The sequence below is a fragment of the Hyperolius riggenbachi genome, chromosome 3 (assembly GCF_040937935.1).
Source record: "Hyperolius riggenbachi isolate aHypRig1 chromosome 3, aHypRig1.pri, whole genome shotgun sequence".
In the NCBI taxonomy this organism is placed as follows: domain Eukaryota; kingdom Metazoa; phylum Chordata; class Amphibia; order Anura; family Hyperoliidae; genus Hyperolius; species Hyperolius riggenbachi.
The window spans coordinates 421,772,429-421,916,607 of NC_090648.1; the positions used below are offsets into that span (position 1 = coordinate 421,772,429).

Below are 144,179 nucleotides of genomic sequence, written 5' to 3' on the forward strand. Positions count from 1 at the left end.
CATTTGACTGTAAAATGTATGATTGCAATGCCTAGGTTTCATGCATTACTGTTTGAACTTAGTATTAATGTTGGGTTTTGAGGGGAGGGAGAGCTCTAAAATGTTGGTTTGAATGTGCTGCATTTTATTATGTGTGCTCTTGCTGCTCTGGTCAATTGATCTTTGAGTTGCTATATTATGTGTACAGTTCCATGGATACTGCGCTCTCAATAATGTCCACCTGCCTCCAAACTTCTGTGCCTTCACGCTCCATTAGTACACATAAAAGAAAAATAAACAAAAAAAACATAGCGTGACTTTGCTTGCAAATATATGACACCAACATGTGTAATCCAAAAACTTCAGTGTGAACCCGCCACTCACTCAGAATCCCAGGCTCCTCACCCTGTATATTAGCTGCCAAATCACAGACAGCGCATACACTTAATCACAAGTGTGATTATTCCTTGTTTCCTCCACCGAATTTTACTGCTTCAAACACCGGGACACCCAGCCTCTCACCTTCTATATTGGCTGCCAAGTTATAGAACAGCTATAGCGTATGATGGGTTCCAAGCTTAAAACTCTTCTTATCCATCCACATTTTATTGCATCATCTCCATATTCCTTATACTCCTGCCAAGCGTCAAACCTAATAGACTAAAAGGGAGTCTCCATAGCGTAATACTGTAGCTTTAATATAAAAATTTTAAAGTAGCGCACTAACATATTGCGAAATAAAATAAGCATGTAACATCCACAAGCTAGCTGTAGTCTACAGCAGTAGGAGAACAGAGGCGCCAGCAGGATAAAAGCGGATAAAAACTTTAAAATTTGCTGGGAGGAAGTGGTGGACTTACCTCCATAAAGCAGACACGAAAGACTGTATGAATAGTAGCAATCACATTTATTAAATAGTACCCCAAAAAAGTGCAACGCGTTTCGCAGGCCCAGCCCGCTTCATCAGGCAATAAACGTGGGGACAAAACAGAATTTCGGCATTAGCAGGTGTAGCGCCTCAGTGAGTGCGCCCCCTTCACTGAGGCGCTACACCTGCTAATGCCGAAATTCTGTTTTGTCCCCACGTTTATTGCCTGATGAAGCGGGCTGGGCCTGCGAAACGCGTTGCACTTTTTTGGGGTACTATTTAATAAATGTGATTGCTACTATTCAGACAGTCTTTCGTGTCTGCTTTATGGAGGTAAGTCCACCACTTCCTCCCAGCAAATTTTTAAGTTTTTATCCGCTTTTATCCTGCTGGCGCCTCTGTTCTCCTACTGCTATACCGTTTCCACCCCTGGTGGAGGGGTGATCTACCCCCTTTCGCATCTACAGAGAGCGACTTCTTATCCCTGAGTGAGGACAGGTCTAATCTCCTCACCTGCCTATACAGTGGTTGCCTTTGTGGTAACCCATGTTTGTGAGTATAATTTTCTCACGATAACCTTTATTTCATTTATGCTTAACATACTACACTATATTGGGCTCTCGGTTTCTCTACTTCAGCTGTAGTCTACGTCCTTTAGGCTCCGCGATCCAATATCCTGTTTTAGGTGGACTTGTGGGAATATTTAGTTGGTTCACACTTATATTGTATAGTATTGTACATAACACTATAGAGCGCACAATTCATTGTATAGAGATTGCTATATTATGGCTTAGTTAGTATGCTTCCTATCCTGCAATGTTTAGGGTCTGGGTACAATCCTGAAACGAAACTTGGTATTCTCCTTTATAAAAAAAAGTACAATCCCTGATATCCTGCTGTTCCAAGAAATGCACTTGACTGGGAGCAACTCCTCTAGGGCTCACAGGCACTGGGTAAAATGGTGCCGTCTTTCCTTGCAATCCTCTAATTGTATTGGATGTTAGTGTTGGTTCATAAGTAGCTGCGCTGGAATACTCTTGCTTGCAAATTTGATCCTAGTGACAAATATGTATTTCCCTATTAAGCTTGTGGCGTTATCGTCGCATTGAAAATGTTGCGTTGTGGTAACTCACTGTTTACAGTGCGTTACCTCTTAACAAAACACAATTGCTAACTTCCAGCCAGAGCAATATCCTGCCTCTATCTGGCCAGCAGACGCCAGTCAGCCAATCAGGTGCACTGTCATACACCCTTTGCCTGCTGTACCATACCTAGCAGGAATTACATAGATTAGCATTCAGGTGGGAGGCTTCGGTTGGACGCAATCGTGAATTGCGTCGTTTACAGGGACGCCCCGTGTAGGCACATCTCCCACACGGTCCCCTCCCTAACCACTCACCTGTCAACCGCATCCTAGAAGCTGCAAAAAATAAATTTAAAATCACAAACACTGGTCCACATGACAGCCCAGGGGCCCCAGGTCCAATCACTCCCAAAATGCTGCATGCGGCACGTTTGCGATTTATGGAAATCACAAACACTGCAGTGAGAATAATGCCATAGGGATACATCTGCACATTGCTTATGCTTATCGCCGGCAATCAGCAAAGCGCTGTTAAGCGCCTCAGCGTGAACCAGCAAAAGGACTCAATGCAGTCCAACTCATATAGGCCTATTTCTCTGGTTAATGCAGACTATAAAATATTTGCGAAGATTCTGTTAGCAACACTCAACTGTAACATTTTTCACGATTGTCATATTGGGCTTGATTCACAAAGCGGTGCTAACCTACTTAGCACGCCTAAAGACTTTTGAGCGTGATAACCATTGCACTAAGTAGGTTAGCACCGTTTGGAGGAAAAAACTTGCACGCAAAGTCCCGCGCGCAAAGTTTTGTGCACGCAAAGTCCGGTGCGCGCGGAAAGTCGCATAGGGTTTAATGGGCGCATACATTTTTACGCGCACTAAACTTTTTGCGCGCGTAATAGCACGCGAAGAGGCAGTTTGCACGTGATAAGCAGCTTTTCACTGGCGTGCTAACAGTTAGCACGCTTTTGTGAATCATGCCCATTGTATTTACAGCACTGTTGGACTATCCTTTTTTTTTAAAAAAAGACAATTTTTGAAACACAAAATCTTTACGAACATTCTTACTAATTGCCTCTCCAAAGTCATATTAGATTTTATACACCTGGGTCAGACCGCTTTATGCCAGGGAACATCCATCAACATAAGGGCCGGTTCACACGGACGGCAGGCGGCGTTGGGGCGGCCAGGAAGTCGCGTCGTCCTGTGACGTCTCGTTCGGTGGCGGCAGTACGGAGATCGTCGCGATCGGCGTTTCTCGTCCCCGCAGGGGGACATGAAGCCGCGCCGGCTAGCCATCCTTGGACGTCGCATGCAGCTTCTAGGGACAGCCGAAACGATGCGTTAAATTGGGATCGGAACGCCGCGTTTATGCAATCTATGGTAATTGTGCAATGCTAAATGGGAGCGTTTAGCCGATGGATCCCAAACGCTTGGCGGTAGACGCCGCCAAGCGTCCATGTGAACCGGCCCTAAAGCATACATTACTACAGTCTCAAATTATGCATAATGTCACAGGAGACAGAGCCCTGGTGTCTCTTGATACCATGAAAGCCTGCAACTCAATAAAATGGTCTTTTTTCCGGGTGTGTCTTGAGAAATTCAGGTTTGTGTATGACCAAACACCTGTGGTCTTGATTTGCCCAAAATTAGCTTAGCTGGCAGTCCCCGTGCAACTCTGGTGACAGCTGATGACAAGGAAAGATAACTGCAAACTGAAGGTTATACTTATTTTTTATTTACATAGCACCAACATCTTCTGTAGCACTGTACATAACACAAGAAAAAAAATATGGGGAGCATAGAATTATTTCTAATTAAACACACTGTACAGTAATGATATCCAGCAACAAAAGTACAAATACATAAATAATACATGTGGTTTGAGACATCATCAATACTGGTACACGCTCACTTGATAAAGTACAACATGAACAAGAAACATGACTGGGAGGTCCCTGTACCCAATCTAGAGGGTAGTGAGGTAGAGACACTAGGGGAGGAGACACAGGGGTAAGCAGATGAGGCAGTAATCCTCCACTGCTAGTTATAACAAATTATAAGCTTGTGTGAAAAAGGTGTGGTTTATTGCTGGGCATACACGGCTCGTTTTTGAGCCATTAAGATGGCTTGATAGATAATTTCCGACATGTCCGACCTCCCACCCGATAGTTTCGCCGCTCGATTCTAGATTGCAGTGAATGTAAAAAGATAAGAATATTGAGCGGAAGATAAGAAAATTGACTGCGGAATCGAGTGGCGAAACAATCGAACGGGAGAATCGAGCGGCAAAAACGAGCAGTGTATGCCCAGCATAAGATTTTCCAGGCTTAAAGAGAATCTGTACTCTAATATTCTTACAATAAAAAGCATACCATTCTATTCCTTATGTTCCCCTGTGCCCCTCTGTGCTGTTTCTGCCACGCTCTGCTGCAATCCTGGCTTGTAATTAACAGTTTTAGGCAGTGTTTACAAACAAACTAACCAGCTTCTAATAGGCTCAGCTAAGCATAGTGTGTGAGTCATTCACAGTGTGCAGGGGGCCTGCAGAGGGTGTGTATCGCTTCTACCAATCACAAGCAGCCCTGCACATTCCACACAATCAATCCTTAGCCCGACAAACAGGACAGAGGAAAGATACATTGATTTATTACAGAGACAGTGCAGTTAGGAAAGACTGCAGTAAGCCAGAGCAGATTAGAACAGGCATAGGAACTTATAGGATAGAAGAACTAAGGCTGAAAAATTTGTTACAGAGTCTCTTTAAAGCATGACTGATAGGCTGTGGGAGAGTTTTGTCCTAGGAGATCATTTTTCATCTTCAATTCAAATTAGCTTTTTAGCACGTTGCAATGCAAAAAGTACCATAATACAGGTGAAAAAGTACTGTCAAAATTATTTTGAGTATTTGCTTGCTGAGGGTGTAAAAGGCATTTTATTTTCAAGTTGTGAAAATTGCATATGGCCCCCAATGTGAAGAAGAGTTAGTATTGGAGTAGCAGTGAAAGGACATTGAAATAGGTAAGAGCAAAGGCAATGATCAACAGTGTCAAAGGCACAGGAAAGGTCGGGGAGATAAGTATAGAAAATTGGCCTTTGGATTCTGCATCCAGGAGGAGGTCGTCAGTGCAGGACATAGAAAGAGACTGAACAGAACTTATTATGGCTCTTTTTGGCTGTCCTGTGTTTGGGAGGAAAATAAGGTACTTTGAACCTTACTGCATTTAACAAAATATAACATTTCTTATTTCTTACAATACTGTATTACTTTATACAATATTTAGTCATTGTTTGCCCATTGCAAAATCTTTCCTCTCCTGATATACATTGTTAAAGGGACTCCGAGCAGTGCAGAAACTATGGAAAGATGAATATCATTTTAAAGCTCACTTTCTCTTCTTTCCAATGATATATAAACCGCCGCCCTACGCCTTTTAGTTTTTGCTATTTTCGCGATTGAAATTGCAGCGGCCGCGATTTCAATCGCGAAAATAGAGAAAACTAAAAGGCGTAGGGCGACGATTTAGGTGTCGCCAGAAAGAGGAGAAAGAGAGCTTTAAAATGATATCCATCTTTCCATAGTTACATTGTATTACACAGGCCGACTTTTTCTGCTGAATGGAGCTGCTGACACTGGGGAAAGTGTCGTCTTGTGTAATACAAGTAACTATGGAAAGATGGATATCATTTTAAAGCTCTCTTTCTGGCGTCACCTAAATCATCGCCCTACACCTTTTAGTTTTCTCTATTTTCGCGATTGAAATCGCGGCCGCTGCAATTTCAATCGCGAAAATAGCGAAAACTAAAAGGCGTAGGCCGGCGGTTTATATATCATTGGAAAGAGGAGAAAGAGAGCTTTAAAATGATATGCATCTTTCCATAGTTTCTGCACTGCTCGGAGTCCCTTTAAATGTATCATTCTTCAATTTTTGTAAGTTCCAAAGCCAGTAGAATAGATAACTAGTCTCCCAGAACGCTCGTATCGCAGAAGGCTACAACCAGGTTTATTCCCCTAGATCACCACTACAGCCGCCATATGCATTTGAATGAATGAGGCCATACTCTTGCTAGTATCAGTGGTAGTGTTTCTTCAGCACTTTCAATTTGAATGGGTTCTGTTTCAACTGAAACTGACAAATATTGATACCTAAGGGCACCACGTTTAACCAATCGGATGAAAATCAGGGACTATTCATCATTTTTATCACTATGCACCACTCAAGATCAAATTTCATGGCAATTGAAAAACTTCCACACCTAATTTAGTAGGTGTATGTAGGTTGCCATGAGCACATCTCCTGTTGCTCAATCAATAAAAGCACTGCTTTTTACATTCAGTGCTGAACCAGTATTTAGGCAAAAATTTACTGAAAAGGGCCAGTTTTGTTTTTTGTTTTTTTGAATCCATTGTGTTCCATCCAAATAATTGCACTGAGATGATATTCCTCTATGTTCACATTTGGGTGCGGCAGATCCCATCGCAGTATCACACAGTGGCTCGGTCCAAATCACTATTTATCAATGTAGATTTTTTTTATCTTGTTTATATGTTATTTTATTCTTTCTTTGAAAAACAATAAAAAATTATTGACATCCTGAAATAACTTTTGTGCTCTAAAAATAACCAAAACATAGCTGAAAATGTATTGCTAAAATTATTCTGAGCATTTTCTTGTTTGCTGCTGGCTTAAAAGGCTTTCTATTTATGTGAAAATATGTGCATTTACCAGAAAACATGCATGGTTACAGTTGCAGTGAATTTTATGGATGGTGGCGTAGTTGTTAGCACTCTTGCCTTGCAGCGATGGGTCCCCGATTCGAATCCCCGGAGCAGTGCTTTTCAGCGCTGCTAGATTTGGGGGCAGCTAGCACCGCCATAGACTATAATGGGAATCAGTCTATAGCAGGGCTCAGTGAATAACGCCGGCGCCGTCAGAAGACGGAGCCGAGGTTGCTTAAAAAAATCACAATTATTCGGCCTCCAGCAATCGCTGGAAGTCAAATTATTTCATTTCCTACCATCCATGGCGGCCTGGAGGGGGAATAGTAATTAACACGGCCCAGACTTGTGCAGGAGCAGGATCAGACATATAACAGCTGTATCCTGCGCCCAAGTCTACCCGAGCCAATTTCAAATGTATCCCAGCCAGTGAACTATCTGCAGAGTTCGTATGTTCTCCCCATGTCTCCCATGTCTGTGTGCTCTTCCTTTTTCCTCCCACATCCCCAAAACATACAGATAAGTCAATTGGCTCCCCCCCCCCCCCCCCCCCAAAAAAAAAAAAAAAAAAAATATATATATATATAGATATATATATTTAATAATATGCTTCACTGTATAGTGACTTTTCGGGCACCGTTGCGATGGTATTGCAACACAACATGCACAGTGCGAAAGCATCATACATTAATCTAGCTCATACCTCCCAACTTTTTCATTTAAGAAAGAGATGCTTAAGCCACACCTCTAACCACGCCCCTCACACATATACAATAAAGATTTCATAAGAAAAATGTTTTATAATTCAAATCACACTAGTCCCTTGTATCCTGGTGCATTGTCCTTTTAATTTTACACTTGAAAGTTAAAAAAAAATAAATTTAAATTTAAAGGATGGGAATAAAGTTTAGTCAATTAAACACATTTTCAGGAGAAAAATTCATATATGTACATAGATCTGTACATCAGTCCTGAAAGAGGGATTGGGTCCCCAAAGAGGGACTATCCCTCCAAAAGAGGCACAATTGGGAGCTTTGATCTAGCTAGCTAGCTATCATTGCCTGAATACAGGAGTGATTGGGACTGGAGCTGAAACTCTGCACCAAGGACTCGACCTTCTCACTGGAGAAGACCTCTATAGACCAACAAACAGGAACAGACAACAGGCGATGAATGGGCCACCCCTCCCTCTCTCTTCTTCCAGCATACCGCGCATGCACAGCGCAGCGCACGCCTCTTCCTCTCTCCCCCCGGCGGTGATTTCTCGGGCTTCCCCTGTAGGAAGTCGTCGTAGAAGTAACCGGAACGTCATTGCATGTAGCCAATGTCTATGGGGATGCAGCAGTCAGGTGGTCTGCCTGTGGGTGGGGCTGTCGTGGGTTATTCGGTTGTTCCTGTAATGGCGGAAAGCGGGGACTCCAATGCGGACAGATATAATAACGACATTAGGTAAGTGTCACTGAGACACGCACGTGGCTGTGTGTGGCCGCTATAGAGCAGGTGGCATCCTGTATTATGTGCGGATGGGTGTGTGGTGTTCGCGCTCACATGTGTGGCCAGAGTTGCTGGTATCACAGTGTGCAGTGTGCACACCCGGGGTCAGGTGACCAGCACGGCGCAGGGGCTGCCGGGAAGTCTCTCCTCACTGTACCCGCATAAGAATACACTGTATCATGTTGTGTGTATGCCATCTCATCTGTGTGTCGTGTCCTCGTGTGCATGGCATGCACTTAGCTGCTCCTCCTCTAGTAATGGCATTGCTGAGAGCCATGCACCCACAGCCACCTATTGGTCAACACTGGTGGTTTCCTGGCATTATAATGCTGCTTTGTAATACCCAACCAGTGCTCCAGTATGGAATCTGCATGATGCTAGTGTGCCTATTTATGGGGTAGAAAACATTTTAGAGCATCCAAGTAAAGTTTGCATGCCACATCAGGGAAGTAATAATAAACAAGTAAGGTTACGTTCACAGTGGTGCTGCATAACGGCTGCATTGTAACGTGGACCATCGCACTACAATGCACCGCCTATAGTGATGTTCACAGTGTGGCTGGTGTGGTGCGTTCAAATGGCAGTGGTATCCCATTTTGCAGTAACAAACTGAGGCGCTACACCTGCTACTGCTGAAATTCTGTTTTGTCCCCACTTTATTGCCTGATGAAGCGGGCTTGGCCTGCGAAACGCGTTGCACTTTTGGGGTACCATATAATAAATGTGATTGCTACTTTTCAGACAGTCTTTCGTGTCTGCTTTATGGAGGTAAGTCCACCACTTCCTCCAAGCAAATTTTAAAGGTTTTATCCACTTTTATTCTGCTGGCGCCTCTGTTCTCCTACTGCAAAATCGTGTCCACCCCTGGTGGAGGGGTGATCTACCCCTTTTTCTCATCTACAGAGAGCGACTTCTTAATCCTGAGTGAGGACAGGTCTAATCTCCTCACCTGCTTATACAGTGGTTGCCTGTGTGGTAACCCACGTTTGTGAGTGTATTCTTCTCAATGATTTGCCTTACTTCGTTTATGTTTTAACATACTACACTATATTGGGCTCTCGGTTTCTCTATATTTTGCAGTAACGCACTGTAGTGTGTTACTGCAAAAATACATGTGTGAACAGTGAAGCATGCCTTTCATTTACGGTATGGGATGCAACATGCGTCACGATTTCTGCATTCCTGGTATTACAGGGAACTTAATGTAATGCCCACTGTGTATGTAATGCCCTACAAATGCAGCCAAACACTGAAAGAAAAGTGATGGTGTTAGTATGGTATGCAGATTTGTTCCAGAAGTTTCTGCACAGGTGTGGTTTTTTTTTTTTTTTGCATATCTGTAGTGGTTTTCAGGTGTTTAAATGCGTATACAGACAAGCGTGCAGTTCAGCTATCTGTGGAAAATAGGACTTAGGGCTGGGAGTCGGAGTCGAGGAGTCGGGGCAATTTTTGGCACCCGGAGTTGGAGTCAGAGTCGTTGATTTCATAAACTTCGGAGTCGGATGATTTTTGTACAAAATCCACAGCCCTGTTAAGTATTAGGCTAAGGAGTCGAGGAGTCGGAGCCATTTTGGGTACCCGGAGTCGGAGTTGGAGTCGTGGTTTCATAAACTGAGGAGTTGGAAGATTTTTGTCCCAACTCCACAGCCCTGGGGCTGGTTCACATTACCAGCTCTTTTGTAAGAGTTTGTGATTTTAAAAGCGATTTGCTAATGTGTGTGTGTGTGTGTGTGTGTGTGTGTGTGTGTGTGTGTGTGTGTGTGTGTGTTCTCACCGGAGCGATGGGATTTTGTAAGAGCATTGCATTAGCAAGAGCTTTTCAAATCACTAGCTGTTGTATTTAAACAGTAAAGCTATATACATACTACTGAAGAATGCTGGTGTTTTCATCACTGACGGCACAGAAAAGGTGAAGAGGTGCCCAGGATGAATACAACTTTGTTAAAAGCACAATACAATATGAAAATAGGAAGTGAATTACCTCTCCAATGACACTAAGAATTTAATAACATAAAAGTTTTTATTTGCTAAGGCAACGCATTTCGTGGATCTTGCCCACTTCCTCAAGCCAGTAACAGTGCCAATTCAAACAAGCCAGATAGCCAGGGCGTCCCTGGCTATCTGTCTTGTTTGAAGTGTCACTAAAGAGTGTGACCATATCTCATCCAGCCATCACTTGATTGCCTGAGTGGAGATGGGCTGATTCTCTCCACCTGCCTGAAGTGTTTGGTTGCCCCTTATTGCAACCTATCTTTGTGAGTATATTTCTTATTGTTGACTCACGCATTCATTTCAGTAAATTGTGCCATATTGTGCTATTGGGCTCCCATCGTGTCTTTTTTTTTCCTAAGGTGACCCCTCACCTCACCCCCCCCCACCCACTTGTCATCACTGGGGGAACACTGGTTAAAAGGTAGACCATTTTTTACGATGGCTTTCACACATTCAGTCAGCATTGCATCTGACAGGCATGCATGCAACCAGCTTTGGATGTTTCTGGGGCAGTATGGAAATTTTCCCTTGTGTATAATTATAGTGCAGAACAGGCATTACAGTCAAACTTGTAATACCATTGAGGTCTATCAACCCTTCCCTCACACAGTGGTTTGCAAAAGTATTCGGCCCCCTTGAAGTTATCCACATTTTGTCATATTACTGCCACAAACATGAATCAATTTTATTGGAATTCCACGTGAAAGACCAATACAAAGTGGTGTACACGTGAGAAGTGGAACATAATTCCTACATGATTCCAAACATTTTTTTTTACAAATAAATAACTACAAAGTGGGGTGTGCGTAATTATTCAGCCCCCTTTGGTCTGAGTGCAGTCAGTTGCCCATAGACATTGCCTGATGAGTGCTTATGACTAAATAGAGTGCACCTGTGTGTAATCTAATGTCTACAAATACAGCTGCTCTGTGACGGCCTGAGAGGTCTAAGAGAATATTGGGAGCAACAACACCATGAAGTCCACAGACCACACCAGACAGGTCAGGGATAAAGTTATTGAGAAATGTAAGGCAGGCTTAGGCTACAAAAAGATTTCCAAAGCCTTGAACATCCCACGGAGCACTGTTCAAGCGATCATTCAGAAATGGAAGGCGTATGGCACAAATGTAAACCTTCCAAGACAAGGCTGTCCACCTAAACTCACAGGCCGAACAAGGAGAGCGCTGATCAGAAATGCAGTCAAGAGGCCCGTGGTGATTATGGACGAGCTGCAGAGATCTACAGTTCAGGTGGGGGGAATCTGTCCATAGGACAACTATTAGTCGTGCACTGCACAAAGTTGGCCTTTAGGGAAGAGTGGCAAGAAGAAAGCCATTGTTAACAGAAAGCATAAGCAGTCCCGTTTGCAGTTTGCCACAAGCAATGTGGGGGACACAGCAAACATGTGGAAGAAGGTGCTCTGGTCAGATGAGACCAAAATGGAACTTTTTGGCCAAAATGCAAAACGCTATGTGTGGCGAAAACACTGCACATCACTCTGAACACCCCATCCCCACTGTCAAATATGGTGGTGGCAGCATCATGCTCTGGGGGTGCTTCTCTTCAGCAGGGACAGGGAAGCTGGTCAGAGTTGATGGGAAGATGGATGGAGCCAAATACAGGGCAATCTTGGAAGAAAACCTCTTGGAGTCTGCAAAAGATTTGAGACTGGGGCGGAGGTTCACCTTCCAGCAGGTCAACGACCCTAAACATAAAGCCAGGGAAAGAATGGAATGGTTTAAAACAAAACATATCCATGTGTTAAAATAGCCCAGTCAAAGTCCAGATCTAATTCCAATCGAGAATCTGTGGCAAGATCTGAAAACTGCTGTTCAAAAATGCTGTCCATCTAATCTGACTGAGCTGGAACTGTTTTGCAAAGAAGAATGGGCAAGGATTTCAGTCTCTAGATGTGCAAAGTTGGTAGAGACATACCCTAAAAGACTGGCAGCTGTAAAAGGTGGTTCTACAAAGTATTGACTTGGGGCTGAATAATTACGCACATCCAACTTTGCAGTTTTTTTTTTTTTTTAAATGTTTGGAATCATATGATTTTCGTTCCACTTCTCACGTGTACACCACTTTGTATTGGTCTTTCACGTGGAATTCCAATAAAATTGATTCATGTTTGTGGCAGTAATATGACAAAATGTGGAAAATTTCAAGGGGGCCAAATACTTTTGCAAACCACTGTACTTGCCTGATGGATCCTCATGTTTGATGCCCACATTCCTGTGGGAAACAAAGGTAGATGTTGAGTGTCAAGCCAGCCTTGTCCAGTACCACAATCTTTTTATGCTGCTTTGCAGGCACCTCTACGCTGTGAAGGTGCCCATACACTTGTCGAATTATTTTATTTTTCTCCCCCCCCCCCCCCCCCTCCCTCACAGATCTATTGGAGTTTGATGCCCCATTATGGCCGCTCGTGTTCCTCTTGTGTCCTGTCTTTATCCCCTCTGTACCCCATGACCTCTCTGTACTCTTTGCTCTCTCTGCACGGACAGAGAGGTAGAATTGCACTCCCCTAAAGGATTATTAGGAACACTATACTAATACGTGGCCTTGATTCAACAAGGTGCTGAAAGCATTCTTTAGAAATGTTGGCCCATATTGATAGGATAGCATCTTGCAGTTGATGGAGATTTGTGGGATGCACATCCAGGGCACGAAGCTCCCGTTCCATCACATCCCAAAGATGCTCTATTGGGTTGAGATCTGGTGACTGTGGGGGCCAGTTTAGTACAATGAACATATTGTCATGTTCAAGAAACCTATTTGAAGTGATTCAAGCTTTGTGACATGGTGCAATATCCTGCTGGAAGTAGCCATCAGAGGATGGGTACATGGTGGTCATGAAGGGATGGAATTGGTCAGAAACAATGCTCAGGTAACCCGTGGCATTTAAACGATGCCCAATTGGCACTAAGGGGCCTAAAATGTGCCAAGAAAACATCCCCACACCATTACACCACCACCACCCTGCACAGTGGTAACTAGGCATGATGGATCCATGTTCTCATTCTGTTTACGCCAAATTCTGACTCTTATCGATACTCATCAGACCAGGCAACATATTTACATTCTACAACTGTCCAGTTTTGGTGAGCTTGTGAAAATTGTAGCCTCTTTCCTGTTGATGAGTGGTACCCGGTGGGGTCTTCTGCTGTTGTAGCCCATCCGCCTCAAGGTTGTGCATGTTGTGGCTTCACAAATGCTTTGCTGCATACCTCGGTTGTAACGAGTGGTTATTTCAGTCAACGTTGCTCTTCTATCAGCTTGAATCAGTCGGCCCATTCTCCTGTGACCTCTAGCATTAATAAGGCATTTTCGCCCACAGGACTACCGCATATACTGGATGTTTTTCCCTTTTCACACCATTCTTTGTAAACACTAGAAATGGTTGTGCGTGAAAATCCCAGTAACTGAGCAGATTGTGAAATACTCAGACCAGCCTGTCTGGCACCAACAACCATGCCACGCTCAAAATAGCTTAAATCACCTTTCTTTCCCATTCTGACAATCATTTTGGCGTTTAGGAGATGGTCTTGACCAGGACCACACCCCCAAATGCATTGATGCAACTGCCATGTGATTGGTTGATTAGATAACTGCAATAATGAGAAATTGAACAGGTGTTCCTAATAATCCTTTAGGTGAGTGTGTAATACTGCACTGCACAAGTACCTCCGGTTCAAAGGTTGCTAACTAAATCTAGATGCAAAAACCAGGGCTGTAGAGTCGGAGTTGGAGCAATTTTGGGTACCTGGAGTCGGTGGTTTCAATAAACTGAGGAGTCGGATGATTTTTGTACCGACTCCACAGCCATGTTGCAAACGCTATCAGAGTGGGTTACAGTCAAACTGAGCCTCTCAGCAGAGAACAGACGCATAGGGAGTGTCTGCAAACATGCCCGCACCTCTAGCTTTTGTAATTTTTGTAATTTCTATAAGCATTGCACACCGTGACCCTAACTTGAATTTGGTTGGACGTCCACCCCTGGAAAGATTGTTAAAGTACCTCTTAACCAGGGTTATATTTTTTTAAATAAAGCCTATGATGGGCTAGATTACCTTTTACAGAAGTGGCCTGGCTCTGCTAATTGCCATCGGGGTCCCCTCCGTTCCCGGTCTCCATATTCGAGTGAATCCTTCAGTATGATATGAAAACCAGGAAGCTCTCCGGGTGAATTGGAACTGCGCAGGTGCAAGTTCTGATTCTCGCGAGCACAGAGAAACCAAGTGCTTGTTCATGACCACTTTTTCACTGCGCAGGTACAGCTGAAAACGAGCGCCTGCGCACTTCACAATAGCTCTGACTCTGAGGAATGTTTTTTTTTTTTTTTTATCACAGGTATGGTTCCCTTTAAGCCTCATCTACACGGGTAGATGAGGCTGCGATCCGGCGGCTCGATTAGCCGCCGGATCGCATCTTCCGCGTCCCCCGCATTCGATTCCCCGCCGGCGCCGCTTATCTTCTGCTCGATTCCCTGCCATTGTCCCCTCGCGGGGAGCGAGCAGGGGATCGGCGGTGGGGAGATCCGTCCTGTCGGATCTTATCAATCGAGCCGCATCAGCGGCTCGATTGATAAGGAACATCGCGGCCGCATCTACGCGTGTACATGCGGTTTTAAAGAAAAACATTTCTTTTTTTACAGCTTACAGAACTCCTGCAATAAATCTGCAGTGTATTCTTCCTGCTTTCATGGAAGCAGACAAAGTGTTAACATCCTGTGTGTGTGTGTGTGTGTGTGTGTGTGTGTGTGTGTGTGTGTGTGTGTGTGTATATGTATGCATATGCATGCTGAGTCCGCTGAGGACTGACAAATTTCTGTGCTGACACAGCTGAGAGATCAAATTACTTGTGAATTTTTTTTTTTTTTTTTTTTTTTTTTGCAAAAATTCATCCACAATATAAAAAAGCATTACTTCAAGTCGTTGCTGCTGAAGGGTGTTGAGCAAGCTGTTGAGACAAGTTTGCTGACCACTCAACCCAATCCAATAACTTGCACCAGGGAGTCAAACCAGAACACTCGGATGCCTGAATGGGTGTAAACATCTAGCAGAAGTCCAATAAGATCCGTGTCTTATGCTCGGTACACACGATGAGATTTAATGTCAGATAAATTATTTTCAACATGTCCAGTCTGTTTTCTGGAAAATCTGGAAATCAGATTGGATATGTTGGAAATAATTGATTGGGCAGTAAATATGCCGGAAAATCTCATTGTGTGTATCTAGCATTTTAACCTGGATTTTTAAACAGTAAGTTTTTATTCACATACAGCAGTTAACAATAGAGCACAACATTTAGGTCAGCATTTGATAAAGGTCACACTGACCGAAATGTTCACTGCGGTATGTGAATGAAAGCTCATTGCTTACAAATCCATGTTGAGTCCCGGATCTTATTGAATCATGGGTTGTTTTTATTTTCACACATGGCTTTCATGTTGATGATGATTAATTATTATTTCAAATAAATGAAGACACCGTGGAAATTGCTGTATGTTGTTTTTAGACCTGCCAAACACTAGAGGATTTTTTTTAATGCAAAACCTTAGAACTGGAGACAGTGGTACTGTCTCTTCATAACAGTATGTTTGTGTGTGTGTGTATTTGCTGGTACTTTGAGTTTGTGTGCTAGTAAAGTGCCTATGTGTGTTGGTATTACACTGGTTTGAGCAGGTGATAATCAGTAATACTCTAGCGCAGGGGTACGGAACCTATGGCTCGGGAGCCAGATGTGGCTCTTTTGATGGCTACATCTGGCTCACATACAAATCAGTAGGGGTTGATTCACTAATCTACACTGCTTAAACAGCACAGCTTAGTGTGGCAGCGCAAGTAAAATTTTCAAAGTAGGCACTCTACTGCTGTAGCGTGCACTGCTAACTTACTTGCATCCCACTCTGGGACAACTTTGTAGGACCCCCGCACTTTGATTAGCCCAATAGACTGCCTGTCCTTTGACTGACAGCCTATTGGGCCAAAGTGTGGGGATCTCGTCCTACAAAGTGAATCAACCCCCAAGTCAGCTAGCTAATAGTACAAGCTGTTAGTCTGTATTTCTCCTGTCTGGCTCTTGGGGATATTGCCGATGTTGCTGAAACCCAAGAGAAGCTGAAGACGTGTCGGATGCTTCCGCTGTCCGGCGGATCAACTGTACACATCACCATGGCAACAGGGACGTGAGCCCTCTGATGCGCACTGGCCCAGTTTGAAACCTATTGTATGGCTCTCACGGAAATACATTTTAAAGTATGTAGTATTAACGGTACTCTCAGCCAAAAAGGTTTGCTGACCCCTGCTTTAGTGTGTTCATTTGCTATTGTTCCCTACTGTTTCATGTAGACCACGGTATTGTTCATATTTAAGGTTGAGTTCTCCTCAGATGTCTAAAGATGCTTACACTTCATGAACTTATGTTGCCCGTCGGGGCAGATCCCCTTAGGCGACATCAGACGCATGCCAGGCACAATGTTTTGGGCCAACATGCCTTTAAAGCCTCATCTACATGGTACCATTTTCTGTCAGTTCGACAGATCTATTAGATAATTTCCAACCGTTCAGATCGGATTGCAATAGATTTTGGGTACTTATCAATGCAAAATCTATCACAAAATTGATCAGAAACAATTTGGACGTCTACACTCGATGCAATTTCTTAATAGATCACCAGAAATGGAGCTGTCCTGATCTGCTGAGGTGAAGAGTTCCATAATGTAGCAGCGGCATGACAAGGCTCTGGGACCAAAGGTTTTCAGGTAGACTCTGGGTATGACTAGATTATTAGAATCTGTGGATCTGAGATTGCAGGGTGTGCTACACAGCTGCAACATTTCTTTTATGTATCCAGGGGCCAGATTATGTAGTGATTTAAAGAGACTCTGAAGCAAGTCTCCATTCTCTTTTTTTTTTTTTTTTTAACCTATATTCATATTAAGCCCCATAAGCACAGCTAAACCGCTGCTATCCCACGGCAAAACGAGGGGTTTATAACCCCCCCCAAATCCCCTCTCCTTCCTCCGGGGAGCGCTTCCTGCTTGAGGCGGAGCTACAGCCATAAGATCTGCCTCAAGTGCGTCAATCCCAGCTGATCGCCGCCTCTCTCCCGCCCCTCTCATCTGCCTTCATAGAGAGGGGCGGGGGAGAGGCGGAGATCCGCACTGCGATTGTTGCGCATGGAGACAGAGCTACAGCTCATAGCTCTGCCTCCAGGAAGTGCAAAATCCACGACCAAGAAAGCCGTGGATTTTGCAGGGGAATTTGGGGGGTATTAACCCCTCGTTTTGCCGCGGGAAAGCAGTGATTTAGCTGTGCTTATGGGACTTAAAGAGAGTCTGAAGCGAGAATAGATCTCGCTTCAGACCTCATATATAGCAGGGGCACGCGTGCCCCTGCTAAAACGCCGCTATAGCGCGGCTTAACAGGGGTCCCTGTCCCCCCAAACCCCCTCCGTGCAGCGGGGGAGCGCTTCCTGGTTGGGGCAGGGCTTACCGCCGCAGCCCTGCCCCATGTGCGTCTGTCAGACGCGTATCTCCGCCTCTCCCCCGCCCCTCTCAGTCTTCCTTCACTGAGAGGGGCGGGGGAGAGGCGGCGATGCGCGTCTGATAGACGCGCTGGGAGGCAGGGCTGCAGCAGTTAGCCCTGCCTCCAGGAAGAGAGACAGCCAGCGACCATTTTCCGACCATCTTTTGCGGGGGGTGGGTTGGGGGTGAAGGGACCCCCGTTAAACCGCAGGAAAGCGGCGTTTTAGCAGGGGCACACGTGCCCCTGCTATATATAAGACCTGAAGCGAGATTTAGTCTCGCTTCAGTGTCTCTTTAATATGAATATATGTTAAAGAGAATTGAGACTCGCTTCAGAGTCTCTTTAAATGTCAGTAGGCCGATCTTGAATAGGATCCTTCACTTTAGAGGTAGCCAGTGAAGGGAGTGCAGGAGTGGTGCTATGTGGCAGTGACAGGGTTGGTTGGTTGGTTAATGCTGGGTACACACCATACAATTTTCTGTTAGATTTAAGGTGGCCATACACTCGTTAGATTAGCAGCAGATAGATCATCAGATTTCTGATCTATCTGATGTGTTTAGGAACATTTTTTTTACTAGGAACAGATTTCCAATAGATTTCAGTTGGAAATCGATCTGATGGCATTTTTTTTTTTTTTGCCATCCGATTTCCATTAGGTCCAATGCAAAATAAGCAATCTCAACAGATCGACCTAGATTTTCCAGCATGTCAGATCGATTGAAATCGGCCACAAATCAATTGATTGGTCAATCGATTTGCGATCTATATCGATTGGCCGCTAATCGTCTCAGTGTATGAGTCCCTTTACCTGCCAGATAGATAATTGCCAACATGTTGGACATTATCTATCTAACCATCTATCTGCCTAGCAATTAGGCAGGAGATAACCAGAACACAATGCACCAGAAATAATGACCAGTCTCTAAAGAAAATAATCTAAAGGTGGCCATGCACATAAGCCCAATCTACACTATACGATTCTTTGTGCGATTCGATTACGATTCTACTTACGAGCCGATTAAATCTGACATGTCCAATCGGGATTCTATTTGCCTTTGCAAAATAATGGTAAATCGAATTGAATCGAATCCAGATCGGAGATTTCGGATTTAATCGGATCGTAAATAGAATCGTAATCGAATCGCACAAACAATCATATTCTGTAGATGGGGCTTTATAGATTTGCAACAGATTCGACCATCAAATAGATTTCTGTCAGATGCCTATCAGGTTGAATCTGACAGGGATGTATCTGATGTGTGCCACACTCTAGGAACAGATTTCCAATAGATTTCAGAATTAAATCTATTGGAAATCTATCTAAATGCATTATTGGACCATTAGATCCAATGCAACTGTATGTGCCGTCGATCTGCTGGCAGCAACAGATCGACCTAGATCTTCCATCCTGTCAGATCAAATCCATTGAAATTGGCCACAAATCGATTGATAGATTTGAAAGAATCGATTTCTGATCAATACTATAGAATTGATCGACGGCTGATATTGACCAGTGTATGGGCCCCTGAACAGAAAATCTCATGCTGGGAATACACAGCTCGATTCTGAGCTGATAAAATAGCTCGATAGATAATTTCCAACATGTCCGATCACTGTTCGATTGTTTTGCCGCTCGATTTCTCATTGAAGTGAATTAAAAAAAAAAGAAAAAAGAAAAACGAGCGGAAGATTGAGTGGGAAAAACGATGGGGCACAGAATCGAGTGCCAGAATCGACCCGTGTATTCTCAGCATAACAGAAAATTGTATGGTGTGTACTAGGCATAACAGTCTGGCAGTAGTATTCTGTATCATCTGTAGGCAGTACAAATCCTTTTTTGGAAGGCCAATGTAGAGAGCATTACAATAGTCCAGTTGGGATGTAATGAAGGCAGACCCTTTTTATTTTTTTTTGTAGGGGGGGGGGGGGTTAAGGTACTTGATTTTTACGATGTTCTTCAAGTGAAAATAGGGTGATTTCACGATTTCAATATGTCAATGGGAGAATTTTTTTTTTTTTTTTTTAAAAGCTCTGGAGGACAATAAGCGCTCAGATAAGTGCTTATTGTGTGTCTGAGCACGCAATGTTTTTTTATTTGCTGTGCTGTGACATAAATCATAGCACTTTCATCCCCCTTTTGCGTCCCCCGTTCTGCTCAGCAGAAATTCAACTGGAGCATAATGCTGATGAGTGGGGAGGAAGTTTCAGTACTTCCTCCTCTTGGTAACGCCCCCTCCACTCGCCACTAATAGTTCCAAAGTGCACAACTCGCCGGAGAGCTGCACTGTGTGCGACCTTAAGGTAATTTAGCTCAGAGCGATAGTGTACTAGTGTATTAGTGCACTATCATTCTGAGTTAAATTACCTTAAGACCGCACACAGCACAGCTTCCCAGCGTGCTGTGCACATAGTAGCTAGTGGAGGGGGTGTTCCTGAGGACAGGCAGAGGTGAGGTTAGTTCTGACACTTCCTCCCCGCCCATCAGTGACCTCCTGCATTTCGGCTGAGCAGAGCGAGGGACAAGGGGGAGGATGGTACTGTGCCGCCTGCGCAGGACGCTATTGCGGACAGGAACGATTACGCGTTGGCAGGGATGTGCAGGCGCAGTAGCCCACCGAGTCAGGTTAACGGAAACTAGCTGGCAGCAGGGGAACCGAGGATCTTTTAGGACCGGCACAAGGTGGCGGCTGCAGGGGGCTGGCAAAAGCTCCAGGAAAGTGAAACATTTTTATAGGTGACTTGTGTATCCCTTTAACCACTTAATCCACCACTACATTATATCTACGTCAGCTGTGGCACCCTGCAAGCCACAGCCACGTAGATATACTGACCTGTTTGCAGCCCTGCTGTGCACGATCGGGTGCGCTTCAGAGCGCACCCCCGCCACTGTCAGCTGCATTACTAATTGGCGAAAGGGAACATGTTCCCTTATAGCCAATTAGACCACCCCCCTCCCATGAACGATCGCTGCAGCAGTCAACTGCAGCGATCCTTCATCTGTCCCCCTCCGTTCACAAATAGTTTAAAAAATCCACCAGCAAGCAGCCTCACTCACCTTACCTCGTTCCTGCGACTATCCTGAAGCCTGATCCTCCTATCCCCGTTCTGCATTCAGCCACGTATTGTCGGTAACCCGGGTCCGGGCTTGATGGCGTCATCAAGCCGGGACCCAGGTTACCGGCAATATGCGGCTGACTGCAGAGCGGGGATCGGAGGCTCGGGCTTCAGGATAGTCGCAGGAACGAGGTAAGGTGAGTGAGGCTGCTTGCCGGATGATTTTTTTTTAAAAAAACCTATTTATGCACCGAGGGGGCTGCCTGATGGGGGGGGGGGGGTATTTAAAAGGGGGGATGTTAGACCACTGGGGGACATCTGGCTAACTGGGGGGGGGGGGGGAGTGTCTATTAGTCAGGCACATCTGGCTACCCTGGGGGGGGGATAATCTAATACCGGGGGCCCATTTGGCTATAATAGGGGGCTGGTGCTAATCCCGGGGGAACATCTGGCTAAAATGGGGGGATGCTGATCCCAGGGGCACATCTGGCTATAATTATGGGCACGATTCTTAGGGGAGCATCTGACGATCTATGCTGGGGGTGGCAAATGCAGGGGACACATGACTATACTGGGGGGGCTTATATTGGGGACATATCTGACTATCCTGGGAGGGGCTGATACTGGGCACACATCTGGCTATCTATTCTGGGGGACATACTAGTGGCATGGTTTTTGACAGTAGCACTTTTTATTTTTAAGCTGGAACCGGTAAAAACTGAGATCATGCATTTTAATTTTTTTTTTTCCATTAAAATAAATAGAAAATATTTTCTTAGTAAAAAATACCCCCCAATGAAAGCCTAGTTTGTCTTGAAAAAAACGGTATATAGATCATTTAAAGAGAGTCTGAAGCGAGAATAAATCTCGCTTCAGACCTCATAAATAGCAGGGGCATGTGTGCCCCTGCTAAAACGCCGCTATAGCGCGGCTTAACGGGGGTCCCTTCACCCCCAAATCCCCCTCGATACACCGGGGGAGCGCTTCCTGGTTGGGGCAGGGCTAACCGCCGCAGCCCTGCCCCACGCGCGTCTGTCAGCGCGTATCTCCGCCTCTCCCCCGCCCCTCTCAGTCTTCCTTCACTGAGAGGGGCGGGGGAGAGGCGGCGATGCGCCGCTGACAGACGCGACTGGAGGCAGGGCTGCAGCCGTTAGCCCTGCCTCCAGGAAGAGACAGCCAGCGACTTTTTCACGACACACTTTTGCGGGGGGTGGGTTGGGGGTGAAGGGACCCCCGTTTAGCCGCGGGATAGCGGCGTTTTAGCAGGGGCACACGTGCCCCTGCTATTTATGAGCTCTGAAGCGAGATTTATTCTCGCTTCAGAGTCTCTTTAAGTGTCATGAGTACGGATAAAGTTATTGCTGATTAACTAGGGTCATGGCTAAAGTGTCAAAACGGCTCTGGTCCATAAGGGGGAAACAAGGACTGGATGCAAAGTGGTTAAAAACAAGGTCAGGGGTATTTTAATTTGACCATGCATTATAAAATATTTAGTCCAATTGGATATTAAAGCGGACCTGAACTCAGAACTTCGTCTCTTTTCTAGAAGATAAACAGCAACATAATAACCTTTAAACCGCCAAATTGTGTTTATTGCTGGCGCACATTGATGCTGTGAACAGCCCCGAAAATCGACCTGCAGGTGACATTCAATGATCAGGGTTGGTGGTTCTTCGGCCAACAATGCATGTGATATCTATCATACTGTCGGTCACGGGACAATCGCAGTTTGATCAGCGCCATTGTCAACTTGTCTATGGCCAACTCTAATATAGATCTGGACAAATCCCAGTAGTCAGATAGCCAATCCAGCTTTTAGATTATAACTAACTTCAGAGCTTTTGTTCTGTCTACTGGTAATTTGTCTGGCACCAAAAATATTCTTGAATGCCATATCCAGTTATCTACGGTACTAAGCAAACATTTTAAAATGGCCATAGGTGTATATGTATTGAAAGTATGCATAACTAATCCATATGATAGACTGTGGGCCCTGGCGCGAGGGAGAGCATTTTGAAAGTCATTTTCATTTAGAAAAAAACACCTGCATTAAAATCGTGGAAGAATAGCCGCCATTGCGATTTTTATTTATTATTTGTTTTTGTTTTTTTGTTTAATTTCTAAAAAAGGGATTGCGGCTATTTTACTGCGATTTTAGTTAAAGTCAATCCTTTGTGAAAATAAAAACGACCCACAAACCGCTCCGGTGTGCCAAGGCCCTCAGCTTGTTTTTTCAGCCTGAGCTCTGATGAGCATTTCCTACCTTTGTCAAAATACAGATTAAACTATGAAGCATTGCCTTACATCTGTTTTACTTTATTCTAGGATGGCACAACAGCAGCAGCAGGTTCTGCGGTTTCGAGGTCCTGCACCTCCACCGACTGCCGTCCTAAGAGGTCCGCCTCCACTTTTGCGGCCGCCTCCTCCGTTTGGTATGATGAGAGGCCCTCCACCACCTCCACGGCCTCCATTTGGTCGTCCCCCATTTGATCCGAGTATGCCACCTATGCCGCCACCTAGTGGAATTCCTCCTCCATTAGCTCCTCCGCATCTTCAGGTAAATAGGTTGTAAAAACTATATTACCCAAGAGCTGCAGCTTGTCGTCCAGAAATATGCTTCCTGGCATGGCATGAACCGTATTTTGAAAAGATGCCCTTTTTTCGTGCAATTGTGCCTGTTTGAGATGCTTGAGGAAATATTATTTAGGTTGCAAACTCTAAAATAAAAAATTGACAGTTTGTTTTGAAGGAAAACTGCAGGATGTATCAAACCTATACCCCAAGTTATGTCAGCTATTGCAATTATTTGTATGTTTTACCTTTTCTTGATATACTTTTGAAGATGATCAAAAACAGCATTTGTGCTTCTGAAAACACTATCATGGTGATTATAAACTGACCTTTAGAAGCCCTTCTCACATGCGTAAATGTAATAAGGGCGCCAGAGTATTGGTAAACGTATTGATGTTCTGCTGCTTAATGACGATTGTAAAAAAATCGGTAATCTTTACTGATTTACTATGACCTACCCCTACTCTCACACAGAACCCTCCCTCTACCGATGCCTAACGGGACTCAGAGTTGAAAAAATAAAGATTTTATATTTTATATATACCTGGGGCTTCCTCCAGCCCCATCCGCCTGGATCACTCCCACGCCGCCATCCTCTGCTACCTGGGAACCGGGTCCCGTCAATCTACGCAGAAAAAGTGCGCCCTGTACGTATCTGGCAGCTTCTGTAGAGTTACGCAAACAGCGCACTTCTTACATTAGACTGGTTCCGACTGACGGAAGTGCGGGGACCCGGTACTGGAGCTGCAGACATCAGAGGACGGCGGCATGGGAACGATCCAGGTGGATGGGGCTGGAGGAAGCCCCAGGTATGTATAACATCTTTTTATTTTTCAGCTCTGGTACACTTTTTAAAGGGAACCTAAACTGAGGATATGGATTTTTCCTTTTAAAATAATACCAGTTGCCTTACTCTCCTGCCGATCCTGTGTCTCTAATACTTTCAGCCACAGCCCCTGAACAAGCATGCAAATCAGGTGCTCTGACTGAAGTCAGACTGGATTAGCTGCATGCTTGTTTCAGGTCTGTGATTCAGCCACTACTGCAGCCAAAGAGATCAGCAAGACTGCCAGGCAACTAATATTGTTTAAAAGAAAACATCCATATCAGTCTCAGTTCAGGTTCCCTTTAACCTCCCTACCCTCCTGGTGGTGCCTAAGCCTCAATCCTCCCCCCATCCCCGATTCCTGACACTTGACCCTCTGCCAGGTGGTGCCTAACCTTAACCTCTATGGCCCCCACTATTTATCAGGCCTGGCGACGCTATTTTATCAGGTGTGTCCCAAATTTAGAACTATTGCCACTAAACGCATCTATGGCGGCACAGTGCTGCGGGCATCCTTTTTACCGGCTTTGGTCACACACTCCCCGTCATATTGCAATAAATAGCTTCTGCTGGTCCCAAATTTACATTCCACTTAACGCAATTGATCTGACTGGCAAGTGTGAACAGATCCTATTTATAAAATGGGATTTGTCAACTGTCAGTTTTTTCCATTGCGGCAAAGTGGACAAAAAAAAAGGTTTGTTTTCTGCTATAGTGGGAACCAAACCTTAGACTAATTTAATAAGACTTTCCAGTGCTAGTTTGTACATCAGCACAGCAGCATTGGGCATGTCTCAAAAAATTCTACATTATCTTTACTCAACTAGTACATTGTTGCTGTTTTCTATGAATATTTGTTAAAATACACAATAACAATAATTTTCTGTAATACTTATGTTCATTCATTTTACACTTTTGTAATTTGCTCAGAGACCGCCATTTATTCCACCGCATATTGGAAGTATGCCACCCCCAGGAATGTTGTTTCCACCAGGAATACCACCGGTGTCTTCTCCAACGCCAAATCCCAGTCCAAACACTGCTCCTACACAGGCACCTACATTGCCTCCCAATGAGGAAATCTGGGTAGAAAACAAGACCCCAGATGGCAAGGTTTGTATTGTATTTATACTTCTGCGATTATTCGGCTTCTGTGATTATTCATAATGGAGTAACACAGAACCAAAACATGCCTGTGAACCTAAATGTCCTTTCTGGAAGTGGCTCTGTGTATTGTGCTTTAAGTCTAGATAGGTGTGCTGGTTCTCAGTGATATTCCCTCAGAGGACTGTATTTTAGGGGCTCTGTGTATTTAAAAAAAAAAACTGACACTTACCTGGAGCTTCTACCGGCCCCCTGCAGCTGTGTCATCCCGCGCCATCCTCTACGATCCTCTGTTCCTCGCCGCCGGCCACGGTCCAATTAGTTGTCTAACTAGACGAATGCAACTGAGCAATGAATGCAATACTTGCTAAGAAAGCAAATACTGATAAATTTGAGGCTCATGATCTGCTCACAGGAATCTACTCAGGCTCTCGTGGTCCTTTGTCTGTATGGATAGGTGTGCAGCTGCAGAGTAGCACAGCTAAACAAAGGTATTCAAACTTAAGTCGCGGGCATCTAAATCTACCTGTCCTCACTGCGGCTTACATCCACGCATTTATCCAGCAACTTCTGAACTAGCCACTAGAGTTTCAAGCTCACTGTGGTCGTATGACATTTTTGCCTTGTTCAGTTTTGGATTTAGTTAGGATTTAACTTGTATCTAAGCTCTGTATTTGATTTTTATATAGTAGCTATATCCTTCTATAATAATAGGCTTGTTTTTATATAATAGTTAAGTTACATTGTCTCTGTGAGGTCCCATTCCTCAGATATTCTGATAGCCTCTTGTAAATTCACTGCCAGTCTACCACGGTATATGGCTCTCTAAATCTTCCTCCTGTCACCTTGTGAAGTGTAAATAGTTTTATCTCTGAGGGCTTAGATGGCAGCCCATATGAGACAGATCAGCAAGTTTACATGGCAATGTACATTCATAATTTGGGAATGCAGAACATAGCAAAGCTGAGATGAAGTGAATAAAGGTTAAGTTCAGTTTTGATTTAATTTTGCTTGTTCTCGCTCTCTACCTCTCTGTCTCTTTCTCCCTAGGCTTATTTCTACAACGCCCGAACTCGTGAATCTGCATGGTCTAAACCTGATGGAGTTAAAGTTATCCAGCAGTCCGAACTAACTCCACTAATGGCTGCACAGGCAGCTCAAGTTCAGGCTCAAGCTCAAGTAGCCCAAGCTCAGGCCCAAGCTCAAGTAGCCCAAGCTCAGGCCCAAGCTCAGGCCCAAGCTCAAGTAGCCCAAGCTCAGGCACAGGCTCAAGCCCAGGCGCAAGCTCAGGCACAGGCACAGGCTCAAGCCCAGGCACAGGCGCAAGCTCAGGCACAAGCCCAGGCCCAAGCTCAGGCACAGGCCCAAGCGGTTCAAGCACAAGCTCAGGCGTCTCAGGCACAAGCTCAAGTGCAAACTCAACCTGCTCATGTGCAGACTGCTACAGGTGCCTCTCCTACTACTACGTCTAGCCCTTCAATGATGATATCTACGTCTGCAGCATCAACAAGCCAGTCTGCTTCAACTAATACTACCACCTCTAGCTCTGTGTCACAGGTGGCACCTAGTAAGTAACTTTTCCAAGACTGTATTTGCCCTGTTTCAGTAACATACTCTATTTTTTTTCCATCTATTTTAAAATAGATCAGCAGTAAGAACAGTAAAGACGACTGGTGGTAAGGTGGCATACTAGGCAGCTTTAACATGATACTAGCACTATCCGGGCTCTACTGCACCACAGGTGGTCCCTGATATCAGCCTGTCTGCATTATCTTCTGACATGTTAAGATGGCCATACATCTAGCGATTTTGCGGCCTGATCAATCATGCGATTCGATAATAGTTGAAAGTATCAATTGAGCAAGCTGGAAAATCTAGGTCAGACATACTGGATTTGGTGTGCGGCGGTAACAGCAGGCTATATCGGGACGAGTGATTAACGCAACGGAACCCGTGCCCACCGCCCCCCCCAAATATTAATGTGCCTTCTGGTATCCGTACAGAACATCTCTTACTTGACCGGCCACCATAAATGTCCAGCGACTCCTGCTTCCTCCATTAGCATCCCATGTGGCCACCGCATATAGCAATGGGATGTGTGTGACGACATATGCACCATGTGCTATGGGTGGCAGTCATGTCGGATGCTAATGGGGAAGAAGGCGCAGCTGGACACTCGTGGCGGCTGGACAGGTCAAAGATTTGAATGCAGTTAACATTTCGGGGATATCGGTGGATGCAGCGTCACAAGGCTGATTCCAGAGAGATTTCATGCTAAGATCAGCCTTTGGTGTATAGTTAGCTAACAGGTCTGTCTGATCAGATTCGATGCCTTTTGGTCGATCTGTATATACATTGCTAGATGTATGGGCACCTTTATACACAATCTCATTATCAACACAGAGGCTGATCTTCAGCCTCATATAGTAGAAAGCGTCAACTGGGCTCCAGCTGGAGTGTGCTGGGAATTAGTAGACACTGTTTAAACACTTCTGACTGCCCTTCGTTTCATACAGGGATAGAAGATACACCCTGCTTTTTGTTGAGGGGTACCCCTTAGTACTGGTTTCTCAAAACACATAATTACATAGTTATTTGGGTTGAAAAAAGACATACGTCCATCGAGTCAACCAGAGAACAAAGTACACCAGCCTGCTCCCTCACATATCCCTGTTGATCCAGAGGAAGGCGGAAAACCCTTACAAGGCATGGTCCAATTAGCCCCAAAAGGGAAAAAATGCCTTCCCGACTCCAGATGGCAATCAGATAAAATCCCTGGAGCAACATCATTGGGCATTCCTAGTAATTGTAGCCATGGATGTCTTTCAACGCAAGGAAAGCATCTAAGCCCCCTTTAAATGCAGGTATAGAATTTTGCCATTCATGATACACAGTGACACACACTCTCACTCACTGCCCATGCTGCCATTCACACTGAGTACATAGCAATGCACATCTGTCTGAAAGACTCTGCATGCTGCATTTCTGTCCAGCCCTGTGCACTGCTTCATTCAGGGTGATTGAACAGCGCTCCAAATAGCTTGCACGCGTCCTATTGGATGCTTTGCAAGCCTCATCACCACGCACTTCCTCCTTCTGGCTTAAAGGGGGAAGTGGCCGAAGTGAGGCTTGCAACCCGTCCAGTAGGACGCATGCAAGCTATTTGGAGCGCAGGGAGGATGCGGAATTATGGGTAACTAACACTTATTGTCCCCGCTGCACACCTGAGCTAATTAATGCTCATTTAAATCACGAATTTGAGTGTTTACACACTCGTTATTACTCGTGAGAGCATCACTGTATTCCTGTACCATGTTGTGAACAACAATTCTAATTCTAATATAATTTTTTTACCACAGCTTCACATTTTAATCACTTTTTTACCAATTAAGGATTACTTCAAATTATGCAGCTACTTTAACTAATAATGTATTTTGTTTTAAACAGGTTCATCTGCTCCTGAACCATCTCCGACTGTGTCTGCTTCTGTGACAACCTCTTCCCCAGTCAGTGTGGCAACTTCTCTGCCCACAGTCTCTTCAGTGCAATCTCTGCCTCAGGCTCTCTCTCAGACTTTGTCACACACAATCTCTCACACTTTGACACAAGCAACAGCAGCAATCCCAGCTTTCCCTCCAGTCATGGTACCGCCATTCCGTGTCCCCCTACCTGGAATGCCCATTCCACTTCCAGGTGAAGTATTGCTCTACAAGCATTTTGTGATTATCTTTGCACAGATGGGACTTCTTTTACTGTGTGTGCTGACTTTTAGCAGCAAGTATACACACACAGGAGGCTAAGCTTGTAAGACCAATACACTGCTTCTTTCTCTACTTAGCTTTTGTCTTATGTGAAAAATAAACTGCATTGAGAAGCATATGGAGGATGCTATCTTATAAACGACAGTTGCCTGGCTGTCATGTTGAGCTTTTGGCTTTAGTTGTTTTTGAGCCACATGCCTGCAACAAGCAATGCAGACAGTGGAGCTTTTTTTTTTTTTTTTTATTCAAAATGTATTGCTCAGATCCCTTTATGTAGCCCATTAATGGTACAATCGTGATTGTATAATTAATGTATCATCATTAATATAATGTGCACAAAGGGATGCAGACGTACCTGACAAACTTTGCAGCAGGATGGAAGCAGCTGGCTGGCAATATAACAAGACCATGGCTCTGAGTATTATTACTGCCTGAATCATAGCAGTCTGCAGGCTCTATTTTGTATTCATATAGTGCTGACATCTGCAGAGCACCTATTGTCACTGCTGTCCCTCAGAGGAGCTCATTATCATTCCCACCTTAGCCCATTATAGCTAAGCTATTAAAGCCTCGTTCACATGCTAGACGGTTCTCAGATTGCCGAATCATCTCGGCCAAGCACAAGCCATGGGTATTGTTCTCATCCACTTTGGTTCTTCATTCAAAGTCCTCCCCACTCCGTAGCAGCAGTATGCGTCACTAGCCTGCAAGCTAACAACGCTTATGCACAGCATTCTGCCCCAAACTGTTGCCCAAGGGATTGAGTCCTGATCTCTTTGGGGCGACAGTGCTCGTGGACATGTCCCTTAAAGCCTGTTTTTGGGGAAGCCAGTCGTCTTATGTTTTGGGATGTGGTAGAAAATGTAAGTGCACATGGGGCCCATATGCAATTCACTTTTTCACCTGAGGTGTCTCCTAGGAGATAATTTTCAGCTTCCCTTTAAACTAACTTTTTAGCATTTTACAATTGAAAAAGTACCCAAATGTTTGTGTAAAAGTACCATTACATTTATTTTGAGTATTTTCTTGCTTGCTGGTGGCTTAAAAGACATTTTATGACAAGTTGTGAAAATATCACGTAGGAGAAAAATCTGGAGAAAAAATGAATTGCATATGGGCCCTGGAGAGAGCATACTAACTCTATGCAGATAGCGTCCTGGCCCAGTTTCAATCCAGCGGGCCTCCAGCTAGTCATTCCGCTCTTGTTGAAAAGTGTGCCCTGGGATTTTTTGGGGGATAAGGAACATTGGGCTATGGCAGGTAAGACTTTCTTTACTAAGCAAAGCTATTAGGAGGCAAAGCGTTTGAGGATTTGAGCTTGGTGCCTGTTCGCTGTTCTGTGCGTTAATGTATGCATTTATTCCTGTGTGCTTCCATATTGTTTGTTCCACAGACTTTGAAAAAGTGTTTTCTAGCACACAAATTCATCATGTTCCATTCTTCTGAGTGAGCTGTTGTCATGTATATTTGTGGGGAAAATATGCCTGTTTTTGTTTTATTTTATTTTTTCAGGTGAAAAAAAAATGGTGGAAATTCTCACTTTAAATTAATGGCGGATGATTCTGTGCTTTTTATGCACATTGTGTTAGCACCATTCCCATCCTAGCATTTCTGAAAAACGTAACTTTCCTTCCCTATATAGCTCTGCTTGTAATACTACTAATAGGCCATAGATGGCAGTGTTTAATCACTTGTGTATACTCAGTATTATTATTACAGTCCGGAACAATATCCAGAATACCTTGTTTCCTGGAAGCTATTTAGTTTGTCTTCTTTCAGCCATAGTTTTTTGTACCTTACGACTTGAAGGTAAAGAACCACTATGATGAAAAACTGTAACATTTTAAATACTTGTGTTTAATTGCACGTGGCATGTAAGTTTATCCAATGCACTGTACATTAGTTTATTGCTAAGGTCAAATCAGACAATAATGAGGCTGTTGAAAGGTTAATAAATTTAGACATTGTGCCTGAATCCATCAAAGTCCCATAGTCCAGCAAGGTGTACTTTAAAGAGGTTGTCTACTTTACCAGTAAGCCCCATTTGAACTTTTTTGGTAATTGAAAGACATAGTCACCCCTAGTGTATAATTCTCCATAACAGAGGCTGCCTCCCCAGCATTTTCTTTCATGTAACTATGTAACTATGTCAGTGAGCAGGAACAATTGTGGCCATGGAGCAGTTCATGTTGCTGTACTGAATTGTCCTGGCTTCAAAGCTGCAATAATAAAAAAAATTTCCACATTTTTGTGTAATTCACCATCTGATCATTTTTGTATTGTGTGACAAGGTGATGTACAAGGAAGTTTAACCAACTGTAGTTTTAAGTGAAATTGACTTGTTGCTTTGTCAAGCAGTTGTCTTAGCTGCTGCTTCCAGTAATTTTCACGTCCTTGCTGTGTGAAGAAGTAAAGATGTTTTAGTTAGTTTTTAAACAAAAATTTGATATTTGCCTTGTTTTAGTTGTGTGCAGCCCCAGTGGTAGCAGACACATTGCAAGCTGCTGCGTTCAAACATGTTTGCATCTCCATTTTACAGGTGTAGCAATGATGCAAATAGTCAGCTGCCCGTATGTAAAGACAGTCACTACCACCAAAACCGGTAACTCTCTTTATACTGTTTGGTTTTTGTTTGGCATGATGGTGAATGCTATTATATATTTTGTTTTTATTACGCTTTTTCTTACCATTCCGACATTTGTAGTGTATCCCTCTTTTTAGTAGAATAGTCCTATAATATATTCATTAAGCGGGTAGTTGCCATGCATTGCACCCTAGGTTTATCTCACTAAAGCAGTAGATTTTGTTGTTGTTGTTGTTGTTTCAACACTTCTATTTTTTTATGTTTGTTTTAAGTGAAGTGGTGTTGCCTGCATGCCTGTGTGTGTGTGTCCAATTTTGGTGCAAACAAATGTCTTACCAGGTACCAGCATAGTAGTGTGTCAAGACATTGTTTCATGTGCCTATTAGATGTCCTGATTACTGTGTTGTGTAGTATACTATGTTTTATAGCATGATGACTTGTTTACTAACATTTGCCTGTATTGTTAGACATTTATAACTATGCAGCACCACTCACCGGGGCAGAAGCATTCTGGTAATCTGCTGTCTTTAACCTAGTGTACATATTCTCATTCCAGAATATTTAAACATCCTTAAAGCGGATCCGAGATGAAAAACTAACTATAACAAGTAACTTGTCTATATATCTTATCTAAAGTTTAGATAGTTTACACAGCAAATCTAGCTACAGACAGCTTCAATAGAATATGATTATTTCTTCCTGTGATACGACAGCAGCCATGTTGTTGTTTGTAAACATTACACACAGGCAAAAGCTTATCTGCATCTTTAGCACTCAGCCTAATCCCCCCTCCTCCCCCCTCTGCCTCTGAAATCTCTGGCTAGTAATGCCTCCCCCACCTCCTGCCCAGACTTAGCTCCCAAGAGCCCTTGCTACAGTGCCAAGGCTCTCTAAAAGGTTGTGGGCGAGGCTTGTTTAGTTTATAGGGAATTAGAGTATTAAAACAAAAGGGGCATGGCCTGGCCGAGAACGAGAATGGCCGCATGAGAGCTTGGCTCCCGTCCGTACCGGCACTATAGCGGGGGAAAACGGATATCCCAGGCATCCGCACAGCACTACAAGCCCCTGAGAGCACAGAGAGATGGCAGCGGCAAAAAAACAAAACTAAATCGCAGCGGAAACTCACGGAGTTCTTCAGTGCGGGAAGAAGGCAGTCTGCAGCCGTTGGGCAAGATGGCGCCGAGGAGCAGTCTTGTGAGGGCACAAGTCGCAATGCTAAAGCACAGAGGCAAAGAAATACAAGATCGCTCACTGCAGCGGCAGCCAAGGAAAAAGATACCGTCAGCCATGGAAATCGGGGTAAGCGAGCCGGCAATCCCCTCCAGAAACCCCAGCCAAACAAAAATCTGCCACCTCAACAACAAGAGGCTGTAAATATTGACGAGGATCCCCTCTCACTATTCCCCACCACTGACAACACAGTCACTGACACTATATTAAAAAGCATGCTACTATCCCTGCAAGACACGCTGCATAAAGAGATTACTAAATCCTCCAGAGAGTTACAAAAAGCTATAGATGACTTAGGAGACCGTACTGATCATATAGAACGTAAAATGGGGGCATTCTCTACTGCCCACAATGAGCTTGTGGATGCTCACAATGACTTAGAAGACCAAGTGCATTGGATGAAGGAAAAGTTAATTGATCAGGAAGATCGCTCCAGAAGAAATAACATTAAATTCAGGGGCATCCCAGAGTCAGTAAAGTCTGCAGATCTGGAAAATTTTGTCTTGAAGCTCTTTAAGATACTGCTTCCAACTCAGAAAGAAGACGATTTCATTATAGACAGGATTCACAGAATCCCCAAACCCAAAGCAGCACCAGAATCTGCACCATGTGATACACTTGCTTGGAACCACTTCTACCATATTAAAGACAAACTGATGTCGCAGATGAGAAAATCCCCTGACCTCCCTGAAAAATATAGACCTCAAGTTTTTTGCTGACATTTCTGCAATTACGGCGTCTCTCTGTAAAAGCTTCACGGAAGTAACCAAAAATCTCCGCAACTCGGGAATCGCATACCGCTGGGGCTTCCTGACCAAACTGCTTATCTCCTACCAAGGGCAGCTTACAATTGCCCACAAGCCGGAGGACGTGATGACTTATTCCACTATAAGGTGAAATAGCATAGCTTCGAAATGCATCTCCCACTGGGAATTGTCACAAAAGCTACTCCTTAGCTGGTACTACACCCCTGATCTCTTGCACAGACTCTGTCTCTAGATTGTATAAGGAGGATCTATTGGCGATGTCTTTAGGGTTAAAAAGTTTAGAGCCTTGGGCATTTAATAGGAATGGGATTTTAGATTTGATTCTTCTGCCTTTGATTTGTCTGGCTAGCATTGCTCCTGCTTTATTGCCCTGAGCGTAGAATTTGGCTCAATTCTTTACATATGGTAGAGCTGCCCCTTCCTACATTCCTTTTGGAAACAGGTATTCGCTCAGGCTTTACGCTTCCCTTTATTCCTGAGTTGGCAATTCTTAATTTAAATCTGAGCATCGTTTCTACTCGTATGAGAGTAATTGTAGTCCATATTCTCATAGCAGCAAGAGTAATGATATCTAGGTATTGGAAATCCACATCCACTCCGACTCTAGAAGAAGTTAAAGCTCTTGTGTCATTAAACCACAAATATGAGCACACCTTTGCTATTTCTAATAACTCAGGAATAAAATGCCAAGACAACTGGGCTGCCTGGGAAAAATATATATCAAGCAGCTAGCAAAACCATAAAAAAACACGCACACTAAGTGAACGTCCTATACTACCACAGAGAAGTGTTAGTTAAAATAGTCTCCTTAAATGCAAATAGGCTCAACCAAGTGGACATTCTAAGTGTTCCTTGTTATACTAAGTGTTCTGTGTTATTCTAATTGTTCTTGTTACTGTTCTCATACTGAATGACCCATTCCCCCTCCCCCCCCCCCCAATAGTAAAGGATCACAATTATGTAATGAGTAAAAGTCGGATCCACTTTAAAGTTAACCTAAGGTGAAAATGAAAGTCATTGGGAACTAATTAAAAAAAGAAAAAATACAGCCAGATACTTAAGGATAGCTCTAGGTCCTATAGAGCCTTCTCTCTCCTCTCTGTCCACATGTTGCAGCGACAGCTCCCTCATTTTAATCACCCGCCGTGGGGGACTTCGGAAGTCTTCGGGAGCAGAGTTCTACCGAAGACAAGGGGCCCTGTACTGCGCCTGTGTGACAGAGCGTGCTTGCACAGGCGAAGTACAGAGCCGTCTGTGTTCGGCAGCACTCTGGCTCCCGAAGACTTCCAAAGCCTCCTTTGGCGGCAGAAAAAACTGAATTTGACCAAATTGGTTGAATACTGCTACCGGGAGCCATCGCTGGAACGCGGGGAGAGGAGAGGGAAGGCTCTATAGGACCCAGAGCCTTCAATATTACACTACACTTTAAGAACATACTATGACCCTTATAACTAGATTACTAGGTGTACTATTTACGAGCTGTACTATCAAATGTGTGTACCTGAACTGAAATAAGGTAGTTTGCAAAGTTGCCTATAGCAATTCTTTTTCCTGCTCCTCCATGAGGATAGTAGTGCTGCATAGTTGTGCTTAGTGAATGTATTATTTGCTGTTTCTCTGTTACAATGAAAAATAATGCATTTAATCAAACAAATGTAATTAATGGTTTGAAATATTACTTGATGGTGCACTGTTGTGGCAAGATGCGGACCATGCCTTATCCATTTAGTTCTATACATTAAGATATTGCTTGACGTAGCTTGCTCCATTTGCTGGGTTACCATACTCTATATGGCTGCTACTTTCCAGATTATTACACGATAAAAACATGTTGAAGACTTTGTTGAAGGCCCACATGCTTCAAATTTGTCAGTTTGTGCAAACTTGCTGACTCATCAAATTCTTTTGCAGAAATCTCATCAAAATTTGAGAGATTCAAGGAGATTAAAGCTAACCCCCGTGTATATTATACATTCAACAGGTCCTCCTTTTTTTATGAGTTACCTGCAATTTCTTTGTGGGCTCTGAAAGTGTAAATAAATGTATTCCCCCCCCCCCCCCCCCCCTGTCCTTAAGTGTCTTTTTTTTTCCCCCCTTTCACCTTCTTAAAGCATACCTGAAAATTTTCATCTGCCATGTTAAGATAAATGTAAACGTATAGTACCAAACCTACTTAAAGCGGATCCGAGATGAAAAACTATAACAAGTAACTTGTCTATATATCTTATCTAAAGTTTACATAGTTTACACAGCGAATCTAGCTGCAAACAGCTTTAATAGAAAATGATTATTTGTGGTACAATGACAGCAGCCATGTTGTTTGTAAACATTACACAGAGGCAGGCTTATCTGTATCTTGAGCACTCAGCCTGTGAATAAAACCTAATCCCCCCCTCCTCCTCCCCTCTGCCTCTGAAATCAATGGCTAGTAACACCTCCTCCTCCTCGTACCCAGACTGAGCACCCATGAGCCCTTGCTACTGCCAAGGCTCTCTGAAAACCAGTGGGCGTGGTTTATTTAGTTTATAGGGAATTAGAGTATTAAAACAAAAACAAAAAAGTATTTGGCTTGAGGAATGCCCTATAAACAATAGGAAAGGAACACAATTATGCAATAAGTAAAAGTTCACCTCGGATCCACTTTAAAGAGGCTGTGTGTATATAAAAAAAAAAAAAAAAAAGTTCCCCTGTGGTGTAATCACCTCTGGATCCTATCGAGGCCTCTCCCCATCCTCCTCCGTCCCACGGGGGTCTTGCTGCAGCCCACTGAATGCACAGCCGGCAATTTGTCAGGCTGTGCAATATATACCTTTCCCTGTTCCAGCATGGGTGCTGTTGTGGCTCTCTGCTCGGCAGAAATAGCTGATCTCAGTTGGGTCCGCTCTACTGCACACTTGCGCCTGCACAGTAAATTGGACCCGATTGGGATTAGCTATTTCCGCTTATTTCCGAGCCGCTACTGCGCATGTGCTGGAGTCTGGAAGGTAAATATTTACATGTTAACTGCTCAGAAAGGGGCACAGCGAGACCATCGTGGGACACAGGAGGATGGGGGAAGCCTCGATAGGATCCAGAGTCTTCCTCTTCCTGAGGTGAGTACCCCCAGGGGAATTTTTTTTAATGATACAGATCCTCTTTAAAGGAAATTTAAAGCTAAACAAATTTGCCCAGTTTAACTTACCTGGGGCTTCTTCTAGCCCCCCTGTAGTCTTTGGTCCCACGCTGTCAATCTGCTCCGAACCCATCAGCAGCTATGCACCTCCAAAAGTTGCATGAACGGCCAAGGGCCATCCTTGTGCCTCCTTGTTTGTGCTCTTGTAGCTGGGAGTGTTCTGCACTTGCACAGTTTGTAAAAATTGCAACTACATGTCCACAAAATGGAGGAGGCGCACGGCCTGAGGCTGCACATGTGCAGTAGCCGACAACTGACTTTTAAAGGGGCACAGATGCCAAAGCGATTGGAGCGGAAGGACGGTGTGATACCAGTAGACTGCAGGGGGCTAGAAGAAGCCCTAGGTAAGTTAAACTGGGCAAATTTGTTTTACTTAAAGGACAACTAAAGTGAGAAGGATATGGAGGCTGCCATATGTATTTCCTTTTAAACAATACCAGTTGCGTGGAAGCCCTGCTGGTCTATTTGGCTGCAGTAGTGTTTGAATAACACCAGTAACAAGCATGTGGCTAATCTTGTCAGATCTGACAATGTTTCAGAAACCTCTGATCTGCTGCTTACTTGTTCAGGGTCTATGGCTAAAAGTATTAGAGGCAGAGGATCAGCAGGATAGCCAAGCAACTGGTATTTATAAGGAAATAAATATGGCGTCCCCATAGCCCTCTTGTTACAGTTGTCCTTATTATCTTTTAAATCATGTTAGGGCAGTGTTGAAATTTTCAAAAAGTCATCAGTTCTTTGTAGGAATAAACTGCAGCCATGGCAGTGTGATGTTTTATCTGGCTGAAACATCATACCTAGATTTTTCAAAGCTTAAAATTAAAATTGAGACTTCTGGAAAAGTTATGCATAGGATTAGTTCTACAGAAACAATAATGTATCTCAGAAGTATATTTTCATGGCAAGTTTGCTTTAAAGCTGCTCAGTTTTTGTTCATAGAAAGTAGAAAATGGACAACTATACATATGAGAATCTTTTGGGATGCTCTTCATCTTGCTCAAAGTTTAATATCTGTGAAATGTTTTATTAATGTAATGAAAATATCTCTAGGTGTCTTGCCTGGAATTGCTCCTCCAATTGTCCCTATGATTCATCCACAAGTGGCCCTTGCTGCTTCTCCTGCAACACTGGCAGGAGCAACAATAATGAACGAATGGTCTGAGTATAAAACTGCTGATGGTAAAACGTACTATTACAACAATCGCACTTTGGAGTCCACATGGGAAAAGCCTCAAGAATTGAAAGAAAAAGGTATGTACCCATCCCATTTGTAGGCTAATGGCAGCTTGTTGAGAAGTGTTTGTCACCAGCTTAAAATATTTTTAGATAAAGAAGTTGAGAAAGTAAAGGAACCAGTTAAGCCCGAGCCACCTATTGTGGAGGAGCCCCAGCCAATGGAGGCCGAGGAAGAGGCGCCAAAGGAAGAACCTCCAAAGGAAGTCAAAGAGGTAAAGTTCTGTTATCAAACTCTTGGTATTGTACACAGATTTTTTTTTTTCTCTTTCTTTCATTTAGTCACTTTTACGGGCAGCATAACCAGTTGTACTAACTGCTCTGCTACTTAAAGAAACCTGAACACCCCTGATGTAAAAGTATTCAAAAAGTACCTTTCCTAAGGGATGTGTGCTTTGTTGGGGGATGGGAGCATTAAATTAACTTACCTGTGGGGGCTACTCCATAATCTCCATCTACCCATGAGCATCCATAGTGTATCTGTCAATGCCGCAATGGTCCGGTTTAAAGGGCCACTAGTGCATGCCGGGAAATCTTGCATCCCAGGCTGCAGGTACATGTCGGGAGATGTAAAGACATTAACGACTACATCTCCCGGCATGCACCAGCAGTCAGGGACGCACTGGACATCGCAGGCACGTTGAACTGTGGCATTGACAGCTGCCAGATGGATGCCCGTGTAGAGACGGGCTATGGAGCAGCCCTGTAATAAAGTTAATTTGATGCTGGTTTGGTATGCACATTATGTAAGCACAGCTAAAAGAAAGTTCACAGGTGTGAATTCCCTTGGTTTGCAAGTCTATGGGGGATTGTCAGTGTGTCAAAACTAGACAGTTACTTTGTTTTGAAAAGAGAAGTCCTAGTCACATAACCAATGAGGTTACTAGGTCTTTTTTGTAGCATCCTGAGAATTTTGCTGTAGGTTTTTTTTTTTTTTGTTTTTGTTGTAATATTTGTGTAGATTTATTTTGTGACTGTATTATAATTTCTGGTTCTTTTAGCACCTAATGAATAATACTCCATTCTGTAATTCACTTAAGGGTATCTGTAATCAGGATAGGAAAAAGTTAGATACTTACCTCAGTAGGGGGAAACCTTTGGATGGTCCACAGGTTTCCCCAGTCTTCCCTCATTTTTTTTCTACGTTGCCCTGGATTCCTCTAAAGAATCTTCAACATTGAAGTCAACGTTTGTTGGCAGCTGAGCTCCCCTCTCTGTATGAGCACAGCCAAACTGCACATGCACTCGGACAATAGCGCCTGCACAGTAGCACAGTGTCACTTGTGCTACTGCGCAGACGCAGCTGTCCATGTGCCTATGTTGTGCAGCTGCGCCCGTGCAGGAAGGGAAGCACGGTCAAGAAGAGGATCCCGGTCTGCATCAGGGAAGCCTCTGGAGCATCCAGAGGATTCACCCTTTTGAGTTAAGTATCTAACTTTTTTCTTCTTATGTTACAGATGTGCTTAAAGTTGCTAGACAATGCCAGCAATGCAAATAGGTTTTAAGACATTTCAGCCAGTTTACTTTATGCAGGCTACAGTATATACATCAGTCAGACAGAATAGAAAGTCTTGCCAAGTGCATCTGAGGTTGCAGCTGATTGTAATTGAATAGGCTACATAGTGCTTATAAGAATGTTTGTTTACATTTCCCCATGCATGGCCATCATTGTAGCCTTTCTCATAAATCACCTGAGGAAGGTGTGAAAGGTCGTAACATGTAGTATGCTACCTCAGGTGGGGCGACCTGGTAGGGGCTAGCACTAGCTGACCCTGTCAGTACACTCCAGTGGCTGGATAGTGTACTGGTTAAGGGCTCTGCCTCTGACACAGGAGACCTGCGTTCCTGATCAGTAAGCCAGCACCTGTACTTAGGAAACCTTGGCTTGGGCAAGACTCCCTAACACTGCTACTGCCTACAGAGCACATCCTAGTGGCTGCAGCTCTATTGCTTTGAGTCCGCCAGTAGAAAAGCACAATATAAATGTTATTTGTCTTGTCTTAATACAGCATGAGGGATCTGCACCTGTGCATTTGCTTGTAGATATGATTTCTCGTAAAACAAACTTGCCAGCTAAAATATAGATGGTAATATACTAATACAGTAGAGAGTTTGTGGTGCTTGCAAGTAGCTTTACTGAGCTTATATCTGTGTGCCTGGGAATCCACAGATCTTTACCCATAAGATGAACTGGCCTTACTGCCATTCATCAAGCCAGCAGTATATCGACAGAGACTGTTATACTGAATCGTGAGACGTATTTGTTTGTCACGAAGTACATATTTAATATTGTACTGCAAGGAGGAGTGATGTGCTGTAACCCAAAACAGCCATATTTTTATCTTTCCTCAGCCTCCCAAAGAACCACAGAAGATGCTTTCTGAAATACTGGTTAGTGGAAACAATATTTGCGTAATACGCATTAGTCCTTCACAAATATAATGTAATTTTCTTTTACAGGAACCAAAAGAAGAGGAAATGACGGAGGAAGAGAAAGCTGCTCAAAAAGCCCGTCCAGTAGCTACCACACCAATTCCTGGCACTCCATGGTACTTATGCCCAAAGCCTGTTTTCTTGCCAATATTTGCAGGGACTTTTGTGTTAGCCCTGGATTTTGCATCTTTACAGGCAAGGGCTTTCATTTTCTTACATTATTTGCTTGTGTTTGGTAAGAAGACTGATTTCTCTGCTGGATGATAATACCTTTTGACAGATATGTGGGTCTGTTACATGCTAAGAGTCCAGCATGATGTTACTGAGCCATTACTACTGTATTTTGCTGTATTTTGGAATGTGCTGATAACATTTGCTTTGCAGGCTGCTGACACTTACTTAGGATGTGAATAATTTGGGGTTAACCCAACATACATTCTTATGGGCTGTCTTGCATTCCATCCACCCCCTTGCTTAATTGTCCTTAATTTTTTTTTCTTACCTACCCTACCCCTTCATCCAAGGTGCCAATTGTCAAATACTTAAGGTGCCCATACACTCGTCAGATTGGCAGCAGACAGATAAGAAATGCATCTGATGATCTATCTGATGCGTTTTTAGAACATTTTTTACCAGAATAGAATTCCAATAGATTTCAGTTTGAAATCTGTTGAAATTCGATCTGATGGCATTTTTTTGCCATCAGATTTCCATTAAGGCCAATGCAAACTGATAAGCAATCTCATCAGATCGACCTAAATTTTCCACCCTGCAAGTTCGATGGAAATCCATCGAAATCGATCGAAATCGGCCGTCGATCGGTCGATTGGCCAACCGATTTCCGATCGATCGATCGACCGCGATCGATCGGTCGGCCAGAAAATCGGCTGAGTGTATGGGCTGCTTTAGTCTCCATTTGATTAGCTTCAGCATGCTTGTAACGTCTCACATTACCTTGTTCTTTTCTTGATATGCAAGTAGCAGCCCCTTCAATGTGGCTCTCACTGGTCTTGAGTGGATTTATTTTGGATGCACATATTGCTCTAGTCCCAGCAGAAAACTGACTCCTGATTCATTGGGAATCTGGCTGCAGTGCCCTGTTCACTCACGCAGCACCTTTTGAGAGAGAGTATATCCTACTCTTTCTTTCACTGTTTTAAATTGCATGTACTACCTCTCCTTCCCTCAGCTGATAAAGCAAAGGGATGTGGCCACGCTGTCCTACCCCTTTCTAAGAAGCAGGGGGAGGAGGGGAGATAGCCAGGCTCCTGGGTGGTGCAGAAAGTTTTTTTATTTTATTTTACTGTACCCCTGGAAGGATGGTCATGTTCATATTGTATCACAGGATTACAGTAAGAATATATTCTTCTTAAAGGACTTACGCGGCAAAATAATAAAAAAAAAGTTCAGTACCTACAGCAAATTTGAATGCATGGAAGACGCCATCCATGCCCTCAGTGTAGTTCCGCCGGGTCCCTGCTGCTCAATCTCCCCCCGGGCCAGCTCCCGACCCCACAGCCCAGGTATGGCTCTCATGCCTCCTGCAAAATGGCCGCCTGAGGTTGCCGCGGCTGCGCAATCTGCATAGACGCAAGTGGGGCTGTGCAGCTCTAGGGTCTCACCATCCCCCCGATCCACGCACAGGAGTCAGCCTGTAGAGTGGATCGGGGGGGGGGGGGGGAGGCGCCTATGCGGACTGCGCAGCCGTGGCAACCTCAGGCGGCCATTTTACAGGAGGCATGAGAGCCCGGGCTGTGGGGTCGGGAGCCGGCCCGGGGGGAGATTGAGCAGCAGGGACCCGGCGGAACTACACGGAGGGCGCGGATGGTGTCCTCCGTGCATTCAAATTTGCTGTAGGTACTGAACTTTATTTTATTTAGCCTCGTAAGTCCTTTAAAGGGATGCGATACATGTGTGTATGTATAGTACCAATTAGTTTACAAAACATTCATGGTTCTGTGTGGCCACTTACGCAAGCATAGTGGCTTCTCTGGATTCATTTGTGTCCTGCTAGCCTTGTAATATGCATAATGCTGCAAGCAAGCATAATGTGCAACAACCTGTTTAAAGACTATGAGCACATATCCTAAAGCTCCTTAGAATGTTACCGATAGACACTTCACTCATGCTATATACACATCAGCGAGCATAAAGCCATTCTGATTCCTGCACATATGGCAGTAGTTACATGGCTAAAGATAGCCATACACTATTTATCTAGCAATTTAAAGAAACACTGAAGCCAGATTAAAAATAGCTTTTTACCTTATATTCATCTGAGGCTAAAATGCCCCTGCTAAAACGCTGCTATCCCGCAGCAGAACGAGGGGTCTTTACCCCCAAATCCCCTTTGCAAAATCCACGACTTTCTTGGTCGTGGATTTTGCTGCTCATGGAGGCAGACCTTTCGGCTGTAGCTCTGCCTCCATGCGCGTCTATCAGCCGGCCTATTTCCGCCTCTCCCCCGCCCCTCTCAGTGAAGGAAGACTGAGAGGGGCGGGGGAGAGGCGTAGATAAGCGCTGATAGACGCGTGTAGAGGCCGAGCTGCTGCTGAAAGCTCTGCCTCTACAGGAAGCGCTCCCCGGGCACCACGGAGGGGATTTGGGGGGTAAAGACCCCTCGTTCTGTCGTGGGATAGCGGCGTTTTAGCAGGGGCAAACATGCCTCAGATGAATATAAGGTAAAAAGCCATTTTTAATCTGGCCTCAGTCTCTTTTAAAGAAAAAAAAATGATCCAACTCACTGCACCAGCTATTGTATAATTACAAAAAATTGTGCAAAAATAGTTCATACTACACTGGGTATGCGTATCTCATCCGTCTAAATCAGGGGTCTCAAACTCAATTTACCTGGGGGGCCGCAGGAGGCAAAGTCAGGATGAGGCTGGGCCGCATAAGGAATTTAACAATCGCAGCACATCGCCGCCTCTGCCCGCCCCTCTCAATCTTCCTTCACAGAGAGGGGTGGGGAGAGACCGCGATCCGTGCGGTGATTGACGTCAGGAGGGGCAGAGCTGAAGCTGAAAGCTCTGCCCCTTCCAGGAAATGCCGGCGGATTTCCCCCCGGGCTATTTGGGGGCTCTGCCCTCGTTTAGCGGCGGGGATGCGGCGGATTACTTGGGAGCACTGAAGCGAACTATAAGGAAGCTTTTGCCGGCGAGGGCCACAAAATATTGTATCGAGGGCCGCAAATGGCCCGCAGGCCGCGAGTTTGAGACCCCTGGTCTAAATACAATCTCATAATGCCTGGTGGAGGTTTGGGGCGAATTCCCTCAGCATGCCCCACATGTATTGCCGGAATCGATACCTGTTTCCTCAAAAGCCCTTGATGAAGCAGGTATAGATCCCTGCAATACATGTGTGGTATGCTGAGGGGATTCACCCCCTGGACCTCAAAAGATAGACATAAAAGTAGACTTTAGGGCATGTCATTCACTATAACACATATTTGTAAATGTACAGTCAAAATTTTATTGAAATCTTAAGTATCAATAGTGTGGGATTTTACCATTACAAATATGTTATAGTGTCCCAGATCCAGCAAAGATCTAGTTTTCTCCTTATTTTTTGAGCATTTTACTTGCTAATTTATACTGTACATGCGATTGAGATGTAGATGGATAGATGAATTATATTTCCTTACATCTGTACATTTCTACCAGACAACTGGTATTGTTTAAAAGGAAATAAATATTGTAGCCTCCATATCACTCCCACCTCAGGTTCCCATAAATTAAAGGGACACTTAAGCCAGGAATAAAAATCAGTTTCTTGGGGCTTCTACCAGCCCGCTCCAGCCGTCCTGTGCCATCGCAGTCACTCACAGAGCCTCCGGTTCCCCGCCGCCAGCTAGTTTCATTTTCGCTGACAGGCCTGGCCACCCACCCGTATTTTCCTTTGCGTTCCTGTCTGCAATAGTGTCCTCACCTGTGCAGGACGCTATTGCGGACGGGAACATGAAGGATACGGGTGGCCAGGCCTGTGCAGGTGCAGAAGGCCCGCCAACTCCTTGACAGGGCCTGTCAGTGAAAACAAAACTAGCGGGGGACCGGAGGCTCCGTGAGTGACTGCAAGTGCACAGGACGGCTGCAGGGGGCTAGTAGAAGTCCCAGGAAAGTAAAACTGATTTTTTTTAATTCTGGCTTAAGTGTCCCTTTAAGATTATGTAAAGTAGGTGTGGCAAAATATCAAAAATAACAGTCTTTAAACACTCACACAGAGACTTCCTGCACATCAGTTGCTAAACCTCCCTGGCGTTCAATTTCCCCAGGATTCCAGTGCAAAAAGTGATCCAGTTAATTTTCATAACCTTTTTTCATCATAAAACTTGCCAAATTGTGTCATGCAAGGGTCTAGTATACAGTACAGGAGAGTATTGACGTGTATGCACCTCAATACTGTTCACAGCATGTTTTGTATTGACGTGTATTACCGTCAGTACCACCAGGGAGGTTTTAAACACTGTCAATTCAGGACGCAGCTACTGTACCTGCTCACTGTCAGAAGTACAAAAACATGCACAATCCTTTATAGTAAGGATAAGCGAGCACAGTTTTTGTGAGCAAGAGGATGTCATCCAAGTAAATGAATCCTCACTGCGGTGGCTTTCTCCTCTGATATATTGTATTTCCCAAAACTGTTCTTGCTCATGCTTAGTTTGTAGTCAATTGTGCCAGAATAGCAGCTCTTTTCATAGCATTTTACACTTGTCAGTATGTGGAAAAGATTCTCCATTAGAACCCATTTCCATTTAGCCTGAATTCCCAGCACTGAACGCAGGCAAAATCTGCATTACATTTTGCATCCCATTAAAAATCCTTGGGCTTTTTCCACCTATTGCAGGATAACATTCACTTATTTGTCCTGGAAATGAAAAATCGATGCAGTGTTTTTTCATACAGCGCATTCCTTCCTCCATAGAGCATAGTTGCGTCTTCCACCACCACCATGCAGGCGTAGCTCTGAAAGACATGCACATGTCACCTGGAACGCTGCATCACACCAGGACCCTCTTGCCCCTAGGTTTACAGTATATTCCTTAAGTTGTTATAAGAAGCTGTGGTTGTATCACAGTTTTAAGCATTTTGGAACTGATTTATTAATGCTGTCCTTGGTTGTGATATCAATTTCCTATGATCTGGAAAAACTTCAGCAGTCCAGTATTGAAGCTGACATGGAGATATAAAAAAAAAGGTTTCACTTACCTGGGGCTTCTGCCAGCCCTCTACATTTCCAAATGATCCTCGGTTGCCCTGCGGCGGCTTACTTTTGTTCACAACGACTTGAGTCGACCTCCACATAGAAAAAAATCTCTACTGCGCCTGAGCAGCGAACGAGAACATGCACGGGCAGGGCCGTGCAAGCGCAGTGCATGGTAACTGCTAGAAGCGAAAGTGAGCCACGGTGGGGGAATGGAGAATAGTTTTGGAAATGGTGTGGGCAAAGGACGGCTGCAAGGGGCTGGCAGAAGCGCCAGGTAAGAGAAACTTTTTTTTTTTACTAGATCTTCAGGTCCACTTTAAGGGCCCATTCACACTCGAGAATTTTGCGCCCACAATTCGCGCTTTGCTGATCACTGGTGATCAGCAAAGCGCTGCTACACAAGTAATCCTTTGGGATTATTCACTGCAGCAATTGCGGCGGGTTTGCAATTAACTGCGCCACATGAAGCATTTTCCCGGTGATTGCTCCAAAATTGCGATTTTTGCATTCCCAAGTGTGAACAGGGCCTAAGAAATAGTGAATGCCCAACATGTGATATTATACCTGGAATTCACTAAGGAAATCCCGACCATTGCTACAAAACTGTACTCTCCATGGGTGAGCTGCTTTAATAGTGATTCTACAATTTAGACAGCTTTATTAACTCCTTCATGCTTGTTGGGTGGCTGACCCTCCATGTGTGAAGCTCCACCCCCTGGCCGATATGAACCCATGTGCCATTTCTTATGGGGAAGGAGGGGAAGTACTTTGCAGGAGGGAGGATCTTTTTTACCCTCCTTTGTAAAGCATCCTTGTTACAGTATTAAAGGAATACCAAGGCAACAAAATGGGGCAAACAGAGGCCATACATAGGTGTCTGCATAGGTGCAAACGCTTACCGAGGTGTCTGTTCTCTCCCAAGAGGTTCCGTCTGCTTGTAAATTGGTCCAGTATAGGTCACGACTAGAGTAAGTAGGCGACCTTTGAACCGGATTTAGTTTTGCTGCACATTTGCGGTGTCTATGCTGAATGGGATGTGTGTGCGGTGAGAGTGCTGGGAGCATGGACAGAGCAGTAGTGCTGACACTGCACGCCAGAACTAGATCCAGTTAAAAGGTTGCAGACATCCGGACTATACCAGACCAAATTGCAAGCATATGGAGCCTCTGGGAAGAGAACCAACGCCTTGGCGAGTGTTGGAAAATGTGCTGCAACCTATATATAGCCTCTGCCACCCCCAACCCCTTCCCCCCCTTCCCCCTTCCCTTTGCATGCCTCGCTCAGGTATATAGGTAATTTATGATCCCTTAAATTTACACAAATGGCTACTGAGTTTTTAAAAGCACTCTAACCTCTTGTTTTTAAAATACCTTATTAGATACCCACGTGTTTGATAAAGGCATTAATAAGCATCTGGAGGGGCTGCATTGTGTTTTTTGCTTTTTTGTTTCATTCCCTTAGTTTCACTTTTCATTTGAGGCCTGCCTAGGGAGAGTAATGGTTGCAGTTCTATGGAGAATTTCCTTCAATTGGCAAATGTTATTTACAGGGCAAAACTTCCACTGTATCATAACTATTCAATAGATTTTTAGTTTGTACTTTTAAAGTACAGCAGTTTTTTTCCTGCAAGGGAGTTCAGATCTGATTTAAGGCCTCTTGCACACTGCATGCGATTCCGATTTTTAATCGGTTTTTACATCCGATTCCAATTTTTAAACGTTACTGCATGCCGCGTTTTGGATTCGTTTTTCTGTTGATTGCATTCAGGGAAAATCGGAATTGAAAATCGGAAACTGAATCGGAATCGCAAAACTGATTTGCAGTGTGCTGGGAGCCTTAAGCTGGGTTCACACGATGCACAATGGTGCATTCTCACTATGATGGATGCACAATGGTGCTTACACAGTGTATCATGTGCAGATGCGCTTTGTCCATCCAAATGTTTGAGAGTCTGTCATACTAGCAGAGTTCTGTGGTGGTGGATTCTGCCGCCATTGTTTAGCCTTACCGCTACAGCCAATACTGATGAGAAAAGCATATTAAACTGCAGGGGATTCCCACTGAATTGAAACGGATGAATGGGAGCTCTTCCTTCCCAGAGACTATTCTCATTGGTCCACAGAATGGTGATCCAATAAAGATCGAGTATTCCCGTTGGTCTGTCTCAATCTATTGGGGATTCTAGGCTTTTGCCAGGGCTCCCGTTGCTATAGCAGAGCCTGTCTCTCCACCTGCTCCCTTTAAATTACAAAGTCCTCACTACGTCATGTAGAAACTGTTATTTTATCCATCACTTCGCACCTGTACCCTGTATATATTCTCTGACCATTCTTTTTGTTTGTAAGCATTAGCTATGTTTAATTTCCTGTTTACTTGAGCGGTTATCCAGTCCAGGTTTAGTAATCACTTATGAAATACCCACTGGCTATGCTTTGGGATCTGTGGTGATGCTTGGAGATCTGTAGAGAAGCCTTGTAGATGGGGCCCACTGAATGCCTTTCAGAATTTGGTTGTATGGATGTAGTTTAAAATACCCAGAATAATTGAAAATAGTCTCTAATTAAAACAGCATGTCAAAACAATCAGTATTTATAGCAAGGCTGAAGTAATTTATATATTTTGACATTACCTGTAAAAACTAAGCCTACATCCACCTCATACATCATTTCAAGACTCGCTCCTTTTGGATGATAGATGGATCTTAAGTCCATAATGCTGGGAATAATCAGGTCGATTCTGGCACTCGATACTGCGCCCAATCATTTTGCCAGCTCGATTTTCTTATCTTCCACTCGTTTTTCTTCTCTTTTTTTTTCAATTCACTTCAATGAGAAATCGAGTGGCAAAACGATTGAACAGTGATTGGACATGTCGGAAATGATATATTGAGCCATCTTATCAGCTCAGAATCGAGCCGTGTATTCCCAGCATAGGGGACTGCATCTTTTCTTCCATTTTTACTTCCTTTTAAAGCCTATGCTCTGTAACTATCATTATGTCATGCAGTTTTCACTGACATAAACTTGAATTTTCGTTTCACTTTAAGTTTAGTTTCTATTGCCCAGGAAAGAGATATGTATACTGTAGTTGAAAAAAACGGGGCCTGCTCGGCTCGCCCTGATACGCCTATCCCAGCTACTCTAGTAAATTTTGTGAGTTTGGAATGTGGATTCTGTGTGTGTTTCTGTCTGTCCTGTGGTCCTGTACAGGGAGTGGGCCCATGTAAAATGACAGAAAACATTTCCTGTAGAGTGAGGAAAAGTTAGAATCCCCAATATGTTTTTATGCTTGCCCTTCATGTCCTGTCCCTGGGACTCCCAGTTTTTCTTAGTAAACTCAAGAAGCTGCATGGAGGTCCTGGGGACCAGAAGTGAGGTAAAATCTTTTCAGCGATGATACAGACAGTTGTTTTAACTTCACTTTTCTTATCCACTTAATCAGATACCCAAACTAGAATAAAAAAAAAAATCTGTTTTGGGCTTTCAGGTTTACAAAATCAAAATGGTATTTACTACACGTCACAAGTTTTTATTGGTGAAAGGATGGTATTAGACTTTCTACATCTTGCATTGTACAATGCTGTTCACAATTGGGCGCTATTTTCTGACAAGTGTACTGCTATACAGAGACCCCTACGCTTGCAGTGTACCAGGCCTACACAAGCACTCTTTCAGTCCTTTTTTTTTTTTTTTTACATCCAAAGTAGTTTCTTCCCTGAATATTTTTCCAACTGACCTACAAAACATTTTCAGCACGTAGTAAGTTTAAGGCTCGTACACAAGTGCAACTTTTCTGCCCAACTATCGTCCATACTTGGTCTGTTGGGCGTGTGAAGGTGTGATAAATGACTAGAGCGACAGATAGCAGCCGTTTTTTCCGGTCCAACAGGCGGGATCGACTCACTTAACTGTTGCACATATCGTACAGTCCATGGTTTGCATGCATGTGCAGTATGCAAATGATCATACAGTTGTTTGGTGCATGGAAAATACAAGTCAGGCAATCGCTTGGTCATGCGGTTGGTCATGTCGTGAAGTTGGTTGTGTGCTTTTGTTGGACGTGTGTTCAGGCCTTAAAGGGTACTTAAAGAGAATCTGTACTCTAAAATTTTTACAGCAAAAAGCATACCATTCTATTCATTATGTTCTCCTGGGCCCCTCTGTGCTGTTTCTGCCACTCTCTGCTGCAATCCTGGCTTGTAATTAACAGTTTTAGGCAGTGTTTACAAACAAACTAACCAGCTTGTGATAGGCTCACATAAGCAGAGTGTGTGAGTCATACAGAGCCTGCAGGGGGCCTGCAGAGGGTGTGTATCGCTTCTATCCAATCACAAGCAGCCCTGCACATTCCACACATTCCAGTCTTAGCCCGACAGAGGCCACAGAAGAAAACAGATTAGATCATATAACATAGATAACACAGCCACTGTGCAATTAGGAAAGGCTGCAGGAAGCCAGAGCACATTAGAACAGGCAAAGGAACTTATAAGATAGAAGAACGAAGGCTGAAAATTTTGTTACAGAGTCTCTTTAAGTTAGGTAAGCATAGTAACCTTGATTTGTGAAAACTTATGTTGAGTGCATTTTTACTGGGGGCTCAAATGGTATTTATGATAGGATATGGAAACCTCTCCAGTGAGAGAACTTGGGAACTTGTTAATAAATATGTACTGGTGTGTAATATACCTGATTACACTGTATGCTGTTGATCTAATATATATAAGGGATTGTCCTGCTACCAGAGCTTATAATGGGTCAAATCATTTCTGCTTATATTTGTGCTTTACATTTATCTTGAATGCATCTTTCTAGGTCATTTTAATGCATTTTGTGTTTGGGTGCCAGCCAATTCAAGCAAAGAGCTTGTAAGATCTTCAAAGGACCACTATAGTGCGCTCCCCTTCTCCTATCTCACTCCCCTAACACTAAGGCCTGCTTCACGTTTCTTATAGCGCTACATGCACGTTCCACAATAAGTCCGTTTTTTAGAGTGCGCTACCCATATACTTCACAGAACGTATCAATACTGGTGTCTCTAAAAGTTTTTACTGGACTGGTCCTCAGTCACATCCACATCGATTCCGCACAATCTCAAATTCGTCCACCACAATGATCATCTGGTTGTCCCGGTCCTCAGAAAGCAGAAGTTGAGAAAGAAAGAGGCACAAAAAATAGATCATAGTACAGTCTGCAATATTATCTTCACGGGAAGACCACCACCCTATGGGGGCCAGTGACTTGTAATACTACTACGGGATCACCTCTGTCACCTTGTGTAGAGACCAACAATTGGCACGCTCACCTTGCTGCAGGGCTGCCCCGCCTCACAGACAGCAACTGCGTTTAAAAGCAATGATTGTAGCCAGGCTTTTTTACTTGATATGCACATTTTTATCACATGTTTGTGAGTAGATCTCTTGATCTTATCCAATAAATCATTGGTTTTACACTATTGGAGGCATTTTAGTCCTAGATATATACCTGAGTTTTTGCCAGGACATGCAAAAGCCTGGAGGCTGGGAGCAGTCTGGAGTCAAGGATACGCGTTTAGCCAGGACAGCTGTCTGTAAGGGTGGACAGCGATTTCAGAGGGTGAGCAGGAAAACATGTGTTCTATACTGTGGGTGACCTGGCTGTGTGAGGTTTAACTGCACTATGATCTTTTAATTACCTTTCTTTGAGATATGGATGTATGAAGATTAGTGGAGGAGAATACAATCTTTGCTTTTAAACGCAGTTGCTGTGAGTAGTATTAGGCTGCATTTCCACTTGTGCGGTGCGAATCGCCGCGGTAAAAACTCGCATGCAGATGCGAAATTCGCATGCGGGTCCATGCAAATTTTCATGCGTATTCGCACGCGAATTCGCATGGATGACGATGTATGCGAATTTAACCATGGCAGTGCTGCAGTGCTTTTCCATTGTTTCTATACGAATTCGCATGAAAATTCGCATACCCAAACCTCAGGCGAATTTCCTATTAAATACATTGTATGCGATTCGCATAGCGGTATGCGGCATGCGAATTCTGATGGCTCTGCCATGCGATTTTTTTCTGCACAGAAAAACGCAAAGGAATCCTGACAAGTGGAAACAGTCCCATTCACTTGTATTGCTATGCGAATTTGCATGCGAAAAACGCATGCGAATTCGCGATAGTGGAAATGAGCCCTTACCGTAGTAGTATTACAAATCACTGGCCCCTATAGGGTGGTGGTCTTCCTGTGAAGATAATATTGCAGACTGTACTATGATCTATATATATATTTTTTTGTGTGCCTCTTTCTTTCTCAACTTCTGCTTTCTGAGGACCGGGACAACCAGATGGTCATTGTGGTGGACGAATTTGAGATTGTGCGGAATCGATGTGGATGTGACTGAGTCCAGTAAAAACTTTTAGAGACACCAGTATTGATACGTTCTGTGAAGTATACGGGTAGCGCACTCTAAAAAAAACTGTGATCTGTATAAACCTTTTATGTAAATTGACAAACTGCCATTTGGTCTGTAAATGGAAACCTACATTCATGTGTAGATATTTCACAGTAAATGGACAGCATACAGTATATTGTCCTGGTGGCAGCTAATAGCAGGCTGCTGCTTGGCCTTTGTCAGTGGGATACTGGACAGTCAGTGTGTCATGCCCAGCTTTTCCACTGACTGCACAACCCAGAAGAAAGCGGGCATAGACTGAGCTGTCTGCTCATTGACAGGCACAGTAATTGGCAGTCAGAGGGAGAAGCTGCATAAGACAGGCTATATCTCAGTGACAGAGTTATAGCTGCCTTATCTCTCACCTGTCAGTGGAACAGTGAGGTGCTATTTTCTTCCATTAGCAAAACTAATTTAAACAGGGCAGTCAGTGTCAGTTTGTCAGTTTCTGATTTTTAAATCTGTTCCATCGCTGAGCTCAAAGCTTGCTGCTCTAAGGCACCCCTACAACAAGTTATATGACCTGTTACAAAAACAAATGGCTAAATGAAGGCATTCAAACAAAATGACACAAAATATAATGTTTCCCTTATGTATGCTGCAGTGATGAGATAAACAATAAAAATCACTTAAGTGGTCATTTAAAGGACCACGATCACAATAAATACATGTAAACATGTACAAATAAGAAGTATGTTTCTTACAAATTAAAAAAAGCTGTACATTACTTCTATTTTGCTGTCACTTACAGTAGGTATTAGAAATCTGGCACAACCGACAGGTTTTGGGCTAGTCCATCTCTTCATGGGGGATTCTCAGCATGACCTTTATGTTTATAAAGACACCCCTTGAAAATGATTTATAAAAAGATGCTGGCCAGCCTCCGTGCTCGCTGCACACATTTTATTTTTGCAGTTGAACGGAGTAACTGCCATTCACAAAGTGTTTTAAAAAGAAAGAAAACCCTAAGAACCCCCAATGAGGAGACTAGCTAGTCTATACCCTGTCAGTTCTGTCAGATTGCTACTACCTACTGTAAGTGACAGCAATGGGAGAGGTCATTTATGGCTCATTTTACTTCTGAAGTACTATTGATAATATACTGTATTTAGCTCATTTTATTAGGCAGTAGTAGAAAGTCTTCTTTCCTGCTTTCATACAGCCTAAATAATCTTCTCTTCCATGGAGAGAAGAGAAGGTTGTGCCTCTTGTGGACCAACTCTGTTATAGCATTCATCTGGGGTCATAATTCATAATCCTCCTGCTTATATAGACCAATGCTGAGGCATTCAGCTCCAGCCAGAGCTGCTGTAGTGGAGGCATGCATTGCCCACTGTAGGCTTAGTGTATGGAAAGCTCAGGCCGGAGGACCCTTTCTTTCATGAGGAGCTTGAATGTTGATTTCCATTATGCTTTTAGCCAAGCAGCTCCATTTTTCTTTTCTGTATGAGACACCTTGCTCTATGACATTTCTATTTCTAAAAAATTTTTTTTTTTAAATAAATATGTTTTTACTTGAGTGGAACTGAAGCCAATTGTTTTCAATGAGTGAAGAAGGGTTTGAAAATCTCTCATCTTACTCTGTGGCTGTCCTGGGAAAAATTCCCGTATCTACCGGACTTAATGCACCCAGTACATTACTGTAACATGCGCAGCTACCAAACCTCCCACAACCACTCCCAGTTCATGCTAAATTGCTATTCTACACAAAAGTGATAATGTGTTTTAACTAGGGCTAAGTAATGGTGTCACCAGCAATTCGACTTTACTTTAAAGGAGAGCTCATGGGGAGATCTCCCCAATTACTCTCCTGCTTTACAGCTATTTGAATGTCTGACTCCACCTCTTACAGATTATCCAACATCCCATGTTTCATAGATTTCCTCACCAGAACACAAGTAGGTTCATTTTCTTGTACTAAGTGGCTAGATTTCACTATTTTCTCGTTTTTGAGGTCCACAAAACCTGTACTACGAAGACCTGAGAACACGTTTTAGAACTGCTTCTTCAATAGAAAGCATGGACAGTACACTCAAGGGGCAGTAGACATGAGAAAAATTTTCCCAATGACATGGATACTGCAAATACATTAAAAGTTCTTATCCTTTCCACTGTATCCGGATCCTAAGAAGAAAAAATGGCTGCCGTTTACACTGCAGTTTATTCTATGGACTCTGATGAAATAACATTTATTTAAATTAGCATAAAGTTATAAGAAAAGCTTAAACGGTTTGAACCATTTTAAAATCTGAGGTTTTTGTAACCATAAAAACCAAGTAATATTTGGATGTTTTGTGCATGCCTGTTACTGTCTGGGGGGGGGGGGGGGGGGGGTTTGTGATATTATACTGCTGCCACTTCCTTCACCACCTGAGAAAATGGTTTCGATTTAACAATCTAAAAAAAAGTTTCCTTAGAAACTGATGGCCTAAGGTGATTGTTTTTTTTACAAACATGAAGATCATCCATTTCACTCAGATGAGGCGGACTCTTCTTATGCCTATAGTACTATTAGACCCATACACAGCCATAACATTGTAATGTTATTTTTACCATTAGGTGTGTTGTGTGGACTGGCGATGAGCGGGTATTTTTCTACAATCCTACTACTCGCCTCTCTATGTGGGATAGACCAGAAGACCTTATTGGAAGAGCCGATGTCGATAAAATCATTCAAGAGCCTCCGCATAAGAGAGGATTAGAGGATGACAAGAAATATTGTGAGTTCACATACCTTTGAAAAGTAAACACAAGGGGGAAAAAATGTAAGCAACTATCTTTTTATAATTTATTTTCCCAAGATTAAAGTTGAAACTTTTGAAAATGTCCTCCTTATGAAGAAATTGGCACTAACATTCTGTGTTTGGCTTTATGGACTAGCATTCATTTCATGAATGACAGCAAGCAGTGTCCTGATGCTCTTTGCGTTCTTATAATTGTTAGTCAAAGAAGATCATGAATCGGCAGAAGATGCAAACGACGACGAGCCGATAAAAACGAAAAAGCGGAAGTAAGTGTCACTGGTTGGCAATTTTCAGTTAGTGTGAACAACAGTAGTGCTCTTCATATGTATACCTATGAATCTGCAGCTGTCTTTTGTAAAACATAATGTTTGAACTGATGTATGCATAAACTGTAGATCTGTGCATAAGTTGTAGATATGTGGAAAGGTTTCGTTTTTTCATGTAATAGCCTCGTACTCTGGTTCCGCACACTCAGTAATCCTTAGCGTGATTTATTCACATGATACACCAGACGTCCATTCCAGTCATCATTGACTGTTTCGGGGCCATGGTAAGGAGACATGCCGTGGCCCCTAAACAGTCGTTGGTGACTGGAATGGATGTCTGTATCATCATGTGAATAAATCAGGCTAACATTTACGGAGTGTGCGGATCCTTTGGGTGTTCTGTTTTGATGACTTCTGGTCCAGCACCTCAAATTCCTTTATGCTGGTGTATGTGCATGGTGCGCATGGATACATTACGTTAGCTCCCTTGTGCAATTGGTAAGATACGCTATCTGTCCCAGGAGAGGACGTCAGGATGTGTGCTCCTAATCCCTAGATGGGTTTGATGCAATGAATGTTTGCATGTCTGCACTATGCATGTTACAGGGCCAGAGTTAGGACACCTACGTTTACCTGGGTACTTCTGTGCAGTGTAGGTAACTAAGCAAAAGAATGCATTCTTTTGTGAACTAAGACCCCGGCTTTTAACTTAGCTGTTGGGATAACAGTGGTGCCTGGATGAGTGAATCTGTGAATGCATTTGTTTGAACATTTGCATGCGAGTGTGAAGGGTTAATAGATTTTTGCTGTTTTCTGGCCACACGCCCTTCAGCGCCTCCCTTTCAGTAATAATGTATTTAATGTCCTAACTAGAGGTGATGTGCCTGGATATATGTGTTTTTTCAAATTCCTTTATGGTGTGCAACTTTCTCTCTGCTGTGGCCTCCTACTCAGGAATGCCTAGGCAATAAGCAGAGAGAGACCAGGAGCCTAATGGTGCCGTACCATTGCGTGATTAGGTAAATGAAAGTATATGTAGCTATACTTACAAAAGTGGGTTGCAGTTCCCTGCAACTACCGTATAGACTTGTGGGAAATTAACTTGCCCCACGTGGCTTTCCAGGTCCTGCTGGATGGTCGCTCTCCTAAGTTTATCGTTTTGGGAAACTATTGGAGGAAGCACCCAAAAGATAAAGTAGTAGTATTTTACCGGTGTCTAATATTCCAAAAGGAGGTAACCTCTTACCTCTCCACTAGGCTGCTTCCTGTATATTTTTTGTTTTAGGCACTGTGTATTGACCTGAGGAAGCTTGCTTGTACCTGTGAAATGTGTTGTCTATTTGTGATCTAAATATATTTCCAGTTGAACTGGTGTCCTATATTCTGGAAAGGTAAGAGATTAACTCTTGTTGGAATATTAGACGTCCGTAGAATACTACTACTTTATACTTCGGACACCTCCATGCCATCAGTTATTTAATCTGTAGATAAGTAAATAACTGTCCTTGAAATACAATACCTAAAAATAAACTACGTTGTTAAAACTTAAAGAAAAACTGAACTGAAAATTAAAAGTCAAAATAAACATACACAAGTCATACTTACCTCCCATGTAGTCTACTCCTCAATCTATTTTTCCTCTCCTGCGTCCTGTTTGTCCACTGTGATCAATGGAATTCTCCGACCTCCATTTTGAAAATGGCCATTACACTATAACAGCTTTCTGGTCAGCACACAGTTAAACTGCAACATCGCCCACTTGAGCCATAGGGAAACATGGACACATCCGTTCTCCTCTCAGCTGTAACTGACAGCAACTGATCTATTTCAGTTCTGACAAAATGTTGTCAGAACTGGAAGGGATCATTGTCAGAAGAAAATGGTGAGCTTCTGAGAGGAACTGATGGCAAGGTAACTATGTATTGTTCATTTGAAGTTACCTCATGTGTTTATTTTAAATTTTACTCAGTACAGGTTCCCTTTAAAGTGGACCCAAACTAAAAATACAAGATTTCAGAAATAAAATCTATTTTCTAAATTATAATAATACATAGCAGCCTTTTTTCAGCTGCATGATGACAAATATAAAATATTTTACATTTAATGGAGGAACCCCTCCCTTCCTTTCATTTTGCCGGGACAGAAACCGGCAAACTGGTTGAGTAGGTGGTGTCTGGCAAAGGAGGAATTGCTAATGGCTGCCACCTGTATATTCCTAGTTATAAAAGAGAAGGGTGAAAAGCATACACTGAAATGCTCATAGGCTTAAAGGAGTCTTTATTTATCTTTGTATGTGTCAGAGTGGTGCAACTAAATATTTTGAATTAAAAAAATGTTTGGTTTGGGTCTGCTTTAAGCTGAAAAATTAGTTTGCCTTCTATTATCTGTTCCCTCCTTGGCTAGGTTCACACTAGATCTAAAAACGGACCATTTTCCAGAGCGCAGATAAACAGACATATCAATGTATTTTACGTTATTTATAGAATCCGTTCAGACATGTCCATTTTCAACATAACTATTGTCTCTGTTGCCGCAGCAAAACACAGTCCCATGTTGTGTGATTTCCAGACGTTATGTATGCTGACTGACACAGTTCTATTCAGATAGACTAAACATGTTCTCACTTAGTGCATTCAATGGATATTGGACATGGCAAATTAAAATTTTTAAATTTGTAGAGACCTAAACCCTAGCCAGTAATTAAATAGGATTGATGTTAGTAGCAGAATAAAATAAGTCAAATATTTAAAAAAAATATACCTTCCAAAATCATGTCGCCCTTGCGGTCTGTTGTCAAACACAAAAGCCAGCTACAAGGGAGAGTAAATGTTTACAAAACTTATATCGGTGGATACGTTAAAAATGTATTGCTTCTGGACACTGAGTATATAAAAGTCCAATACAAAGTGCTGGACCTATTCTCTGCATAATATGCAGTTTAGAATGTATGCAAATGCCATGGACACCTTTCCCGAAATCAAACCAATATTGATTTAGGATAAGACCGTGAATACAGTTGTCTTGCAAGCTGTCAAAACTGGCGCATTTATTGATAATGTTTGTATTACTCATTCATATTTGTGTTTTTACTTGGACCATGTGACATGGTAGCGCTATAAAATTATAAACAAAAATGTATTGGTTTCCTGTTGCCAACAACACAGCTGGAATGGAAGGTAATTCTTCCCTATTATGACACATGCAGTAATTGTGTGGGGAATGTACCAATACTGTTGCAACAAAAACTGCAGCTAGTCATTATTGTTTCTTTAAACTGCTGAAACCTGTCTGGCTGCTGTGGGCAACTTCTGTGTTTTTGCATTAGTTTTCTTTTGCACTTTTCTTGATAAATACATACATAAATAAATAAATAAAGTGTGTGTGTGTGTGTGTGCGTGCGTGCGTGCGTGCGTGCGTGCGTGCGTGTCAAACTTAAAAAATAAAGTATCGGGCAGGACTGGGTAATGCTGTAAGGGTCCATGATGGTTCTTCCAAGGCCGGCAGTACTTTAGGGGTTCACATCATTTATAATTATAAACATTAATTTGGGACTTTAAAATGCTGTAACTTTTTCAAAATATTGATTATGTGTGAAAAATACACAAGTGCATGTTTTCAACCACTGAGCTACACAGGCATGAAAGAAAGTGTACGTATAATGATGAGTAAAAAAGGTGGGGCCTCATTCATTGTCCTTGTGGCAGAATTCATGGAAGGTATTTGACCATATCTGGTCTAATCGGTTACACTTAACATCTTGCACACATTTCAGAGATTTAATGAATATTTAGCAAGTTTCTTTTCTTTATTCTAATAGGAAAGACGAGACCGAATCGGAAAAGGAGACCACAATGGAGGCCGAAATTAAAGCCGCTCGTGAGCGAGCTATTGTTCCATTGGATGCACGAATGAAGCAGTTTAGAGACATGTTGCTGGAGAGAGGGGTTAGAAAATCATCTTTTGAGAAACATATGTCTCTTTTCTGATTTTTCTTACACAAGTCACTAAGTGACAACCGAGTTTTCTTCAAATGGTCAGTCCAATTAAAAGTGATATTTCAGTAAATGGTAGCATGTGATGGGCTGAGTTATCCTATGCTTTCTTAGAGCACCCCTGTTGTTGGAGGCTGCCCTCTTGACCGCCTTCTGAAATAAACAAAATCTAGTGTCTAGCTTGCACTGCGAATCTTCTGGCTATCATGTACGTTGAGTCATTACTCCGGAGCAGATCAGAAGAATCCAGGTAATTGTTAAAGTAAACCTGAAATGAGAAATTCAATTCAGGTTTGACACTTTAGAGGGAAGGCTCTGGTTAATATGGAGCCTTCGCGTTCCGCTGCCCCACTCATCGTTCCACAACTGTCCACTGTTCAAACTTCTCAATGGAACAGCTCTTCGGAACTACTTGTGTCCCAGAGTATTTTGAGGATGCGTACATCACTACTGTTTGTTCGAACAGCTTTACCAGCTGACAGCCTTGGAATAATGAGGCACCCAGAGAAATGGGAAGGCTCTGTGCTATCTACAAAGTCAAGTATCAAACCCGATGTGAATTTCTCTCTTAAAGTGGATCCGAGATAAACTTTTACTTCTTGCATAATTGTGTTCCTTTCATATAGTTTATAGGGCATTCCTCAAGCCAAATACTTTTTTTGTTTTGTTTTAATACTCTAATTCCCTATAAACTAAACAAGCTTTGCCCACAGCTCCTTTTGTGCCTTGGCACTGTAGCAAGGGCTTATGGGAGCTCAGTCTGGGCAGGAGGGGGAGGAGGTTACTAGCCATTGATTTCAAAGGCAGAGGGGAGGAGGAGAGGAGACTGAATTTACATACAGGCAAGCTGATAGCATCTCCAGCCCTCAGCCTGTGACAATGTGACAAACAGAGCATGGCTGCCTTCGTATTACAGGAATAATCAAACTTTTGAAGCTGTTTGCAGCTAGATATGTTGTGTAAACTATGTAAACTTAAGATGTATCGACAAGTTACCTGTTATAGTTAGTTTTTCATCTCTGATCCGCTTTAAGGTTTGCTGTAAACTTAATCTGTACACATGCATTAGGTGCATGAACTAGAAATCTTCATAGCCAGGAGATCTGCATTTTTAAGGTTTTCAAGATGGCAGCCTCCACAGCTCTGATGGACATAACTATTCTTGAAGAATTTACTGGGGAGATCTTCATACAGCAGGTGCCGCCAGCGTAAAAAAAAATATTTTAATTCAACAGGAAGAGATCTACTGTAATATTGTGGCGGAAGTAGAAAATCAAGGCTACAGGCCTTTCATCTGAGAGTAATTGAGAGATCTAAAAGACAGGTTAGGTATGTGCAGTCCCATAAGAACTTGTTTGTGAATGAAGATTGCAATTGGCTAGCCCTTCTTTATTACATATTGTCATTAAAGTCTATTTTATTACACCTCTCCCCACTCCTCACTTTTGGTGATGCGTTGCTTTGGCCGTGGCCAACACAGCACTTGTAAATGGACCCAAACTGCACCTCTTCCACTGGCCCCAACACGCTGTCATTTACTGTAACATCAGCGTGTTTGGGCTGGTGGCAGCCGGGTAGTTTAAGTCCATTTCCAAGTGATGCATCAGCTATTGCCACAGCAATGCTCCACTATGAGGGAGGTAGCAGAGAGGAGAAGAGTGGTGAGGGGACCTGCTAAACTAATACTCTTGTACCTAGCAATAGGCACAAACGTTTTCTAACTCCTGGTTTCATCCCTTGTTAATGGAGCACAGGATGTGTTCCATTCATTTGGATTTTTTTTCCCTAGGTCAGTGTCATCACAATTGCTCATGAGAAGGAATATTTTACGGCTCATTGTAGGAATACAGTAGAATTCTTTATAGTAAACTCCAAGGGACCGGACAGTAGAAGTAGTTTACTATATCATAAATTCTCATACTCCAGCACATTAAGTATACCATAGTACTGTATCTTAATTCAGTCAATAATTGGGAGTCAATTTTTTAGTTTACCAGAGCAACACATCTATACAGCACTCATTTCCTGCAGCTCCTCCTGCAGGAGGGCTTCATCCTAATGGGTGACACTAAGGACCCGTTTCCACTAAGTATGAATTCGCAATGCAAATTTTCGTATTAAACATGAAACCAATGAATGTCAAAGGAGTCATTTCCATTGAATGTGAATTTCCACATGCGGTGCGATACAGAATAAATATGGAGTGCATGCTACAGATTTCGGCACCATGCATCCGTTTCCCATGAAATGATTGTTACACATATGAAAATTTGCATAAAAAGGTGAATATTCGTCTGTGGGAAAAACCTATGCGAAATGTAATATCCTAGTGGAAAGAGAACCTCATTCTGATTGTACACACCTTGAACCAGAACGCTTTGGTCGCCATGTTGTATTGAAATGAAGTAGGATTGACGTGTATGTTTTTAATGCACATAGTTAAATGTGTGTGTTCTGTTCTGTAACACTGCAGCATTCAGTAGCAAGAACATTTTTTTTTTTTTTTTTAAGAAATGAAATGTTTTAAAGCTTTTGAAAAAAAAAATACTTGCCTCAATAGTGGGAAGGCTTTGAATGGTTCAGAGGCTTTTGATTCTCCAGCAGCCCACTCTGGCCTCTGTATACCTATTATTCCTATTTGACTTGTTCCAGTGAAATAGGTTTCTTTTGGTGCTGTGGATGGACAAGCACAGACGCACTGGGCAATGTGCGAGAAAGGTCTGCACATACCCAATAGAGCAAAGACCTCGTACATGAAGGACACAGTGTAGTGCAAGAGCTGCTTCATCCTCCTGGGGATGCGCGTAGCTTACTTGCACATGCAGAGTCGGAGTGAGCTTGTCAATGTTGAAAGAAACCTATTTGACTGGCACGACTCAAATCCAGGGACCCTGCAATGGAACCAGTGGGCTGCAGGAGGAAGGCGTGAACTGGCCGAATACAGAGGATACTGCAGTACCCATTTTGACAACTCTTGCTTTTATTGCTGTCAGTATTCCACTTTGTTTTGAACATGTGTTTTGAGTTTGTTTTCATATAAATTGACATCCTTCAGCACCTGTTTTTATCCTGTATTTAAATCCATGCAGGATGAGAACTACCCTTGTCTTGTACAAATATCACAAGGCCGACTTTTATGTGTATGATTTTGGATTTTCATTAAACGTCAAGGGAGTGGTGGGCTCAGAACAGCCTCATCCGATAATACCGGCAGCAGTGCTTAACTGCTTTGTTTTCCAGGACGTAGAGTCTGAGTAGGTTCTAGGGCATTGAATCTATGTCCTGCATTAAAAACCGCCACCTGCTGCTGTGCATGCATGCCTGTGAATGACTGTTGTTAGCTAATGACAACAATCATTCAATAAAGTTAGGGGGGACAGTGACATTGTCCCAATAATATAAAAAGTATTTTTATTTAACCTACCTAGCGTTCTGATTACGCGTGGTGCACGGCCTCTTTCGCGGTGGATCGCCGGCAAGCGGCGGCAATCGGAAAAACACGCAGCTAGCAAAGTGCTAGCTGTGTGTTTCCCAAAAAATTACTCAAATCGGCCCGCCAGGGCCCGAGCAATCCACCGCGGTGTTACTGGACAAGCTGAGCTCGTCCATAACGCCCCGGTGGTTAAATCCCCAGTTAATTTTTAACCCCAACCTAGCATATTAACACATTATTAACCTCTGCAATACCTATACCTGGTTATAAATTTTTAATGACTGCCGCCTGTAGCGATCACAAGGGCAAAGGTTTGGGGTCCCAATGCTTTACAGATGTATCGCTCTGCTGTTGCCTAGCGATGCATCTGTACAGCACTTTTGCCTCTGAACTGTCGCCCTAGCGAACGCATCCAATCGCCACAGACACGCAGGCTGGGGGTAACGGTCTGCCACATGCTCAGCTAGTGATAAAATATGGCATACGGGGTATCGTTTTAACCAGGAAGGGTAAATTAATTTTTTGTTGTTGTATAACTGTGGGACGTTTTACGTAAAAATTAGGAAGGGTGAAAAATGAAAAAAATGGGTATTTTCTGCATTTACGCCTAATTTTTCCCTATAAAATAACAGTTTTCAGAGAAAAATATTACCCAAACAGTGCCGAGATTGTATTGAAAAAAAAAACAAGATATATATCACTAAGATGGCGCAAGTAATTAAAAAGATACAGCTATATCAAAACTGCACAGCTAAAGTGTCAAAAATGTCAGGAACCTTAATAGGTAAAAACCGTGGAACGCACACCAGTTAAAGGATAACAGCCGAACGAAGTAGGCAAAAACAGGGTTGCCTGGGTGGCCACTAGTGCCCATGCGCTGTCCCAGCTGCACGCATCCTACACCACGTGCTTGCAGCCATGAGCGCACTGTGCATGATGGCATGATCACATCATGCGCAGAATGCTCCTGGCCGCGGGCATGCGATTGAAGACACGCACAGCCGCGCCTGCGCACTAGTGCCCAACCCAGGTGACCCGGAAGAGGCTGGCGGGAAGACCTTTAGGAAAGGAGGGGACAGAGGAGAAAGGGGGGGGGGGGGTAGCAGTGGGGCCATCAGGACAGCTGCTGGTGCATTTGTTTTTCCTACTTTGTCCGGCTCTGGTATTCTTTAAGTGTTGTGCGGGTTTTCCACCTGTTTAGGTTGATAGAGCTGCCAGAGGATCACTAGTTTTGCTTGGTGTCAAGACCAGTGTCTACAAGTCATTTCAGCACTAAACCGTATTAAAGCAAACCTGTAAGCAAAAAGTTACTTACCTCAGGAGAGGGAAGCCTCTGAATCCTCCAAATGCTTCCCCCGTCTCTCTCCGCTTCAGCATTCCAGCGCTGTGTCCTTCTCAAACTTGAAGCCTTAGTGCTGCTGTGTAGTAGCACATACCCGCTCGGGCTTTGGCAGATAAAGCTTAGCCCTGTCGGGTCCATGCTACTGCGCATGTACGAGCTGTTGACAAGGGCTTGTCCACAGGACACAGAGCTTAAACAGTCCAGTGGAGGATGACGTGGGAAAACTCTGGATCCTCCAGGCTTTCCTCTATTAAGGTGAGAACCCATTTGGGGTAATTGGATCCCTCGGGAGCAATAGTGAGACTAACAGCTCTTGTTGCAAGCTGCTCTACCCCTATGGCAGCGTAGCATGTACAAGACCCCTACCGGATACCTCCAAGCTCAGCTGCAGACGGGCTCTATCTCACAGAGTGAACTGCTGTGGGCTGTCAGTAGCGTGTAGATTCTCAATGACCCCTCTATCCAGTTGGAAACCCTTACCTCTCAGACGTATGAGCATGCAGGCAGGAGTGATCTGTCAGCTGAAGTCATGCAACTGAGCTGACTTCTAGCCTATCTTAAGGTACAGTATCGCGCTGATTGGAAGGGAGCAGTCAGTTGGAGTTGTCTGGGGTTATGTTAACTAGAGCAGCAGGTAGTTTAATTTTGTAAATAAAATGTTTTATAAAATGCATATTTAAAAGGGAATGAACTTGAGTTTTAAAGAAGGGACTGAGCTTGGGTTTTAAAGTGTATATGAGCTGAAGCTAAGGTAAAAAATCCTTGCCTAAAAAGAGGGTAGCATCTGGATCCTAATGTGGCTTCCCATGGCATGCTCCGGTCTCCTATTGCCTCTCATGAACCCTCCGTTAACCAACAAGTGCTTGTCTGCCTTCTGACCAGGCCTGCGCTCCTCTTCAAGCACAAGCAAGCCATGCTGTGCCTGCGCTTCTTCTCAGCTGCAGCCATACTTGCACGCCTGTGCTCATGCTAGAAGAGGAGTGTGGCCCTGATCAGCTGGATGGTCGGCAACGGGGGGACCAGAGGAGGATGTGGGAGGCCTCATTAGGATTCAGAGGCTTCCCTTTCCTTAGGTAAGCATCTGTTTTTTTATTTTATAAATTATGGCCTCGGGTTCTGTTTAAAGACACTCTGAAGTCTTTTTTTCCCCAGATTTTCTCATATAATCCTGTTAAGCATTCATGCCCAAGTGAAATCGCCACACCCCTGCTGCGGCAGATGGAGCATTAGAAGGAACCTATAGAAGTTTACTTTTAACACGTTTCTGCTATAGCATTAGGTCAGCACCCAGATCTGGAACACATAAGATCTCTCTATTGCATTGGAAAGAGGCCAATTTCAAACACACTAACCTTTCTGAATGGCTCCCTAGTTGAGTAAAGTGGGCCTAATTTTGGTGTTCCAAGTCCACTTCAGTGAAGACATAAAAGCTTGAGATATACACAAATTTTTCATGATTTGTTAATGCTTTAGTTAATTCACAAGGGATTCTGTTGTAAATAGATTGAAGTATCTGCCATTTTAGACTTTCCTCCAATTAGGCTGTGCGGTAGGTTAGATGTTGTTAAGGTCAGGAGGTTCACCTTCTGTTCTGTCCAGAAAGTCATGTCACTGAGCCATCCACGCTACATTTAAAAAATGTTAATGGTGGCTGAATGCAGACATTTCTGTAGGATAAAAGGCATTAATTGGCTTTGGTCCTGAAAGCCAGTTTCGGATGGTGTTTTGTAGTGGAAATGTACCTTTTAGCTTCCAGCCGGGCAAGACCTGGATTGAATAGTTTCACAGCATTGGCTTTTGGGTAATGAAAGGGTTATGTTTTTGCAGTGCTTGCCAGGCACATTATTTCAACTTCAAGGATTGCTTTTGAAGTGCCTTCTAAATGTCGCTCAGTAGTGGCTATTTTAATGAGTTATTAGCTGTGTGTTGCCTCTGTGTAATTATGGAGAGGTGTTCAAAGCCAATTAGTGTTGAAAATTTGCCATCCTAACCTCCCACTGGTCATCATCCATTAGTGATGAAAATTTGAACACCGGCTTCTTCTCTGTCCTCCTTTTCACAGATGTCACGCAATCCTTCTCCTCAGAGGATTCTGTTACTCAATTACTGTACAAATGACTTTTACATCTCTCTATATATACTATTCTGTCTTTTTCTTTATTTTCCAAAGGTGTCTGCATTTTCCACTTGGGAGAAGGAGCTGCACAAAATTGTGTTTGACCCCCGGTATTTACTTCTTAATCCAAAAGAAAGAAAACAGGTAAACATTTCACTGTATATAATATGCGCACACACTCTATTACCTGACTGAATATTTCTGCTTCTGATTAATCGCTCTTGTTGGTGACATAGCCCTCAAATTTTTTATAGCTGTCATGGTGACCTTAATTGGAATTAAGCTGTGCAGCTGAGTCACCTTCCTATCCCAAGTTTGCTGATTGACAGTGAGGAAATATCATCTGAAAGCAAGCTCACAATGTTAGATTGACAGTACAGATTAGGGCAATGATGTTCGTAGTACTGCTAGTATATCACATTTTGAGTTCTACGTGTATTATAATGTTACACCAGCCCATGACAATTGAAGAGACACTGAAGCGAGAAAAAAAATATGCTATGATGATTTGTATGTGTAGTACAGCTAAGAAATAAAACATTAGGAGCAGAGACATAAGTCTAATATTGTTTCCAGTACAGGAAGAGTTAACTGGAGTTTCTTATCTATGCAAAAGAGCCATTGAGCTCCACGACTTTTAAAGTCGCAGAGAGCTCTGTCTTCCGAAGCTTGTTATCTCTGTCAGTCATACTATCTTCTTTTTCACTGCAGAGAAGGGTTCAATACTTCCCTGGCCTGCTCTGTAAAATCATTTAGAATGCTGAGTAGTGTGTAAACTGCAAATGTTAGAGAATGATGCAATGTTATAAAAAAAACACTATATAACTGAAAATAAAATTGAGTATATTTTCTTTGCCACTAATGTTATAGTTATTATCCGTACTACACAACCAATTCATTATATCATAATTTTTTTTTCGCTTCAGTGTCTCATTATAGCTATCATCATGCATCAGGGCTTTTGTTCCCCTGAAGAGATACAATTTTCACAAATGCTAAGGGCCGGTTTCCACTATGCTGGTGTTGTCTTGAGGGACGCACGCCAGCACTTGCAGTGATGCAAGTACATGCCTGAATCCCTGTAGCCGTGCTATGCACTTCTACAGGGAATCAGATGCATGCTGTGGTAAACTGCAGCATGCTGTCCAAATCGTATGGGCATGCAGTGCAGATGGCAAGTCTATTAACAGAATAGGCATAGTGTCCCCACTCAAATCACTTGTGGGGAAAGCTGCGGATTCCATACAAGTGGAAATAGGCCCTTAGCCATAACAGCTTATATACTATGTACACTGTACACCAGCTCTGGTCTCACCACACTCTGCCAGCTTCTTTATAGCTGCAGACACCCATACATACCCAATTTCTGTACAAAAGCTGTACCTGCACATCTAGAGTGTGATTGGGTCTGACAATTGCTATCTGGCTATCCCTTCCTCTTCCGGTCTGCCAAGGAAGCAGGAGTGCCATTCACAGAAAAAGAATGAATAGCACCAAGCAATGATTTGACTTGACCTAAACGTCATGTGAATGAAGCTTTTCCACAAGGATGCAGAAATAGTGCACCTGGTGTACACAATATACCATATATGGGGTAAGCTGTAGAGAAGTGTTTAACAGGTGGCAGACAGGGAAGCCCATAGCTCTCCAGGGGAGCAGAATCTGTAATGTATTCTAATTACACTGTAAACCTAGAAGTCATTTGGAGCTGAATTAATGCATTCATGTTGTACGTAGTTCTTCTGTACGCTCTACAATAAATATAGTAAAGAAAACCCAGTAATGCAAGACAGAAAATTGAGCATGGTGGTCATCAAAAATCAGTGCTGTATATTCCACTGCTATTAAACCCCTTCAGTAGCAGCGGTCTCTGGCTTCTTAAGGACTGGTTAAATAAGGGCTTGTACATGGTCCGATGATACAGAAGGCAGACTGCACTCAAAGTTGAAAAAAAATAAGTAGATCTCAGAACATTTTTCACATTTTTGAATATTTCAACAGATAATTAATCTTCATTTCAATAACATTGTCAAATAAAGGTAGTCTAGTCTGGTTCTTAACGTGTGCTACGCATACCCCAGGGGGTACTTCTGATGGTTCCAGGGGGTACTTGGGCTTCATATACTTAACCAAGAATAACAAATTTAGAGTTTTAGAAAGTGATAAATCTTATTTAAACACCAGATTAGTATTTTAGCTAATTAAAAGCAATAGTAAATGCTTAGAAATTGTTTAGAACCAATCATCATGTAGTTCAGTTAAATATATATTTGTCAAGGGGTACTTGTGATAATGTTTACTATGCTAAGGGGTACTTAGTGACTACAGGGTTTTAAAAGGGGCACATACCAATAAAACAGAGAAACACTGGTCTAGCAGAACATGTTTTTTAAGTGAAATAAGCATACCCCTTTATTTATCACTATTTCAAATACCTAATGTTTGAATGAACTGTAAATGAAACCATCATTACAGAGGATCTTGCAGGAAACTGTTGTTTAAACCTTACACATATACACTAGCCATAAGTGCACTTTTTGCTTTAATAATCATGGAATTTGGGGCTGATCTAATGTGTTATAGCTACGGTTGCCCAATCTGGCCAAGCGATTGAAATCTCCCTGATGGGAAGCTGATCAGGGAATAGTAATCCTTTTATTCCCTTGCACCACTCTACTATGGTCAGGTCTAAAACCACATCATGGAATATCTGCCAGTCATCCCACTTTGATTTGGAGTTATTGCTGTAGCACTGTAAGAGCTGTATCAATTATATGACCCTAGGAAATGTTACTTGGTCGTAGAAGGAGCGGACATGAGGTGAAATTACTACCAACTGTCTGCCTGTGTTAGCCTAAAGGTGGCCACTAACAGTCCAATTTCTAGCGAAAAATCTTTTGAGCGATCAGAAAATCTGATCGGATTGGTTGTAAATAATCTCCATTGGTGGACACAATCGATTATGAACAAGTGAAAAAAATGTCGTCCGAATGAATTTTCGTCGAACCAAAATTTGGATTTTCTTGTTGGTTGTGATAGGAAGCAAAGATTGGTTCGTTGATGGTGTAGTGAGCGATGTATTACAATATTTCACTTCCGATCAGAATTTCTGATTGCTCAAACGATTTTTCGCTAGAAATTGGACCGTTAGTGGCCAGCTTAAGAAGTGAGAAGAGACAGTAGAGAGGGTATATAACCTGGTGTAACACTTTAGTATACATTTTTTTTGTTGCCAAGGTAAACAACCACTAAATAAGCTTTGAGGGTAAGAACTCTTCAAATGGCCCCCCCATGGATGCAGTCCGATATGTATTTTACGTCGCTCTTTCAGGGGAATATACTGCCTAATAATAATTATGGAGAATATTGGATCACTCTGAGGAAATATATTGCCTTCTAATGATTATATTAGATATTAGGCTGCACATTTGTGTCAGTATAAAAAAAAGCCTTTTGCAAAAGGGACTGATACCAGGCACCACTTGCTCGAACACGCCAAATTTAGAGCAGGAGACTTGGGCGCAGCCGGCGCCACCATAGGCCGTAATAGGAATTACGGCTATAGCGGCGCATGGGGAGTAACTTTGGCGCCGTCAGAAGATGGAGCTGAAGTTACTTTTAAAACACAATAATTCGGCTTCCTGCAATTTCTGGAAGCCAAATTATTTCATTCCCCACCATCCATGGCAGCCTGGAGGGGGAATAGTATTTAACGCAGCTGGGAACTTGTGCAGCAGCAGGATCAGCCATACCGGCTGTATCCTGCGCTGATTCCTCTCGTACGCCCACTTGCTTTCCTTCCACAGAAGAAATTTACACATATGTTCATTTTTGGGTTTGTAGTATAGTGTTTTTGTTTTGTTTTTTTAAGTTAAGTTGCCTAGTCTTTTATATGGTTATGGAACCTTGGTAACAGATAAGCTATCATATATTTAATCTTGGTATAAGCACATATGTTGAAAGAGAAAACCCTTTGCATGGCAGCACTTCTCCTTCCACATGACTGTATATAAGCACCAGGTTTACAGAGCTCCTGTCACTTATGTTTCTTACTGACAGTCTAAGCACTCTTTATAGCACGTTGCAGAAAGAATCGATTACATGTAATGGTGCCGCAGCCTGTCAAGCTCTGCAGGTACCGTTCATTTGAGTGTGTTAAATGATCCAAATGCATCTCTAAAAGCCTGAGTTTCCAGCCTTGGCTTTGAGGAAGATCTCTGCAGGTGTGATTGATTCACACCTGGTGCACAGTTTTTACAGGCTTGTACATGTACATACTCCAAAGTGTTTTCATAGGGTTCTATTTATGAAAGATCTAAACTGGAATGTTTGCTTCTGCAGCAATAGAATACCACAGCTGGGCAGTCTAGGCAGTTGCAAAATAACACATTGCTGGTGTTGTTTTTAATAAATGGCTTCACCAGCTTAGAAAGTTAACACCAATGTTTCTTGTCTTATGCCCTGCTTAAAGAGCTCAAGTACTGCTCATCAATGAACAATAGACTGCTTTAGAGGAACTTGTGCCCAGGACAGAGCAAACGCCCTTATCAGCTTGGTGGCTTTCCCGCGGTCAGACCCTTTTGCAGCTACATTTTAGAATTAATTCTTAAGCCCCCTCTTCGGGGTCTTTGCATCTCACTCTATAAATAAACCTCATTAAATGTAGAACAACTTACCGTAGGCAGTTTATAAGAAAAACACAAAATAAAATGTATTGCAAAACACAAACATGCTTTTTTGGGGAACCCCTATGCAGTTATACTGTAAGTGCCAAAAAAGCAGCATGCAGTGCATTTCTTCGCAAGTCAGTAAGACAGTACGGACTCTGTGTTGACAAGAGCACATGCTTGACAATTTCCAAATGCAAGCATTCTAGAAAAACATCAGATCATGTACAGTAGGAACACACCTAAAATTGAGAGGTATATGCAGTATATAGAAGCTCAATATTAAAAGTGAAGGGTATATAAAAGTCCTTTCTGGATCCTATCACCCACACTTTAAGAATAAATTGTGGATGATGAGATCCCGAAAGGACTTTAATCTATCCTTTTTTTTCTATTGTTATAAACAGTCTCTTAATTTTATTTTTTATAATTATTTATGAATAGTTTCAATCGCATCTGAAATTTATGTTAATGAACAGCTGATGGTCTTCCTCACCTCCTTAGCAGTGTGTCCCAAACTGTTGCATATTCATTACCACCCCAGAAAAACCCTCATAATCACCACCCACTCTGAATATGCATGAGCCCCATAATATCTCTGCCCTCTCTGTTGCCGGTAACCTGACCTGATGAAGACTTAAGCGCGTCGAAACACAATCATTTGTCACCAGGCAAACAGAGACCGCTTTCAGAGGGGCACTCCACTCCAAACAATGGTTGGAGCTCCTATCTTTGCTGACCACAGAACAGTTTGGCATAAGGAGGACAACCTCATGTGATTAGAACAGTGATATCTTATTCATTTTGTAAGTTGCTTTTCACTGCACACAAATACCAAATTGTTACCAAGTAAAGAGGGTAATACACAGCAGGAGTGCCCCATTTTTGTCTTTAACGTGACCTAGTCCTATAGCATTTAAGGACAGACACATTAATTGCAGGACTTGCCATAAGAGTGTGCTCCACTACTATAGATACAGTAATCCTAATTCTGCAAGTGAAATGACAGGCCTGCACTGGGGAAGTGGGAATCACATCACCTCATCTGCCTCCGTTCAAGCTGCCATGTGACACTTGGAGTTCTTTCATTGCAGGCTCTCCAGGAACGTAGCTGCTTTGTAAAGCATGGAGGGCTTTATGGACAAAGTTCAGCTAAATGTAATTCTGGGTCACCGTGAGCTGCTGGACAAAGTACATAATTGTAAATGTCCCCTAAAGCTGCAACATTGTTTTTTTTTTTTTTACACCTACTAAAAATGGTCCAAAAGTCTTCCATCTAGGGCTTTTCAACGTGCTTAGCAAGTGTCAGAAAAGAATACATAGCTTTTGAATTATTGTATTTCTCCTAGTTAAACTGGTTCAAACAGGCTAATAAACAATTTGTGGCTTTTTTATCACCCCCTGCAAGTATATTTGTCACAGTTTTCCAGTAATTGCCCATTCCTAACCATTGATCTTCTGCTAGATGATTTTGCTAAAATGTCAGTACAAATCTCCATAGGTGTTTGATCAGTATGTGAAAACCAGGGCAGAGGAGGAGCGGAGAGAAAAGAAAAACAAAATTATGCAATCAAAGGATGATTTCAAAAAAATGATGGACGAAAGCAAGATCAATGCCAGGTATGAAGAGTTTTTATTTATTTGGTAAACTGTTCCTGTTTCCTGTCTTCTCCGCATGTGGTACGTGTACCCCAGGGATTATGTTTGATGGGTCCAGTGGGTACTCGGGTTTGATATAGTTAAGTATAATACATTTGGTTTTAGAAAAATGATTACTTTTAGCTAGTTAAATGGATTAGTAAAGGCATGGAAATAGTTTAGAAACAATTACCATGTACTGCTATTAGTTATATCTGTGTCAAGAGGTACTTGAAATAAATGTTACCGCACCGGGGCGTACTTGGTGAGCACGGGCTTTCAAAGGGGGTACCTAGCATTAAAATGTTGGCGAACCACTGCCCTATTTGATGCACTCACACATACTCTGGTTACTCTGCAGCAAAATTACACAGCTGTAATCATTTGACAATTTGTCTTATGACATCTATGTAATGTAAACACTTCATGCCACTCAGTTAGGCACAGTGGATTTTATTCTTTATTTGTTGTCTTTTTAATAATGTACAGTTGCAGAGGTGATGTGTGGCTTGCACCTCCTAAGCTTATTCAAATTAATTAAAGTGTGGTAGTAGGTGTAAGTCCTTACAGCCTTAAACCTACTAGCAAAAAAAAAATTGTAGCAGAACAGAAATCAAACAGTTAAAGGGAAGGTTCAGGCAAAAAAATAAACAAAAAATCAACTTACCTTGGGCTTCCTCCAGCCCCTGGCAGCTGTCCTATGTCCTCGCCGCAGCTTCGGTGGCTCCCAGTCTCCTTTGGTGCAGATGCAGACCTTGCCAGGTCGGCATCTACTTGCGCTCCAGTGTGCAGCTCATGGAGTTGCACTGACATTATCTGGATTGTACTGCGGTGGCGCAGAACTACTGCGCCTGCACAGTACAGTCCGGATGAACCAGCACGACTATGTGAGATACGCAATGGAGCACAACTAGGCCTCTTATACCGTAGAGGAACCCGGGCCACCAGTGGGGAGCGGAGCTGCGACGAGGGCACAGCGTGGCTGCCAGGGGCTGGAGGAAGCCTGAGGTAAGTTAATTTTTGTTTTTAGCCTGGAAGTTTCCTTTAAACAAAGCACTTTGTTGTGCAGTGGAATGCCCCTTCAGCTTATGATCCACATCCAGAGACATTATGTTTTGTTTACATTTCTCTTTTGTTTTTGTGACTTGTTTTGGTTGTTTTTGCTGTGCTGAGTGAGAAGGCGCTGTCTCTCTGCTTCTAGCATGCACACCATTGAGAAGAGCTCACTAGAAAATGTTAAGTATGAATAAAATGCAATAGCAGCTTTCAGAGCAGATAAACGGTACTTTGGGAACTGGTAATTATAAACACATAACCTATCCTTGTGCAAAAAAACAAATATGGTAACTGAATGGGTAATAAAAAGTAGGAAAACACATTTTTATTGAATGTTATTTCACAGTTTCGGACCACTTTAATCTTGAGCCCAGTGTAGCTTAATTACAGTAGTTCTCCGAGCGAGGACCCACCCCCTGCAGCCCAGCGAGTGGGCAACGAGACATTGATTCAGCCTATTTCACTGGTGTGCTATTTCAGAGTTTAGAGTTTCTTACATATACAAATAGGGGAAGCATCATCAGAGGGGGAGGGGCATTATCTGATATTATACACACTCTCAGATTGGTTAATAAAAGAAGAAAATCCTGTTTTGAAAAATGTGGTCACATGAACAGAAACAGTCCAGCTGAAGGAGTTAATAGCTTTTTGAGAGGAGCTGCTGCTCGGTTCAGTACAGACCTGCTGTTCAAAGTGAAAAGAGAGCAGGTCAGATGTCTCCCTGTGCTTTATTTCCACTTGTGCTGGCATCTGTCCATGAGATGATGCTAGTACCCATCTGAATTCCCCTGGCCATGCATTCGGATGCAACGTCCGAAAAATGCTGCCAGTGCTATTTTTTTTCCAGCATGTGAATTTGGAAGCGGCCTACTGATTTCAATAGGCTATGAGTTTGCTTCTGAATTTGCATGGGGAGAAATGCTGCAAATAAGCTACAGTGGAAAAGGGGGGGGGGGGGGTTGACTACTACATTTCCAAGGCTACAGATAGGAACCCCAGGTTAACAGAAAATCACTATTGCATGCATGTATTTTCTTAGCCTGGTATTAAACCTCACATTTTTCTGTATTTGGTAATGAGAATTACACTGACACAAGAGCAAACAAGGTAGAACATCAACTACAAGTAAAGCTTGAGGCAGGGAACACACTTGACTTTCAGTTTTCCGCGCGCGTTTTTCTGCATACTTTTTCTGCACACCAAGTGTGTTTCCATGCAGGAAAACGCGCGCATTTTTTCACAGCAGCTGATGTAATTGATAGAGAAAACTGCCAAAATGTGCAGAATCAGGATGCAGAATGTCAGTTTTTTTTCTGCGTACGAACAACACAGTAAGTGTGCACTAGCCCATTGATTAACATGAGTTCTCAGTTTTTCTGTGCAGAAAACGCGTACGAAAACTGTCAAGTGTGTTCCCTGCCTGACCACCGCCTTATTACCAGGTCTAAGAAAAAGGCATCAGCCCGCTTTACATTACTTCACATCATGTGGCACACTGCCTACAGAATGATCTCCTTGATTTCTGAAGGGTTTTTTTTCTGTGCCCAGTATGTCACTCGAAAATAATTGTCTTGTTGATGTATTATTCTAATATAGCTAAGTTATGTCTTAAAGAGAGTCTGAAGGCTTCTAAAAATCCATATATTTATTAGACATTTATCTTCAGCAATATCAGCATAGCTAAAACCCTGCATTCCCACGGCAGAACAAAGTCATTAAACACCCCAAATCCCCGGGGAAAATGCAGGGAAAGCTTCCTGTAAGGGCTCTTTCACATTAGGGCAGATTTTCTGCGTTTCAACGCAAAGGATAAAGTTTGCGTTACCCAAGGTGAAATGAAAGTCCATAGACTTTCATTTTAGCTTTCACATATAACGCAGCCTTTTTGTGCGTTGCGTTCCACTGCACCCAGGCGCAGTTTTTTGGCCAACGCTAGCTTTATGCGTTACAATGTTAGTCAATGTAAAACGCACACTATGCGCGTTTTTAATCCGTTAACGCAGATAATCAGTCCCAGAATGCAACAGAGGAACAATGTAGAAAGTTGACAACTAAAAGAAAAAAAAATTACCTGCGTTTTTCTATGTGCAGTAACGCATTGAAAACGGATTAAAAACGCACACTCACTGCAGTGCAACGCATATCAAAACGCAGTAAAAGGCATACAACAAAACGTATGCTTTGAGCGTTCTCCAACGCAAGCTCTGATGTGAAAGAGCCCTAAGAGGCAGAGCTTTGTGCAGTAGCTCTGCCTCTACTCTTAATACCTGCTGATCGCCGCCTCTCCCCACCCCTCTCAATCTTCTTTCACTGAGAGGGGTGGGGAAAGGGGTGGCAATCAGCTGGGATTGATGCTAATCGAGGCAGAGCTTATAGCACTAAGATCTGCCTCCCTGGGCAGCAAAATCCACGACTTGGAAAGTTGTGGAATTTTGCCCCGGTATTTGGGGGGTTTAATGACATCGTTCTGCCGCGGGAATGCAACGTTTTAGCACTGCTGATATTGCTAAAGATGAATATCTAATAAAAAGATGATTTTTAGAAGGCTTCAGACTCTCTTTAACCGGGGAGTTTTGTGATTACAATAAAATGTATATTTTTTTTTAAACCTGCCTTGACTAGACTCATGAAGCCAGCAGATAAATTATTGGTCCCACATGTCAATTGATCTAAACGTGAGCTGCAGCAAAGCATGGCTTATTCTGGTGTCCCTGCACTTACTGTGGATACTAATGAATCCTATGCAATCAAGGAAAGCATCCATAATGGGACTAACCTCTGGATGGACAAACGCTGAGACTGGACCTACTGGAGATTGCTCATTGGACTAGAGGCCCTAAACCACGAGATGCATGTCACTGCATACACCAGTTTTATGATTACAATTTACATCAAAGAAACATTGAACTCAAAGTTAAATTGCCTAAAAATATTGTGCCACTAGCCATAGGAGAGCAGGCTGTTGGTAGGCATGCCTATATTCTTCTTGCTACTGTTGCTGTGAGCATTTTATTTTAAAAACTTGCTTTTTTAACAGAACCACCTTTAGTGAATTTGCTGCCAAACATGCTAGAGATCACCGTTTCAAAGCCATCGAAAAAATGAAGGATCGCGAAATCTTATTTAGCGAGTTTATGGTAGCAGCAAAAAAGAAAGAAAAGGAAGACTCAAAAAACAAAGGCGAGAAGGTAAATTCAGTGCTATGCTTGTTGCTTAAATATTTGGGGTGTTTACAAGTGCTTTTAACTGGCAAAATTACATTTTGCTGCGCTGCACTGAGGACAGATGGGGACACTAAGGGGACAGAGATGACAGAGAGGGGGACGCCGGTGGCACGTGAGACGGGTGACAATATCAACCTTCTGCAGACACGAATTGAAAAGTTTTATCCTGCTGTTGAATAAGTTACTGGGTTTGCTAATGCACTGTACACTGTACCGGAGGTGTAACCTATTTTCCCTCTAGAGCTTTACAGCATGAGTCCATTCCCCCCTCCCTCCCCACCCCCGGTTTGCTGGATTAGTATTCCTCCACCTTAGTAGTTAACCCCTATAGTTCTGCTATAAATCAGCAGTTCTGGGTGCATATTTCACCTACAAGGACAGAGAGAAATAATTGGCATGGCCTTGCCCACTCTACTAAAGTGATACATTATGGTCTTGCTTTTCAGACATGTACTGCAAATGAATGGCAGATAGCTCCTGTTTAAGAAGGTGGAGCTGGATTATGGGGTGCATTTAGTACAAGGCTTTTGGTTTTTGCTACTCCTTGCACCTCACCACACAACCTCTGATGGTTCTCCCTAACTTACTTGGGTATCTGTACGGAAATTATAGACAGCTCAGTATCAGATGGCTTCTGATGGTGAATAGCTGGCACCCCTGAACTGATAGTGTTCTTGCCCATTGTAACTTTAAAAAACAAGGGGGGGGGGGGGGGGGTTAGAGATGTATCCTTAACATTAAATCTCTCCATCCCGTTCCTGTCTCAAAGATGCTTTCTTAGCCTTCTTCTGATCTGTCTGTAAACATACTTTCTAGGTACTGTATATATTACTGCATATCTGCGCAAAAGGTCATGCATGAAAAATGGATAGACTTAAATGTCACATAAATTAAAAGGCAGCAGTGGGAGGCACAGATCACCAGTGGTGAAGTCTGCTGATCCTTGAGGCCAGTGAGGCATTCTGCTCAGAGGAAATCTGGTGTAATTCCTATTCAGCTTACATGCTTAATAAACCCCAGTACAACGTATACTATACACAGTGTATTTACTCTGGGAACTCTCAAGTGCCAGCTTGAACAGTTTTCCTCATATTTAACCTTTCGTTTTACATAGACCTCCAGTGTAACACTGAGTACGAGCAGTGCAGGGAGGATAGATTATTCCCGCATGAACATTCTTTGCCACATGGTTTTCTATGCCCCTCTGAAGAAGTGCTTATCAATTTCTTCAGGCAGCACCTTCTGTAGTTCCAGGAGAGGGGTGCTTTAGAAAGAATCGTGTTAGAAAAGACTTTACACCTACCTAGAAATACTATGCAGAATCTTCGAAATGTGGCAGATATTGTGATGTATAAAAAATGCAGCCGAAACATAAACTGAGCTTTTTTTTAAATAAAGTTTTAGTATTTGCTGGATTATGTAGGCTGTGAGAGTCTGAACATTTTTTTTTTTTAATTGTTGTTTCTGCCACAGCCAGCCAGATCTTCCCCTCACATGAATTGAATGCATGCTACGCATGTGTAGAATATTGCGTGGAACAAGGTAGATTGTATTGATCTGAGGTATGGAGCTGGCCACGGCAGATCCTGGAAGTTCTCCATGAGGGACAGCTCTCACAGTAGTGCTCCTTTAAATTTATATGGTCCAGGAGAACACTTCCATTTGAAAAAATCCTACAACTTTAGGCATACATGGAAAAAGGGGGTGGCCACTAAGCAGACTATAGCTAAAGTCAGCGATATTCTACTACTGTATTTTGCTAGTAAAATATTGCAACTTCAGTAACACTGCTGTAATGTGCTGTCTAATCTCTATTTTCTTGTTTTTCACAGGTGAAAAATGACTTTTTTGAACTGTTAGCACATCATCATTTAGATGCCCAGTCTCGATGGAGCAAAGTGAAAGATAAAATTGAGAGTGATTCTCGGTACAAAGCTGTAGAGAGCTCTTCTGCTCGAGAAGAACTGTTCAAGCAGTACATAGAGAAGCTGATAAAAGTATGTTCCTCTGCTTTGCTGGTGCTATTTCACTGTGATTAGTTTGCTGATCCATAAGAATTGTACTGCTAATATACATGGGGCTGACCCTATTAGCCAGCTGTAAGGGTTCAGACACACTATAAGTGCTTTTTGGCCATCAGAGCTTTCTGAAAGCTTTTTAAAAAATGCTCCCAAAGACTTACATTAAAATCGCTGTAAAATCGCGATCGCCGTAAAATCGTCCAATTTAATCACAATTTTACCGCGATTTTAATGTAAGGCAATGGTAGCGTTTTTAAAAAGCTCTCAGAAAACTCTGATGGCCATAAAGCGCTGATCACTAAGAAGAGCTCAGAAAAGCGCTTATAGTGTGTCTGAACCCTAATTCCGTTGCTTTATTCACGTCTCTGGCTTCCTGTGCTGTGTTTTTCAGTTCTTTGGCAAAGTCAGCAGTAGACATTTGTTTGGCTACTGCTCTGTGTATTAAATGCACAGTCAGTTGGTCACTGTTACAGTGAATTTTTAGGTCCCAAATATTCTTGTATAATTAGATAGCAGGACAATTTACTACCCTAATTGACTACAGTCCACTTACAGAAGGCATATAGAAATTTTAGGAACTTTGCTGTCAATGTTAAAATGAGCTTTAGCGTCAGTGTATATCTTCCTGTGGTGGGAAGTACAGCTATTAAGAAGACGGTGGGGTACAAAGCAACCCAAACCCCTTTCAGCAGAAGTTAATGGGGCCACACATGTCCATTAGTCAAAAATACATTTTGACATGTTCTCAACAGTGCTGCATCGCCGTACTGTGGGTTTGTGGCAGGCAGCAGTGTAGGAGGTGCAGAGCAACTGGCTTTGTATAGACCCTTAAAGTACTTCTGATCTGAGGGATATGGAGGCTGCCATATTTATTTCCTTTTAAACAATAACAGTTGCCTGGCTGTCCTGCTGAGCTTTTTGGCTGCAGTAGTGTCTGAATCACACACCTGAAACATCCAGTCAGACTTTAGTCAGAAGCTTCTGATCTGCATGCTTGTTCGGGTTGTATGGCTAACCGCATTAGAGACAGAGGATCAGTAGGACAGCCAGGCAATTTGCATTGTTTGAAAAGAAATAAATATGTCAGCCTCCATATCTCTCGCAGTTCAGGAGTGCTTTCAATTTTGCCTGGAGAGGGCTGTAACTTTTACAAATAGTATTCCTTATGTCTTTGGTTTGTAAAGCACTGTAGCTAACAGAGAGTATATAGCAGCTGCAGCTTTCCAGTTGCAGCTGATGATGTGCAGCAGCTAATAATTTGTCACAGTAAAATCCGCTTGTAGCTGCACATTTGCATACTATAGCTAGCTAAACGTACATGTCGCAAAGGTTCTGAAGTAATGTGGGTACCATTTTATTAGTGACCTAAAGTTTATATTCTTTACAATTTTTATAATTTTCAGATTTGTCTGTTACAATCTAATCTTGTATTTTTGAGTGTTTCTTTAGAGGAAGCTGTTGTGTTCGAGTGTTGTGCAAGGACTGTTTGTAATGAGTGTTTTGCCTTTGTTAGCAGGATGTGTTTATAAATTGTACTGGTTTCTCTCCCACAGAATTTGGATACTGATAAAGAAAAGGAACTGGAAAAACAGGCCCGAATTGAGGCAAGTTTACGTGAGCGAGAGCGGGAAGTGCAGAAAGCCCGGTCTGAGCAGACCAAAGAGATAGACCGGGAGCGAGAGCAGCACAAACGGGAGGAAGCCATCCAGAATTTTAAGGCTCTTCTGTCTGACATGGTAATGATTGCCTGAGTTTTTTTGTGTGATTTATGTACTTAAAAATATCTTGTTGATTGGTAATTTCTGTTTGCAAAATGTGTATAGAACAAAACTCAGCAGGTTCAGAAGGCATTTTCCCATTCATTGTGGATAAAACAAAAATAAGACATAGCCCTGTATGCGTAAAGTTATATGAATGTATTGTATGTTTGCTTATCTGTTATGCCTAAGATTTTCCTACAGAAGTTGGTTAAAAAAAAAAAGTTCTGTTCACTATGGCAGCACATCCAAGTGTTGGAATGACACTGGGGAGTTACTTGGTGCTGGATTCTATGCTTTCCACTGTTGCTCTATGGTCAGCAGGAACTCCAGTGAAATTAATGTAAAGTGCTTAATTTTTACAATAATTATGTATAAATGATTTAGTCAGGGTTTGCTAATTGTAAAATCATTCCTCTTCCTGATTTACATTCAGACATTTATCACATGGTGACATATTTACTGCTGCCAGGTGATGTCACTGGAAGGAGATGCTGCTTGCTTTTTTGGCAGTTGGAAATAGCTGTTATTTCCCACAATGCAACAAGGCTCCCACAGTGTGTTGTCAGGATTTAAGAGCTGTGAGGAGCTGACCTCACACTGTAGGAATGGTTTCATCACAAAATCATCCGTACAGAGCCCCCTGATGATCCGTTCGAGAAAAGGAAAAGATTTATCATGGGAAAGGGGGTATCAGCTACTTATTGAGTTGAAGTTCAATTCTTGGTTACGGGAAGCCTCTGGATCCTGTGGAGGCTTCCCATGCTTCCCTCCAGTACACCCTTGCAGAGCACAGATCCCGCAAAGGAATCTGACAAGCTCATGTTGGATTTCATGCTCGCAAACACGCTCCTTTTCAAGTACGAGCACAAACGTACCGCCGGAGCTGCTCGTGCACAAAGAGGAGCGTGGTCACGATGTGCAAGAGGGTCCCGGGCAGTGTATGGAGGATGGCTCTCTTTATGTAAGCATTTGATTTTTGACCCAAGTGCCACCTCTGGTTCTCTTTAAGTTAATCTAATCCGAGAAGGGTCAGGGAAGTGTGTGTGACGTTTTCTCAGGAAGAACTTGTTACAAGCATATCTGCAAGTAGACTCTGAGGAAAAGGTATATCCGCTCAACTCCCAGTAAGGCTGAAACAAGGTAGTGCAACATGAGAGGGATACCAAGCTTGTAATTCATATGTTAAAAAGTACAAATCCATATAATGCATTAAAAAAAATCAAACCTTATTGGATCATAGTATCTGACATGTTTTTGCCCTTCATTCGTCCTCTGTTATAGCCAGGTGACAAACGCACACTGCATCTATTAATGCAGAGAGGGTCTCCTCCACCCTAGTGGGAGAAATATTGTTAAAAACCTAAGATTCTAATCTTTCTTAACTCTATCAAGAAAAATGTCTGTTGCTCCACTTTGGTACAGATGTTTTTCTTTAATAAATGTAAATTGTTTTGGTTGCCCAGGTGAGATCGTCCGATGTTTCATGGTCCGATACCAGAAGGACTTTAAGAAAAGATCACAGATGGGAGTCTGGGTCATTGCTTGAAAGGGAAGAAAAAGAAAAACTCTTTAGTGAACATATTGATGCACTTACTAAAAAGAAGCGGGAACATTTCCGACAGCTACTGGATGAAACCTTTACAGTAAGTTGTCGTCAGTGCTGTGCAGCACTGCAAATACTTATATTTCGGGGGGTTTGCACCATCAGCTTCACAGCTTTCCTGCAGCAGGTCTTATTGTTGAAAATGCTACATTGTAATGAGAATGGTTTTTGTGGATGCAATTCAGTTAATGTTTTGAAGGTATTTGTCTGGTATCTGCTGGGCTTACTCCTAGTGACTACAGAAGCTCCTGAATGCCAGAAAAACAGAACTGATGAACTAGCATTTTCTGGATGTATGTTGCCTCTGAAATGCTGCATTTGGCAAGTTTCTAACACTGTTTAAATGCAACAATAACTGCCCATGTAAACTGACTGGATGTTTAAATGAGTGTAACACTTGTGTGAGTGAAGCTTTTTTTGCAGGTGGCCTGATGTCCGGGTTTGTGAATTGGTATAAAGCGTACCTGAGGTGACTTGATGAGGTAGACATGTGTATGTACAGTTCCAAGCACACAAATACCTAGAGTTAACCACTTCGGGACCACAGTCTTTTCGCCCCTTAAGGACCAGAGCCTTTTTCTCCATTCAGACCACTGCAGCTTTCACGGTTTATTGCTCGCTCATACAACCTACCACCTAAATGAATTTTACCTCCTTTTCTTGTCACTAATAAAGCTTTCTTTTGCTGCTATTTGATTGCTCCTGCGATTTTTACTTTTTATTATATTCATCAAAAAAGACATGAATTTTGGCAAAAAAATGATTTTTTTCACTTTCTGTGCTGACATTTTTCAAATAAAGTAAAATTTCTGTATACATACAGCGCGAAAAATGTGGACAAACATGTTTTGGATAAAAAAAAACCCATTCAGTGTATATTTATTGGTTTGGGTAAAAGTTATAGCGTTTACAAACTATGGTGCAAAAAGTGAATTTTCCCATTTTCAAGCATCTATGACTTTTCTGACCCCCTGTCATGTTTCATGAGGGGCTAGAATTCCAGGATAGTATAAATACCCCCCAAATGACCCCATTTTGGAAAGAAGACATCCCAAAGTATTCACTGAGAGGCATAGTGAGTTCATAGAAGATATTATTTTTTGTCACAAGTAAGTGGAAAATGACATTTTGTGACAAAAAAAAAAAAAAAAAAAAGTTTCCATTTCTTCTAACTTGCGACAAAAAAAAATGAAATCTGCCACGGACTCACCATGCCCCTCTCTGAATACCTTGAAGGGTCTACTTTTCAAAATGGGGTCATTTGTGGGGTGTGTTAACTGTCCTGACATTTTGGGGGTGCTAAATTGTAAGCACCCCTGTAAAGCCTAAAGGTGCTCATTGGACTTTGGACCCCTTAGCGCAGTTAGGCTGCAAAAAAGTGCCACACATGTGGTATTGCCGTACTCAGGAGAAGTAGTATAATGTGTTTTGGGGTGTATTTTTACACATACCCATGCTGGGTGGGAGAAATATCTCTGTAAATGACAATTTTTTAATTTTTTTTACACACAATTGTCCATTTACAGAGTTATTTCTCCCACCCAGCATGGGTATGTGTAAAAATACACCACAAAACACATTATACTACTTCTCCCGAGTACGGCGATACCACATGTGTGGCACTTTTTTGCACCCTAACTGCGCTAAGGGGCCCAAAGTCCAATGAGTACCTTTAGGATTTCACAGGTCATTTTGCGACATTTGGTTTCAAGACTACTCCTCACGGTTTAGGGCCCCTAAAATGCCAGGGCAGTATAGGAACCCCACAAATGACCCCATTTTAGAAAGAAGACACCCCAAGGTATTCCGTTAGGAGTATGGTGAGTTCATAGAAGATTTTATTTTTTGTCACAAGTTAGCGGAACATGACACTTTGTGGAAAAAAACAATTAAAATCAATTTCCGCTAACTTGTGACAAAAAAATAAAATCTTCTATGAATTCCCCATACTCCTAACTGAATACCTTGGGGTGTCTTCTTTCTAAAATGGGGTCATTTGTGGGGTTCCTATACTGCCCTGGCATTTTAGGGGCCCTAAACCGCGAGGAGTAGTCTGGAAATCAAATTCCGCAAAATGACCTGTGAAATCCTAAAGGTACTCATTGGACTTTGGGCCCTTTAGCGCAGTTAGGGTGCAAAAAAGTGCCACACATGTGGTATTGCCGTACTCGGGAGAAGTAGTATAATGTGTTTTGGGGTGTATTTTTACACATACCCATGCTGGGTGGGAGAAATAACTCTGTAAATGGACAATCGTGTGTAAAAAAATCAAAAGATTGTCATTTACAGAGGTATTTCTCCCACCCAGCATGGGTATGTGTAAAAATACACCACAAAACACATTATACTACTTCTCCCGAGTACGGCAATACCACATGTGTGGCACTTTTTTGCACCCTAACTGCGCTAAAGGGCCCAAAGTCCAATGAGTACCTTTAGGATTTCACAGGTCATTTTGCGACATTTGGTTTCAAGACTACTCCTCACGGTTTAGGGCCCCTAGAATGCCAGGGCAGTATAGGAACCCCACAAATGACCCCATTTTAGAAAGAAGACACCCCAAGGTATTCCGTTAGGAGTATGGTGAGTTCATAGAAGATTTTATTTTTTGTCACAAGTTAGCGGAACATGACACTTTGTGGAAAAAAACAATTAAAATCAATTTCTGCTAACTTGTGACAAAAAAATAAAATCTTCTATGAATTCCCCATACTCCTAACTGAATACCTTGGGGTGTCTTCTTTCTAAAATGGGGTCATTTGTGGGGTTCCTATACTGCCCTGGCATTTTAGGGGCCCTAAACCGTGAGGAGTAGTCTGGAAATCAAATTCCGCAAAATGACCTGTGAAATCCTAAAGGTACTCATTGGACTTTGGGCCCTTTAGCGCAATTAGGGTGCAAAAAAGTGCCACACATGTGGTATTGCCGTACTCGGGAGAAGTAGTATAATGTGTTTTGGGGTGTATTTTTACACATACCCATGCTGGGTGGGAGAAATAACTCTGTAAATGGACAATCGTGTGTAAAAAAATCAAAAGATTGTCATTTACAGAGGTATTTCTCCCACCCAGCATGGGTATGTGTAAAAATACACCACAAAACACATTATACTACTTCTCCCGAGTACGGCAATACCACATGTGTGGCACTTTTTTGCACCCTAACTGCGCTAAAGGGCCCAAAGTCCAATGAGTACCTTTAGGATTTCACAGGTCATTTTGCGACATTTGGTTTCAAGACTACTCCTCACGGTTTAGGGCCCCTAGAATGCCAGGGCAGTATAGGAACCCCACAAATGACCCCATTTTAGAAAGAAGACACCCCAAGGTATTCCGTTAGGAGTATGGTGAGTTCATAGAAGATTTTATTTTTTGTCACAAGTTAGCGGAACATGACACTTTGTGGAAAAAAACAATTAAAATCAATTTCTGCTAACTTGTGACAAAAAAATAAAATCTTCTATGAATTCCCCATACTCCTAACTGAATACCTTGGGGTGTCTTCTTTCTAAAATGGGGTCATTTGTGGGGTTCCTATACTGCCCTGGCATTTTAGGGGCCCTAAACCGTGAGGAGTAGTCTGGAAATCAAATTCCGCAAAATTACCTGTGAAATCCTAAAGGTACTCATTGGACTTTGGGCCCTTTAGCGCAGTTAGGGTGCAAAAAAGTGCCACACATGTGGTATCGCCGTACTCGGGAGAAGTAGTACAATGTGTTTTGGGGTGTATTTTTACACATACCCATGCTGGGTGGGAGAAATAACTCTGTAAATGGACAATTGTGTGTAAAAAAAATCAAAAGATTGTCATTTACAGAGGTATTTCTCCCACCCAGCATGGGTATGTGTAAAAATACACCACAAAACACATTATACTACTTCTCCCGAGTACGGCAATACCACATGTGTGGCACTTTTTTGCACCCTAACTGCGCTAAAGGGCCCAAAGTCCAATGAGTACCTTTAGGATTTCACAGGTCATTTTGCGACATTTGGTTTCAAGACTACTCCTCACGGTTTAGGGCCCCTAGAATGCCAGGGCAGTATAGGAACCCCACAAATCACCCCATTTTAGAAAGAAGACACCCCAAGGTATTCCGTTAGGAGTATGGTGAGTTCATAGAAGATTTTATTTTTTGTCACAAGTTAGCGGAACATGACACTTTGTGGAAAAAAACAATTAAAATCAATTTCTGCTAACTTGTGACAAAAAAATAAAATCTTCTATGAATTCCCCATACTCCTAACTGAATACCTTGGGGTGTCTTCTTTCTAAAATGGGGTCATTTGTGGGGTTCCTATACTGCCCTGGCATTTTAGGGGCCCTAAACCGTGAGGAGTAGTCTGGAAATCAAATTCCGCAAAATTACCTGTGAAATCCTAAAGGTACTCATTGGACTTTGGGCCCTTTAGCGCAGTTAGGGTGCAAAAAAGTGCCACACATGTGGTATCGCCGTACTCGGGAGAAGTAGTACAATGTGTTTTGGGGTGTATTTTTACACATACCCATGCTGGGTGGGAGAAATAACTCTGTAAATGGACAATTGTGTGTAAAAAAATCAAAAGATTGTCATTTACAGAGGTATTTCTCCCACCCAGCATAGGTATGTGTAAAAATACACCCCAAAACACATTATACTACTTCTCCCGAGTACGGCGATACCACATGTGTGGCACTTTTTTGCACCCTAACTGCGCTAAGGGGCCCAGAGTCCAATGAGTACCTTTAGGCTTTACAGGGGTGCTCAAAATTTAGCACCCCGCCCACTTGCCAGGACAGTTAACAAACCCCACAAATGACCCCATTTTGGAAAGAATACACGCTAAGGTATTCCATGAGGGCCATGGTGAGTTCATAGAAAATTTTATTTTTTGTCACAAGTTAGCGGAAAATGACATTTTGTGAAAAAAAAAAAAAAAACACAAAACCACAATTTCTGCTAACTTGTGACAAAAAATAAAACATTCTATGAACTCACCATGCACCTCACGGAATACTTTGGGGTGTCCTCTTTCCAAAATGGCATCATTCGTGGGGTCTGTCCTGGCATTTTAGGGTCTCTGCAATCATTACATGTATGGCCAGTATTAGGAGTTTCTGCTATACTCCTTATATTGGGCATAAGGGTAATGCACTGTGGGCTGAAAGGAAAAATGAACGTCAAACAATCAATCAATGTGGATGCCAAAAAATTTTGAAAAAAAAAAAAGAGGAGGAAGGCGTCTGCCAGGACATAGGAGCTGCCGCCCCAAAAATCCAAACCCACCAGCTCGTATGCCCTGGCAAACCTGATTTATCCATTCACACTGATCGATGTGGATGAACAAATCATTGCCAGAGTTCTTTTTTGATACAAAGTGTTTGCCAAAGCATATGAATCCCCAACACCACTCCTCGGCCCATATGCCTCGGCAAACGTATCTTTTTGACTGCGGAGGAGAAATCTCGTCCTGCAGCGCTACATGCACCGACTTGTGTGTAAGCTGACAGACGCGCAATGTTCTGTCAGGATGCACCATCAGTGCTGCAGCTGATTGGTCGGTCTGGATAGAAAAAAAGACAAAACAATACAAAAAGGAGGGGAAGGCGTCTGCCAGGACATAGGAGCTGCCGCCCCAAAAATCCAAACCCACCAGCTCGTATGCCCTGGCAAACCTGATTTATCCATTCACACCGATCGATGTGGATGAACAAATCATTGCCAGAGTTCTTTTTTGATACAAAGTGTTTGCCAAAGCATATGAATCCCCAACACCACTCCTCGGCCCATATGCCTCGGCAAACGTATCTTTTTGACTGCGGAGGAGAAATCTCGTCCTGCAGCGCTACATGCACCGACTTGTGTGTAAGCTGACAGACGCGCAATGTTCTGTCAGGATGCACCATCAGTGCTGCAGCTGATTGGTCGGTCTGGATAGAAAAAAAGACAAAACAATACAAAAAGGAGGGGAAGGCGTCTGCCAGGACATAGGAGCTGCCGCCCCAAAAATCCAAACCCACCAGCTCGTATGCCCTGGCAAACCTGATTTATCCATTCACACCGATCGATGTGGATGAACAAATCATTGCCAGAGTTCTTTTTTGATACAAAGTGTTTGCCAAAGCATATGAATCCCCAACACCACTCCTCGGCCCATATGCCTCGGCAAACGTATCTTTTTGACTGCGGAGGAGAAATCTCGTCCTGCAGCGCTGCATGCACCGACTTGTGTGTAAGCTGACAGACGCGCAACGTTCTGTCAGGATGCACCATCAGTACTGCAGCTGGTTAGTCGTTCGCTCGGTCCACCTGGAAGGTTATTGGATGGAAAAAGAGAAAAAAAAACCCAAAAAACAAGCAAGCAGCAAAGCAATTACTTCATTAACATTAATAACCTTTGAACTTTTTTAATAAAAAACTTAACATTGCAAACCAAACATTAACTTCTTTGCTTACCTGTTTTTTGTTTTTTTTTAACTTACCTCCCGAGGACAAACCTCTCCTCCCCCATGGAACAATGTGCGAAGTGCAAATCGCACAGAGTTGTGGCGAAATACATTCCGCAATTTGTCCCAAGTGAAAGGAGAGGTTTCTGGCAGCCCTGTGTATTAGGGTCTCTGGAAACCCGATGTTTGGTTTCACACTGCATATTGACATATCCGGTGGGTCGAGCCCGCCGCACCGTATCGTCCAAAACAGACCTTCAGGCAATACCACAAGAGTAGCATTCGGCCTAGTAATGAACTGCGTCGCCATAGACTAACATGACTTCCGCGCCGATCGATATTGCCACAGAAGCCACGCAGTAACGTAGGCATGCACTAGCGTTAAGTCAAGCACTTCCGGCGTAGGGGGGGACCGCAAAGTGTGACTTTTGCTAGGCATTTTGCCCTAACGCATCGCAGCAGTGTGAAATAGCACTGAGAGACCCTTGTGTGCCTACCGCTGTGTGTGGAGTTCCCTATTCTCTAATAGTGTACCTGCTCGTGGTACCTCTCAAAACACTCCCCTAGGCATAGGCCAGGCTGGTCAGGACAGGTGGGACAATAAACAGTGGTGTCACGCCTTATTCCAGCCCTGCTGCAGACACGACAGCGTTTTCTTCGGATTCGTTGACCTGGGGTAGTCGGAATTGGATAGGCGTAATGCCTTCCATGTAGCCGGCTAGTTGCATCTTGGGGTTGGGCCACGGCACCTCCTGGATACAGGAGTTCCATCACGATCTGTTTATTAAATTGAATAAACGAGCCAGTTCTCCCAGCCTTACTGTAGAGAACAAAGCTGTTGTAAATTGCCAATTGAATGAGGTAAAAAGACACTTTTTTATACCAGCGTCTTGTTTTTCGAGCAACTAAATAGGGCGCTAACCTCTGGTCATTGAAGTCCACCCCTCCCATGTTAGTATTATACTCGTGGGCGACAAGGGGTTTTTCAATGACCTTAGTTCGCCGTTGAATTTCAACTGTCGTGTCTGCGTGAATGGTGGACAGGAAGTAAACCTCCCTCTTGTCCTTCCATTTCACCGCGAGCAGGTCGTCAGCACACAAGGCGGCCCTCTGCCCCCGTTGAAGTTTGGTGGTAATGAGCCGTTGGGGGAAGCCCCGGCGACTAGGCCGCACGGTGCCACAGCATCGGATTTTTTCTATTTTTAAGTGCTGAAAGAGGGCCACACTTGTGTAATAATTGTCCACAAAAAGATGGTACCCCTTCTGGAACAAGGGTGACACCAAGTCCCACACAACCTTTCCACTGCTCCCCAGGTAGTCAGGGCATCCGACCGGCTCCAATTTTGAGTCTTTTCCCTCATAGACCCTAAAATAAGATGTATAGCCTGTGGCCCTTTCACAGAGCTTATACAGTTTCACCCCATACCGGGCGCGCTTGTTTGGGATGTACTGTTTGATGCGAAGGCGCCCGGTAAAGCGTATGAGGGACTCGTCTACGCAGATGTCCTGGTCAGGGGTATAAGCATCTGCAAATCTGGATGACAGGTGGTCTATGAGGGGTCGAATTTTGTGGAGCCGGTCAAAAGCAGGGTGGTCACTTCGATGACAGGTTTCGTTGTCATTGAAGTGCAGGAAGCTCAGGATGTTCTCAAATCGTGTCCTGGACATGGCAGCAGAGTACAGGGGAACATGATGTGCTGGGTCCGTAGACCAATAAGACCGCAACACATTCTGCTTTACTAGTCCCGTGTGAAGGATAAGGCCCAAAAAAATTTTCATTTCGGAAACTTGGACTGGTTTCCACCGAAAAGGCTGGGCAAGGTACTTTTCTGGATTGGCGGTTATATATTGTGTGGCCTTACGGTTGGTCTCTGCCACAATTAAGTCCAAGAGATCCTGGGTGAAGAACAGATAGAAAAAGTCTAGGGCCGATCCTAGATTATCTGTCTCCACCTGGACTCCAGACTGGGCGGTGAAAGGGGGAAGTACGGGTGCGGCGGAATCAGGGGATTGCCAATTTGGGTTTGCCAGCACCTCTGGTAAATTAGGGGTAGTACGGGCCCGTCTTCTTGGTGGCTGCGACTGGGATCTTACTGCACGTGCCACCGAACCAGTTTCAACTTCCATGCTGGTGCTCGCCACTTCACCAGGGTCTACGGAAGTACTGGTGCTAGGTCCAGGAGATGTTGTGCTGCTGGTGCCTGCCCCACTATGAAATCTCAGACCAGCACGAACACCACTCTGCTGCCCTTGAGGCTGATCCTGCGCCACCTGCGGTCCAACAACATGGGGTGTGGTACGCCTGGCTTTAGCCGGGACCTCAACCTCGTCATCACTATCGGTCAGTGAGCCACTGCTCAATTCAGGTTCAAACTCTGACCCGGAAGATTCGTCGAATGAGGCGTCCCAATCGTCCTCATCCGACTGGGCCATGTACCTGAGAACCTCATCATCGGAATACCCCTTTCTTGCCATGGTGGGCTGCTAAATTTAGGGGGTATTCCTCTGAGACTACGCAGAAAAAAGAGCACCTACCTAGCAAAAGGGAGTATTTGAGAGGTAGAAAGCTGTGCTCACTGAGTTTTGATAAAAAAAATAAATCAAAACTGAGGTTTACAGTGCCACAGCTATTGTACAGTGTTTTTTGCAGTGATCAGAAAAAAAATTCTGTCACTGCGGTGGGGCGGGCTGAACGCAAGTGCAGGCGAACGATCAGGCCTGATCGGGCAAACACTGCGTTTTTTTTTGTGGATCCTAGTGACCCTAATAGATCTGACTGCGATCAGTAATGATCACTTACAGATACTATATAGTACCAATGTTGATTAGCGACAGTGATGACGCTAATTAGTGACTGTGGTGCAGTGGGCTGAGCACTAACTGACACTTACAAAGGGGCCTAGCTAACTGGCCTAACTGCTAACACTAGTGATACTAAAAAAGTGACAGTTTTCACTGTTTTTAGATCACTTGGATAGTGACAGGGGGGTGGTGGCGAGTGGGGAATCGGAGGCAATAAGAAACAATCACAGGACAATCAAAGGCAATCACAGGGCAATCGCAGGCCAATCACAGGGCACTCAATTCCCGGGACAATCAAAGTCAATCACAGGGCAATCAAACCAATCACGACACAATCAAAGCCGATCACAGGCCAATCAAAGCAAATCACAGGCCAATCACAGGCCAATCACAGGGCAATCAAACCAATCACGACACAATCAAAGCCGATCACAGGCCAATCACAGGGCAATCAAAGCCGATCACGGGACAATCAAAGCCGATCACGGGACAATCAAAGCCGATCACGGGACAATCAAAGACGATCACAGGCCAATCACAGGGCAATCACGGGACAATCAAAAAAATCACGGGACAATCAAATACAATTACAGCACAATGAAATTGAATGTCAGCACAATGAAATTGAATGTCAGCACAATCAAATACAATTGCAGCACAATCAAATACAATGCACTGGGAAGGTGATTGGGGGGGGGGGGCTGAGGGCGATCTAAGGGTGTGGGGGGTTGATTAGGTGCCCGCACGGGGCAGACTGGGTCCTGATCTGGTGGGTGGCAGACACAGGGGGTGACGATAGGAGATCAGTGAGGGATTACAGGGGAGAATAGATGTAAACAATGCACTGGGGAGGTTATCAGGAGGGGGGGGTCTGAGGGCAATCTGAGGGTCTGGGTGGGTGATCAGGTGCCCCCAAGGGACAGTTTAGGGTCTGCGCTGATGGGTGGTGGTGACAAGGGGTGATAGACAGGTGATAGATGGGTGATAGACAGGTGATCAGTGGGTAAGGCAGCTATATAGCTGTATACACTATACAGGGGGGTGGTCTGGGAGGGGGGTCTGGGGGGGATCTGAGGGTAGGGGGGGTGATCAGGGGACCCTAGGGGGCAGTTAGGGACCTAACCTAGGGGATAGCGTCCCTAGATAGTGACAGGGAGTGATTGATGGGTTTTATGGGGGTGCTTGGGTGCAAAATGTGGTGTGCTGGGGTGAGCAGGGGGGGTTCTGAGGGCTGGGGTGGGCGATCGGGTGGTCTGTGTGGGTAAAAACGGGTGTTGATATGCTCACAGTAAGGGCTGCCGTCCTCTCTGATGGTCGCACGACGAGTGACCATCAGCGGAGGAGGCAGCCAGTATAATACACTTTGTTACAATAACAAAGTGTATTATACTCCTCTGATTGGCCGGATCGCCGCATTTGAAACCCGCCGGCGCTGCTAATTGGCCGGCGGGTTTCCGTGCAGAGTGGGCGGAGCCTATTGCCGGCGGCGATCGCGTCATTGATGACGCGATCGCCGCACAGCCACCGCTGATGCCGCCCCCGCCGATGGGCGTATTGCGGTCGTTTGGGCCCGGACTTTGCCGCCGCCCATCGGCTGGGGGCGGTCGTTATGTGGTTAATCATCAGGTATGCAAGTGACAGTTTATCTCCAGGCAGGAGCCATTCAGACTATAATCCTCACTGATGACGAATTACAGCCATAACACACATCAGGTCAACAGTTCACATATTATGGCTTCTGGGACACTGAAAGACTATCAGTCATCAGAGACAGTACAACATTAAACATATTTTTGTTTTAGCTGATACACAGAAAATAAAACTTGGATTCTAAATCCATTTTTAGGAGTAGGAGGATAGATACAATTGTTTCTCATCCGTTTATTTTCACGTTGGGTTTCCTTTAAGGCAGGTATGTCAAACCGGTCCTACGAGGGCCGAGATCCTCACACATTTTTGATACAGCTCAAATGAATGGATGGGTCTGAATCGGGAAAGGTGTGGTCCATCAGGTAGAACACATTCCTTTCTTTCTCACTCCATCGTAAATACTGGCATGGATCTGGCCCTCCAGGCCTGGAGTTCGACACATATGTTTTAAGGCAGCAGTACACTTGAATAGTAATCTACTGATGTTAATCGGAACTGAGTGTCTGACCAGCCCCTAGGCACTGCATATTAATGCTTCCTGAAGCAGGGTAGAGGCTGGGTTGCAGTGAATTCATTACTGGGCAGATTCTGTGCCTTTCTCAGTGTTTGGGCAATGCATCCGCTGTGGGCTGAAAAAGCATGTAGCAGCGCTTTGTGGGCTGAAATCGATGTATAGCCATTACATTGTAAAGGCACTGCATCTGCAGGGACTGATGTACTAACACAGCGCAGCTTTTACATTAGGTTTCTCATTTATGCTGGTCCAGAAATAGAAAACCTCTGTCCTGGAATAATCAAATCTATTCATTTCTAACCTTATAGCTCATTTTGCCATCTAACGATTTTGTATTTTTTTCCAGATCACTTTAACTTCAACTTGGAAAGAAGTAAAAAAGATAATTAAAGATGATCCCCGGTTTATAAAATTTTCTTCTAGTGATCGGGTAAGAAAACCTGCTGGAATTTCTTTTTCTTTTTTTAATCTGACTAGAATGGGGACAGTTTAGAATCGCGGTCACATTTTAATTGCTGTCTGTCCTCACTAGAGAGATTTGTCTAGGTTGCATTTCAAAATAAACGTATGCGGTATGTATTGCTAGAAGTGGAAACGGGATGCTCACAGCAGTGTCCTGACTTAGTGAGACAGGAAGTAAAAGAAAATCTCCCATATCATGACATATAAAATCTATCGGGCTCACACAGCCCGAGTTAATTTTAACGCGTGCACGCCAAACCCCTTGAAGTGGTATTAATACCTGTTGGAGAATAATCCAAAGACATGGATACACAGGAATTGCACATCTGTTGTACAACACCATGTCAGGGGGTGGCTGCGGGCAGTCAATGTCTTTCAATGTTTAAGTCTGCCCACCTCTCTCCCCTGTTCTTATGTGCCCGCCTCTCACGTTGTTATATGCAGAGTTATTGCAGCGGAAAGCGCATATCGATTCCACCGCCGGGCGCCACTTCATCTCATCTGTGTACCTCACCTACAGTTCCTCAGTCGGCTCCTGATGATGTCACCAAGAGCTGACGGAGAGACGCTAATGTACACGAACCACTCAGAAGAGATAAACACGGCGCCCGGCGGTGGAATCAATATGCGCTTTTCGCTGCAATAACTCTGCATATAAGAACGGGAGAGGCGGGCACATAAGAATGAGGGAGAGAGGTGGGCAGACACATTGAAAAAGACATCGGCAGCCCCCTGCCACCTCCTGAAGGTGCTATAATGTGGGTGACAGGATGTAATGAACTGTGAGTTTATAAAGATCAATCGGCTCCCCCATAATCCCGGCCACAAATTAAAAATGTAGGTCTCAAATATTAGTCGATACAATCCAGCCCCCCCCCCCCCCCCCCCCCAAACTTTTCTTTATTGAGTTAGACCTAAATTTCTCGACTTATAGCCGAGGATATACGGTAAAAGTTCTGTAAATTTTTCTCATGTGTTTGACACCTCTTACGAACTTAATACTTTCATACTCGCTCCAGTGTGTACTCGTCTTCAGGGGAAAGCTGTTCAGTGTGTGATTATTTTTGTATCTCATTGACCATCACTGCAGGAGAACATGAACCATTTCACTGTGTCTGTCATGTCAATGCTTGGCAGGATTATGCAAATTTATGCAGTTTGAAAATGGACCAATTGAATTTTACAATAGCGGGATGCAATTGGTTTATTTTTAAACTGCATACATTTTAATTCAAAATCCTGCATTAGCTCAGAATATTGCATCTCAATGACTATCCCTAGTGCCAAGTGCTGACGCCAGATTTCTGTGTTGGTAAAGGGGGGGCAGAGAACAGGAGACAGTAAGGGCCCTTTTCCATTAGAGCGTTTGCGATGGCTGAGTCGGAAATTGCTAGAGATTTTAAAATCGCTACGGTTTGCTAAATAACATAAGAATCGCGGTAGGTAATTTCCACTACCGCTATTCGTTTTTTACTAAATCGCGATCGTGCCGTGGGATGACTTTTGCCGCGATTTTGCTAGTGCATAGCATAGCAAAAAACGTCAGGAAATCGCCAGGAAATTTTTAACTTTTTGCTGAATCCCAATTGCCAGCGTTTAGCGCGATTGCTAGTGGAAAAGGGCCCTCACCATTATGAAGTCAGACCGAATATATGGTCAAGTAGCTCCTCTACTGTCAACTTCCATTATAATGTGTGGGTTACAATAATGTGTAGTCATTGCTTCCCTTCAACATGAACCTCACAAGGCATCTCACTTGTGCTCAAGAGCTCTAAACCTTGCACGCGTTCCCGTCCGCGTGTCGGGAACGCGTCCGGGAGGCCGACACGCACGACATCAGACAGTGCATAGAGTGCACTGTCTGATGTTCACACTGCATGCGTTCCGGACCGCATGCTGCACACGTTTCCTAGCAAAACGCGCGGCTGTCCCATTCACTTTCAGTGAATGGGATCAGCCACGCAACGCACAGAGACGCACATGACGTGCGTTCCTGTGCGTTGTGTTCTGAACGGAACGCGCCTGCGTTCTGTGATGTGAACGGGGCCTAACATGACTGAAAAATCTGCATCCCTGAATGTTGCTGGTGAGTGGTCCTGTAACATCTACAGCTTTGTTACTTTATATGTTTGCAGAAAAGGCAAAGGGAGTTTGAAGAATACATCAGAGACAAACACATCACTGCCAAAGCTGACTTCCGAACACTTCTAAAGGAAACAAAGTTTATTACTTACAGGTTTGTAACCCTTTGATAACTATTATGTCACTGTTTGCTAAATTGAAATCTTACTTTTCTTAAAACCTACAGAAATGTCTAGAAAGGTCCGTTATACTAGAAAAACTATATCCTGTTTACTTGAACGCCTCAGAAAACAAGTGTTGACCTTTCATCATTTCATGTTAAGCTCAGCTGCCCCCTCAGAATCTAAAAAGGATTTGAAAGTTCTACATCTAGCAGAATTTACCAAAGCTGGTTCAACCTGTGTATATATAAAATGCCTCCCACACAGCTCTGCCTTACCCGTTTTTGTTTGTTTTTTTTAATACAATTTTAAGCCATTAGCAGCTTTAAAGGAATTTTCGTTGGAGATAGTGTACTGCTTTTGACCTCAGCTGGCAGAACTTGTGCTGTTAATTCTTGGGATGCTTTGATGTCTCTCTGCTAGCAGAGCATATAGAAACTTAAAGCAGAAGTCCTGTTATTATCTCACACTGCCGGTTAGGGGCAAGAGGACATGAATACACATTATGGCCATACTAATTAGCAGTAAGGAAATGAAACAAATGAGAATTAAATAAAAATTTGCTAAAATGGTCAGGAGCTTTTGCAAGCCTCTAAATTAATTGGCCACTAAAAGGTTACATTCTTAAGGATAACAATTTGTCAACTTCTCTTCTAGGTCAAAGAAATTAGTCCAAGAATCTGACCAGCATCTGAAGGACGTTGAAAAGATTCTACAAAATGACAAACGCTATCTAGTACTTGACTGCATTCCTGAGGAAAGACGGAAACTTATAGTATCCTATGTAGACGATCTTGACAGGAGAGGCCCTCCACCACCACCAACTGCCTCAGAGCCTGCGCGAAGAACCACAAAATAACAGGACATTTCATAAGTGGACATATGTCTAGTCATACCAACTGCATGAGCCAACTGCAAGGTCTATCTTGGGTCATTCTGCCACAAGCAATTGCAAAACGAGAACAAAAAAAAAAAAAAGATAAAAGCCAATTATGTCCATGTACATGAGGAAATAAATGGAATAGCAAAATTATCAGCGTTTTGCTAGAAAGTGGTCGTCTGTCCAACACTCTAGAAATGTAATTTTGCGTCTGTGCATCACAGCTCTCATACTTGCTTAATTAGCATATTCAATTCTATTGCCTCATCTGCAGAAGTCTGATTTCTTCAAGTCAATTTTATTCCAAACACCCAAGTCGCATAGTGTTTACTGCATCGCGATAACCTTTCAAAAGTATTTTTAGACTGTTCACGGCAGACTGGGAGACGCATTGCTGGAATATCAAAGGTCTTTGTTTTTCCTCATCAAATGTCAATAACAGTTTGATTCAGAAGGGTATTTTATTTTTATGTTCCTCTTTACCTCTAGAAGTTTTACCAAGTTCAGACCTAAGAGCGAGGCCTTCATACGTCATTTGAGAAAACTGATGATAGTAAATACTTGTATAAATGTCCACTTTTATTTTCTTCAAGCCTAGATTTCGTTTACGTTGCCATAGATGACGGGATTACTTATCAATGTAGTTCCGGTAAGCGTATGCTCCTGTTAGATATGTCTTTCTGAAGGTTCATTTGGGAAAGCTAAATTTGTTGAGTTTATGTATTTGAAGTACAATAAACTTTTTTTTATATACGTGGCTTGTAAATGCTCCTGTAAACTAACTCATTTCAGATTGACTAAGTTATATAGTGATGTCTTAACACGCTTAAAAAAACTGTTCCTTGCAAAATAGGTTTTGCTTTAATAAAGTAAGTGACATCCTGATGGTGTTGTAATACCTAGAGTGCATATGAAGCATATTAGACCCATCTGAAAATCACTGTAAAAATGTATACCATATGTTTGCTCCAGTATGAGGCATTATCTAAAGTGGCTGGATAGTGTACTGGTTGAGGGCTCTGCCTCTGAAAAGGAGACCTGGGTTCAAATCTTGGCTCTTCCTGTTCCAGCCAGCACCTAATAAAGGAGACCTTGGGCAAGACGTACCCCAAGGTCTCCAAGGTCACTGCTACTGAGCAGGCCCTAGTGGCTGCAGCTCTGGTGCTTTTGGTCCACCAGGAGAAAAGCGCAATATAAATGTTCTGTGTCTTGTCTAAAGGGGAACTCCACACTACATAGAGCAATGATAAAAATAAACATACATATATCCAGGCACATCGCCTCTAGTTAGGACATTAAATAAATTATTATTAGGGAAAGGGAGGTGCTGAAGGGGGTGTGGCTAGAAAACAGCAAAAATCTATTAACCCTTCACACACTCACATGCAAATGTTCAAACAATTGCATTCACAGATTCACTCATCCAGGCACAACTGTTATCCCTACAGCTAAATTAAAAGCCAGGGTTTTAGTTCACAGAAGAATGCATTCTTATGCTTAATCACCTATACTGCGCAGAAGTACCCAGGTAAACATAGGTGTCCTAACTCTGGCCCTGTAACATGCATAGTGCAGACATGCAAACACATTCATTGCATCAAACCTATCAATGGATTAGGAGCACACATCCTAACTTCCTCTCCTGGGAAAGACAGTGCATCTTACCAATCGCACAAGGGAGCTAATGTTATGTGTCCATGTGCACCATGCGCATACACCAGCATAAGCTGTCTGCATGCTGACAAACATACAGGGGAAGGGGGGAGTGCACCGAATTGGACCCTAGCCACAGGGGTCAATGATAAGAATAAACATACATATATCCAGGCACATCGCCTCTAGTTAGGACATTAAATAAATTATTATTAGGGAAAGGGAGGTGCTGAAGGGGGTGTGGCTAGAAAACAGCAAAAATCTATTAACCCTTCGCACACTCACATGCAAATTCTTATCATTGACCCCTGTGGCTAGGGTCCAATTCGGTGCACTCCCCCCTTCCCCTGTATGTTTGTCAGCATGCAGACAGCTTATGCTGGTGTATGCGCATGGTGCACATGGACACATAACATTAGCTCCCTTGTGCGATTGGTAAGATGCACTGTCTTTCCCAGGAGAGGAAGTTAGGATGTGTGCTCCTAATCCATTGATAGGTTTGATGCAATGAATGTGTTTGCATGTCTGCACTATGCATGTTACAGGGCCAGAGTTAGGACACCTATGTTTACCTGGGTACTTCTGCGCAGTATAGGTGATTAAGCATAAGAATGCTTTCTTCTGTGAACTAAAACCCTGGCTTTTAATTTAGCTGTAGGGATAACAGTTGTGCCTGGATGAGTGAATCTGTGAATGCAATTGTTTGAACATTTGCATGTGAGTGTGCGAAGGGTTAATAGATTTTTACATAGAGCAATGAATGGGTAAAGTGAACCTGAGAATAAGAAAATTAATAGTTTTATACATACCTAGGGCTTCCTCTGCTATGGCTTCCAGTAATTCGGCCTGTCGGGGAGTAGTGCGCATGTGCAGCACTGACACGCTCCCGGACGCGGGAGCGTAACCTGGACGCGCGTGAGGCAGGACTGTGCCTGCGCCGACTTGCCAAATTACCAGGAGCCGTGGCAAAGCCTCTAGGAGGCGGAAGAGGATGGCGAGAGACCGATTAGGCCGAAGGGGGCTGGAGGAAGCCCCAGGTACCCTTTAAATCCTAGGTGCGATTATTATTGCTGTCTATTTGCTTTCCTAGTTATAGGATCACAGATATCAGGAAATTAAGTGAAATCTCTCCAAAGAGTGGTAACAGGCCTTCTTGTCCAAATCTCCCTAAATTAGTTACATACTGTATAGTAGTAAACCCTAACAGATTATAATCTTTTCCCACTGTATCAAAAACCAGGTGTTTTTTTTTGTTTGTTTTTGTGGCATTTAACACTTTGAACTTTTTTTTTTTCGACAAAAAGACTTGTTCAAAGAGAGCGAACATTACAGATTTGCCAAAGCACAATCAATACTCAATAAGGGAATAAGAAAAAGGGTGACATAGTAACAGTCATATACTTCAAGATGTAACATAAAAACAGCAAGGCATAGTAAACCATGTGACAATCAATAGTCATCTTATACAATTAAAGGCAAAATATGAAATAATAAAGGCTGTAAAAGGGGTTGTAAACCATACATTAATTAAATGGGTCCTTTAAGGGAAGACCACGAGTCCCACACCTTTCCAAACTACTTTTTAACTGTTTTCTATTAAAAACCATGGATACTCCTGTAATTGTGCCCTGTGTATAATTTTGACACTGGAAGATAGTCCACGCTCATCTCCCAAATGGAGGAGTTAAGAGGTGTGGCCTAATATCAGCAAATGTTATGAACCCTTTGCCGCACTCACTTACTGCTCACCAAGTGATCGATTGCAGCCAATTTAGGATTCAACTAATGTCCCTACAGACTACAGCTAATTAAAAGTCAGAGATGTATTTGTTTACAAAAACATGCATGATTCTGTGTAGTTACATATGCAAACGTAGCGGGAAGTATGGATGCATATACCTACCACTAGCCCTGTGGCATGTACAATGTAGGCATGCTGTGCGTCAACCTATTTAAAGATTAAGATCACATATCACAACCAGGGCTGTGGAGTAAGTACAAAAATAAGCCACCGACTCCAGATAGCCAAAATTGCTTGGACTCAGACTCCACAGGTACCTGGGTACACAAATCCTCCAACTCCTCAGTTTATGAAACCTCTGACTCCAGGTACCCAAAAATTGTTCAAGCTCGACAGCCCTGATCACAACCTCTACTCCCATAAATAAAAGTTGTGTTTCAAACCTGCAAACATGCACTTCACTTATATGTACACCAGCATATAGCTGTGCTATTGCAATAGTTTAATAGGATTGGCGTGTATATGGCAAGGGTGTCAAAAGTCCAGCTCCATAAGACTTTTCAAGTGGCCCCAAAGCTCACAATTCCTTTTAATTGCAAGCAGACCTACAGGCAGAAGAGTGGACATGGGCACAAGAGGGGGTCACAGGGTGACCGGCGTAGGCACAGAGGGAGCACAAATGAAAGGGACACATATGCATAGCAGGAGAGGAGGCTGCACAGATGGGAAAAGAAAAACAGGAGGACAATGCTACACAGAGAAGCAGGAGGTGGCACAGGAGAACAGATGACACTGCTGGTACAGAGGGAGATCACTGGTGGCGGGGGGGGGGGGGCACAGTGGGGGAAACTGGAATCACAGGGGGTTACAGTGTTCCTACTTTAAAATTCAGCTTCAGAATGAAACGTCAGTCCCCAGTTAACGAATGAGCTAGGGGCTAAGGCCTTGTTCACATAATAGGCGTTTTTGTAAAATTTTAAGCGTGGCGATTTTCAAAATCGCCCTGAAAACGCTTCTGCAATGATTCTCTGTGAGAGTGTTCATATCAGAACGGTTTGTTTGTGATCCGCTTTGAAAAGCGGTGTTTGGGCCATTTTTGAGGCAATTTGCCTCAATGAAAGGTATAGAAAAAACAACGCTCACAAAATCGCTTTGGCAAGCGATTGCGTGAGCGTTTTAAACAAAAAATAACTAATTTTTTCCGGATCAAAAGACGGAAGCGCTCTGCAAAAACGAGCGAGCGTGCATAAAATCGCCGAAAAAGCTTTAAAAAGCGCAGGGAAAAAAAAGCCCACTGCGGACGGACAAGCGAGCCGAACACAATGTGTCTAACTGGGGCAATCGGCAAACATTGTGTTTAATTTCACTGCTTTGACAACCTAGCAATATCAAGAACAGTGGTCCGGCCCTTGGTCTAAAAAGTTTTGCCAGCCCTGGCATATGGTGTGAGTGCAGGGTATATTTTAGATGCCTTAGAATGGAGGCAAATTAAATCGAGGGAATTGAAATGGCCGTACATATTATTGGGACTAACATTTATTATTATTAGTCTCAATAACATGCTAATAACATTGCGGTGAGGTCATATGAAATGGACCAGTTTGCATGGTACCTCAGCAGTAACGGGTGTTTATTTTCTCGATCTTGACCTGGGAACGAAGAGACCTTTTGCTGTACATATGATACTATTCATTCAGTATAGAATACTGTAGTAGACACCTACCTAGTTTTTTTATATACCGTAACTTACAACAGTTTTTCAGGATGTATTTTAGTTATCATGTGTTCATATAAGAGTTCCTTGTCTCCTGTCCCCATTATGTTGGTGTTTTTCTTGGATAAGAATCATTTTTACTTTGTCCTATGGGCATATCATCTTGTTTGCGCCAGTAATTCCACGTCAGTGCATGGCATGGATTAATATGGGTTCATGGGGTAGGACTTGAAACGCCCAGAATTACACATTGCCCAGGAAGCTCATGGTGAACCAACACTCCTAAAAGTGTGTAAGGGGCTAAAAAGGACCAAAAAGCCCTTTTACTAAAAACGCTATGCTAAAAATAAAATTTGCCTTCTTAACCACTTGAGGACTGCAGGGCTAAACCCCCCTAGTGACCAGGCCATTTTTAGCTAAATTGGCCACTGCAGCTTTAAGGCCAAGCTGCAGGGCCGCACAACTCAGCACACAAGTGATTCCTCCCCCCTTTTCTCCCCACCAACAGAGCTCTCTGTTGGTGGGGTCTGATCGCTCCCCACATGTTTATTTTTTTTTTAATAAATATTTGTGTTGCTGCTTTTTTAAAAAAAAAAAAAACCTCTTCCTTTAAATTCCTTCCCTCCCTCCCCACAGCCGGCCAATTATGGCGATCGGCTGTCATAGGCTTCTGCCTATGAGAGCCGATCGCTCTCTTGTCCCCCATGGGGACAGCCGTGTCACACGGCTGTCCCCAATGCAGCGCTGCTGCTCATCACAGCGCTGCACCAAGTAAATAGACGGCGTAATCGCCGTCTAACAGTCTCCCGAGCGGCAATAGCCGCTCGGAGACTGAAGGCGGGGCGGAGCTCCGCCCTCCGAGCATGAGATGCGCGCGCACCATGCGCGCGATCTCATGCTAAACAGAGCCCCAGGACTTTACGCCAATTGGCGTTAGGCGGTCCTGGGGCTGCCGCCGCGGCCACGCCTGCTGGCGTGACGCGGGCGGCAGGAGGTTAAAACAGAAGATATGTAAGCCGTCCTTTGTTGTCCATGAAGGCAAAACGCACCTCCAGAACCGCTGGAATGCTATCGTGTCCACTTGTTAATTGTACAAAGGAATTGAACCAACTAATCCAACATGCATTCAGACTGGTTGGTCCCTCATCAGGGCATGGCATGAATAAATATGGCTCCAGAGTTACAGATTGCCCAGTAAGCTCAGGGTGAACCAGAACTCCTGGTAAGTGTGTAAGGAGCTAAAAATGATTTGTTGGATTAGCGTAGCTCTGTACAATTAACAAACTGACACATCATTGCATTCCAGAAGTTCTGGAGGCGTGTTTGCTTTTAGGGACAACAAAGGGATGACTTGCATATTCAGCAGTGATGCATTGTGGAAGACCTATGCTCACTCCAACCTGAATAATCGCAAATACCTTCTGTTTAAAGAGACACTGAAGCGAAAAAAAAATATGATATAGTGAATTGGTTATGTACTATGAATAATAACTTGAAGATTAGCAGCAAAGAAAATATTCTCATATTTTTATTTTCAGGTATATAGTGTTTTTTTCTAACATTGCATCATTCTATAATATGTGCAGATTACACAACACTCAGCATTCAAAATTATTATTTCAGAGCAGTCTGTGAACTAATGACCTCTCCTCTGGCAGAGAAAAAGTAAACAGTTCAATAACAGTTGAGGTAAATAAGTCAGATAACAGCCCTCTCCAGGACTTTGAAAGTCTAGAGCTTAATGGCTTGTTTGCATAGAGATAACAACTGGAGTTTCTTAACTCTTCCTGTACTGGAAACAATTAGACTGATGTATCTGATCTTAATGTTTTATTTCTTAGCTGTACTACACCTACAAATCATAATATCATAATTTTTTTTTCGCTTCAGTGTCTCTTTAAAGAAGGCAAATTTCTTTTTGTATAGTGTAAAGGGGCTTTTTGGCCTTTTTGTTTTAGCCCCTTACACGAATGTGGCCCCCTGATGCTTTTTTTACCGGCCCTCTACACACAAAATGTATTATAGATGCGGTCAGCTACATCTTTAAATATTGGTGGTCCACATATAGAATGAAGCCAGAAAGCAGTAATTTGCTGGTTTCCAATCAAATTCCACATCGAGTGACACTGTTGTTTAATTGGTCTGAAGGTTGTCACCTTAGTATGCATCACTGTCTGGACCGCAAAGACTTCTATGTATACTCCAGCCCCCCAGCAGTCTGAAGTATGTTGACCTGGCCCTTGACCAAAAACGTTTGGGGACCCTTGCCTTAAACTGTAAAATCGCCCACATGCGCCATAAGGAAACATGGGCATTACCTTGCACATCAATTGTCCTTTTAGTTGTAACTGAAAGCAACTGATATATAGCTGATGAAAACTGATATAAATCAATCAACAGGAATCATTGTTAGAAGCAAATGGTGAGCTTCCAAGAGGAATTGATGGCGAAGCGAGTATGTAATGTTTATTTGCAGGTACATCATGTGTTTATTTTTTACATCATGTGAAATATTTTTCTCAGTTCAGGTTACCTTTAAAGTACAACTGTAATGAAAGTAATGTGGAGGATGTCATATTTATTTCCTTTTAAACAATAACAGTTGCTTGGCTATACTGATGATCATCTGCCTCTAGTCCTTTCAGACCCTGAACAAGCATATGCAGATCAGATATTTCTGACATTATTGACAGATCTGACAAGATTAGCTGCATGTTTGCTAAAGTGCTTCAAACACTATTGCAGCCAAATAGATCATCAGGGCTGCCAGGTAACTGGTATTGTTTAAAAGGAAATAAACATGGCATCCTCCTCCTTCTCACTTCAGTTGTCCTTTAAGGGTGACATAAATCCAGCTTGTGTATGGGACTTAAAGGTCCGTACACATGTACAATGGTTCTCAACAGATATGGCCGGTGGGTGCCTGCCTCACCTAAGAATCTAACATGCATACATGGGCCCCCCCCTAAATACCACCATGGCTGATTGACTCGGCCCAGCACCAGACGAGGGCATTGTTTTCTCCCATTAGCCCTCCTTTCCCCTCCGTAGAAACAAAATGTGTCTCTAGCTTATAGGCTAGGGATGCATCACAGAACTCGTCCTGATCTGTTGCACAATGCGCCAAGTCCCAATCCCTGCTGGGTGACATTCATTATATTTGTGCACCCAGCTGAAAGCTAACCTAAACTTAAAAATAAAAGTCAAAATAAACATACACTTCATGCTTACCTCCCGCATAGTCTACTCATCAACCTTTCTCCTCTCCCACGTCCTGTCTATCCACTGTGATTAATGGAATTCTCCTTCCATAAAAATTTTGATGACCTCGTAACAGCTTCCGGGTCAGCTCTCCATTAACGTGTAATATCATCTACTTGAGCCATAGGGAAACATGAACTATACTTTGCACATCAGTTGTCCTTTCAGTTATAGCTGACAGCAACTGATATAATGGAAAAGGGCCCTACTTGGTGCACACAAAAAAAGGTGTCCTGTCCTGGCAGTTTTGTATGGGTGTGTTAACACATAAAGGTTATACATTTCCGGTCCAGTCAGTCTGGTTTCATTGGCTCTTGACCCTGTGATCCAATCTCATTGGCCCACATTGATCACAGGATCAGGAGTCAATGAAATCAGCTCTTGACCTGCTCACAGAGCTCTGCCGTCATAGCAGAGTGAGTGGGCTTCAGCGCTAGGTGAGCAGCGAGATCGACGTGTCACCAGTAAACCCGGATTTTTGTACCAGCAGTCTGGTCCTTAAGGAGCCAGAGACCACTGGTACTGAAATGATTAAGTAGTGATAAAGTTATTGCCGATTGAAGAGGGACATAGCTAAAACAACAAACTGCGCTGGTCCTTTATAACTTTTTCAAATTAAAACATCCTAATAATTTTGTCAGGAAGTGGGGAAGCCTCTGGATCCTAATGAACCTCCTCCACCGGCTACAATAATATTTACATACTCCCGCCTGCTCAGACGCACTAGCAGCTTTGTGCTCAGGCTCCATCGGAAATAGCCGAGAGCTCGATTGGGTCCGCTCTACTCCGCAAGCGCAGATCCAGAGGCACTTTTTTCCCTTCAGTTTCACTTTAAGGGAGTTTTATATTTTGGTACTGAAAGGGTTAATACTGATATTTGCATGATTTGGCCACTCCCCTCTAGCGCCTGCCCTCAAGGTCTCTGCAGGGATGAGCGCTCCTCTGTTTGAGTATTGGATTGAGACCAGGATAATTACAGGTATGTCTGTGTAATACCGCTTGATACTAGAAATGTTTTGATAAGGTTTGTTTGACTCTGGTAAAGTAGAGATGCACTTTAAAAAGTTCACATTATGCTCCAAAGCCCAACTCCTTCCCATTTTAGCTGACGCTTCCATAATTCCTACCGCCTGGTCTGATCACCAAGCAGTGCTACTAGATATAGATTGGGGGTCCAACCCACACAAGCCAATGCATTGGAGGTTAAACGAATCCCTATTAAAAGACAAAAGGGTCACCTCAGAATGCCTAGAGGAGTTACAAGCATTTTTTGATACAAATATCGGCTCGGTTTCATCCCTAGGCTTAATTTGGGAATCTCATAAAGCTTTCATTAGGGGCTTTTTTATCGCACAGGGCTCTAGAAAAAAGCACTTTACCTCAAACAAACTCAAAGAATTAAATAACTCCCTTACAAAAGCACTTAATACATACAAACAACAACCTACGCAAGAGAACTACTCTGCTATTCAGCAACTTAAACTAGATATCCGCACTCTCCAATCTTCTCAACTTGAGAAAAGCCTCAAATGGACTAGACAGCTGTTTTTTGAGAGAGGTAATAAACCACACACTATTTTAGCCCGAAAGCTTAACCCGCAAAATTCCCAACATACAATCTATGCAATGAAAGATTCCCAGGGCACCACCCACTATGACCCAACTAAGATTGCAAGTATATTTTCCTCTTTCTACAAACAACTCTATAACTTACCGGACCCATCCACCAACCCACACTTCTCTGTAAAAATATCAAGTTTCTTGGAGCAGCTCCACCTCCCCAAACTAACAGACTAAGACTGTACCACCCTAAACACCCCTATCACTACATCCGAGATACTAGACGTCCTTAAAAAACTGCCCTCTTCTAAATCCCCAGGTCCAGATGGCCTTCCCTACTCATATTACAAGCACTTTCAATCAGTTCTCATACCACACTTAACTGATATGGCCAATAAAATTATGAAAGGCGAACTCCCACCCTCTACAATTCTTAACTCACTTATCACAGTTATCCCTAAAGATGGAAAAGACCCCCAACTCCCTCAAAGCTATAGACCTATTTCCCTTCTAAACTCGGATTTAAAAATCATTACTAAAACTATAGCCAATCGCCTTAATCCCATATTAATTAGACTCATAAATAATGATCAGGTGGGTTTCATCCAAGGCCGCCAAGCGGGCGATAATACACGTAGAGCCATAAACTTAATATCCATAATAAGTAGAACCAGCAGGCCCTCTCTGCTCCTAAGTTTGGATGCAGAGAAGGCCTTTGACCGACTGAATTGGTCATTCCTTTTCAAAGTACTGGAGCACCAAGGCTTTACAGGTCCTTTCATGCACCTGATTAAGTTTCTATATTCGAGCCCATTAGCCTCAATCAAACTACCATTTGCCCCCACTAACCCCTTTCAAATTTTCAATGGCACGAGGCAGGGCTGCCCCCTCTCCCCACTCTTATTTGCCCTTAGCATTGAGCCTCTCGCAGAAGCAATTAGACAAAATGTCAACATAAAGGGAGTTAACCATGGTAGACACGAATATAAGATCTCCTTATTCGCAGACGACATTCTATTGACTATTGTAAACCCACTTACCTCATTGCCAGCCCTGCATAACACCTTATCTCTATTTGAATCCTTATCAGGTTTCAAATTGAATCAGGATAAAACTGAGGCCTTACCCATAAAAATTCCCTCAGATCTCCTTACTTCCTTACAAAGTAGCTTTCCCTATAAATGGCAAACCCACTCCTTAAAATATCTAGGAATCCACCTCACACCTACCTATAGTACTATATATAAGTGTAACTTCCCATCTCTTATACAGCGAATCATGCAAGATCTACACAAATGGACTGCCTACAAGATTTCCTGGCTAGGACGAATATACGCCTTAAAAATGAACATTCTGCCCCGTCTTCTATATCTTTTCGAAACCCTCCCAGTACTGATCCCATCCTCCCAATTGACAGCCCTACAAACGGCCTTCCACAAATTTGTCTGGAATCATAGAAGGCCAAGAGTCCACAAAAACATTCTCCTCTCTCCTAGAGAACAAGGAGGTTTGGGGCTACCACATATACGCTACTACTACTATGCTGCTCATCTACGTCAGTTATCTGAATGGTCCGAATTAAAAGTATATACAAAATGGGGCCTTATAGAAGCAACAAGTATGCTTCCGGTTTCATTAGCCTCCTTAATTTGGGCAAAATCTGTACCTAAAATACAACAACAGCAACCTATACTCCCCACAATTAAATTCACATTACATATCTGGCGTATTACCGCTTCTATGGCCGGGTTGAGGTCCTCTCCTTCACCATTATTACCAATACTGGGCAACCCTTCCTTCAAACCAGGCCTTTCTGAGTCCTTCATGAGCACTTGGTATAAATGGGGTTACTTCAACCTTAAGGATTGGATACATCCCCTCACAAGTAAACCATATACTAGAACTCAACTTGAAAACAAAATTTCCTTCACTCCTCAACGGATAATGGAGCATAACCAAATTACCCACTTTATCAATTCAATTATCCATACACCCGAAATTACGCTACATTTTTCTCCTTTTGAGCGATTATGTTATAGTGCAGGACATCAGAAAGGCCTGATTTCCCAAATCTATATTCTGTTACTGACTAAATCTGGATCCTGGTCTCCAGACCATTCTTATATGGCAAAATGGTCGTCTGCAATCTCCACACCTATATCTCTAGATGACTAGTCTGACATATGGGATAATGCTAAGCACTCCTCAATGTGTATCCAAATTAGGGAAAATATATACAAAATTTTATTCCGTTGGTATCTTACACCGGAAATTTTATCAAAAGCCTATCCTGGCTCATCTGATTTATGTTGGAGAGGATGCAATAACAAAGGCACTCTAGAACACATTTTTTGGTTTTGCCCTCTTCTCACCCCTCTTTGGACCAAGATACAAGACCTGATTCATAGCACTACTGGTGTCATGATACCTCTGGAGCCTCTTCATATGCTTCTAGGCAAACCTATTCCAAAGACAAACAAACACACAAATCGCCTAATTACCCATATAACAACAGCAACTAGGTTGGCCATAGCCTCCTCCTGGAAGAAAATAGCCCCACCGGACATCTCTGAGGTAATCCTTAAAGTCAATTGGACTAGATCAATGGAACAATTGACAGCTTCCCTGAGAGATACAGAAAATAATTTTCATAAAATCTGGGACTCATGGCCTTACGCATCCCCAATCTATCAACCCCCTTAAAGTTACAGTTGCAGGTCTATTTTTGGATCCAAAGAGATCTCATGACACCAGAGAGGTATTATCTTATCTAATCATACCATAGAACAACATTGGGCCCTAATCCTAAACCAAAGGCACCGGACAACCCTTCTTTTCTTCCTTCTTTTTTCTATCTTTTCCTCTCTTCTATAACCCTGGCCGCAAGAAGCACTGCCATGTTTTCTCTACCCCATCTGGTTTCCCTTCACATCCCTCATGTGCTTTCTCCTACAATTTCTCTCTTAGCTGTAATAGCTTACTTCCCTCTTATAGGGACTGATATAATCTTCGATAAAGTAGAATAAAATATGGTTCCTTTTCAACAGGTTAAGTGTTTTATAGACATCAGATTTAGTACCTGCTAACAGTATCCAGGTTGGGAACAGCATTTAAAACTCACCGACACCAAGGATACATTCCCAATCATACTGGACCTTTTTTGCTATCTGTTTGATGGGTGTTTCCTTCCTGAGATCATCTAAACAAACTATTTCAAGCTTGATCTGATCCCTTTTCGTTGATACTACAAAGCATTACTGTCACTCTTACTATAATGTTATATATGTTGTTATCATGACATTTGTTGGAAACATGTTTTATTACTTTTCTACCCATGTTAAAAGCTTGTATGACACTTTTATTGATAAGATGGAAATCAATAAAAAAAAGTATAACAAAAAAAAAAGTTCACATTATGCTGCATTACGCCTGATGCCTGCAGCAGATGCGTATCATTCTATGGCGAGGTTTACAGTGATGTAATGGCCACTTTGTACCCTGGCTTGTCCCCTACAGCGCAACGTTCACAGTGCATCAGGTGTGTTTCAGTATAATGGTGTATTGCACCATAATGCACTGTATGCACTGCATTACTGCAAAATGCGCATGTTAGCAGTGGCAGTGCATACTTTTCATTGACCGCATGCATCACAACTCCTGGATAACTTATGGCACGACTTTCCCATTACGTTGCATTCCTGCTGTTACAGGAAACGCAATGCCCACTGTGAACCTAGCCTAAAGGATAAATTGAAACTTATGCTCTGTCCGGAAAATTGCTCAGGTTGGGTCTGTGCGTTGTCAGTAAGTATGGACAGTGAGATGCAAATTATTCAACTTGATGCAGGCTTATGCAAATGATGTATGCAAATGTATGCAGCTTGAAAGTGGACCAATTGAATTCTGCCAAGGCTGACCATCACTATGCTCCTATGGGGAAGCATGGGTGCAAGTGAGCAGGTCTTGAAGAACTTAGGCCCCCTTTCCACGGACTGTTGATAGGCAGTGAAATGCCTCTCAAACTCTCACAACTGCTCACTGTTGCCTGGTAACTGCTTGCTGAGCACAGAGTACAACAGTCTGTGGAAAAGAGGCCTAAATGAATCTCACTAGATGGGCTTATTAGAATGGCTGGTTTGTGTCAGTCACTGCACTGGAAGTGTGATTTTTTTTTTTTCCCCTTAAAGCAGTATATTCTGTTAATGGCATGATCTCTTTCAAACTAAACACACTTTTTAGTCATTTTTGATTTCGTAACAAAAAAACAAAACAACACTTATTGTTAAGGACTGGTTCACACTATTGGTGCTTGTCAGCTTTAGTACACTGCATGAACGAGTCAAACGGCTTATTAATATTCATGCATGTTTATGCGCAATGCACAACACATAAGACAGGGATCACACTTGAGTCCACTGAAACCTGCAGTGGTTTTCTGCTGACGATTGTTTGCATTTTCCGCACATTTCAGCTGACAGCCAGTGGAATGCGGAAAAACGCACATTACACCACTTGCTTTGTGGTAAAATTCTTGCGATTCCCTAAAGTGTGATCCCTGCCTGTGTTTACTGGCAGTGCATGTATGTAGGTGCAGCACCGTGCAGATTTTTACAGCCTGCAGTGAAAATCTTATTTTCTTCTCAAAGCACGTTCACACTGAATCTGTCGGATTATGTTGCAATGGACATAATCAATTTCACATCAGCATGTTACATGTGTGACTTCTGTTGAAGTGAATGACGATCAGTGTTTACTGGACATCAAGCGCGTTAACAGTTGTGGTGAAGCATGCTTCTGTGTACTGTATGCTTCACTGTATTTGATCTGTTCAGCCCCACCTTGCCAAAATTGACAATGTTCAAGCAGTTTTACACCATTGATCATAGTCTCAGTAGTTTTTTTTTATGGCACATTTCCACTTGTGCCGTTAAAAATATGACAAATTCACCATTTTATTTTATGTTTTTAAATACATTTAACAATAGATTATCACTAATGCTTGATTCTCGCAGTGCATGTTGTATTCTGCGTGCATTATAATGTGTGGGAATTTCATTTTTAACGTGGATGGAAAATACATATTTGTGAATAACCCCAATGAATTATATTCTGTCACTGATAATTAGTGATGGGCAATAAGATGAAAAAAATTCTAAAGCTGTAAATTTTATGCTACTTCTATATAGCTTGAACAATACCCAATCAAATGCTGCAGTACTTTTGCTGGTACTTATCCATTAGCCGGGCGCATCCGGCAGGTGGCGACAAAACTCCACCAGAGTTACATCTTTCCCTACTATCCATGGCGGCCTGGAGGGGGAATAGTAATTAGCGCCATCTGCCGGATGCGCCCGGCTAAGGGCCCGTTTCCACTATCGCGAATCTGCATGCGTTTCCTGCATGCAGATTCGCACAGCCAATACAAGTGCATGGGCCTGTTTCCACTTGTCAGTTTTCCTGAGCGTTTTTCTGTGCAGGATTTTTCTGCACGGCAGAGCCCTCAGAATTCGCCTGCGTGTGGAATGCATGCGAATCGCCGCTAATGTATTTAATAGGGAAATCGCCTGCGGCTTTGGTATGCGAATTTTCACGCGAATTTGCATGCGAATTCGCATGGAAATCAATGGAAATGCACACCGGCACTGCCATGGTTAAATTCGCATACAGCGTCATTCATGCGAATTTTCATGCGCACGAAAATTCGCATACACCCGCATGCGAAATTCGCATCCGCATGCGAATTTTTACCGCGGCGATTCGCACCGCACAAGTGGAAACGGGCCCTAACGGATAAGTACCCTTTTGTTTTTTTTTTGTTTTTTTCTTTTTATTGCTGCATAAAACTAGCAAACAAACTTGCAATTATTTGCATCTCATTGATTGTCCCTAGTTCTAATGGATTCCAACTTCATAGAAAAATGAAAAAAAATAATAAACTGCTCAAGATGTGCAACTGATGATTCAGAAGAACTAAAGGCTAGTACACACTAGCAATTTTGATTGACCAATGATTGCTCAATTTTACCACCTCCATGTAGTATGAGGGCCAAACAGATTTTCAATTCTATGCAGATTATATAGGTAAATGGTAATACTACATGGAGGTGGTAAAATTGAGCAATCATTGATCAATCAAAATTGCTAGTGTGTACTAGCCTTCAGATGGGTACACTAATGCTGCATACACACTTGAGATAAAAGTCTCTGGAAAAGGCAAGATCACAGACCAATTATACCCCATTCCATGTAGTATGAGAGCCATACCTTCACAGTCTATTCTATGGAGCTGCACTCCCCATCAGATAAAATCTTTGCAAGATGCTGCACACAAAGATGCCCGTACACATTCAAAAGATCATTATCTGCAAAAGATCTCTTCCTGCAATAGATCCATTCCTTCAAAATGCATTCATAGTCTATGAGATCTGCAGATCATCATACACACCTTGTTTAGCAGGCAATCATCTGCATATCATCTGCAGATCAGATCCACCAGGATGGATTTTCAGATCTGCAGATGATTGCCAGATATGCAGATGAAGTCTGTTAAACCAAGTGTGTATGAGGATCTGCAGATCTCATAGACTATGCATGCATTTTGCAGGAATGGATCTATTGCAGGAAGAGATCTTTTGCAGATAATGATCTTTTGAATGTGTAAGGGCATCTTTGTGTGCAGCATCTTGCAAAGATTTTATCTGATGGGGAGTGCAGCTCCATAGAATAGACTGTGTAGAGTATGGCTCTCATACTACATGGAATGGGGTAAAATTGGTCTGTGATCTTGCCTTTTCCAGAGACTTTTATCTCAAGTGTGTATGCAGCATTATACATGAGTACTGAGAGATAAATAGTAAATCCCCCATCTACAGCTTGATTAGGTCCAGCTGAGGCAAAGCTCCTCATCATGTGACCACCTGCTAATCGGCAGGGCTAAAGGCAAGCAGGAAGAGGGAGTTGCTTCCTATACTGTATGATAGACTGCTGTTATGGGCAAACTGCAAAGCTTTCTAATGGAATTCTGTTAAGACTGGAAGAACAACCTCTGATGAAAAATTATCCTACAGGTAGGATGATTGCAGCTGTTCATAAGGAAACAATCACCTCATGTGAAAGTCAGTAAAATTGTATCTTTAAAGTTCAAACTTTTTCCTCACCACATTTACAGTAGAAAGCTGCAGGGGTGTTACTGTGACCTCATGGACAGAAGCTGCAGGGGTGTTACTGTGACCTCACGGACAGAAGTGGTTCTTGCATCATGACTGTACTTCATGCAGGCCTTCCAGTACTGCTGAGCTGTAGAGGCCTTTGGTTCAGCATTCCATTTATCCTGGCCCTTCATGCTTTGCTGACCAGATTGTCATTTTGCAGTCTTTCCATTCAGCTGATAACTTTGTCACTGCTTTGTGTGCTAATGCAAATGTTGCGCCGCTTTTTCAGGGAGACAGATAGTGCTCTCTTTTGGTCGCATTTTAATCTATGCTAATTAAGTAGGTAAAAAAGTAATTTTCTGCATTGTCTCCTACAAAAAAATGTTAATGGTGTATTGCAGAGGTACAAGTTTAAACCTGTTTTATCACCATCTCTAGCGCAATTCTTTTTTCTGCTTACGTTCTATACGCTTACGTTATATACGCTTGTATTTTGAATAAAGCATTTTAGTATGTAGAGTGTGAGACGGGTCAACTTGTGAAAATCGGAAGCACTTTGCTTCAATACAAGATCGCATGGAAAAATGCAACGGTACTTGTCCGTTAGCCGGGCGCATCCTCTAGGTGGCGACAAAACTCCACCAGAGTTACATCTTTCCCTACTATCCATGTCGGCTTGGAGGCGGAATAGTAATTAGTGCCACCTGCCGGATGTGCAAAAATTTTGTACAAAAAAGTCTGTAAAAAAAAGTCAAAAAGTCTGTAAATGCGGCATCCTACTCTTCCTGGTGCGGGTAAACCACTTGACAGGTCACAAGCATTAACCACAGCAACCAGAGACGTGTGTTCATTGGTCTGTAAAAACCATATGACTGGGTCCCCCATCACCCTACCAACCTCAGAACTGCTCACACATCGCAATGATGGCACTCTGGTCTATTAAAAGTAATAAGGGGCAGACGCTAGCCCAGGTGCCAGCACAGGCCTTGTATTGATTGGTTTTTATAGACCACATAGCAGGATCATCTGCAACCATAGGAACCAAACATCTCGTACATTGTGGTGCAATAACATTGTTAGGCAGAAACAAATGCATATGCCCAAATGCTGATTCAGTTATCATGTGAGCCTATGCATTTGTGTTATGGCTCACAGCTATGTAGCATGGATGACAAATCATCCCTTTAATTACTGAGAAGTCTAAACTATGCTGCTTCTAAGACTACTATGACCAGTGCCCAAATTGCATCTAACTAGCCACAAAATCTGTATATTTCATACGTCAGTAATTAAATGGACAGGTAAGCAACATTGCTCTGTAGCTAGCTACACTACCGGGGCCATAACTACAAATAATGGGGCTTTTCGGGACAAGACAAATAACATTTATACCACACTTTTCTCCTGGCGCACTCAAAGCATCAGAGCTGCAGCCACTAGGACGCGCTCTATAGGCAGTAGCAGTGTTAGGGTGACTTGCCTAAGGTCTCTTACTGAATAGGTGCTGGCTTACTGAACAGGCAGAACTGAGATTTGAACCCTGGTCTCCTGTGTCAGAGGCAGAGCCCTTATCCATTAAACTTTCCAGTCACTGCTGGATACTGTAGGCAACATTTGAAGGGTCATATAACAAGTCATCTGCACACCTATAACAAGTGTAGCCACTAAAACACCTGATCTGGAGGATAGACCTCTGTGTTAGAGGGAGAGAAGCTTTGTAATGGGCCCGCCACACCTCTGGTCCCCCTACAATCGTAGGGCCTGCTCACTTATAGTTGCGCTCCTCAACACTACTGCTCATATGAGCATCAAACCTATATTACAAGGCTGGCATGCGAAAGTATCTGAGTAATGCAGGTGTCTTCAACTACACTTGCCTTCTAACGTTCGCTATTTGCTCAGCAAAAAAGACAGAAAAGTGCCAAAGTGAAAGACGTGCTGTACAATGGTGCCTATCTTAAATCTAAGCGGTGCATGGTGATGAGACTATGACATAAGATTGACAGGAACCTCTACAGAAAGATAAGGCATGGATGGGATAATGGCTTATACTGAATCATCTGACTGCATAGAATTTTTTTTTATGGCAACCAGATAAAATCCCCCAGCCTGAATTACTTTGTGCAATCATCTCTTGGAATATACAGCAGCTTCATAAAATAGAGAAATAAAAAAGAAAGGGAACAGAGCAGTTCATATGTGCTTTATTTAGAATACAACATGGTCAACTTCACTTTGTATAGGTTTCATCCCACAGATCAGCACAATGCCCTCATTAGGCAGCAACTGCACAGAAATTCACATTCAAATCACAAATGAGACACACACACTGCACACACAACTTTCACAAAATACAATAACTATAAATTCAATATTTCTGTACAATAGCTGCTGCAATAACTTTATTTTGTTGTTTTTCTCAAGTCTGTTCACATAAATCTGGCTGTACTTCTCAAGTTTATGGTTCTGGATGAGCTGTTATGTATTCTTCACTGGTCCAAAAAGACTTAATGCAGGTTGTAAAACACTGAGGAAGGGTGCAAGTTCCGAAACGAGGGAAAGTTTATCATGTATTAGATTGTGATGAGTCTACTGAGCTACCCCCAGGGGACACATAAGTGCATTTTTCCCCTCTCGCATCTCATGACTTGGCAGATATTTGAAACTTGTCTTCCTTGTTTTCTTGAAAATAATTCCAGTTGCCTGTTTGTGGCATGAATCAAAATTTGATGAACGAGTTTCTCTTGCTCTATAATTAACCTAACTAACCTGGATTGAACAGGACCTTCTAGCCATCTCTACTAATAAATAATAATTTCTTTTTTTGAATAGCGCCTTTCTCCTGTCGGACTCAAAGCGCTTGCGAGGCAGCCACTAGAGCGTATTCAGTAGGCAGTAGCAGTGTTAGGGAGACTTGCCCAATGAACTCCTTACTGAATAGGTGCTGGCTTACTGAGTAAGAAGAGCCAGGATTTGAACCCAGGACTCCTACATCAGAGGCAGAGCCCTTAACCATTACACTATCCAGCCACCACCGGCTGTAATTTTTGGTTTTGGACCCATTTACGCCGGCAGCTGGCACATCCCACCATATCCTGAGCTCCACCTCTGCCCCTTTCCCCAAGGCAATCATTCACTCTGGTCCACACCTTCAATTTTGATTGGCCAATCAATGACAAATGTTACCATCTCCATGTAGTACGCGGCTACTAAGTTCAAAGTGGTGCGTTGCATAACGAGTACTTTGTAACACAGCTTGCTGCACTGCAGTGCATCACCTATGCAATGTGCACCGCGCGGTGAGTGCATTGCGGTCTAATGGCATCATAATGCACTGCATGCAGTGCTTTACCGCAAAATGCGCTCGTTTACAGTAGAGCATACTTTCCATTGACTGGATGTGACATGATGCATGGTTGACATGCAATACCACAATTAACAGATTGTGTAGGTAAGCCAGGCCCGGATTTACATCACAAGAGTCTATAGGCACAGATGTCCTGGCACCCTGGACTTCACCCTCCAAGAACCTACAAACACTGGCCGAACCGCACCACAAGTGTGCTGTCTGTCCCAGCTGTCACTTCTCTCTTAATTCACTTGCCTGTCATAGGTAACTACAGGTGTCCCTTAGCATTAGGTAGCCAGAGGTACTTTCAGTATTAAGTAGCTAGTGGTGCCCCTGACTGAACTCATCAGTGGAATGCCAAGAGGTGAGTAATGAACCTCTTTTACCGTCTCCTCGGGATTCTGCATTGGGAAGGAAGGAGGGAGGGAGGGAAGCACTAGTGGGGAATAAGCTGCCTTTCCATCATCGGACACCTGTAGGCACATGCCTACAATGCCTTATGGTAAATCTGGCCCTGAGGTAAGCTCTCATACTACATGGAGGTGGTTAAATTGGCCAATGATTAGCCCATCAAAATTGAATGTGGGTACCAGGCAAATGGAATGTGTGTATCAGGCTTAAGCCTGGTACACCCTTTAAATTATGAATGGCCAATCACTGACAAATTGTACCATCTCTGTGTAGTACAAAGGTTTTCCTACTAATAGTATTCAATATCTGTTGATCTCCACACTACATAGAGGTGATAAAATTGTCCAGTGATTGGCCAATCACAATTGAAAGTGTGTACAGGGTTTTAGGGTTTGCACATACAGCCAAATTTGATTAGCCAATCACTAACCAATGTTACCACCTCCATGTAGTATGAGAGCTTTCATTTACAATCTGTTCAGAGTCTATTGGCCCTCATACAGCATGGAAGAGGTAAAATTGGCCAATCAAAATTGCAAGTGTGTATGCACACTAAGCAGCCGCATTAATTTGCATGAACTGAATTATTAGCATGTCATTGACCGTTCCTTGCCCCTCAGGCTAAGTTCACTCTTGAGATAAAAGTCTTTGGAAAAGGCAAGATCACAGACCAATTTTACCCCATTCCATGTAGTATGTGCGCATCTCTACACAGTCTATTCTATGGAGCTGAACTCCCCATCAGATAAAAATCTTTGGAAGATGATGTACACAAAGATGCTGTACACATTCAAAAGATCAGTATCTACAAAAAAAAATCAGTTCCTGCAAAATGCATTCATAGTCTATGATACTTGCAGATCTCATACACGCCTTGTTTAATGGACATTCATCTGCAGATCAGATCCACCAGGATGGATCTTCAGATCTGCAGATGAATGGCCATTAAACAAGGTGTGTATGAGATGTGCAGATATCATAGACTATGAATTCATTTTGCAGGCACTGATCTGTTGCAGGCACTGATATGTTGAATGTGTACAGCATCTTTATGTACTCCATCTTGCAAAGATTTTTATCTGATGGGGAGTTCAGCTCAATAGAATAGACTGTGTAGAGCAGGCATGGGCAAACTTGGCCCTCCAGCTGTTAAGGAACTACAAGTCCTGCAAGGCTGCAATGCATTGCAGGAGTCTGACAGCCACAGTCATGACTTATAAAGGCAAATGCGTTGTGGGACTTGTAGTTCCGTAACAGCTGGAGGGCCGAGTTTGCCCATGCCTGGTGTAGAATATGCTCTCATACTACATGGAAGGGGGTAAAATTGGTTGGTGATCTTGCTTTTTCCAAAGACTTTTATCTCAAGTGTGTACTTAGCCTCACACACAAGGAAGACACACACTCGCTCACACTATGCAGATATGTCCTAACTAGCAATCAAACCCAGGGCTGTAAATTTGGAATGCCAGGATGCTAAATACTTAGCCACTTTACTGCTCAACCAGTGGATCCTTCATGAGAGAAATACCAAAGCTGACATTCTGGACCTCCTTTTAAAAAATGCCACTTGTTTAGCTGAGAAGACCCATACACATGTCTAATGATGGTCCTCTGAAATGATCGTTCTTAAAACAAAGATGCCACTTTGCCAAGCAGCATGGTCTGCTGCAGTGGTGCTTCTAGCCTCTTTGTCACCTCCCCCCCCCCCCCCCCAAAAAAAAAAAAAAAAAACCTACCACCAAACACTACAGAATATAAGCCATGTGCTGTATAGGGTGGATGCTACAGGGAGTCCCTGAGATACAAACAACCTACCGATCCTGTCACAATTTGTTGCACTACCCTAGCTTACTGTATAAATGCAGAGTACCATGCAGCAGAAACTGTGTGCTCCCCTATCCGCTGGAGTCAAGTGCTGTGCTTCATGTCCACTCACCACTTGCCCTAGTCCCAGCATCTCCTACCACATGTAGTGTGATTACAAGCGACGAGGAGCGCCAGCACTAGAGGGAGCAGAAAACAGACTGGATGGTCGCACAGGCACAGCACTGGACTCCATAGGGGGAGGTTAGAGCACAGCTTCTGCTGCATTACACTCTGCCTTTGCACATTGGACTGGGGGAGCACAAGAGGGGGGCGGGAACAGATAGTGGGACAAGGGGACAGAAGAAGGCATAGAGGGACGCACACAGAGCTGAATTATACACAAGGCAATCTAGGTCAGGTGCCTGGGGAGAGTATAGGGGCCCGGTTTATGCTCACCCCCAAAAAATCTTGGCAAGAAAACTAGGTGCCCGTCAAGCTTGGGCCCAAAGTTGTTGCTTGTTTAGGGCAACCTTTCACTTTAATCCATTTCTGGATGCACAGGGGGACTGAAGGTGGCACAAGCAGACAGGAGGTACAAACACCTGTGGGTGGCATGCCTTAATCAGGCATGGCACCCCCCAGGACCAATGGCACACCAGGCTGTGGCCTGTAATGTCCCTGGTCTGCTCTATGGAGAGAGAAGGGACCTGCATGCTTCAAAATATCTCAAATCACCATTTGTAGCTGTTTAAGATGTGGTGGGTATGTTACACTGATCCTGCCACCTTTTTCTAAAGCTAAATACACTCTGCAGAGGTTCCTTGGCTCAAATAATCAATTGTGATGGTAAAAATCTTAAGTAGGTGCAGATGCTGAGAAGATTAGTGATCTTTCATTTTGGACTGCTAGTAAATTACCTTTTTTCTTATTGAGGATGCCATAGCACCACCTTGTCCCACTGCTGCCTCTCCATGAAACAGAACAGTGAGGAAACTCCCTTCCTGTTAGATACATACCTATGACTGGATGCACCAGGAAGCCTTTATGCGATCCAGAGCCTTCCCTCTACATACGGTAGTTATCTATTTTTTTTTCCTTGCACCACTTCAGGTTCACTCTAAGGGAACCCAAGGTGAGAATGATAGGGAGGCTGCAATTCCCATTTAAACAATACCAGTTGCCTGGCAGCCCTGCTGATCCTGTGTGTCTAATACTTTTAGCCATAGACCCTAAACAAGCATATGCAGATCAGGTACTCTGACTAATATGCTTGTCCCAGGGTTTTGACTCGGACACTACTTATGCCAGAAGATCAATGCGGCTGACAGGCAATTGGCATTGTTAACAAGGAATAAATATGGCAGCCTCCATATCCCTCTCACCACTGGTTCCCTTTAAAGCACAGAACAGCGAACAGGCACTAATCTCAAATAAACCCTGGCACGGTTTGCCTCCCTCACTCAGTAAAGCAAATCTTTCCTGCCATAGCCCAATATTCCTTATCACAAAAAAAAAAAATCACAGGACACACTCTTCAACAAGATTGAAGTGGCTAGCTGGAGGTCTACCGGATTGAAACTGGTCCAGGACATTATCTGCATAGAGTTAAGGTGGCCACACACAATACAATAAAACTATCTGATTTTACAGCAATTTGATAAAAACGATCGGATCTCCCGAAAAAATCGAAAGCTTTTTTTTTTTTTTTTTTTTTTTATTCGACTGAAAAATCCGATCAGATTTCCCGTTTTCTTCGATTTTTTATCGATCCGGAATGCCAGATATTTTTCTTCAATCTTTCTAAAGATTGTATGGTGTGTGTTTGTCAATTTATTACTATTTCACACCCTAGCAATTTTGTCAGTTTCCTATCATTTTTATCATAATTTGGGAAAAATTTAACATAGGTGTGTGGTACATTGGTCATATTTTTGAAATGTTACAATCAGTCAGAAAAATTGATTGAAATTCTTAAATTTAACAGCTATTTAAAAAATTGTATTGTGTGTGGCCACCTTTAGTATGCTCTCTCCATGTGTGCTTGGGTTTCCTACCACATCCCATACTACATATCAGGGGTCCCCAAACATTTTGGGTCGAGGGCCGGGTCAACATACTTCTTACTGCTGGGGGGCCGGAGTATACATAAAATGATGTAAAAGTCTTTGCAGGCCAGACAGTGAAGCATACCCAGGTGACAACCTGCAGTGGACAGCAGCGTCACCTGATGTGGAATTTGATTGGAAACGAGCAAATTACTGCTTTCTGGCTTCCATGTGGATGGGTGGTGCCTGCACTGCTATTCTATATGCGGACCATCCATATTTAAAGATGTAGCTGACCACATCTATAAGTAATACATTTTGTGTGTGGGGGGGGCCGGTAAAAAAAAGCCTCAGGGGGCCACATTCTGCCCACGGGCCTTAGTTTGACAACCACTGTGCTAGATGATCAAGAGAACTTCCAGGCAACTGGCACTCTCTATAAGGAAATAAATATGGAAGCTTCCATATCACTCTCACCTCAGGTTCCCTTTAAGTCATAAGTGGGCTAGTTGGGTGTTTTGACTCCTGATCTGCATACTTTGTAATAACCCTTTGCTTTTAAGATGGCAGATGTGGCCTGGGAAGTATGTTTTGGTACTGCTGATCAGGGACGGATCGGGGGGGGAGGGGGCAGACGGGTCTCTTGCCCCAGGCGCAGTTTGTTGAATTGTTAAAAAGGCGTCAAAATTTGGATGGGGAATGGCAGTTTAGGCGCCAAAACTTGACCTTTAGGCGCCAAAACTGGATGGGGAATGGCAATTTAGGCGCCAAAACCTGACCTTAAGGCGCCAAAACCTGACCTTGCCCCAGGCGCAACTTGGTCTAGGTCCATCCCTGCTGCTGATCCTATATGGAAAGTTAGTTTAAGGATGAATGTTAGAGATAGTATTAGGTTTAGTTTAGAGGATAGTGTTATGCAGACCATAGTGGTTACATTTTACTACAAGGAAAAGCGTGGTAAAGGTTGAGGTGTATTCATGCTATACACGTTATAGTGCATTATAACGCAAGTTATAATTGTCTAGCAACGGATGTCAATCCTACAATGAGCCAATAGAAATCTGTGTGTTGGCTCTTTGGTACTTTGGTTACCATTGTCATTATGGGAGCTGAGTTATGCGCCTCCAAACGACGGGCATGTTATACTTGCGTAACATATTAATAGCGATGGGGTGCCACGTGTTGCTAGATGACGCCAATTTTTAAATATGTTGTGACCTTGCCCTTTAGTATTTCACAGGTTTGACAAATGTGGGGATATCACACTAAAGGTGTCCATTAACGTTACAATTTTTCACTAAATGCGATCTTTCAATGTGATTTGAATGATCGTAAGCAATCTGAATCGATTTTATTTCATAAAGCAATCGACCGAAGAATCGTTCACTATCGATTGCCTTCATAAACATTGAATTTTCTATACATTTCGATCTTAAAAATTGCATTGAAAGTTCGCATTTGGTGTAAAAATTGTACCGTTAATGAGCACCTTAAATATGATCACATTTTGTTGGTGGAAAATTCGGATCAATTTTTCAGAAAATTGAATGGTGTAGGTTAGATTGTAAACCCCTCAATTCATAGATCCAACCAATTTTTTCCCCCCTCTTTTATTTGAATGTGTGTGTTGGTCAGATTTTTCAAAAGTTACAGTCCATTGAAAAAATAGTCATTTTCAAATCGAAAAAAAATCGTATAGTGTATAGCCACCCTTTTTACTTTTGATCGTGCCCAAATGGCTGAGACCAAGCGTAATACCCTGGAAGTGCAGCACCTAAACTTAACATACTATTGCACAATGCAATACAGCAGCACAGATGGGCGCCCAGCATTTTAAGTATGTAGCCAAATGGATAGGAGATATGGCCATTGAGTTGGTAATAATTTGGCTTGGCATGCAAATTGTAAGAAGCTTTGACCTGGCAAATCAAATCCACATCCTGTCCATTTGGTCGGGCCATATTGCAAGCTGCAAGCAATATGCATAGTCTGGTACACACTAGGCAATTTTCCATCAGATTGACTGTCAAATCGATTATTTCTGACAGGTCCAATCGTTTTTCTCATCAATTTTCTATCACTTCTGTACAAAATGAATCAGAAAAACAATCTGAAATTAGATCGGAACTGTCAGAAATATTTGATCTGACCGTCAATCTGATGGAAAATTGCATCCTGTGTGCTAGGAATTACATTTGCATGCAAGATGGACTAATTAGCTTATCATTGACAATCTCCAGTCAACAATGAGGCCTTATATTTCTAATGTAACATGTAAAACCCAACCTTAATCCTGAGAATAACACAATAACTGCACATTACATAATAATTTAGTTGCAGGTGTAGCACTGCTCTGGCTCAGTAGTACAAGATTGCATTTATCTTATTGCTCAATAATCCTGGAAGTATCTTCACACCTGCAGCTGTAATAATATGGAATACCGAATGTATCTAGGATGTTTGCTGGAGTTCCCAAGGTAGCTGTAAGGGCTGGAACCCACAGGAGCGCTTTTGGCAGCGTTTTGGCAGCACTGCGATATGCTAGCAGTTTGCCAAAACGCTGGGCTAATGTTAATGGATGGGGCAACTTCCACAGGAGCGTTTGCGTTTCTCAGAAACGCAAACGCAGGACATGCAGCATTTTGGGAGCGTTAGCGCTTCAATGTAAAGTATTGAACCGCTAGCGGAAACGCTCAGCAAAACCTAAACTGAGCGGTTTTGCTAGCGTTTTGCGGTTCAGCACACTGTAACAAAATGAAAAATAATTCACAGGACCAATCAGGATAAAAACGCAAAACGCAAAACGCTAGGCACCCGCTGGGGGAAAAAATACAATGTTGCAAAACACAACCAAAAACGCGCATGAATCCGCTTGCAAACCGCTCAGACAAAACTCTAGCGGTTGCGTTTTGCGTTTGCGGTTTTCAGTGGGTTCCAGGCCTCAAACTGTCTAAACACCCAAACTGGCTGTTGTGTATCTCCCCATACAGCAGATAGGGCTACATCTCAATCATTTCTACCTTACCTGTTATCTTTCCATATCTCTGCCATGGCAGATGTTCATTACATTTATAGTATTTAGCTTCCTTCCTGCCAAAACTATCACAGCACAACCAAATAGTGGACCAACGCCGTTGACTAGCACTCCTCAGAAGTCGCCATACATGTAGCCTCAATTCTGGCCAAGTATCTACAGCATTTAGCCAGCAATAGATATCACCATGCATAGGTTTGTACTGCTCGACACACTGCACAACTGAACTGCTGAATGACCTACTACTGAAATAAGAGTTTAGGTTACTCATACCAGCTGTGGTATATGTTAAGGTGGCTGGCCACTAGCAGTCTCATTTTAAAGGGCCACTCCAGCGAAAAAATAAGCAGTTAAAATCAGACATAATCGGCATCTCCTCAAGGGGGTGTTCTCAGGGTTTTCTTTGATCTCAAAAGCATTTCCTGAATGGCAGGTGCTAAGTCCAACTGCCAAAATGTGTGCAAGCAAGTAGGGAGGCTGGCTGGTATCTTTCTGTTTTGGCAGTTAAACTGCGGTTCAGGACATGCTGTTGAAAACAAACAACCCTGAGAGTCACCCATGAGGAGATGGACTGGCCCAAAACCTGTCAGTTCTGTCAGATTTTAACTGCTTACTTTTTTTTGCTGGAGTGCTCCTTTAAGCAATAAGATAAACACAATCTGAAAACGACAAGTCGTGATACACTGATTATTTCACCATCAACAAACCAATCTGTACTTCCTATCCATCGCAACAAATCATAAAAAAAAACCGTTTTTCTGTTTGACAAAATTGCCATTGAACAGTCAGTTAAAGAATTGTTTGCAGTCCATTGGATTGGCAAAAAAACTGTTGATGTTCCCTATCACAATTATCTGATTGCTCCAATGATTCTTTGCTAAAAAAATTTTTACTGTTAAGGTGGCTACTAATGATCCAATCTTTTTCATCCAAGTTTACCAAATCTATGTAGTATAAAGGTGCCCATGCATGGTACCATTTTTCATTTTTTTCGATTGCGTAATTTAGTTTGATTATTCTATTAGAATGAATATAAAGATTTTTACAACAGGTCGGATCAGATTTTAATAGAAAAAAAATGGATAATTGTTTGTTTTTCTTGATAAAAAAAAAAAAAAATTATTGAACTTTCATTCCATTGGATCATTTTGGTCTAAAAAAAATGGGACGTTTTTATTGTACCGTGTATAGGTACCATAAGGGTAAGTTAAGTAAATATATTAAATGGATAATGTAGGCAGTCCCTTATATTACATTAAAATGGTAAGATTGGATGAAAAAGATTGAATCATGGGTGGCCACCATAGAGCCACCTTAAGTTTTACTTAAAAAATCAATCAGTATTTGAGATATGGGGGAAGCAGTAGATTTCATGTAAATACAAATGCTATGAAAACAACGGAATCTGTGAAATGGATGTGGTCAATGGTCTAGTGTATGGCCACTCTAAACAAGCAGATTAAGTGAACCACTTAATATGCAAAACGTCTCAGAGAAGAGTTAATTTTACATGAACAATGCATACACGCCATTAATTAGAACACCCTCAAAGATCGGCTGTCGGGTGTCTTTGTCATGCTACGTACACACATGCGACAACGATCGTTCGTTGTTAACGACGAACGATCTTTTAATTGACGAAAGAACGACCGAAGTAAAGTTAGTTGTAAAAAGTGTGTAACGATCACATCGTTAGAACGAACGTTACACCATGTAAAAGCACTTATTGCGCCTGCGCATAAAATTGTAAAGTTCCTTGGAGAAAAAGTGAAATGCGCATGTCCAGCCTGGTACGAACGATCGTTTCCAACGATGTACCACTTTTGCTAACGATCGTCGGTGGTAAAAATCCGCCAAGACAGAACTTTGTTTTGTAGCGATTTGCCTCGTTCGTCGTTTGCCTTAATAGTCGTTGGTTCGTTTTTTGTAACGATCGTCGTTGGTAAAGATCGGGGAACGATCGTTACAAACGACTATAGTCGCATGTGTGTACGCACCTTCAGACTCCAGAACACGCAGAATGTCAAACCATCTTCTGTGAAAATGTTCCTGTCATTTATCATCATTAGTTTGCAAAGTCCACAAACGAATGATTTAGTTGCCCCACGACAATATGCAATTGTTAATTACATCCAGAGACTATGGATCGCCAACAGACGTGGACTAATTTATCAACATATGACCCTTTCAAGACTTGAAATGGCCATAGAGTGTATTTCACAAGTAACGTGTCACGGTGGACCTCGAGCAGTCCAGTCAGTGGTTCTGAAACGTAACACCTATTTAGTATTTGTGTCTGATTTGCTGGAGACAATTGTTCCATGTTCCCCCTCATGCTCCCAGGGTGTGGGATCATTGTCTTGATCGAGTGGATTGGCTTCCCTACCATGCCAAAACTGCTCCACATCTGGAAGGACTGGGTTTTCCTTGCTGTCCTGGCTGCCAAAGTTCTGCAGAGAAGACTGCTCTATCTGATCGTTAGTTTCAGGCTTCTCAGGAGGACCAAGACCAGGAGATGGAGTGGAGGAGTCCGGTAGGACTTCAGAACTCAGTGGCCCCTGATCTTGAATATCCTGGACGTGTAAAGATTTCTTGGACGTCAAATGTTTCCAGACATCCTTGAAGCCTTCTTTAAATTCTTCTGACATCACCAGGAATATTAAAGGGTTAATAAAGGACAAGGAAAACATGAGAATATGAGCGAAAGTCAGGAAGACCTGAGGCGGAGCTGGACCTCTCGGCTGTTGATGCCATTTCCACAACCAACATACCCACTCTGGGAGCCACAGGATGGAAAACGTGACAGTGACACTGAGTAACATCAACGTGAGCCTTCTGGACCGGATCTGGTTTCTTAGGTTTTGCGTTTTAGTCCCTCTACGTTGGCACTGCCCATAGGCTTTCCAAAAATACAAGAAGGCAATTGTAAAGGGGATGCAATAGACAAGAACTGGAAAAAGTTTTACGAAGGTCGCCATCATTTCTTGTGCCTGCTCAGGTACGTTCATAAGGCAAGCGAAGGAATTATCAACTTGACTAGCATCAGTGAAGAACCATTCGGGCAATGGCAGCACTGCTGAGACCACCCAAATGCCCATCAGCAGGGCGAGGATCGTCAGGTTGCCTATGTTGACCTGCTTGGCGGGGTTGCTGGCATACATATAGCAGGCTTTAGCTGTAATGGCAATCGTGATGCTTTTGGCAGACATACAAGCGTGGGTGAACCAGTCAGTGGTTTTACAAACCAACCAACCCATATTTAAGCTGGACCTGGAGAAGGATGCTGCCCTGAACGGCACCGCGAAGAGCAGCAGGAGGAGGTCAGAGATGGCCAGGTTTAGGATCAGCGAGTGGATTAAGGAGGGTTTAGCTTTCCTGGCATTGTGAAGGAGAATAGCGATCACACACAGGTTTCCCACTAATCCAAATAAACAAATCAGAACTAGCAAGGTGGCTATGATAAAAGTCCAGTGTTCCGCGTCCAGCAGCAGGAATCCTCCTGCGTATAGAGGCTGCTTGGGGAGGGAGCTGTTCGTGGTGCTGAAATTGCTCTGTAGCTTCTCCATCTCCTGCTCAAGTGAAGATGACAGGTCTACTGAGGCAGGAGAAGCACGGATGTCTCCACACCTGTGTGTGAGGCTGGGAGGACACATGAGGTAATGTGAAAGCCTCTGGGGACCTCCTTCCCTTTTTATACTCGCTGATTGCGGAGACTGACAGGCAGAGCTCACTCGGCTCCTCATATTAGCAAATGTAATTAACATCTTATTAACCCACACATGAAGATAGGGCTTCCCTATCAATTACACCTAGGACTTTCCAGTTGCTCTGAAGGACAAGTTATTTACTTCAGCACAGATTAACATTTAGTCACATTGGTCACAATTGCTTCCACGGAATAGTTTACTGGCTATATCCTCACCATCAACAGTAGGTATCAGGATAACCAGTGGCATAGCTTAGAAGCTGTGGACCCTGCTGCAAGTTTTACATTGGGGGCCCCCAAGCACTATATACGTAGCAATTGGTACGGCATACCAAAGCAAATCAAGAACAACCACAGTGTCAGAAGTGCAAGAAGAGGATGGGAAACAGTGCATTAATGATCACTAATATTCAAAGCATCTATAGAAGTAAATATTATCAGTACAGCACCAATAAAGAGCTAATACTGTGTTTGGGGGAGGGCCTATTGGGGCCCCGATGCAGTCGCAACCTCTGCACCCCCTATTGCTACGCCACTGAGGATAGCCACTGTTGTTTGTTTTTGGTGTTTTAAAATTAAAACCACTACTTGTATTTGTGCTTAAAGGAAAACCGTAAGTGACGTGAGATGAGATAGACGTGTATGTACAGTGCATAGCGCACAAATAAATATGCTGTGCTGCTCTTCTTTCTCTGCCTGTAAAGGTGGCCACACACAATACAATAAAATGATCCAATTTTACTGCAAATCGATAAATATGATCGGATCTCCTGGAAAAATTGAAAAGCTTTTTTTTTTTTTCTTCTCATTCCACTGAAAAATCCAATCGGATTTCCTGTGTTTTTTTTTTCTATGGGGGGGGGGATTTTTTTAGCGATCCGGAATGCTGGAAATTTTTCTTAAATTTTTCTAAAGATTGTATGGTGTGTGTTTGTCAATTTATCAATATATACATCCTAGCAATTTTCTCAGTTTCCAATAATATTTTTCATAATTAGGGAAAAATTGAACGTGTATGTGTGTACCACAGATTTTTGAAATGTTACAATCAGTCAGAATAATTTATTGCAATTCTTGAATTGAACAGATATTTAAAAAATTGTATGGTGTGTGGCCACCTTTTAGAGTTAATATTTTACTATGCAACTGACAATTTTCCTTCAGTCAGGACCCACTGATGATGAGTTATGCTGCATACACACTTGAGATAAAAGTCTTTGGAAAAGGCAAGATCACAGACCAATTTTACCCCCTTCCATGTAGTATGAGAGCCATACCTACACAGTTTATTCTATGGAGCTGCACTCCCCACCAGATAAAATCTTTGCAAGATGCTGCACACAAAGATGCCCGTACACATTCAAAAGATCATTATCTGCAAAAGATCTCTTCCTGCAATAGATCCATTCCTGCAAAATGCATTAATAGTCTATGAGATCTGCAGATCCTCATACACACCTTGTTTAACAGACTTCATCTGCATTTCTGGCAATCATCTGCAGATCTGAAAATCCATCCTGGTGGATCTGATCTGCAGATGATTGCCTGTTAAACAAGGTGTGTATGAGGATCTGCAGATATCATAGACTATGAATGCATTTTGCAGGAATGGATCTATTGCAGGAAGAGATCTTTTGCAGATAATGATCTTTTGAATGTGTACGGACATCTTTGTGTGCAGCATCTTGCAAAGATTTTATCTGATGGGGACTTCAGCTCCATAGAATAGACTGTGTAGGTATGGCTCTCATACTACATGGAATGGGGTATAATTGGTCTGTGATTTTGCCTTTTCCAAAGACTTTTATCTCAAGTGTGTATGCAGCATAACAGCCTTAAAATACTTTGCTCTAGAAAGCCCAGTTCTCTGCCAGGAGAGGCACAGACTGCTACATTCAGCTGAGACAAAACAATACATCTGCTTTTTAATGTTTTTAAATAAAACATAAAACTGTCAGATATCTACGGTAAGTCATTTTTAGAAGTAGGACTATAGATACAATTGTTTTTCTTCATTTTGTTTTCACTTAAAGGAATACTGTAGGGGTTGGGGGAAAATGAGTTGAACTTACCCGGGGCTTCTAATGGTCCTCCGCAGAAATCCTGTGCAGCCACTCACCAATGCACCGGCCCTGCCTCCGGTTCACTTGTGGAATTTCAGACTTTGAAGAGAACCCGAGGTGTGTTTAAAGAATGTTATCTGCATACAGAGGCTAGATCTGCCTATACAGCCAAGCCTCTGTTGCTATCCCAAACCCCACTAAGGTCCCCCTGCACTCTGCAATCCCTCATAAATCACAGCCAGGCTGTGTTTACATCTGTAGTGTCAGTCTCAGCTGCTCCCCCGCCTCCTGCATAGCTCCGGTCCCTGCCCCCGTCCCTTCCCTCCAATCAGCAGGGAGGGAAGGGATGCAGGCGGGGACTGGAGTTCTGCAGGAGGCAGGGAGAGCAGCAGACTGACACTATAGAGATAAACACAGCCAGCTCTGACAAGCTGTTTGTCAGCAGCGTGGCTGTGATTTATGAGGGATTGCAGAGTGCAGGGGGACCTTAGGGGGGTTTGGGATAGCAACAGAGGCTGGGCTGTATAGGCAGATCCAGCCTCTGTATGCAGATAATAATCTTCAAACCCACCTCGGGTTCTCTTTAAAGTATGAAAACCACTGCGCCTGCGTTGCCGTGTCCTCGCTTCCACTGACGTCACCAGGAGTGTATTGCGCAGGCCTAGTATGGTCGGTGCCTGTTCAGTACGCTCCTCCTGATGTCAGCTGGAGCGAGGACATGGCAACGCAGGCGCAGTGGTTTTCTGACTTTAAAGTCTGAAATTCCAGAATTGAGTCGGGGCCAGAGCATCGGTGAGTGGCTGCGCGGGCACAGGATGTCTGCGGGGGACCATTAGAAACCCCCGGTTAAGTTCAACTCATTTTACCCTGACCCGCCTACAGTATTCCGTTAAGTATCACTTTAAAGTGTTCCAGTAGAAGGGGAAAGTTCCCCCTTTAGATACTTGTCCCAGTAAAGGGAAGCCTCTCTATTCCTCACCTCCAATGATGCAGTTCTGGATCCTCCTGAACTTCTTTGGTAAGAACTGTTTGTGAGGGAGGTGCAGCCGTGTTCCATTGGGAAACGTGCAGCCACACTACGCAGGATGACTTGCACCTGTGCATTAGCACTGAGCAACTCTCTTTGCTGTTTTTCACTGAGACTGAGTGGCTCCACGCTACTGCACAGGCGCAAGGTATCCTTCGCCTTTAGAGGGTCCAAGAGCTGGATTGGTGATCTCTTGGAGGACGTGGGAAGTCTACAGACATAAGTATATGACTTTTCTCATCGGTCAAAGTCAGTTTTGCTTTAAATTGTCCCTGAACTCTTGCACAGGACAGAAGGAAAAGATACATTCGCCCTGTATGTATTTAGAGTTTAGCCTGTCTAATTCCCCCTCATCTGTGACTTATCACAACTTTCATTTGATCTCTGAGTTGTTCGCTAACTGCCTGGCAGAGCAGCTAATTTGTAAACATAGAATGTTAACCTTATGTTTACTCCCATTAAAGCAGTAAGTAGACACAGTGTAAATTTATTGCTGGATTTGTATCCACTGTAACATGTTTTTCTTTAAAAGTTATTATGCTGCTGCTTATCTCTTAGAGCAGAGAGGAAGTTCTGAGTTCATGTCCACATTATGATATCGACTCTGGCCTATGTTGCCTGAAAAGGTACATTTTGGTATGTACTGATATGAAATTATTGAACCCAGGCAAATTTTGAAACAATTGATGTTTCCATACAGGCCCAGATTTACCTGACTGGAGCCTATAGGCAAAGATGTCCTGGCACCTTAGACTTTGCCCTCCATGAACCATAAAAACCTCCACCAAACCACACTCCTAGTGTGCTGGGAGGCCCAGCTGTCACTTCTCCCTTAGGGCTCTTTTCCACTATGAAACACAATTGCAATTGAGCTACTATAGTCAGTATTAGGAGCTCAATTGTATCCAAAACGTGGCAGGATGGTTATTGGGCTCAGGACAAAATCGCAACACAATCGGATCGCACTAATAGAAATGTCTGCTACCACTTCCATTAGCCCTGCGTTTTGTGATCTGTTAGCGATTGAAATCACATTGCAAAATGCAGGATAGTGGAAAAGGGCCCTTCTCCCCTTGCCCATTGATAGCTGCAGGTGCCCCTTAGTATTAGGCAGCCAAAGGTACCCTCAGTATTAAGTAAATAGAGGTGCCTACAAGCATTCAGTAGATGTAAGAACCTCAATATTAAGTGGCTAGAGGTGCCCCTGACGGAAGGGAGATCACATCAGTGGAATGCAGGGCATGTAACCTGTCATGGGGGGGTGTTAGTAGAGTGATCCACCTTTCCATCAGGCGCCTGTAGGCACATTCTTACAGTGCTTTATGGTAAATCTGGCCCCTGGTTCTGTATGATCTTGTCTTGTGAGATATATATTCGTAATCATGATGTATATAAAGAAAGCATGACTATTGTCAAAGGTCAGGAGGGGTTAGAGTTGAGTTACTTTTACATTGGGGCATTACAGTGTGCTGCATTGGACAGTGCAATTGCTAATACAATGTAATTATATTGTTATGATGCTGTTCCCAAAGACATGTTAGTAATGGGTTGGGATGGAATTTACAATGCATAACACAATGCATGCAGTGTGTTACCACATACTGTGCATGCTAACAGTTGTGGCTTATAACCAACACCAAGTCAGTGTAAAGTTGGCCATACGCCTATTGATTTCCACCTAATGTTCCAAAATTATCAAATCCTTTCTGAAAAGAATAAACAATTGTTCAAAACGGAATCGCCAGATAAGGATAAAATAGTTAAAAACCGTTTAAAAAGGGGGAGAAAGTGGTGGCCTTACCTCCCACAAGTAGACACACGATCAGTTATTAGCTATTCACTGAAAAATCTCTTTATTCAAGTAGACTCCAGAATTATAGCAACACTTTCACAAGTTACATCCCGCTTCATCAGGCAATATGTGGAGCTAGGAGGAACAATTATACATGCTAGGAACTTATATGAGGTTCTGCATCAAAAATCCCAGTATTCTGATGCAGAACCTCATTTTTGCCACTATATAAGAGCCCATTCACACTTGCTGATCGCAAAACGCTAGCGATTTTGCTAGCGTTTTGCTCTGGCGTTTTTTGGCGAATAACGGCAAAAAATCACCATTCACACCTGGCGATTTTTTTTATCGATAGCGTTTTGCCCTTCTATAGCACTAAAACGCGATAGCTGGGAAATCACCTGAAAATGGTGTAGGCTATGCGTTTGCATTTAGCGTTTTCGAGAACGGAATAGTCTTTCATTACCCTAGCGCTTTGAAAAGCGCTAGTGTTTGAGCATTTTGCCGAAATCGCCGGCAAAGCGCTCAAGTGTGAATGGGCCCTAAGTTCCTAGCATGTATATTCGTTCCTCCTAGCTCCACATATTGCCTGATGAAGCGGGATGTAACCTGTGAAACACATTGCTATCATTTTGGAGTTTACTTGAATAAAGATATTTTTCAGTGAATAACTGATCGTGTGTCTACTTGTGGGAGGTAAGTCCACCACTTCCTCCCCTTTTTTAAACGGTTTTTAAGTATTTTATCCTTATCTGGCGCCTCCATTTTGAACAATTGTTAATTCTGAGTGTCCACCCTTGGTGGAGGGGTGTTACCCCCTTTCTTCTACTTCTACAGAGAGCAACATTTTTAAACCCGAGGGGAGTCAGGTTTAATCTCCCCACCTTCCTACTGAGTGGGTACCAGTGGTAACCCACCTTTGTGAGTATATTCTCATATACAGTGGGTTGCAAAAGTATTCGGCCCCCTTGAAGTTTTCCACATTTTGTCACATTATTGCCACAAACATGCATACATTTTATTGGAATTCCATGTGAAAGACCAGTACGAAGTGGTGTACATGTGAGAAGTGGATCAAAAATCATACATCATTCCATACATTTTTTACAAATAAATAACTGCAAAGTGAGGTGTGTGTAATTATTCGGCCCCCTGAGTCAATACTTTGTAGAACCACCTTTTGCTGCAATTACAGCTGCCAGTCTTTTAGGGTATGTCTCTACCAGCTTTGCACATCTAGAGACTGAAATCCTTGCCCATTCTTCTTTGCAAAACAGCTCCAGCTCAGTCAGATTAGATTGACAGCGTTTGTGAACAGCAGTTTTCAGATCTTGCCACAGATTCTCGATTGGATTTAGATCTGGACTTTGACTGGGCCATTCTAACACATAGATATGTTTTGTTTTAAACCATTCCATTGTTGCCCTAGCTTTATGTTTAGGGTCATTGTCCTGCTGGAAGGTGAACCTCCGCCCCAGTCTCAAGTCTTTTGCAGTCTCCAAGAGGTTTTCTTCCAAGTTTGCCCTGTATTTGGCTCCATCCACCTTCCCATGAACTCTGACCAGCTTCCCTGTCCCTGCTGAAGAGAAGCACCCCCAGAGCATGATGCTGCCACCACCATATTTGACAGTGGGGATGGTGTGTTCAGAGTGATGTGCAGTGTTAGTTTTCTGGCACACATAGCGTTTTGCATTTTGGCCAAAAAGTTCCATTTTGGTCTCATCTGACCAGAGCACCTTCTTCCACATGGTTGCTGTGTAGAGATGGGCCGAACGGTTCGCCGGCGAACGGTTCCCGGCGAACTTCGGTGGTTCGCGTTCGCCTCCCGCAGGCGAACGTTTCCGGAAGTTCGGTTCGCCCCACAATGCACTATGAGGGTCAACTTTGACCCTCTACATCACAGTCAGCAGGCCCAGTGTAGCCAATTAGGCTACACTAGCCCCTGGAGCCCCACCCCCCTTATATAAGGCAGGCAGCGGCGGCCATTACGGCCACTCGTGTGCCTGCATTAGAGAGAGTAGGGCGAGCTGCTGTCTGTCTCTCATAGGGAAAGATTAGTTAGGCTTAGCTTTTCCTGGCTGCATACCTGTTCAGTGATCCTGCCACTGCATACCTGTTCTGTGAACCCACCCACCACTGCATACCTGTTCAGTGATCCTGCCACTGCATTCCTGTTCTGTGAACCCACCACTGCATACCTGTTCTGTGATCCTGCCACTGCATACCTGTTCTGTGAACCCACCACTGCATATCTGTTCTGTGATCCTGCCACTGCATACCTGTTCTGTGAACCCACCCACCACTGCATACCTGTTCAGTGATCCTGCCACTGCATACCTGTTCTGTGAACCCACCCACCACTGCATACCTGTTCAGTGATCCTGCCACTGCATACCTGTTCTGTGAACCCACCCACCACTGCATACCTGTTCAGTGATCCTGCCACTGCATACCTGTTCTGTGAACCCACCCACCACTGCATACCTGTTCAGTGATCCTGCCACTGCATACCTGTTCTGTGAACCCACCACTGCATACCTGTTCTGTGAACCCACCCACCACTGCATACCTGTTCTGTGAACCCACCACTGCATACCTGTTCTGTGAACCCACCCACCACTGCATACCTGTTCAGTGATCCTGCCACTGCATACCTGTTCTGTGAACCCACCCACCACTGCATACCTGTTCAGTGATCCTGCCACTGCATACCTGTTCTGTGAACCCACCACTGCATACCTGTTCTGTGAACCCACCACTGCATACCTGTTCTGTTCAGTGGACCCGCCACTGTATACCTGTTTAGTGAACCCGCCACTGCATACCTGTTCTGTTCAGTGAACAGTTTGGTGTGTCAGTGTGAAGCAGTACCTTAATTACACTACCTGATTGATGTATACACATGCAAGATGTTTTAAAGCACTTTAGGCCTGTCATTTAGCATTCAATATGATTTCTGTCCTTAAAACGCTGCTTTGCGTCAAATCCAGATTTTTCCTGGGGACTTTTGGCGTATATCCCACTCCGCCATGCCCCCCTCCAGGTGTTAGACCCCTTGAAACATCTTTTCCATCACTTTTGTGGCCAGCATAATTATTTTTTTTTTCAAAGTTCGCATCCCCATTGAAGTCTATTGCGGTTCGCGAACTTTAACGCGAACCGAACCTTCCGCGGAAGTTCGCGAACCCGGTTCGCGAACCTAAAATCGGAGGTTCGGCCCAACTCTATTGCTGTGTCCCCCACATGGCTTGTGGCAAACTGCAAACGGGATTTCTTATGCTTTGTGTTAACAATTCCTTTCTTCTTGCCACTCTTCCATGAAGGTCAACTTTGTACAGTGCATGACTAATAGTTGTCCTATGGACAGAGTCTCCCACCTGAGCTGTAGATCTCTGCAGCTCGTCCAGAGTCACCATGGGCATATTGACTGCATTTCTGATCAGCGCTCTCCTTGTTCGGCCTATGAGTTTAGGTGGATGGCCTTGTCTTGGCAGGTTTACAGTTGTGCCAAACTCCTTCCATTTCTGAATGATCGCTTGAACAGTGCTCTGTGGGATGTTCAAGGCATTGGAAATCTTTTTGTAGCCTAAGCCTGGTTTAAAATTTCTCAATAACTTGATCCCTGACCTGTCTTGTGTGTTCTTTGGACTGCACAGTGTTGTTGCTCCCAATATTCTCTTAGACAACCCCTGAGGCCCTCACAGAGCAGCTGTATTTGTACTGATATTCGATTACACACAGGTGCACTCTATTTAGTCATTAGCACTCATCAGGCAATGTCTATAGGCAACTGACTGCACTCAGGTCAAAGGGGGCCGAATAATTATGCACACACCACTTTGCAGTTATTTATTTGTAAAAAATGTTTGGAATCCTGTATGATTTTCGTTCCACTTCTCACGTGTACACCACTTTGTATTGGTCTTTCATGTGGAATTCCAATAAAATTGATTCAGGTTTGTGGCAGTAATATGACAAAATGTGGAAAAGTTCAAGGGGGCCGAATACTTTTGCAATCCACTGTAATTACTCTTATGACCAATTGGTTTGACATACTGCACTATTGGGGCTCTCGATCTGCTGTGTTTTTCTGAAAAGAATGATTCAGAAGGAATCAATTCCTACCATACACTGAGCATCAATTTTCCAATCGATTCCAGCAGGGAATGTATGGCCATCTTTACTTCCCTAATTTTAAAGAAAAAAAGTTTTTTTAGAATGAATACACACGTAATATTTTGTTTGCCCATTTTTACCACTGCCAAGTAGTATGAGGGCTTACCTACACAATATAATATACAAAATCTATTGCCTTCATGCTAGAAGTGGTAAAATTGGCCAATCTAAATCATATGAACCCTCGTGATAGGCAAACACAATGGAATTTTCTGACAGACTTACTGTCAGATTGACTATTTCTAACATGTCCAATATTATTTCCGATCTATTTTCCATAGAGGTGAACAGAAAATCGATCGGAATTCAGATCAGACATGTTGTAAATAGTCGATCTGACAGTAAATCTGTCAGTAAATTGCATCAAGTGTACCTAGCTTTACAGGGAGTAGAGGTGGCCATACATCAGGCGACTTGGCGGCCAATCGACCAGCTGATTGGATTATTATAATAGAATTTAATAAAAATCTGTGCCGCCAAGTGCATGCCTGACCAACAATGCGAACAATTTTGGGACGAAAATTGGTTGCATTGTCGATTGCGCATGCTGCAAGTTGTTGGGCCGACTTACTCAGTTGGGTATGCAGTGGGAACGGCGTGCAATTTCCTGACTATTGAATGCAACGAAAACTCCGACGATATCCCCCCAATGTAAAGCGTCCCCACAGTGCCCTGTGCAAGGTATACATTACTTGTCTACAGCCTGCGTTTGTCCCTTTGATGCTCTGGGCACATTCTGCTGTCCATACACAGAGTCCCATGTCGTTTTCTAGTAAGGGTGCGCGTGTGATGTGTGCCCTTACTAGGAAACCACATATGCAGAAAATAGGAATCCTGGAAGCCAGCAGGGGACACGTGCAGGGCCCAGACAGGTAATGTATACCTTGCACGGGGCCCCTGGGGGGACATTTTTCATTAGGGGACAGTGTCAGGGTAGCGAGACGGATGGATGCAGCTTGTCAAGGCCGATTCCAGATCGATTTCATGCTGAAATTGATTAGGAATCGGCCTGCAGTGTATGAGCAGCTGACAGATCTCTCTCTTATTAGATTTGATCAGAGAGAGAGTTGTCTCTTGGTTGAATCTGCCCAAACATCGCTAGATGTGCGGCTACCCTCTGTTTACCTATGCTAAATATGGTTTGTCCTGGTCTTGCTAACCAGTGAATTAATGAGCTGATAAGAGACCAAGAAGGGAACTCTGCTCTGACTGAAAGGCAGCTGCTGCTCTGAAACAAAAATGCAGCCATGCATACCGAAATACTGCTTTTCTCATAATGCTACAATAAAATTAACTTTAAATTTGTGATAGTGGTCCTTTAAGCTACACATTTACCTGGCTGACACTCGTCAGTCCTATCTAGCAATTTGTGTGGACCATCACAGACTAGTCATTCAGCCCGTGTCTGACAGCTCTACATGCTGAGCTACAGTGGCTTGCAAAAGTATTCGGCCCCCTTGAAGTTTTCCACATTTTGTCACATTACTGCCACAAATCTGAATCAATTTTATTGGAATTCCACATGAAAGACCAATACAAAGTGGTGTATACGTGAGAAGTGGAACGAAAATCATACATGATTCCAAACATTTTTTTTACAAATCAATAACTGCAAAGTGGGGTGTGCATAATTATTCAGCCCTCTTTGGTCTGAGTGCAGTCAGTTGCCCATAGACATTGCCTGATGAGTGCTAATGACTAGAGTGCACCTGTGTGTAATCTAATGTCAGTACAAATAAAGCTGCTCTGTGACGGCCTCAGAGATTGTCTAAGAGAATACTGGGAGCAACAACACTATGAAGTCCAAAGAACACACCAGACAGGTCAGGGATAAAGTTATTGAGGAATTTAAAGCCGGCTTAGGCTACAAAAAGATTTCCAAAGCCTTGGACACCCCATGGAGCACTGTTCAAGCGATCATTCAGAAATGTAATGAATATGGCACAACTGTAAACCTACCAAGACAAGGCCGTCCACCTAAACTCACAGGCCAAACAAGGAGAGCGCTGATCAGAAATGCAGTCAAGAGGCCCACGGTGACTCTGGACGAGCTGCAGAGATCTGTAGCTCAGGTAGGGGAATCTGTCCATAGGACAACTATTAGTCATGCACTGCACAAAGTTGGCCTTTATGGAAGAGTGGCAAGAAGCAAGCCATTGTTAAAGGGAACCTAAACTGAGAGGGATATGGATTTTTCCTTTTAAACAATACCAGTTGCCTGGCAGCCCTGCTGGTCTTTTTAGCTAGAGTAGTGGCTGAATCACACACCTGAAACAAGCATGCAGCTAATCCAGTCTGACTTCAGTCAGAGCATCTGATCTGCATGCTTGTTCAGGGGCTGTGGCTGAAAATATTAGAGACACAGGATCAGCAGGAGAGTCAGGCAACTGGTATTATTTTAAAAGGAAAAATCAATATCCTTCTCAGTTTAGGTTCCCTTTAACAGAAAAACATATAAAAAGTCCCATTTTCAGTTTGCCACAAGCCATGTGGGGGACACCGCAAACATGTGGAAGAAGGTGCTCTGGTCAGATGAGACCAAAATGGAACTTTTTGGCCAAAATGCAAAACGCTATATGTGGCGGAAAACTAACACTGCACATCACTCTGAGCACACCATCCCCACTGTCAAATGTGGTGGCAGCATCATGCTCGGGGGGTGCATCTCTTCAGCAGGGACAGGGAAGCTGGTCAGAGTTCATGTGAAGATGAATGGAGCCAAATACAGGCAATCTTGGAAGAAAACCTTTTGGAGTCTGCAAAAGACTTGAGACTAGGGCGGAGGTTCACCTTCCAGCAGGACAATGACCCTAAACATAAAGCCAGGGCAACAATGGAATGGTTTAAAACAAAACATATCCATGTGTTAGAATGGCCCAACGTCCAGATCTAAATCCAATCGAGAATCTGTGGCAAGATCTGAAAACTGCTGTTCACAAACGCTGTCTATCTAATCTGACTGAGCTGTTTTGCAAAGAAGAATGGGCAAGAATTTCAGTCTCTAGATGTGCAAAGCTGGTAAAAACATACCCTAAAAGACTGGCAGCTGTAATTGCAGCAAAAGGTGGTTCTACAAAGTATTGACTCAGGGGGCTGAATAATTACGCACACCCCACTTTGCAGTTATTGATTTGTAAAAAATGTTTGGCAGCATGTATGATTTTCATTCCACTTCTCACGTGTACACCACTTTGTATTGGTCTTTCACGTGGAATTCCAATAAAATTGATTCATGTTTGTGGCAGAAATGTGACGAAATGTGGAAAACTTCAAGGGGGCCGAATAGTTTTGCAAGCCTCTGTAAGAGGGGAGAATGCAGGAGGGAGACAAAACACCATTTGTATGCCCGAGTTTGGAATTCCTCATCTCCTTAGTTTAGACAGTTTGTGTTTCCTGTTAAGTGCACACTGCCGGAGCCTGGGAACTGTTACTTGTATGTTACTGAGCATGGGGGGAGGGGCACTGTAATCAGTAAGGGGGGGCTGTGCCTACCTTGGCCCCAGAGTAGCGCCACCACTGATGTTGTTTGGCTGCATTGTTGCATGTGGACGTACTGCTGATACAATTGTATGGGCATGTTCACAACCTTCCATTGTAATGGACAGGGCCGGCCTTAGGATTTACAAGTCACTGAATGAAATTTGGCATTGGTGCCCCCCCCCTTCAGGTTTTCCACCATCACACTTTGGCATAAAACAATACAGACAAATGAGAGAGAGAGAGAGAGAGAGAGGGGGGGGGGGGGTGGGGGGGCTTATTAATGGTCAGGAGGGAAGAGAGTAGGGCTGTTGAGGAATCTAAGGGTAGATGGGGTGAGAGGTTTAGGGCAGTGCACAACTGAAAGAGTTCTTCTCTCTCACCCCCCCCCCCCCCCTTTCGACCACTGATAAGCTGTGAATTGGCAGCTAGAGAAGCTCCCCAGTGTTGGGTAGCGATCCAGTAATTGTGAGCCAGAGGTAGCCCCCTGTACATGTAGCTAGATGCCCCCTCCCCCCCCCCCCCCGTGTAGATAGCCAGAGAATCCCCCAGTATACATTAACCAGAGAGGACTACACCAGTATAAGGTAGTAGGAGAGGGTGCCCCAGTATAGGTAGCCAGAGTGCACCCCAGTATAGGTATCCAGAGTATAACCAGTATAGATGGTGATAGAGGGCACCCCCAGTCTTAGTAATGCAGGGAGGCTGCACCCAGTTTTGTTAGCCAGAGATCGCCCCCTCAAGTATAGGTAGCCAGAGACCCCCCAATATAGGTGGCCAGAGAGCCCCCCTCATGTAGGTAGAGGGACATGAGGAGCAAGCATCACTGCTCCTCGTGCCAGGCGACTACTGTAACCGAGCAATGTGTACTGATGAATGGCGAGGGGCGCCGTCCCACGGCGAGGATGTGACATTAGACATTGATTCACAGTGCTGGGATGCGTGCTGTATGCGTAAAAAAGTTTGGGATAAGTGCTTGGTGCATACAAAATTTTAAGATATGCAAAAAGGCATGTATATATACAAAGTGAAACACAAATTTCTGACTGCATATACGTATAGAAACACAGTGATAACATGGTATTGACAGCATCTTAAAACCACACGTGAACTTTGTGTGTATGTTACTATGTGCATAACTTGGGGCACCCAGGAGCCTAGCATTATTGCATGGCCCAGCTGCTACTATTGTCTAAAATCATTCCTTTATTATCATTATGGTAAATTAATAAAAAAATCCCCCAGAAAAACACCCCCAAAAATTAACCCATTAGAAAGGGGGAGAGGCTAGGGGTGACAATGCGGGTCAGATAGCCCATTGGGGTGCATTCACCCTATAGGACGTCATCTACTTCACCTCTCCATGCGTCTCGCCGGGGAGGGGAACCTGACACATTTTAGTACATTACAGGGAGGTTGACTGGCCCTTAATTTATACGGACAAGGGACATAGGGACATTTTATATCCATGTCCAAAGACTGCTCAAAGGGCCTATATCACGTTCATAGGACTAAAGAAAGGTAGAGAGGAGAATTAAAGTGCACCCACCGAGATGCAATAAGGGAGGGAGCAAAAGAAAAGACCCCTCCTGCAGACTCACGACGGGCCGCACCACAGGAGCAATTAAGAAACCGCATCAAGCCGGTGAGGACAGAGATCAACGGGAGAAAAACTCCAGAACCACATGATCCCCTGGGTAGAAAACACCAAGGTCTACAGCTATTTACCAGGTTCAACTCCAAATGTGGGAGGGGGCCATATTGGCAACAGGAGCAACAGGAGCAACCTCACCCTCCAAAATTTCCGTAGCCGCGGCTATGCGTCTACCAACCTATAATCCGCGACGTCAGGGCCAAAGATAGAGCGTTTTTTGGATCACGGTCCTTCCAAATAAGGACTGACGGTGTATATTACACCTAATTAAAGACAATAAGGAGAACCAGCTTGCTAGCTGTAGATACACAGATAGAAAAGGGGACCAAGAAAGGAGAGTTAAGGAGAATGTCCCAGGCCAAGAGTGTAGAAAATGCACACAAAGGTGTTGAAACCCAAAAGGAGGAAAGGTCGTTAGGGATCAAGGAAACAGGACAATTCTAATCTGTCATTTAGACCTAAAGGCCCCATGGCTTCGGCATGCAAGATAACTCTCGATTCCCGTCTGGTCAGTTTCCCGGTCTCTGTCACCCCCCCCTCCGGGACGGGGCGACATGCAGGAGACCTGCAAATCTCAAACACCTTGCTCTGCCGCCATGGGCCTCTCTTACATGTTCGATCAATCTAGGGCAACCAATGCCCGATTTTATGGACTTGAAATGCTCCCCTACCCTTTCCTTCAAGGTGCGGGTGGTCTTGCCTACATAATAGAAAAGCAGGGGCAGAAAAGGACATGGGACACAAACTCCGTTTGACACGTAATGAATGCTCTCACTTCCCACTGAGGCTACCCAATTGGTAATTCGTACCTTCCCACATGTTACTGCAGAAACTGCATTTACCACATTTGTGGTTGCCTTTTGGGCGTCTGCCTGACAACCAATTGGTAACTGGGGGCGAGCGATATTTACTTCGGGTCAAAGTGTCTCCTATAAGCAACTCTAGGGGGATCAGGGAAAACCTTAAGGGTGGGGTCCCTCGCTATTATCCCCCAATTTTTCTTGATCGTTTGGGTCAACTTTTTGGACATGGGTGTATAATCGAAGGTAAAGGTAAAAGTATTATTCCTTCTCCTGTTCTTTTTGTAGTTGGAGTTTCTAGAGAGGAGGGAGGACCTGTCTACCTTTCTGGCCCTATCCTGAGCATCCTCAAGGAAACGTTTGTCATATTTCCTGGCTTCCAGCCGTGTAGTGAGGTCCTGCACCTGCAGCTCATACGTATCTGGGTTGGAGTTATTCCGTCTTAGATGCAAAGATTTGGCCGTATGGCAGGGAGGTTTTCACGTGATTGGGATGGAAGCTGTTTCTATGTAGCAAAGAGTTTACGGCCGTAGCCTTCCTGAATACCTCACAGATCAGACCAGTTCCATCTGGCCTAATCCTCAAGTCTAGAAAACTAAAAGACTTATCATTTATTTCCGAAGTGAAACGCATGTTCACCTGGTTATCGTTGAGGTAACTCATGAAGGCCGCAAACTCCTCCATGCCCCCCTGCCACACGACCAACACGTCGTCCACATACCGGGCCCAATTTCTTATATTGTGCCTAAACGGATTCCTGGGATTTGACACATAGTCCTCTTCCCAGGCCCCCAGAAAAAGACCTGCATAGGTACATGCCACAGAGGTCCCCATGGCTGTCCCAGACATCTGGTGGTACCACCTTCCATCAAACATGAATGCAT

General features: G+C 43.2%; 2 protein-coding genes across 5 annotated transcripts; one reads left to right on the top strand and one right to left on the bottom strand.

The window, feature by feature from the left end:
• Positions 1–7,909: 7,909 nt before the first annotated feature.
• TCERG1 (transcription elongation regulator 1) lies at positions 7,910–97,628 on the top strand. Of its 4 annotated transcripts, XM_068277547.1 has the most exons (22): positions 7,911–8,102; positions 23,048–23,279; positions 25,050–25,232; positions 26,274–26,790; positions 28,671–28,916; positions 31,524–31,586; positions 37,788–37,988; positions 38,064–38,185; positions 40,323–40,361; positions 40,431–40,519; positions 54,596–54,756; positions 54,980–55,046; positions 58,864–58,990; positions 65,984–66,073; positions 72,098–72,216; positions 76,328–76,478; positions 78,347–78,511; positions 80,089–80,271; positions 81,759–81,938; positions 93,637–93,720; positions 95,888–95,988; positions 96,653–97,628. In XM_068277547.1, the coding sequence occupies exons 1-22, from the start codon at positions 7,978–7,980 to the stop codon at positions 96,852–96,854; spliced, it is 3,447 nt and encodes a 1,148-aa protein (XP_068133648.1). In that variant the 5' UTR covers positions 7,911–7,977; the 3' UTR covers positions 96,855–97,628. The 4 variants fall into 4 exon arrangements, with proteins under 4 accessions (XP_068133650.1, XP_068133651.1, XP_068133648.1 ...); XM_068277549.1 differs by lacking the exon at positions 31,524–31,586 and having other exon boundaries at positions 7,910–8,102; XM_068277548.1 differs by lacking the exon at positions 40,323–40,361.
• A 29,251-nt stretch (positions 97,629–126,879) lies between these two features.
• Positions 126,880–128,177, bottom strand: GPR151 (G protein-coupled receptor 151). Its single transcript, XM_068273706.1, has one exon. The coding sequence runs from the start codon at positions 128,164–128,166 to the stop codon at positions 126,880–126,882; it is 1,287 nt and encodes a 428-aa protein (XP_068129807.1). The 5' UTR covers positions 128,167–128,177.
• Between the last annotated feature and the right edge of the window lie 16,002 nt (positions 128,178–144,179).

Excerpts from the sequence above, each read along its gene's own strand:
- TCERG1 (XM_068277547.1), top strand. The coding sequence starts at position 7,978 with ATGTCTATGGGGATGCAGCAGTCAGGTGGTCTGCCTGTGGGTGGGGCT. Across the intron at positions 54,757-54,979 it reads AGAGGATGACAAGAAATATT|TCAAAGAAGATCATGAATCG; the intron begins GTGAGTTCACAT and ends TATAATTGTTAG. Across the intron at positions 72,217-76,327 it reads GAAAGCAAGATCAATGCCAG|AACCACCTTTAGTGAATTTG; the intron begins GTATGAAGAGTT and ends CTTTTTTAACAG.
- GPR151 (XM_068273706.1), bottom strand. The coding sequence starts at position 128,166 with ATGGAGAAGCTACAGAGCAATTTCAGCACCACGAACAGCTCCCTCCCC.